The sequence below is a fragment of the Telmatherina bonti genome, assembly GCF_933228915.1.
Source record: "Telmatherina bonti genome assembly, chromosome: 12".
Classification (NCBI taxonomy): domain Eukaryota; kingdom Metazoa; phylum Chordata; class Actinopteri; order Atheriniformes; family Telmatherinidae; genus Telmatherina; species Telmatherina bonti.
The window spans coordinates 12,914,952-13,039,951 of record NC_136610.1 but is presented as its reverse complement, the minus strand read 5'-3'; the positions used below and the strand labels follow the sequence as shown (position 1 = coordinate 13,039,951).

The 125,000-nt window shown below is 40.4% G+C and overlaps 5 protein-coding genes across 6 annotated transcripts; 1 reads left to right on the top strand and 4 right to left on the bottom strand.

Moving 5' to 3' along the window:
* Positions 1 to 11,786: 11,786 nt before the first annotated feature.
* Positions 11,787 to 17,825, bottom strand: hopx (HOP homeobox). Its single transcript, XM_079249662.1, has 2 exons — positions 17,524 to 17,825; positions 11,787 to 12,037 (listed from the first exon to the last, which is right to left on the bottom strand). Exons 1-2 carry the CDS (start codon positions 17,671 to 17,673, stop codon positions 11,960 to 11,962), a joined length of 228 nt encoding a protein of 75 aa, XP_079105788.1. The 5' UTR covers positions 17,674 to 17,825; the 3' UTR covers positions 11,787 to 11,959.
* Positions 17,826 to 32,517: 14,692 nt separating this feature from the next.
* On the bottom strand, positions 32,518 to 70,209 carry sec24b (SEC24 homolog B, COPII coat complex component). 2 transcript variants are annotated; one of them, XM_079250336.1, is made up of 24 exons: positions 69,972 to 70,209; positions 68,615 to 69,304; positions 66,478 to 66,612; positions 64,866 to 64,994; positions 56,719 to 56,802; positions 55,487 to 55,650; positions 55,008 to 55,195; positions 53,616 to 53,718; positions 48,145 to 48,271; positions 47,922 to 48,031; positions 47,661 to 47,773; positions 46,916 to 47,034; positions 46,235 to 46,290; positions 45,842 to 46,048; positions 45,152 to 45,275; positions 44,235 to 44,393; positions 43,969 to 44,142; positions 43,559 to 43,669; positions 39,685 to 39,860; positions 38,768 to 38,905; positions 38,559 to 38,663; positions 36,149 to 36,241; positions 35,578 to 35,681; positions 32,518 to 33,488 (listed from the first exon to the last, which is right to left on the bottom strand). In XM_079250336.1, exons 1-24 carry the CDS (start codon positions 70,063 to 70,065, stop codon positions 33,374 to 33,376), a joined length of 3,618 nt encoding a protein of 1,205 aa, XP_079106462.1. In that variant the 5' UTR covers positions 70,066 to 70,209; the 3' UTR covers positions 32,518 to 33,373. The 2 variants fall into 2 exon arrangements, with proteins under 2 accessions (XP_079106462.1, XP_079106463.1); XM_079250337.1 differs by lacking the exon at positions 64,866 to 64,994.
* A 1,118-nt stretch (positions 70,210 to 71,327) lies between these two features.
* tstd2 (thiosulfate sulfurtransferase like domain containing 2) lies at positions 71,328 to 78,307 on the bottom strand. Its single transcript, XM_079250259.1, has 9 exons — positions 77,970 to 78,307; positions 74,625 to 74,914; positions 74,371 to 74,479; positions 74,154 to 74,273; positions 73,852 to 73,957; positions 72,850 to 72,965; positions 72,306 to 72,464; positions 71,962 to 72,100; positions 71,328 to 71,884 (listed from the first exon to the last, which is right to left on the bottom strand). The coding sequence occupies exons 1-9, from the start codon at positions 78,099 to 78,101 to the stop codon at positions 71,658 to 71,660; spliced, it is 1,398 nt and encodes a 465-aa protein (XP_079106385.1). The 5' UTR covers positions 78,102 to 78,307; the 3' UTR covers positions 71,328 to 71,657.
* A 104-nt stretch (positions 78,308 to 78,411) lies between these two features.
* On the top strand, positions 78,412 to 91,847 carry ncbp1 (nuclear cap binding protein subunit 1). Its single transcript, XM_079250615.1, has 23 exons — positions 78,412 to 78,561; positions 80,206 to 80,294; positions 80,516 to 80,616; positions 80,718 to 80,874; positions 81,708 to 81,815; positions 82,293 to 82,414; positions 82,543 to 82,612; positions 84,312 to 84,527; positions 84,697 to 84,794; positions 84,908 to 84,971; positions 85,055 to 85,165; positions 86,803 to 86,867; positions 86,945 to 87,007; positions 87,737 to 87,811; positions 88,101 to 88,204; positions 88,358 to 88,480; positions 88,625 to 88,727; positions 89,823 to 89,916; positions 90,019 to 90,122; positions 90,202 to 90,319; positions 90,419 to 90,559; positions 91,191 to 91,304; positions 91,382 to 91,847. Exons 1-23 carry the CDS (start codon positions 78,528 to 78,530, stop codon positions 91,493 to 91,495), a joined length of 2,388 nt encoding a protein of 795 aa, XP_079106741.1. The 5' UTR covers positions 78,412 to 78,527; the 3' UTR covers positions 91,496 to 91,847.
* A 2,065-nt stretch (positions 91,848 to 93,912) lies between these two features.
* On the bottom strand, positions 93,913 to 115,572 carry slc49a3 (solute carrier family 49 member 3). The gene is made up of 10 exons (XM_079249858.1): positions 115,352 to 115,572; positions 103,599 to 103,757; positions 102,687 to 102,903; positions 102,356 to 102,432; positions 101,448 to 101,585; positions 99,978 to 100,094; positions 99,416 to 99,568; positions 98,195 to 98,352; positions 96,717 to 96,820; positions 93,913 to 95,247 (listed from the first exon to the last, which is right to left on the bottom strand). Exons 1-10 carry the CDS (start codon positions 115,505 to 115,507, stop codon positions 95,081 to 95,083), a joined length of 1,446 nt encoding a protein of 481 aa, XP_079105984.1. The 5' UTR covers positions 115,508 to 115,572; the 3' UTR covers positions 93,913 to 95,080.
* Between the last annotated feature and the right edge of the window lie 9,428 nt (positions 115,573 to 125,000).

The following is a 125,000-nucleotide window of genomic DNA, read 5'->3' as shown; positions in this document are numbered from 1 at the left end:
AGCGTCGCTTCCACCGTCTCCTTTGCATCGAGAAGAGCTCAACTCTCCCAGAGACTTGCCCACCTGTCTTTGCCCAGGCTGAAGGAGAGCAACCTCTGCCACCAAGTGGGACACCCCGAGGAACCCATCTGGACTGTAAGGGCACCTGTTTCCACATCATCATATCACTAAACACTGTTTACTGAGGGATTCTACATAAATAAAACTAGCATCACTGGTCATTCCTGAACTTAATGCTCAGCATCAATCAAATAAATATTTTCACCTATAAAGACATGTTTTCATATTTTTAACCTTAATTAATCGTGGAACTTTGTGTAACAGGCAATTAACTGTTTAATGAATCTTCAACTTATACTTAATATCCAGATATTTATTGGCTACTGTTGTTTTACAATCTGTTCTTTATTGTCTATTGATTAAAAACCTTTTGAACAACAGAAAAATGCAGCACAATGTGCAGCACTGTTAACAGTTTGCAACACCAGTGTCATTCCAACAACTTTTGAGAGATGTTCATACTAAAACTATACCCCAAATCTTTCATATCTACCAGGTTTCAAGGGCAGCAAGGAAAGCCACAGCAACAGTGCAAATTGAGATGCTGGCAGCACCAAAGCAACTTTCAGAAGGCTATATTCCTCCACGAGAACCAGAGTGGAGCCGGAAAAATGCACAACTCACATGAGCATCTGTCCTTAGGATGACTAAGTTATCTATTTTTAAGTTTCTACTCACCATCATATTTTTTTTTTTTTTTTTTTGTCTTGTCCAGCATTTAGGCAAGCAGAATGATGGTCTGGATGCTGTGTTCTTCTGTGCAAATTTTCTCTGCCAAGGGAAGCTTTATAGATACAATGATCCCCTTGAATTTCTGAATTTTTATTTTATTTCGATATTTATTTTGTATTATTGTTTGATTTGTAGAGTTTGTACTGCTGGACCAGAGAGGACAGACGAAAGACAGAAAGAGAAAGGAGAAAAACACCTCATCAGAAAAGTGAAAGAGATAAAGCGAGAGAAAAAAAAACTAAAAAATAACCCAAAAACAAAAAGAAAAAAACAACCTACAGATGTATACATATATACACATACATACACACACATACTTATGCACACACATACACACGCATACATACACGTATACACACATATGTATACACACACATATACACACACACACACACACACATATATATATATATATATATATATATATATATATATATATATATACATATGTACACACATACATATACACATACATACATATACACACACCTATATGCACACACACACACACACACATACATACGTATGTATATACAAACATATACGCACTCGCCAGTATTAACACATATACATACACATACAAGCCAACTTTAGATCATAGTAACTAAACTATGAATCTAAAAAGTTAAATATAAATGAGAAACAAACAGAAATGAGAAAACTAGCTGCTGTTAGTGAATAAAACTGCGTGACGACTCGGTGACTGTGTCACATGCAGAACATGCAGAGTGGAACGTGTTCCGGAAAAGGTGATCATGCCAGTGTGACCCCTCCCACACAAAGGCAAGAGGCACGCCAGGAGTACCCCCGAGACCAGGGCCATCGGCAGCCATCCCCAGGCGCAGACCCCAACCGCCCCACACCGGAGCCAGCCATGCACCGACCCAGGAGGTGGCAGAGGGGGGTCCCAGCCAGAGTCCCCCGCAGTCAGGGGGAACAGGCCCCAGCAGGCACCGGCCACCCAGGGCAGACAGAGCGCGGGCCCCACGGCCCCAAGAGCCCGGAAGCAACCCCCCACCCCCGCAGGCAGAGGGCCCAGCCCACACCGACGGAGGGCCGGGATCCCCAGACCGCCACCGAGCGGCAGCCAGGCCGCACCCCAGCGCACCAGCAGCGCCCCCCGAGCACCAAGACCCTCCCCCATGCACACACACACACACGCGCGCGCGCGCGCACACACACACACACACACACACATGTGCACACCCACACACACACCCACACGCATCCACACTTCCTCCTTAAGCACACCCTATCCACCCATTCTCTTACACACGCTCAAACTCACACTCTCCTACCCCCGTTCTTTATACTTACACACCCCCTCACACACACATCCCTGTTCTCTCTATAATCACCCATTCTTCCATACACGCATACCCCACTCTACACACACACATACCTCCCTACACCCCTCTATCCACATTCACACTCCTCATTGTACACCCACCCCATCACTCCCCCGTATCACCAACATAACCCCACATACACACCCCCACCCATCTGCATACACCCCCCCTTCCTCCTATCCCAGCGGCCACCCACTTTCCTAAATTCTTTCACCCTGATCGCCCCCCCCCCCTCTACCCTAACATTCATTCACCACTTCATCCATTGGCTCATGCACGCCCTCACCTTTCTTTCCAACGTGTCCCCTGTGAGATACCACCAGGGGAGCAGGGGATAGGAGGGCCCCGATCAGGGCCCCACAACTACCCCCCCACCCCTGTCAACGCCCCCCCACCACTCCACACATGCAGCCGATCCAGCACCACCAGGGCCAGCAGCAGTCCCACCCCCGCCAGGCCAGCCCAGACCCAGGTCTCCTGAACAGCACCATTCCCCCGCCCAAACTCCTCCGGCACAGCCCCAGAAATAGGGGCGTGGCAGGACCCCATTGTCACCCCCTCCCTCCCAGCTTATGAATGATTGTGAAGTGTGTGTTGTTTGCAATTAAAATTGGGAAGAAGTAACCACATCATGTTGGGAGCGGGACCACCAAAGCAGCCCCGCCATCATATTAAACAATAATGATATTCATGTTCAGTTTAGTTTATACACACACACACACACACACACACACACACTTATGCGTGTGTGTATGAATAAGATCTGTTTCTATGTATGAAAGTTTACTGTTTTTAGCTTGTGACTAATGAAATGTTTTAAATGATCTCCAGCCTTTGCTTGAGGCTCCGCAATTTGCAGTAATGCGTACGATTTTTCCTCCAGCTGAGCTGGATTCTGAATCATTATCACAACCATGTGTGTTTCAATTGTTGCACAATGACACTTTAGGATCACATATTTTTACTCAACATACACTGTAAACTTGAAACAGTCATTTTTCTATTCTGTCAGAGCTTCCTAGAAACAGTACTTACAGAGGTAGGCAAGTTCGGTCCTGGAGAACACACCTGACCAGAATGGGTGATTCACTGAGCAGAGCTTAGTAAATTGTTAGATTCATTACATTTTAATTAGGTGTGTTAGAACAGGGAAACTATTAAAGCCTGCTGGATAGCAGCTGTCAAGGTCCAACTTGATAACTCCTAAGCTAATCAATTACTTGATTAACCCAAAGAGCTTCAAAACTAGCCTCAGTCTAGTTAACAAAAGATGTTGCAGCATCAGTTTAAAATCCACTGTAAACCAATGAACAAGGGTTACGTAAACAGAGATCACAGTTGTGAGTACAGGAGTGGCAACCTGCATGGTCTTTAGATCAGGTTTGTGGTCCATCTCCAGACCACAGGCCAGCCAGACATCAGGGATTGAAGCTGCGTAAAACTGGGAGGCTAATCTGGGATGAACATGTCATGATTTGGAGATTTTAAGAGGGGGGTTAGGAATGGTGTGGATGTGTGGACAAACAAAATCAAAGACAAGGAAAATACCATCAATAAAAGCACAAATAAAACAACAAAAAAATAACAGACAAAGAATGTTTGTTAGCCTCTTCCTAAGATAATGTAACCTAACTTTGGATTTGCTTCCATTTTGACAGTAAACCAAGCTAAGTCACTCAGTCTCCTCTTTTTTTGACTGCTTCTTGTTGTTAAAGGGATTTAAACATCCTTATGATAGAAATTCTCATTTTTTAACCCTTTCATTTGTGTCCTGTTGTGTTTTTTAACTTGTAGCTGTTCACATGACAAAACTGCTTAAGACTTAATATATATATTTATAAATGCAACATTTCATCTTCACATCATTAATTTTTTTTCAGCAAGCTGCAATAGTGTTGCTTTTATTATGTAGATATTTTGTTTTCAGCTTAGATATCAGCTAATAAGCAGCTAATAACAGCTGTATGCATCTTCTCTTCATCACAGTAATGGTCACCATGGTGACATGAAACATACCGTTTGGGTTACTGTCTCTAGCTCCTATGTTTAGTTGCATAGCTTTGCAGGTACATTTGAGTTAGTTTAAATGTAGTTTGTGTGTGTTCTCAGAAATTAACACATTTTTACATGATGTAACAAGCAAATAACCTGGAGGCGCAGCGAAGGATGTATTTGACCAGACGTAGGGACAGAGACTCAACAGCAGTAGAAACACTATACATGTTTTAAAGGTATAATATACTGAAACATCTGTGATGCCTTGGCTATCAGTTTTTTTTTTGTCCTCATCTCAAAACTGATCAAATACTAACATTTAATGTCACCATGTGTTGTATTGTTTACACCCAACATGTCAGTCCCACAGACTCTCATTAGAAATTAACGACATTTCAGAAACACAGGCAGTTTTCCATCCGGTAAGCAATATCTCATTGGAATTGCTATTACCTAAAATATTACCTGGTAGAAAGTCTGGATCAGGGACGCCCATGTCAAGTCCCTGAAATTTACTGCAGCTTTTTGTCAGATGCAACCCTCCTCCACCAGATCTGAATCAATGAACGACTCGTTCTCAGGCTTCTGCAGAGCTGGAGACATGCAGATGAAGGTACTCAGCCATTTATTCAGGTGTGTTGAAGAATGGTTGCATCTAAAATTGAAGAACAGTGGATCTTTAGTCTATACTACAATATTGAATTTCCCTTTGGGGATTAATAGAGTATTTTTCATTTCATTTCATTCATTTAATTTCATTTCACCTCAAGGACTTCTCTGTGAAACAAAAATAATCTATTCACTTTCATTAGTGTCCCTGTTGAAGATGACAAATATCTATTTGTAACAAACTTTTAAATTTTGCTATCAAAATGTTTCATTCAGAGATGTAAGTTTGCCCATTAAATGCCCCATTAAACTTGTTTTTTTTGTTTGTTTTTTTTTAAAGATGTGGAACAATATATGAAGTCAATCTCAGAGTGACGAACAGGCTGTGAAAAACTATTTGTATGTGGGAATCTTTGCTGGTTTTTTCCAAGTAATTAAGTTTCCTGTGTTATTTACTTCATCTGTATGTGTGTTGTATACTTGTTGTTCAATAAAGGGCTGTAAAAAACACAAAAGTTTGCACCCTACAAATTGGCAACTGGATCTAGTCTGAGTTCTCTAATGTGCCCCCTGGTGGAATCCACTGGTAGCAAGCAGAGTACAAGGTGAGTAATTCACCTCTCAATGAATGCATATGTGAACGCAGGGTCAATATGAAGGTGTATGCTGAGCTGTAGATGAATCAGTGCTGATTAATTCTCAGTTTTACTTAAAGAAATAAGGTGTGTATCAAGTATAATTCATAACAAGCTTTCGACTTGTTTAAATTGCCAAGTTCTAACATAAACTCAACAGTCTTGCACTTGTTTTAGCCTGATATTAATACCTTGTTATGATTGGGAACACAATAAAATAAAGAGTGATGTCTTGTTTGTTTGATTGTTTTACAGTCAATAAAATGTGAAAGCTCAATGTGCTTAGCATTTGTTGCTATGGTGATTAAGCCAGTTTTAAAAACAAACACCTCAAAGATGATGAAAACGTTTGAGGATTCACACATGTTTCTCTGTGATTGTTGCATCAGACCACAAATCTGATGATCTGCTTCTCTTCAGGTTTTGTTTCTCTGTAAATTCAAAGAAAACAATTTTAAGATGTCTGTCACATGCTCAGAGTCTGACATATCTCACTGATTTCTAACAACTTCTAAAGAAATGTTAAAGTAAAGTAATGGACCGATTGGCTTAGTGTTGTACTTTTTGTGTGATTTTATTGATTTTACTGCTGTGTGCAGAAGTTGTGGGTCTTTGCCTCAGACAGGATGTTGTTTGGAGCAGTCAGCCCACACCTTCTGTTAAACACAGGAAGTAGTTAAACCAAGACTTTGTCAAGGCATTGTTGTGCCCTCCCAGATGAAGTGGCTGCGTTTGTCTGCATTTATCATATTCAGCATAAGATCATGGAATATGTTCAACGTTTCAGATACTTCCTGCTTTAATCCTGAGTGAAAACTAAACTTTAACAATGCAGGTGTTATGAACACTCAGGGGAAAGAACTCCAGTTTGTTTTTTTTTGTCTATTTTTGTTTGCTTTGCAGAGCATTACTGCCAGCAGCTTCGTCATGGTAGAGTATCAGGAACTTTCTCCAAACAAAAGGTCTTTGGTGATATTCCTGGAGAAGTGGCGAACTGGCAGCAGCAGATCCGCATGACGCTGTGGTTTAGGACCAATAAATCTGTTGGACGTCACTCTGCAAACAGCGTTTTTCCAATTAACCACAATTGGCAGCATATAAGTAGAGCATCCATGTGGTTTTACATTGATTTATTCATTTGAGTAAATGGTCCAAAACAGGGGAAACAGAGGAGTGAACAATGATCCCTTCAAAGGAAAGGTTGTCAGAGTTTATCCAGAAGTGTCGGAAAGAGCTGGATTTGACTTGAGTGCAGTTCAGGGAAATGTGAGTTTGCTGAAACAGGTCGTTTGAGCCCAGAAATGATCAAATCTCTCAGACTGTGCGCAGATTATTGCTTGTTTGCTGCTTTTATGAAGGTCTGATCAAATTCTGCTCCAATAATGTTGGACTGTGTTGACTTTCAATCCAAAAGGAGATATTTCTGAGTTCAATATGGGGCTAATGCTGCTAAAATAAAGTTGTGGCTTGTACACGACTGCTTATATTTAATCCAAACTTCCAGTCGTCTGTCAAACAAAGCAGACGTAGTTTGAAGTCCGGATGAACAATTTTGCTATGTTTCATCAATAAATACGATTTGTTTTGATGTATTCCCCAAAATGAATAGAAAAGTTGGAAAACCAGCACATACAGATATAAAAACATAGATGTTGCAGTTAGTTTTAATAAGAAATTTTAATGGTTGAATTGAAAGGAATGTTTTAACTGGGTGAATGGCTTACAGAAGAAAAGTTCAGGATTTACAACTAAATAATCAAGCTTCTGCAGGAAATGATTCAGGAAACTCAGAAATTTTATTTATATATATATATATTTTATGTATATATCAGATCACTAGAAGAAAAGTCAGATAGTCGAGAGTGATGCAGGCTGAGTCCAGGAGATTCCTCACAGCGCTGCAGAGTCCTCTTAGCAACACACAAAACAAGACTCTATTCAAATTCTGCACACACTCAACTTGTCTGATTGTCGTTTCCCTGAAGTGGCTTGAACATTTTCCCTGCCATGTAAGATCAGAGCGGGAACATTTTTTTTTTCACCACCACAACACCATGACCTTTGACTGTTCACCTCAGCAGCACTTCTCAAGTTCATGTCCACATGTGCTTCCCAAAGGCTTCATTACATAACAAACATGATCCAATTCAATATAAAAAGAAAGTGTAACTCCACTTTAAAAGTACTTGTTACTTTTAAGGACAATTCAGGCTTAAATTTTCTCGTTCTTGTCTGAAGCAGTCAAATGTTTCACTCTCCTCCCATCATTTTTAAAATGCAAAGTAAAGCTGAATTTCCCATTGTGGATGAATAAAGTATTCTTGATTGATTAATTAAAGTGAAATGCAGCAAAACACTGTATGCATATCAGGACAATAAGTGTAAGCTCTGCAGCATTCCACAAGCTATGCAGTCTGACTGAAAGCAGCAGCCAGTTAGCAAAATGCATTGGTGATCGGATTCAAGGAGACTTGAAATATTAGAAATATTTACCACATTATTTTATAATGTGCATATTCTTTTCTTGGTTTGGATTGTTTGCTGAAATTAAAGCTGCATGTAAAATGAAAAAAGATGGCTGCAGCAAGCTGTGCTCACTGGGATTCTTTAATAGTTATTTATATTTAAATGTGCTTCATGTTTTTTTGTTCTCTTGGTTTAAAAGTTTATTGTTACAACGGCGCTGTTATTAAATGACACTTTCAAACACGTTGACTTGTATTTCTCATTTTCATGAGGAAAATGCCAGTGATTAGCTTTTATTATGTTGTCCTGGCAACACACACGAGAGCCTACAACATGCATGTTAGCATGATATTAATATGGTGTATTTCGCCCGGGCTTTGAGGATGGAGCCGTTGGTGGATTTGGTCGAGGATTTATGCAGAGCATGTGGTCCTTTTTGCTTCATCAGATCATGATTTTCAATCCTCACTGGACCGACTGTGAAGTGGCTGAGGATCATCACATTTAAATCTGAGACCATGGTTCACAGCCAGAAACGGTGGAGTGTCCTCTCCGGGGTGGGAAATGATTTCAAGTATTTTGTCTTATTCACAAGTGTGGTAAGAATGGGGAGGCGAATCAGCAGGTGAAAATGTGGCATCCGAAGTGATCTGTCTGCTGTGGTGAAGAAGAAGCTGAAGCTGAAATGAGTTTTCTTCACAAAGATTGGACGTGTTCCTCCATTAAGAATGTCTCATGATCCCCTCAGAGAAGCTGTAAGAAGCGTCGGGGAAATGAAAACCCGGGCCTCCTTTTGCTGCCCTCATTACCTGACCTTAGATAAGTTGTAGAAGATGGATGGATGAGAGTTAAGCATGCTAGCATGATTTTAACACACTGACAAGAGCCTCTTGGCATGATTTAAAGATGTCCACTAAGCATGTAAAAGTTAGCATGCCAGCTTTGTATGCTACATGTAAAATAGATGTGAATGTGTGTATCAATATACTGACCTTAGTTGCCATAAAATGGCTTAGCAACAGCATAGCCTGAGATTTGTTAAGGGGAAGAAATTGAAAATATGACTTCTAGCATTGAGACCTTACCAATTAAGCAACTAAATCTAAAACTACGAACAGAAATTCCTTCCAGTTTTTTTATTTTAAGTGGTATAATCTCCTGTGCAACCAGTTTGAGATAATAAATGTGATTTATGAGCTTGCAGAGGCGAGGCAGGGTCCACAATAATGTAACGTTTGCCTTCCACAGAGAATATAAAAATGTGTTTGTTTTTCTTTAGTGGGTGTGACTTTTTTCACACTCTGTTGAACAGAGGAAAAACACCTCCAGGGTCAGGGAACACACACCACTACTGTGTGTGTTCTGCCCAGTCGTCGTCCTCCAAAGTGAGCGGATTCTGTCGAGTTTTGATCATTAATATCAGAGTTAACATGAATAAACAAAGAAAAATGTGAGTGAGCATCAGTATGATAGCTAATGCGTTCAGAAATGAATGTGAGAGCGCAGACGTACGTTTAAAGCAGCAGTGTCTTTTATGAGCAGCTCAACTACCTGTTGGTAGTTTCTGTTAACTTCATCAGTTTCCCACGATGGGAACGTTTTTCGCTCCCGGCTTGTTGGCAGGAAACATCATCCTCTTCTCTCTCTCCCACCTACTTCAACCTCTTCAGAGAGAGGTCAGGATTTCTTTTCTCTTCTGTAAATTGAGAATCTAGATGTCCTGTCCCTCTTCTCACACTACTGTTTCCCCAACCGGCTTGAATTCAGAACTGAATCCATGTAAATAAGTATATTTTCAGAAGAGAACATATCCACTTTTCATAAAATTTACTTGTTTTATTTACTTGTTTGTGCACCTATATACAAACACTGCCTGTTGTGTTTCTACTTCCTGAACTAGCTGCTCTTTCTAAAAGACAAATTTTGTGAGTATCAGTGCATTTTATAGTGCCTCACTAAAAAACATTGAAAATATGAAAAATTTAATAGAAAGATATCTCCCTTCTGGAACGACATCTGAACACTTGGTCAATCGGTTACTGAATCTTCAAAAGAAGCCTAATATGGATGGAAACTGTGCTCTGTAGACTGTTCACCTTTTCTGCAGCTTTCATTCTTGACTGTTTTATGTCACCAGGCTTCCCAGCGTGTTTATTTAGTCAGTTTGTCTTCCTTTGCTTGAAATTTGATCTGCCAATGTTTTAATTACATGAGCTCATTTTGCCCTGAGGCTCTGCCTGGAGAGCTGGCACGCTGAAAACTTATGACACATTTCATCTGAAACCATGCTAATGAGTCATTCATTTGTTTTGTTACAATATGGTTTCATGGCCAAAAAATCTTTTTAAAAAATCCCTTTAGTCAAAACAACAACCGACTCAAATATACTATTTAAAATGTACATTTTAAATAGAGATGCAGTGATTTGCAAATTTACAAACAAATATTCCTTCAATCTGGGGTGCTGTTGTTGGACAATTTATCATGACTTAATATTTTTAGTGGTACATGTCTCACTTTCAGTATTTCATATGTTTTCTATGTTCTGTTAGCAATAAATCATTTGTTTAAAGGTTTCCAAATCACTGTGTTCTGTTTTTACTTTTATTTTTGCAGCATCCCAACATCTTTGGAACTGGTATCCTGCTTCTTTTTAACGTTGTGCTGGTTAGTATGAACAAAACAGATTTTGTTTCCAGTGGTGCAAAGACAAAGCTGTTTTGTCACTATTTCATCCCTTGCATCAGACCAGGCTTGATGGGAGACTACACATTTTGTCACCCACCACAGCTCACCCTCTTGTGTATTGAAAAGTCCAAAATAGAAAGAAAATAGTGTGTCATCTGTGGATTGCACATTGAGGATAGTGTGGGTGGTCTATCCATCAGCCTGTCATTTCATTTAATGCATGACAGCACGCACATCGACACTGTCTTACAAGATGTCATATTATACTGAAGTTAAAAAGTTTTGATTGAAAAAAAAAAAAAAAAAAAAAGTTTTGATTGATAAGTCTGATATCTGACATCAAGAACAATCAATTGCCATGATTCTGTCCATGTTTCTAGTCGGGACATGTTTGTTTGGTCTGAATCAAGTAAAACAGGAATAAAATGTAAACCTGTGACGATCTTTGTGCCACTTTCTATTTTTCCTCTAAACAAATCTTATTAAAAGGCTTTCAGCCCCATTATCACTTTTTTTTTTTTAGACATGATTATTTACAATAGGCTCAAAATATAGTAGGACACAGTCCATTGCAGGTACTTTTAGGGTGGATCAATACACATTCAGTGACCTAGTTGGTGTCTAATCTGTGGTGCAACGTTGCGGCTCATCTTTTGTGTATTTTACACAAAAAAGAGCTTTATGTCACAAAGGAAGGAGGTTTTGCAGTTTACTGAGACTAACAATACAGAATGTTGTCAGTGTTGCTCTTTATAGTGACTTATTTTTAAGGCTTGAAGCTTTACCTTTCTGGTGAGATCCCACCCTTTTACAGTGTTCAGTCATGGGGAAAGCAGGGACAATGAAATGACATCACCTGCCGGTAGTTTAGCCCACAATGCCATTCAGTTTGCCTGTATTCCCCCCTCCCCTCTCTGTACCACTGGATTTGTTCCAAATTCAGCCCCAGAAGTTCCTGGATAGTGGCAGCTGATTCCAGCTGCATCTATTGTTGTGCTGGTGCTTCCTTACATCATTTATAGACATGTGAACAGCCTGGAGTCCAGCTCTGTTCCCTGCTGACAGGCCTACATGTAAACAAAGCAATGAAAACAAAAGCAGTACCTCCTTCCTCTCTTAAACACAACCCGTCTATTGTGTAAGGCTGCTTCCTGTGCAAATCTGAACCTCAAATGTACAGTAGCTGCAGAGCAAATGCAAGTTGGTTTAACTTACAATAACAATATATTTTTATTTTTGTAAACATGGAGGTTACATTGGCAACAATACACAAACATCTTCACATTCTGCAACACAAAATAGCTTCATAGATACAAAACAGAGGGATGGACAAGACTAGAGGGAATGGACGAGGACAGATTAGTCCATCAAGGAGGAATAATGTCAGCAAAGGGCTTTGTACATCCAGACGGAGGTCAGAAGATCTCAGTCCAACACTGATCCCAGTTCGGCTGGAAGACCCTCCGACTGCCTCCACTTTGCATTTCGCAGTTTGAACCATTTCTGTGGAAGATTTAAAAAAAAAAAAGAAAACAAAACACACAGAGATTAGTTCAAAACAGCTGGCAGATTTTATTTGGAAGAGTGCTGCTGAGCCTGAAACATGAGAGCGGTGACATGATTGCCACCTGTCACCAAAATATATGGTCATGACATGAATATTCCTGAGAAGACACAGGTGAACTTCTTGTGTTGCCCAGTTTGTAGACTGCAGTTTCATCCATAGGCCTCTGGTTATGTTTACAATCAGACAATAACTGGTGTTCAAAACCAGATCCTTAAATAGGAAACCTAATAGGTGTGCCTATGTGTTTTTAGTGTTTTCGTGAGAGCTTAAGGACATGAGCTAAACAAAGCAAGAGAATATAGGGAACTTGAAGCTGGTTTTTGAAATCCTACCATAGCACATTCAAGAATAAAAAAAAAATATATTCAAATATAGTCATTTGCCACTGTGAGATCAGAAACTGGGTAATACTGAGACATAAGACAAATAGACTGGACATGAAAAAATATGAACATAAAAATGTGAAAAAGGAGTAGAATTAATGTTTTATTATTCAATTAGCTGGTTTTAGAATGACAACAAGTTACAGTCTGATATATTCAACATGTGAAAGGCTAAACTTTACAACAGAACATTTTTATTGTGAGAAACTAAAGCTAGCTAGATGTTAACAGCCACAACTCTGACATACGTTTACATTTAGCATGCTAGCATTAGCAAGTAAATGTTTAGATTTGCGATTCAATCTGGTGTGTGTTGACAAGGGCACTAAGAGTTTGTTTTTATTTTGCAGACATAAACATGAATTTGTTATTTAACAAATGCTGTCATTTAGCAATTCTAAATTTGTCATGCTATTGATAGCATTTAGACATTTATGGCATAGCTTAACAGGCTAAAAATGATAAAGTTCATACTAATATCAGTTCAGTTTAGAGTTTGCTCATATGTGCATGAGATGTGTTTTTGCACACTAATATTCAGCGCATTATGTCTGAGCTACCAAATAAGTCTATAATGTAAGTTTATTTTATAACATCTATAAAGAAAAGCTAACTTAAACATTTGGTTAATACAGTTCAGTATGAGTCAAGCTGCAAGCTTAATAAAATCTTCTTGAATTAATCCTTCAATAAACATGCAACAGGTAAAATACCTAATGTTTAGTCTGTAATTAGCTTAGCATATTTATTGGGTACTCACAAAGAAATCTGTGATATGTGTCTGCTGGATATCATATATCATATATTGTGCAAAGAGATTTAGTTTGGCTTGAAGAAATGAATACATTTTACTACGTAAATAAGATGATATGGTGTTTTGCTTTCTTTTTATTTTTTTTTACCACCATATCAATACAAACTCCTAATGTATAAAAATTAATGAAGTGTAGGAAACTAGCAACTATGCCCCTGCTTAATTCTAATATCTTCCCCATCACATCACAGTCACATATTCTGCTGCTTGTAAATGTGGCTACTGACTCACAGCAGTGACCCTGATGCTTGGTTTTATACGGAAAACCACAGAAAACTGCTTCCATCTGATTTTAAAGGAATGCAAGCAATGACTGGCTTGTTTCTTTAAAACCAGTTCCCTGCACCATTACTCCACACTTTGACCACTCACCCAGTATTGTCCACAAAACGCTAACCTGAAGATGATTGCACCAAGAATCTCGACACACACTCATGACCTGTTGCATAGCTGTTTTGCGGTCATGTTGTCAAGGGATTCACAACAGCACTGACGAAATCTCGATAAAGCCGAGGGGAAAGGGAGGGATTCAGCCCTCTGACACAAGACTGAGGTTGGTTATTTGACTAGTGTGCCTGCCATGAGGGACATTTTCCACAAAACTGTACTGAAAACACATGAGATTCTCATCTGGAGTCATCTGGGATTGCGCCTGAAAATGCAAAGCCTAAATCAGTTCAAGAACTAGTCTCTGGCTGCTGCTGCTGCTGCTGCTGCTTCTGCAGCGCTTTTCATATTCTGTTCAGTAAAAGATCACATGCAAGTTTTGTTGTTTCCACACTGTCCTTTCATAAGTACAAAAGATCTTTGTTTTCATTCATTCATTCATAAAAGCAAAACATTCAAGCCACTTCTGAACAATAATGAGTAGATTCATAATCCTGCTGACCCATACAATAGTGCTTATGTCATTCTTTTTCCTAGTGAATTGCTGTGGATTACATAAGGAGGTCTTTCAAACTGGACTCTGACGCAGCACCACTGAAAACAAATCAAACGCTCTGTGGCTGGGGCTCAAACACGCCACAGAGAGGCCAGCGCATGTTTTAAATATTATTCATGTGAAACAGGGAGTGGTGGTCAAGTTGGTTGCTTTCAACTAAACCTTCTGCAATGAATGCTTTAATAAATACAACAAAAGTATTGACTAGAGGGGCAGCAAGAAGAAAAAGAAAGTGACAAGTCAGGTCTGTTGGTAAGAGGCCAGACCTTTACCTCACCGTGCCTGAACTGGGCATTCCCTGACAGCTCGGCCTGACTTCTCCCCTCCTTTGTATACAGTGAATGGAAACATGGAAAAGGTTGGGTTACAACCTTTGTCAATAACTAGAGGTTTCTGATGTCATGGGACTGATTATCTAAAGATTAGATCTATCTATCTATCTATCTATCTATCTATCTATCTATCTATCTATCTATCTATCTATCTATCTATCTATCTATCTATCTATCTATCTATCTATCTATCTATCTATCTATCTATCTATCTATCTATCTATCTATCTATTTATACGGCACATTGGGATAGACGTATTTAAACCAGCTGTGATAAATCTCTCATATCTGTATAATTATATTGGTTTGGTTTATCTACCAAATTCTCACCAACTTTTGAAAAGAATTGTTGTTTTTATCACTGTAGAGTGAGTATAGTCTATCAAAAGATATTGAATCTGACTGATGAATTCAACACTGTTCTGCTATGTTACTACAGTAGCCCAAACGGGACATTGCTGCAGTCAACTTTCAGCAAAAGATTCTTGTTGTTGCATGTCGCTTCCAACTTTATTATTCATCTTTATGGCACAGTAACTTTTATTTTGTATATTCCAGGATTGCCCATCAGTGACCTAAGGCTGGGAAACTGCACTTTCACCCCTCCTGGCACATCACTTTATCACTTGACAGCATTTTGCTTTACGGCACCATATCACACTCTGGCAAATAGATATTGTCACATTATAGAACACACTCTATAATGTGACAATTATAGAGTGTCAATCAATTTTCTTTGATTGAGCAAAGAAAAGGGACAGAGTTAGAAATAAAACAAGTCAACATCAGACTGACTTTTACTCGGTGGAGAGATCTCAGAGAAGAGACAGAAATCAAGACCGACACCTAACATTATGGCATTATGGCATTATGGCATTATGGGGTGCCTTAGTGAGAAAATATCACAAAGTTAAGTGGAGTTTTCATATCTACATGATGACCTCACAAATATCATGAAGAAAAAAGGAACATATCTAAGGATGTTGGGAGCCTACTGGTTTTTAAATCCTTCCAAACATGAGACGATTTTTCAGTCCCAGTTCCAAGACTGACAACAGTCAGGTCTGTCAAACTGCATCTGGACTGGTGAAAAACAAGTTGTGACAGGTTTAGCAAGAAAATCCTTTCTGTGACTTTGCTTCAAGAAATAGTTTGGAAACCATGTTCTGAAATTTGTTTGTAGATGTTTTTTTTTTTGCTGATGTGACATCAGCTCTGAGAAATCTGGTCGAACTGGTTTTCTGAAGCACACCGAGAAGCTTGTTTGTGTCATCCAGGAGTGATTGTTGCTTCAAACAGGTGGAGGGTTGCCATGTGAGAGATGTTTCTCTCCTTTGTCACTGGCCGGCTGTCAACAATACAACCACAAACAGAAATATTTGCCTATGAAATTAACCTGATGCTGCGTCAAGTCAAGTACATTTTTTTCCTCTTTCTTTTAATGGTGTTTGCCTGACAAATACTAGACAGGGAATTTGACGTTATTAGTCTCAAATCAGAGCTCCAGTTTTCACTCCTGTGAAGGTAAAACTCCTCATGGGTGACGGCTTAACTTCACAGATTGCACTCATAGTGATTACTGCATCAGAGGAATGCTACCGGAGGTGCCTGCTTAACTTCAGTCCACTTTGTGTTGTTATCAGAGCTCTAAAGCTTCACATCTGGCGGCTGGCGTGACAAATGCCAAGACTTTACAGTAGGCCGAAGGAATTCTCCTGATAGAGAGGTGATGGGAGTGTTTACATGTGGCAGAAATTGGTGATAGAAGCCAAATACCTTAGTTATTAAGTGAAGTTTTCTGTAAGCAAATGTCAATTTCCATACTTCAGTTTGTCTAACAAAAAAGTACCTGTCTGACATGAAAAAAGTAACAAGACTAGTGCTTTTTTTTTAATCAAATCCAGGCATGAAACCAGGTTTCCATATGTTTTACATATTATATGCAAATAAGAAAAGGAAGAGTCATTTTTCATAAACTAACACATGTTAATGAAGCAGTGGAAAGCGCAGACCTCAAACCCATGGCAGAAACCAAACACAAATCACCCAAAACATCCAGCACAGTCACACCCACACCGATCGACCGAGAAAAACAGATCAACAACTGCAATGCCTCTGCGGTTAGCTGAGTTTCACCACACTCTAATGCAAGTTGTGAAGGATCACCACCCTGAGCACCGTGAGACTGTCCTCAGACCTGCTCTACTCACTGTGAAGCCTTTTGCAGAAAAACACACGCACATAAATGTTCAGACTTTGAACTGTGTTCATTTTCTGTGAAATCAGCTAGCATGTTCATATTAGTTTGATGGGGTTTTTTTATTTTGTTTTTATTACTGGTACTTTAAGTAAAACAAAAAACTGGTTGTTGCAATTACTCAAGTATGGCAGGTACATCATTAAATTTCAGAGTGAAACAGTATTTTTATGATAAGATACAGGGCTGAGAAGGAAGTAAGTGCTCAGCACCATAACTTTGAGGTTAGTTTTTATCAAATATTCTGCAAGGACACGGATGAATGTGTTGACAAATGTTTTCTGCTTTAAAGAAGCTTTTACCATATGAATATCTAAAATTAGAATATTACCACCACATTTAAGTAAATACTAAGTTTATTATGTGTAAGATATAAGTGCCCATGTATGTCTTTAACAAGCCATATTACTGTGGTGTTCATGTTTCCTTTTATAAAGCATCCGGTATGAAGACAAACAGGAGGCTTGTTGCCCTTATGGAAAATTATAGTATACAATGACAAGCAGGGAAACTGTGCGTCCCTAAAGGTGGATTGTTTGTGGAGTGAGCCACAATCTTTATTCTACATCAGTAGATTTTACAGCGGATCTACATGAAGCAGTCATTATTTCTTGAAAATACGTGGTTTAAGACTATAAATAAACATATTTCAACCTCCTCACAGGCAACTCAAACAGAAGGGGCAGTTCTCACCTCCGTCTCCTCCTCTGACAGTCCGCACTCCGCGGCGATCAGCATCAGCGTCGTCCCGTCCGGATGCTTACTGACTTTGTTGAAATTTTCTTCCAACACTTTAATCTGATCCTCCGAGAGTTTCAGGCACTCCGTCGCGTTAGAAGCCATACTCGTATTAATCTATACGTTTTCCTTTATTCTTTTTCCCCTCACTGATCTCCAGTTAGTGTCAAGTTTGAAACACCGGTTCAGCCTCAGTCCTGGTTGCGGATCAGATGTGCGCACAGCTGGACGTGAAGATGGATGGCGCTGCGTGCGGTTGGCTGGAGCGCAGTGTGAGACTGGATGATTATGTGTGGAGACTTTACTACTGTCAACAGAGGCGTGTCGTGGGGGCCAGTCCTACAGAGCCCTCCCCCAAACACACCCGGAGGGAGGAAGGAGGCTACATGCAAACTACATGTGCCAGTTCCCGCACTGAGCGACGTTACAGCAGGAGTGTTTGATTGAAATGCAGATGAACGGTTTATTCTTTACTATAAATAAAAACCTGAATAATATTATAAAAAGTAAAACCATATAATTAAAAAAATTTATAGAAGCATTTAAAGAAGAAGTCAAGATCAAGTCACACAGAACAAATTCAACTTTTTAAATAATAAGATATGTTTGATGTTCAGATCATTAACAATGAAGAAGTGTTTGAAACCTTCCGATTAGTCACATCTTACCTGCTGTAAAGTCATCTTCAGTAAATTTGGCAATTGATAGTGCTCTCTGAATGTATGGGGAGAATTTTTATTACATATAGACTCAAATTTCCAAATGCCATCTTAAAATCTGCATGTGATCTACACTCACCAGCAACTGGTCCACATTGATGAGTTTGGAGCCTCTTTTGCCTTCAGAATTGTGATAAGCCTTTGGGTTTTGGAAACATTCCTCAAAGCTTAAGTTCCATTTTTAAAATGACAGCACCTCACAGTTGCTGCAGGTTTGTCGGCTGCACATCCACAGTAACAATCCCCCGTTCTACCACATCCCAAAGATGCTCCAGATGGAGATCTGGGGAGGCACTGGAGTTAAGTGAACTCCTTTTCATGTTCACAAAATCAGTTGGAGATGATTTGAGCTTTGTGACATGGTGCTTTATCGTGCTGCATCAGAAGATAGTACGCTGTGGTCATAAATGGATGGACCCCACCATCTGAATACCATCTGAAAGTGAAACTCATCAGACCAGCCAATATTTTTTCCAATCTTCTATTGTCCATTTGTAGTGCAGCTGCTGAAATTGTATACTTATTTCTAAATGGCAACATAAGGTGAAAAAAAAAATAATTGTGCTGCTTCTACTTCTGTTACCAAATGATTACACTAAAGCTAAATGTAAAGAACATTGGTGATCTGGTGGTCACAGCCTAACAAAAAAAAAAAAAAAAAAGACTTAGTAGATTCCCCATCTTTAATGTGAACTTAATCTAAATCTAAAGTATTTTCTGATCTTAATATGACAGTATCTGTCCAAGACTATAAAAATAGGACATTCCTAACATGCACACATTCAAGACGAAGGCTTTCCTTCTGCATCAGTGATATGCTTTTTGTTTACACTGTTGTAGTTTAATGACGTAGCACTGACAAGGCTCATTTGTATCAGCTCCACAGACCATTGTGTTTTTCCTTGAGGGAAACATTCACAGCTAGAATTTCCCTTCAGAGAAACAGCAAATAGAGGCTCGATCATTCTCGCTGATCCACAACACATGCATATGTTGAGTTTCTTGTGATGCTATTTATGGGTTTTGATTAGACCTATAATTATGTGGTACACTAACCAAAGAAAACTCCTTTTAAGCAACTAAAAAGCTCACTGTTATCTCCTCCTGCACAAAATTACAGCAGTCTTTTCACTTGTGATTTGTACAGGAAAATCATGAAAAAGTTCCATTTTGAGACATGTATGTTCTTTAACTCTGACATTATTTAATGTTTAGGATGAAGGTGATGCTGAAACATTGGTTTTATAGCGCTTGCAGGAAAATATACTTGGATATGTGTGTATTTTTAACTGCAGAGAGAAAATTTAAGGGTGCAAGGAAAGAAATGTTGACAAATGTCCAAACAAACTTTAAAGTAATAAAAATAGAAAAGAAAAATGTAATAAAAGACTTTATATTTTAGTTTTTTTTTTTGTTTGTTTGTTTTTTATTATTAAAAAGCAGCATTAAAATAGTACTTCTCAATTTATGTTGGACACTTTAAAAATATAGGCCATTGTGATTTTTGGCCTGGGACACTCCTCTTTTATTAGTTTGTCAATTTATTTACTTATCCTGCAGATGGATGAAGAAGTATTTCAAGATGGTGATCAGAAATATTGCAGCCATGGCTTTCCTCTGGCTGGAAATATTACACGATAACAATAGTTCCTGTCGTAGTCTCAGTCAGTTTTGCTTGCTTCATGGCTTCCAATTATTCCTGGTACTTAAACACCTTGTTGAAACTGACTGGTTCTTTGCAAAATGGCTCAAATTAAAATATACCAGGGTTCACTGAGTTCCTCACCAAATGAGAATCTGTTAGCTTGCAGAAAAACATTGGCCTTCCCACAGCAGTTCAAAGGCAAACATACATCTGGATTTCTGTTTTCTGAGATCAGATTCAGTTAAATTTGAAGGAACAAATCAACAAAACATTCATACTTTAAAATGTTTTAATGACTTAAAAGCTGTTGCTATAGTGCTTCATGCTAGCTCAAAACTAACACAAAGGCTAACGTTAGCATGTTTAAGCTAATGCGGATAGGGAAACCTCTGCACATTTTGTCAAAATGAAAATGTGTTGGTAAAGGGAATGTCGGGGAGTTTATGTTGAACTTGATTCATTTGTAGGGAAAAATCTGGTAAAAAAGAGGGTGACATTTTAATTATATTTGTTTGGACCACCAGTTTCTGTTACTGGATCATTGTTCACTGTTTGCATTATCCTTTTATTAAAATGATAACATTCACAGGTTTATTTGAATACATTTCCTCCCTTTAGTGATGCTAGTAATATTTGTTGCATTGAATGCACAACACAGATACTACAAAATACTGTTTCTTATGAAACCCAAAGAGAAAGGCAAGAGCAGGGGTATACAAGTCTGGTCCTTGAAATCTACTTCACCAACACATCTGAATCAAAGGGCTGAACTTCCTCAAACACGTGCCAGAGGACTGGTAACGAGACATTCATGTGATCAGGAGTGCATGCAGGGTTGCACTATAAGTTGCAGGGTAGTAAATATTTAGTGGACCTCGGGGATGCCTAAAGTAAAGGTAAAAACATTACACTGCAATTATAAAATATATTTAAGTTGCTCTTGCATGAGACAGCCGGTAAATGTGTCCTTTAGATTAAATATAATAAAAACCAGGCAGCACAGTATATAACAAGCATATACAAGCGATAACAAGCTGTCGATTTACAACAGACAAACAGTACAGAGTTCTGCAGAAATGTGGCTGCACTTAATACTACCAGAACTGATTGGCTGCAGGTTTAAATTCAGCTTTGTCAAGTGATAAGAAAGAAAAATCCTGTCAGTAAGAGATCCAAAGTTCAGTGTCGGTGCCTGTAAATGGAAATATATGCTCTGTTGTGTTTGCAAATCATTTTAAGGAAGACTATAGCTTGTTGTTTGCCCAAGTCATTAAAAGTCACAACTAACCTCTAAAAATAGAAGGTTGTTCAAGCTAAAGTGAGAAGAAAAGAAGGTAGCTGTGTCTACTTTAAAAACGTACATTTTGGCAAAATGTTGATATTTGTGGGGAGAATTATCACAAATTACTTGATATGTTTGGGACAACTGGAAAATAATTTGATGAACAAATAAAAAAAGTTATATGATACAGTTTAGAGGATATATTGTCGGTTTTATTGTCAGAGTCAAAAAGTTTTCATAATGTGGAAAGCTAATCCATACTCATCATTTACCATATTGATATTAATTTGGTTTGAAGGAAGTGTTTTAATGGTGATAAAAGAAATTTTAAAAACCTTTATTGATGATTGATCAACTTTCTGTTGAAGATTTCACAACTTACAGTCATCTCAGTTTTAGTTTGTCATTTTATTATAATTGCTTGTCCAGAGTTGCAAAAATCAAAACCTAGTTAATAACTCTAATATAGAAAATAGAAGAATTGAAATAGAAGAAGTGATAAGTTTGAGACCCAATGTAATGATCATGACTGCATTTAATAATAATGTTAGCTACTTTTAAAATTTAAAATTCCTGTGTTAATACAAAGAATAAAAGCTTCATGCAGACTGCTTTATATCCTTTTCTCTTGAGGGATTTTTTTAAATTTTTTTTTTAAGGAATGAGTTTAATTTAGACTCTATGACAGACTGGCGACCTGTCCAGGGTGTACCCTGTCTCTCTCAGTGATTGCTGGGATAGGCTCCAGCTTCCCCACGACCCTTGACTGGACCAAGCCATAAAGAGAATAATGAATGAATGAATGAATGAATGAGTTCTATTTGGTGATTAACATCAAGGCAAATAATGTGTTGGACAACAAAAATCTAAAAATAAAACAACACTATGATAAGGACAAGTGGCCCGGAGTCTGAGCAGAGTAAAAATACCACAAATCGTGACCTTTTATTTCCAGCTTCTGCAGGACTTATCCGTGAAAACAGGTCTTGAAATGTAAACTATGATGTATGAAGGTTTAGTTGGAGAACAGTTTCACTGCAGGGAGAACTGAGGAACTACAGCAATAAAACCTGAAGGTGTGAAGGTCAGAGTCCAGCGCTGCTACTTACGTCTTTTACTCAGGAAGCCAATGATCAAACACTCCTCCGCTTTGTGGTGAAAACACGTGTTCAGAGCACTCTCAAAGATAATCTGTTTCTAATTTTTACATGCAGTCATTTTGTCTAGCAGATAAAAACAATAACGCTCTGTCCTGTTTTCAGTTCAGTGTCACTGATTAATGCAAGCTGCTGGTATTATCTGGATCTCTTCTTTTATCTGCTTTGTTTAAAAGACCTGCGATGGACTGCTGTCCTGTCGAGGGTGTCCCCTGCCTCTCATCTGCTGAAAAGGAAATGAATGAATGGATGTTTAAAAGAAATGGCCACGCTTAACTCCCCACACATGTAGGACAACAGTGAGTTTATTCAACTACACAGATTTAATGCACATGAATCCTGTATGTCCACATGGATGAATCCAAACAAGTAGCCACAGGCTTTTAAGTACTGCTTCACAACCCATTTAGCTTATCATACATCCTTCCAAAATAAAAGTGTTTTGCTTTTATGATTACACTTAAACTGTTGTTATTCGTCGATTTTCTTTTTTTTAAATCCGTATTCTCACAATGACATCTTTCATCATGGTTTGCAGGCTCAGTTGCAAAGTCTAGTTGAGGTACAATGCCTATAAAACAACAGTGGTGGCAAATGATTAGATAAAAAGATTAAACATTTATTTTAGCTTTGCTCTTTTCATCTTTAATCATGCTTTGCACAACTACAAATCTCACTGTTACTCTGTAAGATGACGTGACAATGGATCATTTTTATGTTCACAGCCTACACTATACACATTTCACTTGGAAAAAAAATAGATAAACTACTGAGGAAATATCCCCTCAAAAGTATTTAATTTACCTTAATATACATTTCAGAATATCCTTGCCATTGCATTAAGTGCAGTAACTGTTTCTAATGTGTAATACCATATAATTCATATTCGGCTAAACCATCTTTGTGTTCCAGGCTTTGATCCTCAAACATGTAAATAGTTTTGTTCACTCCCGTTGGAACAAAACAGAGATATTGCTGAAATCAGGTCTGATAGATCGCACATGGAAATTCATTTATTATCACTTAGGGATGCATCTCTGCCAACAAACAGTCCATGATGTACATATTAAGTTGCAAACAAAGACATCCAAGAGTCTTAAATAGCTCCTAGCACTAATTCCTCAATAGGTTGTGAATTAAGTTTAAAAATCTTTGTTCTCAGATGTAAAGCTTTGTATGGTCAAGCACACGTGTCTAGAAGATTTGCTCAAGCCTTACAGCAGAACTCTGACATCAGGGAGCGGGTGTCTGACATCGAGGGTTATTAAATCTCTCACAGTCTCAGCTCAGAACTAAGAGAGTTTATACGTTTGAGATTATTGCTCCGAAACGTCATCTCTGATTGGACCTAAGATCTGTGCATGCTGTGCACCTCCTCATAAATGAACACAAGACAAAAAGCTTTTTTGAAAGACTGTCAATATCCGTTGTCTTTTGGGAAAATATCCATTGTTTTGTGTTGTGGTATTTAATCTAGAAAAGCTCAATACAAATAAATCTACTTACTCACCCATGAGAGAAAGCTGATAAAGGTTATAGATGAATCATAGCACCTGGGCTTTTGTACAACAGGAGCTTTGGCATAATTCCTGTTAGAGGACATACTGTGATGGTAGGTTCAAAAACTTCACACACACGGTCAAGTCTGTAAATTAGCATACTTGTGACATAATCCTAAAGCGACTCATCCAAAAGATGATAACTGAATGATGATTGCCCCCAAAAATGCAGTAAATCAGGAAGCAGTCTCCTGCTTCCGCCAAGCGAATCACACGACCCTGATGTAATTGTACTCCTGGCAAAAGCTGATCCTGCGACATTCCTGCAGGGAGACATAGAATGTCTTCCTCTCAGTTTATAGGCAAGATTATTTCCCTTACAGACATGGTGAAGAGTTGTTTTTAACACCAAATGACAGACACCCTCATGCTCATCAAAGGAGCTTCTGTTATTTGTCAGTCAGGACGAACTCTGTACAGACCCTCATCCAGATACACAGCTGTTTACTGCTGAGTCAGAGGCTGATGTCACCATGTGAGGGGACTGATTAAAGAATGATACACACATTTGCAACTCCCACGAGAATGAAGGACTTCTCATGGTGAGAAATCGACAGCACGATTTGCCGTTTTTACCTTAAGTTTTCTAAGATAGCTCTTAAATGGTTTCTTATTTATCAATGAAAATTAGGTACTTGATAAGGACTTACATAATCTACATTATTAAAGGGACAGTGCATAAAGGTTTCTCATGTTTACTGGCCAAAATCAATGTCTGCATTTATATATGTGTTATGATTGGTGTATTATGACCAACTCTAATAATTTGACACATTTCTATAAGCAAAGAATTTTAGATTTGTAGGGACACACTGTGATAGTCTGCTGTCTTGAAACTACAGCGGCTGGTAAGAGACAATAAGCACAAATCCAGAATAAGAACATCTTTTTATTTGGCAAGCAAACACACAGTGAATCAGACATAGAGAAGATCAGCGAGAGAGGAAAAGTTAGAAAATCTGCATATGTAGCAGCAGCATGGGATCCATTTTCACCATCGCCATGAAAGCAGCAAACGACACTATGAAGGCAACGGGACTGTAGTGTCCACAAAGAGGATCAACATCCGGCTGGGCTAGGCTAACCGGATGGAAGGAGCTCAACAAGGAGAAAGATTTTAAAGTGGATGCTGAAGTTGCCAGATTTCTGCTTGATCAACAAATCAACTTTTCTCCCTAAATTAGCATCAAGCTAACATTTTTCACTCATATTTTATTAACTTCGTCATTTCCGGCAAAAACTTCTCGGTATTCCGAGTTCCAAAGACAACTTGAATGCACGATGAGTCCATTATTTTACCATGTTTTCTGGCTTTGGCATTAGTTTTAACTGAGCTGAAGCTTTTCATCTTATTTCGAAGCTTATCAAAGTTATCGTTGCAAAAGGTTTGAGGTGAGCCGCTAATATGCATTATTAATTTGAATTTAAATGTGGTACACAATTTCAGGGTTAGATGGAAGTAATTCCAACACATTGTCCCTTTCAAAAAATGGAGCTGTGAAGCATTGAAATGACTGAGATGAACAGCAGTGTGACTTCTGACTTATGGCTGAAGATTGAATCAACCTGCAAAAAAATGTCTAGCTGCTTTAGCAACAGTGGAATTAAGAGAATGAGGTGAATGGGCTGTTTTCCCATGAATTACTCCATCTAAAGCTCCAACGTGAAAACAGAGAATGGATGAGAAGTACATTAACCGTGTGACAGAAGGCAGAACAACAACAACCACCTCTTAAAATAATGGCAGGTCTTGCATCAAGTACAGGATGGTGTAATTCCCCAAAAAAGCCAAGAAGCTGGAAAATTACTTCAGAAAGGTATTCTGACTAATTCTGTATTTTAACTAATTCTGTATTACATATAAGTGTCACTAGACTTGAAAGTTTCCATCAAAGCTTCTTCTACTTATTTTCTATCTAGAGTTTATCTCAAGTTTTCACAGCTGAACTTTGGAGAAGGTCTGTGAATCATCTCCGGACAACAACTGTCTGTTCATGTGTGATGAGTCAGTGGGGCATGATCCATGCTCTGTTTGCATCACTAATAATACTCTGGAGAGGAGGTGGGACATGATGAAATCAGCTTCTGAACGGCATCACAGTAGGTTTGGGAGAAACATCCTAAAGGTTTAAAATGAAAGAGACATATTGTATGTACCAGTCATGAAAACAACAGTTGGAGTCTCTGAGTATTAAGGAGGGATCTCGTTTTTATCATTTATTATCTCTTTCAGTATTTAGTACTGTATGCATGTCTTTATCATGGGAAGTTTGCTAAAGTTGTCTCTTAAAAAACTATGATATATGCAGTTTGTTGTCCGCTTTTTAAAATGTTTTTAAAAATGAGTTGTCTATCAATAAATATAAATGTTTAGGAGGAGATGGTATTGCTCCGATCTGAAGTTCAACTCTGTTTCCTTTTTCAAGAATCAGTCTTAAATCAAAAATCAAATCAAAGTTTATTTGTATAGCACCTTTCATACAGGAAGCAGCTCAAAGTGCTTTACATATAATAAAACAACAAGTAAAACAAATAGACACATCCTCATTCACACACACATACTGATACACCCCCAATCCCATATTGCCTGATAAAGCTTCTATACTAATCTTCTGTCTCTTTAACCGACAATAAAAATGAAAGTAAAAGAACAGACATAAAAGAGATAACATCTGGCTTGGCAGACTGTGAGGAAACGATATCCTGGGGGTCCCCTCACACCAGGGGCCAACCATAGGGTGCGTTGCCACTGGAACAGCCACGACTCAGGGTTGGCCCCAATCCATACTACAGCCAAATGGCAGCAATGCAAGGGCCAACCTGTAGGAGGTCATCCCCATGGCAACGACCCGTCAAATTGAGGAGGCAAGGCCGCCAGTGTGGTGGATCCCCATGAGGAAAACACTGGAGTAACAGAACTTAACATCAAACAAGACTAAGACCTACAAGGAACCAGCTAAGAACACCAAATAAATAAATTAATTAATAAATACATAATAAAAGTGAGCATAAGAATGAAATATTTAAGAAATAAAGCGATAAAAACAGATAGAAATAAACAGGTAAAATAGAACAACAATAATAAATGAATAATCCTTACATAGACTAAAAATCGGATAAGATCATCTAAAAAGGTGGGTCTTTTAAAAATCAGATCTATAAACACTGACTTATAGATCATGATAAAAAAACTGAATAATGGTATCATTTACACTCTCAGCATTAAGCGGCTCCTCACAAAGAAGATGTTTAAGCATTGATCTACTGGAACTGCTGTGGAGGAAAGGACAAGTGGGGTAAACCCACGACAAACACTAAGTTTAATGTTTCAAAGAACGGCCTCATCCTCCTCACGAGACTGTAAGTCCATGAAGAATCGGTTGTAGGTACCTATTAATAAATCTCCGGGCCCTGTGGGGAGCGGTGGAAACAGATCTGTGGTCGTCTCAGCAGCCGTGTCCTCAGTCTTTGCCGTCCAACTAGTTCACACAGCCTTGTTTTCATTACAGCGAGGCTGCAGGTCATTACTGACGCCCCGAGGAGAGTGTTCCTTTTCTAGCCTGGGTTCATGTTCAGCACATGGCCTTCACATAAGAAAGCTCCCGCCCTTTCAACCACTCCGTCAAACAAAAACATCTGGGAATGAAGAATCCTATTCCTAATGAGCCAGGAAGGGAGGAAATGTGACCGCTCACTTACTGAGTTCAAACAATGAATCTTTTAACCGAAATTAATCATTTATGGTGCTTTTTTTCAGTCAACATCAGGTTTTAAGATGTAAATATTGATCTGATGTGTAGAATAATCTTGTTACACACATGACAGGGATAATAAATATCTTTAAAGACCACTTAAACCAACTAATCAGGAGGAAAAAAGACATTATTCTGTTTAAGACGGTTTAACTCATATTTACACATATGAAAGTCGACCAATCTGGAAGAAGGAGGATGTATGGATTAAAAACATGGCCCTGGCTATCATTTATTTCATATTTGTTCATCTTAAGTCCTATTCTGAAAGTTTATCTTGAGCCTATGCAAAGGATAAAGTCTGGATCTGCTCAGCAATTGTTCACACCCCACAAATTCTGCCACAGAGATGCATTTATTTGTAAAATATTCTAAAATAAGCACCACTTTGAACCCCTACAGGAACATGGACGGCGACAGAAGGGTGGCTGCCAGGATGTTTTCAGTTTGAACCTCTGACAGTCATACAGGCCCTTTGTGGAGGAAGTGCAAACAACATTTACCATAGAAAGGGAAGAAACGTCTTGACAGCAGGAAACAACTTCCTGAGTCAGTCTTGAGATCCAACCAACACAGACGGAGACGTTAAAGCTGGATTTCTTATGCAACAGGGTGGTTTTGTACATTTCATGTTAAACACTGGTAACCCTCAGTCGGAAACAACACTGGAGACTGTGCAGAGTCTCATGATGCTGGCCAAGCGCAACCGTCCGAAGGGACGAACTGAAGAAATGCCACCTTTTTATAAGCATCTGACCTCAAAGCAGTTCATCCACGCAGATCTAAGAAGGAGCAAATCATCAGTAAGAGTCTTGTGATTTGGACAGTGATGGAGATGTATTTCTGTTTTAGCCTTGATTTGAGCTGGCTGCTGGAAGATGACGGCTGCACCGCTTCTCCAAGTTAAAGGAAAACCAGTTAGTCGCACAGAAAACAGGTCTGGTCTGGAGCACTCTGAGGTTATCTACCCGGAATATGTTGCTCTGCAGACTCTCAGACTGCTACTTGGGAGTGTAATCTTGGCTTCAGTAAAAAGCGTTTTCTGTATTGGTCTTGTAAGCAAACAATGGAGTATTGTTGCGCCGGATATACCTCAGATAGTCATGGCCAGAAGTCAAAATAAGGAGAAAAGTTCTTTTTGTAGTCACTTGGGGAAAATATTTCAGTCTGAGGCCAGATAAGAACCTCATGTGCCATGTTTTTGTCCCTGCTGTTCTCCATCTGAGGGCTGAGACTTGGAGATATTTGTTACTCTAATGAGAGTCCATGTTTTGTCTTCGGAAAGCAGACTCATTCGTTTTCCCCAAGATTTAATTAGAAACTTCATTACTCATGGTTGAATCCTAGAGGTTGGCATTACTGTGAGCGCAAACAAAAGCCTGGCTTCATCACACCTGTCTGCGAAAGCATCATGAATGCGTTCGGCTGTCAACGCGCCTTCGTCTCTTTGTGACGAACAAACAGTGTTGTTTGTTCAGCTTGATGTAGCAACATGTCAGCCCACTGCAGGCCAGCCGTTGGGCCTTTCAACCATCAGGAAGAAGAAAAAAAAAAAAGCAGTCCAGCTGAGTTTGTTTGGAGAAGAATTCCTCCTCAGAAGGATCTTCAACTTAAACCATATGCAAAACAAGCGCACAGAGGTTGGATTCAGAGTGAACTCAATGGAAATCTCTAACAGGATATATCTGAAGGCCTGGAAGTTTCATTCTTTATATTGATTAAATGCCAACGATTCATGTCTGTTCATTCCATTTTTTTTTTTTTTTTACCCATGAAAATAGGCTGCAGCGCTTTATTTAAACATGCAGGATCTCCTTTCTTTTCCTTCCTTTAGGCTGTTATGTCCTCCCACCGGAGACTTTATTAAGTACACCTGTTCAACAGCTTCACAAAGGTTAATCGAACAATCATACAGCAACTCAATGCATGAATGTGGCATGGTTGTTGAGTATTTCAGGAACTGCTGATCTGCTGGGACTTACACACACACACACAATCATCTAGGGTTTATGGAGAATGGCCTGAATAGAGAAAATACCCACTGAGCAGCAGTTGTCTGGACTGAAACACCATAATGATGTCAGATGATGATGAATGGGCAGACTGGTGGGAGATGATACTCTATTCTATTCTACAGTCATTGTGCAGAAACTTCTTTCCAAAGCAACTTACATGACCAATGAACCATAGTAATGAACCTAACATGCATGTTTTGCGGTAGAAAGGTGTCAAAAACTCAAATAAGCATTGGCTTCATCCAAGGTATGCAAAGTACCATCAACACGCCCTACCTTAAAGCAGATGGGCGACAGCAGCAGCAGCAGACCACACTGGCTGCCACTGCTGTCGGCTGAGAACAGGAAACCGAGGCGACAATTCACACAGAATCATCAAAACTGGACAATAGAAGATGGAAAAACGTTGCTGGTCTGATGGACCTAAAATAAAAGCATTTATCAATTGTATTTACTTGTAACATTTTAGGCTCCTTGGTGCCAACCTGGCACGACTTAACCACTACAGCCTCCCTGAGTATGGTTACTGACCGTGTCCATCTCTTTATGACCACAGAGCGCCATCTTGTAACGGCCACTTCCAGCAGGATAAAGCGCCGTGTCACAGAGCTCAGCTCACTTCCAGCTGGTTTCCTAAACACAACAATGAGTTCTCTGTACTCCAGTGGGCTCCACTGTCACCAGAGCAGCGTTGGGATGTGGTGGAACTGGAGATTCTCATCATGGATGTGCAGCAACTGTGTGATGCTTCGTGTCAATATGGAGCAAAATCTCTGAGGAATGTTTCAGAGACCTCGCTGAATCTATACCACATTGAAAATTAACGCAGTTTTGAAAGTAAAAGGGGGTCCAACCTGGTACGACTAAAGGTGAGCTAATGATGTGGCCTTTCAGTATACTGTATATAAGAAAACTTCTTGGAGTTGAAGAGAAAAGCATAACTTGTTAAATCAAAATGCAGATGAGCATCAGATTTAACAGCTTTGGCAGCGATGCAGCAACTCTTTTAGTACTGTAATTCCTGAAGACATCATTAAATGACACTTCACAGCACCAATCCTGATTTAACAAAACCCAAAAGGAGTTGAATATTCCAGCAGGATCGTTTTAATCCCCTCTGCTGCAGCTCTTTGTCGTCTTTATGCTGGTCATTTTGATGGTGGTGGGTGTTGATGTACAGCTGTGAGGGGAAACAGTGACTTCATGGTCCTGAATAAATCAGAGGGTGCGTAAGAGGAAGCTGTCGGGGGTGGGGTTTCCACAGTTGGAGGGGTGTATGAGAGGCTGGTCCAGTCAAAACCAGTTTAAATTTAGCTTCTTACTTGTTTGTTGGTTGGGGGGAAAAAAGACCCTAAAACCTGTTGCTGATGTATCTGAAAGCTCATTTTGATTTTCAGAGCTGGACAAGTGAAATTTCAGAATCACATCATGTCCCAGTCAGAGGATCCATCAACCCAACATGACAACCCCCCCCCTCCCTGTTTTTATATGGGATCTTTCATAATTGGTTTTAAAAAGTGAGGAAAACAAACAACAAAAACACTTGAAATATTTTGCCTTTTCCCAGCTGGCAGCGAAAGCATGACCGGAGAATGGAATTGAGATTTCCATGGTGCAGTTTTCCATGAGAACAGCAGCAGCCGGAACATATGGAGGCCAGATCCGCTGGAGTTCACTGGATGTTTGTGCGTTTACTGCGGGCCATTTCACAACTCCTTCTGAAACACATCAACTCAGTTCAACAAAACAAGGCCAATTCTCACACAGAGGATGTGTGAAGTCTGAAAGTTCAGGATGAAATGATGCTTTCCTGATGTTTGCAGAAACAGGCAACTTCTTAAAAAACACACTGAAACCGAACTCAGCTTGCTCACAAGTTTGGTTACATTAATTACAAAGCTGTAAAATAGTCAGGAGGATTTATCGTTGGGTTTCCAGCATTCTTCCCAAATTCTAAATCTGGAAATGAAGCATTTACAGGATGATCTTCCACCTCTAGTTGCAGTCCAGTCCTGATCATTTACAGATGTTTCTTTTTAACTTTGACCTTTGAATGCGTTACCATCAGCCTGTCAGAAAGACACATTAATCGTTCCAGTTTAGTTTCATCCAAGAAGAAATGCAGAGAATATCAGTTTGATGGACAGAAAATCTGATTTTGTCTCAAGATAATTCCTACAGAGCTATAAGCTAAACTCATGGCGTCTCTCAGTACGACAGGTACGGTACAGAAAAGCAGCAGCGTCAGGCCGACTCAGCGATGAGCAGAATGTGAAGGTGAAAAACGAAAAGACAGAAACCCACTGAAGACCTGACACAGGACCCAAGAGATGCATTTGGACCACAGGCTGTGTGATCTGAACCCACAGTTTACATTTACCTCAAAAGAGGGTGAACAGGAAGGGGAAGGTGGTGCTAAACGACACAAGAAGTGGAGGGAAAGTCATCATCAGCTCAGCAGGGATGGTGGAGGAACCCTCCTCAGAACCTGGACCTCAACATTACTGAAGCACAATGGGATCATACTGGTGAAGTGTGTATTTTCTTTGTTTTCCCAGCAATAAGGAGTGGTCCATGACCTTTGCTGATTACTGATTAAGCTTAAGAACTATGTAAAGGGAGTGATGAATGATGGTGTAAACATGTTAAAACAGGAGTTTCTGAAAAGACATAAAACCGCTAACAGTTTGTGGGCGGATGTGGGAACACTGGGATCATCGGGAATTGAGGTTAAGAAAAGAACTCAGAGGATCCATCAACCCAACATGACAAGAAACAAAGCAGTTTTCTGTTTTTGTTTTTATTTAATAAGCTGCTTCATAAATTATCGCACATAAAAGATTCTTTTCAGTAGTTACAAAGTGGATCATGACTTCACTCAGTGCCTGCAAAAATAAAACAAGAGAAGAAGAGAAGATTGCCGATTGGGTGGATGTCTGTGGAGTTGGAGCTCCACAAGTCAGAAGTTTGTTCAGTGGAGCGGAGGACAAGAAGCCGACGGATGTTTTAAACGTCCGACCGCGTCGTGTTTCCCTCACGGCCGTCGTCTGTCACCCGACACAACCGCAACGTGCGTTTCGTATTTTAAAGCGCATGCCGAGTCCCTGCTCCGGTTCTCCAGTGTCTTCACATGAGGTTGAAAATAAAAACAAAAGAAATGGGATCGATTAATGAAAGAAAAGGGAGCTAAAACCCTCACACAGCACAAGCTACATGTTAGGCTCACAAGGACGAACTGAACGAAACGTGCTGAAGTGGCATCTTCTTGGCTTGACTTTCCCTCTTCTTCTCTTCTCAGGAGAGATGGATCGTACGAGACTGAACATGTTCAACAGTGGTTTAGAGGCAGCCTCTGCAGGAGCATTTCCCATGATTCAGCTTGTCACCCCCCTGATCCTTCATCCAACCATTTATTTTACTCTTAAACTCTCTTGTCTTCTAAAACTACCCCTTCCTCCCCCTCTGACAGCCAAGCTGATCAACAAGCTTCGATGGTGGTGTTTTACGAGTCAGCCTGAAAGAAGGGGAGGAAACCATCCTCACTAAAACGCCTCTCAGAGGGAGGCGAGTGTTCATCACCGGCTAACACTAGTAGTCACTCTACGAGGCCAAAGTCTGTCCTCCCTCTGCATCCAGGAATGTGTTTGGCCAGACCTTCTCTCAGCATGATGGGAGCCTACTTGGACATCTGCTGCTGAAGGTGCTGCAAGAATTCATGGTAGGATGAAGCAGATTCAGACCGGTCCTCCAGCAGGTGCTGGAACAAGGTGGCCTTTGCCGAAGCGTCGTCTCTGCAGGAGGAAAAAAGATTTAAAAAAAAAGGTTTGCACAACAAAAAGCTCATTTTAAAAGAGTCTGCAGCACAGAAAGATGTTCTTTGTGTTTAAATATAAAACACAAAGTTTAAGACACCCACTAAACTGACTGGTGTTGCAGCGCAATAATCTGCCCCATGTCAAGTAACTGCAGCAGCAGTAGGCGTTTGTCAGCTCAGGCTGCACCAGTGTAGCACAAAACTGGATACTGAAAGTTTGACAGAAGGATTTTAAGAGTCAATATGAGCTCATTTTTTCTTTTCTTAAACAAAGAAACAATAAAACACTTCAACAAAGAGATAACACACTTGTTTTGCAGCAGCACTGATACTGTACTTCAGTCAGATACAGAAACACGTTTTTCTTCTCATTAAATTCTTTTAAAAGAGCCCTGCTGTGGTCTCACTGGGTTTGGTATCAGTGTTACAACATCCTGAAGTCAACGTGAGCTTTCAGCAGTCTGAGCTGCAGGACTAAAGGGGATATCTTCATCCGTTTTGGCATTACATGTACTGATTTTAACCATTTGCCTGCTCTGACCTATTTTTGCGCATTAAAACATGAAAAAGTCATGTTGTTGCGAACATTCGCTGTCATTTTACTTAAACACACAAACATCCATCCAGTTACCGCTGGGTTCATCCTTCCTGGCATTAGTCGACATCGCTGGTATAAACATGTGGATGAGCAACAATGTTGTGCCACAAACAGGAGGAAACTGAACAATGCCTTCACCACCGCTGTCAATCACTGAGTGCTGCTTACTGTGTTTACACTGGAAATAGACTTCTGTCGACCTCAGACCTTCAGCATGAAACTGTCCACACCCTGTTTCTGTGCAGACCTGACGAAAGCAGCTGTTTTCAGACACGTGATCGCAACACAAACTAGCAAACAGGACTGATAGACTCATTAAGACTTAAACATGTTTTTTAGTTCAGTTCACAATAAAACAGGGTTGTTTTTTTTTTTTTTTAAATGGAAAGATTTTGATATTTAAGGACCTGTAACAGAAGCTGTTCTTCGTTTTGTCAAAAATAAAATATCTAAAATTTGTTGTCTGGTTCACACAAACTGCGGTTAGATGTTTCTCAGCTGGCACACAGCCAGACGACAGACGACACATTTGCTGTGGTTTCCTCTCGTGTGATCATCAGGTCAAAAGTTCAACTCTGTTTCACAAAATACCCAAAAGTACTTAGGATGTTTTAATCAAACACATGTTCTAAAGCAGGGATCCTTATAATCCCAGTGTCCTGCAGGTTTTCCAGGTGTCCCTGCTGGAACACACCTTACTCAGACAAGTTCTGCTAAATACACACAGATTTCAATCAGGTGTGTTGCAACGGGGACATTTGGAAATCCTGCAGGACACCAGCCTGAGAAGACCAAGATAGAAGATCCCTGCATTAAACCTCCAGTTCAGGTGATTTTAGCCCGAACAAGAGAGGTCATGTCTGTTATCACAAGGTTTCTACAGGTTAAGGCGGCTAAATGGAGGCTTTATAAGACTTACTGCAAACTCATGTTTAGGACCAGTGAAGATGGACATAAAATAAAATAAAATAAAAAAATAAAAAACAAAAACAAAAACAAAACAAAAACTAACTTGGTTGGACAGGGCTTATTAAGAATGAGGCGACAAGCAGCTTTCTTTAACTGCGATTCTCTACAAAAATTCAGAAAACACTGAAGAGGGGTTCAGATGACATCCATGTGCTGCTGGTACAGATATTGACTGGCACAAAGACGTGCAAATAAAAGAAGAAGATGGCTCTAAAGCTGAACAAGCACTGATCTGGCAGTTGCATCACTTCAGTGTTGCTTCAGACACAGAAAGGATGCAGTTGCTCAAACCTCCCTTCCTGCAGTTACAGCCGTTGGCGAGAGATGAAGTGAAACAGATTTTGATGTCACGTTAATCTGAGGGCACTTCTGGAAAAACTCCATCCAACACCTTCTGTACACATCTGGCTTTGTTACAGTAGACATGCAGATGTGAGAAGATGTTCCCCCACAGGTCCCAGTGTTGGTGAGAGTCTGACGTGAATCCAGATGTGCTTACTTGACAATGTGAATGGTGGAGCTGAATGCTCGGTTGTCCTGCAGCCAGTCGAGAAACGCCCTCACCCTCTCCGACAGAGTAGTCTCCAGCTCAGGGATGTGGTTCTGGGAGGGAAACCAAAACATCAGAAACACTGTTCTCACGTCTGTGTGTCACACCGTTATCCGGGCTGCACGGCGCGGTCTACAGAACGTCCCTCTGGCAGCGTGGAAGTTCTACGAATCACTGACTCCTTGTTAAAGAAATAAAGTACGCAGCATAAACAAGTGCTGATGTTTGCAGCTTGTCTGGATGTTACCATTACATCCAGTGTGTTGACGACAATGTTTATAGGTGGCTGCAAAAAAATAAAGCATAGAAAGCTACAGCAGCATGTCTGTTTTGCTGCATTAGCTGTTTTTTAAAAAAGGCAAACAGAAAAGCATTTCTCCTTCATAAATCAGCAAATCTGAGTCATTTTCAGGGAAACGTGCAACAACGGATTGCAGCATTCATGTAAAAAGCAAATGGTTGCATTTCCTGAGTCATTTTCTGCATCTGAATGGCGTGCTAATGGGTTCATCTCACTGACCATGTTGGGAGGTATTGACGTGTAAGTGGGGCATCCCAGAACATCTCGGATGAACATTTCATTGCAGCACTTGCCAATCCACAGATAAAACACCTGAAAAGAGACAAAACACATTGACTTGATGACTAAACAACAATGAACAACTCAGGAAAAAAAAATTGGTTTGAAATATGTTACAAGGTGTTCATGATCAGGAATGAATGGACGACACAGAAAGAGGAGTCCACTCATTTCTGATAAGGGACACCGCGAAGGACATGTCCAGCTTACGCCATGGTCACTGATGAAAGAAAGTCATCAATTATTAATAAGTTAATGTTTTTTTTTTTTCTTTACCAGATAACCGTAAGTTTTACACAAGAAGCAGTTGATTGGACTACAGAATATATCTCTAATGACACGTTGCCAAGGTAACCGGCTCTGGTCAGAGAACCTGCAGCCCGGTCAGATGCAGCTGTTATATCAGGCCTAATCAGTGGAGGGAAGTGAGACGACTGCTCAACGTTATGCTACATGATACAAAGCATCATTTTATTTCAAGTGCACCTCTTACCACTGAGGCGTGTCCAGAGGACGATGTGAAATTCTGTTTCAGAAAATCAAAGTCTACAAGTTGTTTCCTTAATCGTTTTTAGAAATATGATCCACCTTTCGGTCTGTATCAAGCCAGTAAGAAAGTAAGTGCAGTCAGGAAGACTGATAGATATTTAAAATTAAAAGCAACGTTCCCGTTGATCGTGAGATTTGATAGAGATACCAGCATGTCCATATAAAGAACGGAGATTTAACGTCCGTCGGTCCTGACTGCTGCTTGTTGGGACGCTGCGAGATGACAACATTCTCTTTTCTCCTCTACAGGTGGAGACAGATAAGCCGCTGCTTTCACAGCGATGCACCGTCACACACATGATCTGGTGTGTCTCCAGCCTGGCGTCTGAGAGTCAACGTGGTTGCCATGGTCACCAAGTAGCATTTGAGCCCATGCAATAATTTTAAAAAATCAAACTATTTGACTGGATTTTTTTTATTTTTTATTTTTATAGGCGTCCTTAACACTTTTAATCGGACACCCTGCAGTCAATCAGAATCTAGTATTGACCCAGACCAATCCAATCCAATCCAGTTTATTTATAAAGCACCGTTAAAAACAACAAAGTTGACCAAAGTGCTGTACAGAAGAAACAATAAAACATACATATTTACATCATAATGGGGCATCAGCACATTGTTAATAGTAAAACAACCCTTTAAATTAGTCAAACGCCAAAGAGAAAAAATGAGTCTTCAGACAAGACTTAAAAACAAGAAGCGATTCAGCCTGTCTAATGTACAGGGGCAGCTTATTCCACAACTTGGGACCAATAACAGAAAAAGCTCGGTCACCTCTCAGTTTACGCTTCGTCTTAGGAACCACAAGCAGAAGTTGATCTGTGGACCTCAGAGAGCGTGTAGGGGAATACCTCACCAGCAGGTCTGACAGGTAGCGAGGGGCCAGACCGTTCAGGCATTTAAAAACAAATAAACCAGTGTATAATTATGGATATTTAGCAGCCGCCCACTTGGAGAAGAAATAAAATTGAAATGAATTAAACTTATTTTACTTGACACACTATAAGCTTGTTGTTGGTTTAAGTTTAATCTCGGACAAAAGCTTATTTTGGGTTCATTAAAGTTATTTCATTATTGATGTACATGTTTATTTTATATCCAAAGTGTTTAGGTAATTAAACTAATTTTGTAAGTATTTATTTGTAGGTTCACTTAAAGAGGAAAGTGAACATCAGAAGGTAAATGTACCATAATTAGCCAAATTGCAACTTTGCATTGGTTGTCCATCGACTGAAGTTTAAATACCAGAATGGTTTTTTTTTTGTTTATTTTAATTTTTTTTTATGTTTCAAACCTGCTAATAATCTTTAATGGTATTAAATAATTGCAAAACATATCCATCGCTTTTGAATTAACTACAGACCAAGTAAATTTATTATATTTTAGAAGAAGAGATGATTCTAAGGCTCCTTTTTGTGTTCTGGTGCTTTTCGGAACCAGAAATATGTCCATTGTTTTTTTTGGGGTTTTTTTTTTTTTAACCAAAGTCTTGTATTTTCTTCGGCAGCATCACAACACAGCAGATTTATGTTCATTTACATCCAACATCCAATTATGACGATAATATTCAGTTTTTCTGTGTTTCTCTATTCATGGATCTATAAAAGCCATTCACACTTATTTTAGCAGACTAGACAACTGTAATGTTGTCCTCAATGATCTGCCTATAAAGTCCATCTGCAGGTAGTCCAGAACTCTCACGAAGACCAAGAAAGTGGATCATTAAAACCAGCCCTCAGATCCTCACACTGGCAAAAAACTGACTGCTTTTAGTTTAAAAAGCACTGAAAGGTTTACTTACGTTGCCACAGTCCATGAGGTAAGCTCCATCTCTGCTCAGCCTCTCAGCAGATAGGTGGAGCAGTTGAGGCTGAGGAACTACGGTGTCGTTCAGGTGGAGCGCCCCCTGCAGGTAAGACAAAATGACACACAGGATTAAATCTGACACTTCCGGATCTGACACATTAAACCTCCAAGTTTTCACGCAGCGTGATTCGGAAAGCATCCCACCTGGTCTGACATGTTGTCCAGCCTGTACAGGTCAGGATGAACCATTCGCATCAGCTGCTGCAGCGGCTGTGTCTTAAACTCGCACATGGCGAAGACACGCTCATCCAGCCGCGTGCTGGTGCCCGTCCGCAACGCTTTCTGCAAGCAATTATCAACAATGATTCCCTCATGCATTTTAACAAGTCACTTTCAGTATTTGATATAAGATGACGCCATGAAGGAGTCATCCAAAAGGTTTGAGTAACATTTCAAGCCTTCATCAGCCAGAAAGAAAACGCCATTAGAAGCTACGAACTTGAGGTTTGCTCACTACGGCCAAGACCAACTGAGATATTTAGTCTCAGAATAGGGTGTGTGTGAGTGAATGTAGACACACCCTTGATGAATGAATGTACACATCCTGGGTGGATGAATGTAGTCTTTAAACAAGTCTGTAGCTGTTCCCATTGAATACATTTTTTTGTTTTAAATAGAAACAAGGATTTACAAATGACATCACGCTGACTCATGGAAACCTGTTTGGTCTTAAGGTCAGAACTTCATGTTGGAGCTAGAATTAGATCACATTTAGGCATTCAGTTGCGGTACATGCTCTTTTATGGGGAATTAATTATGTCAAACTGTGTGTAGAGGATAAGAGGCGCTTTCAGGAGACTTAACGTGTAAATGAACTTAATGTTTTAAGATGCTGCACAGAAAGAGTCAATTCAAGATTTTCCGCTTTAACTGGGATTAAATATCTACAAAAAAGGCCTGTTTATAAATAACAGCTATTTTACTGGGTATTTGTACAACATGACACATTTACAGACATTTTATTTTTCCATTCCTTTTGGGGTTCTGACTATATGTTCTGACCCATAATTACCCAAAATGATGTGTATTTGTAGCTCTTTATGTTAGTTGAGCAACCGCACCTGTTTGAGCAGAGCGAGGATGTAGAGGGGGAAGAGCCGCATGGCTGCAGGGACGACTAGTCCAGACTGCTGCAGGTTCGACACGTTGCTCTTGTAGGCGCTAACAAAGTCCACCACAGCATTCACCAGGGCGTCCCGGGCATCCGACAGACAGGATGATATTGATCGGTCAATGGCTGGAATACAAAAATACAGGAGAAGGAAGAGGATGTGATCTACATTTATCTCTGTCAAGAATTCTGAGTTTGGTGTGATTTAGACTTAGTATTAGGGGTGGGAAAATTGAATCGAAAAATCAGGATTTTTTTTGCTTCACAATTTTAAAATCCATATTTAAAAAAAAAAAAATATATATATATATATATATTTTTTTTAAATAAACAAAAATAATCCATTATGAAATTTTAGTCATTTTTATTGTTTTTATTGATATTTTTACTTGTCTTCTTGGGCATTACAGCAGCAGAATGATGGTCTGGCTATTGTGTTGTTTTTTCCTCATTGAAATCAAGAAAAAAGATGAGGAAAAAAAGCTTTACACATTTTTTTTTGTTTTTAATCTACAATAATCAGGAAAATCAAAGAATTGTGAGAATCGCAATTTAAACTGAATCGGGACCCAAAAAATCGGGATTGAATCAAATCGGGACAAAAGCATATCGTCACAGCCCTACTTACTATATTTAACAGGATAATACTGTTGAGCCTCTTTATTCATAACATAAAACAGGAAGTTGCAGCAATTTAAAAAAAACTCAAAGGTTGTGTTTAAATGAAGGGGAATTAAAGTTTAATTCCAAGGAGTGCCGTGCAATATGGCTCAGCCCTGCAGCAACTGCAGTCACATAACTAACCCTGCACGCCCAATGCTGACATGTCCTTTCACCTGTCGTCCATCAAGACAATCAAAAGCAATGAAACACTGTGCTGTACAAGTTCACAGCAGGCCACACTGTACGCCAGGCATCTGATCAGCTGATCACCAGGCTGTGTGTGCAAAGCACAAAGGTTTTATAATCAGCACAGACTGAAAAAGGACTTATCTATGGTATAAGTGAGTTTACCGGTTTGCTACAAGTTGCGTCTGTCTTGGCTTGGTCATGCTATAAACAGGATCTCACATCGCTCACAGGATTTCTGCTGCAACAACCAAACCTGGTTATACTGAGTTTTACAAATTACCTTGAGCCTGTTTAGCTTCTCTCTACACCGTTCAGGTTGGTTTGGTTTCCACACAACAAGCCCAGTGTTGCATTGATCATAAGTTGTAGCAGCAGTCATGCGGGCTGCAGGATGATCGTAATACATTTTTGACAGTCAGTAATTCCGTTCTGCTTAACTCTGGTCACAAGACTGTGGCTGCAGAAGAAGTTGAATCTCTCTTTAACAGACATTTTTATCCATGATCGCAGATATCCCCATGATGCATCAAGTTGGTCATCTTTTATATGAGACGGCTATTTCCTTTGGCTCACTGTGTGCCAGGCAGAAGACAACTCCAGCCCCGGTTTAAGGGTCTTGCAGTCTTTAGGTTTCCCAAATATAATAAAATATAAATACGCTGTAGATAAAATGGATCAAATCAGAGCACTAACAGCAGGAGTCAGCAACTGGCATGGCATGAGGCATGAGCATTGACTGTATATAAAAAGATGGACATAGCCTCCGTGACGTCACCCATAGGTTTCTGAAGAGCTGAATTGAAGCTTGGTGGGCGGTTCCTACCATCGCCATCTTGGCAGCGGCATGCGCATCGTCTCGCCCGGAAAATACAAATATGGGCAAAGAGGTATAGCTGAGAAGGGCGCTGTGAGCGTCATGGTGGATGATTGACAAGAGAGCAAACTCCAAGCTTTCTGTAGCTAAGAGCAAACCCGGAGATAACAGAAGCTAACCAGCTGACGGACGTAAGTCGGCTAACGCTAAGTCACGTTGTTAACTGGCTAAAAACCATAGTTGTTCTACGTTATTCTTACTTGAAGCAGAAGATCAGGTACCCGTCAATCAAAAAGACACGCCCCTAAATATGCCGAACTTCGAGATTAAATTAATTTTAAACGGGCGAGTTAAAAAAAAAACCCCAAAAAAACCACTCCCCCCACAGTTGTCATGAAATTAAACCAGACCTATGAACTGAAAATGGATTTTTGAACCAGGCTGTAAACATGTTTATTTCTGCTGTGAAGTTGGCCTTTTTAACATGGGAGTCTATGGGGATTTCCCCTGTTTTGCAGCCCCTAGTGGATGAAGGGGGAACTGTAGTTTTATGCACTTCCGCATAGGCTTCACTTTTAACCGCCGGAGGCTGTCCATCTTTCACAGACGGTCTATGGGCACGAGTCCAAAGTCTTCTGAACAACCGATTGGTGGGCTAACATAAACTCTTCACAGCTAAAGCCTGTTTTTTTTTCTTTGCATTAATACATTTGCATATATATGTATATTATATAATTTATCATTATATCCACATGGAAACATGTTATTTTTCTACTCTGTGTGTTTTTATCTTTTAAATTGTGTGTTCTGTTGTCCTTTATTAAACAGCAGTAGATGAGGAAGTGGGTAGGGCTGGGTGATTAATCAGGTTTTAATCTTAATTACGATCTGGGTTTTCAACGATCATAAAAATAAAAGGGTGTGATTATTTTTCTCTTGGTAGTTTACTCTGGTGCCGTCTTCAGTTGCCAATCGAGCGCCACTGGCATTGCAGCGCTGTGCTGTAAACTCCTCCCACAGCCGCTTTGGTTTCACTCAGCCATTGTTGCAAACTTTGTTTCTCGCTAAATCTGGCGACTTTTTTTGTTAAAAGTGACTAGCATCAATTCTAGCAACTTTTACTGGAGTTGTTGGAGACTGACTAGAAGGCACATATTGTTCTGCAGTTACTGTCACAAAAGAGCAGCGAGAGCCCCTCCCCGTCCTAAAGCACTCAGAGGCGGCCAGTCTCTCAGTCGGCTCCGGCTGCAGGTCAATGTAGAATAATTGCAGTAGGTTGTAAAATTTCACAACAACATAGTACATATTTATCTATTCCGTTTACTTAAGTATTTGCACTTTGTTTGTCAAGACAAAGCTTTGTGTTATTAGTTTGTTTTCTAAAATTTGTGGCATCCTAAAGACATTGTTTAAAAGCCACAGTTTAATGTTAAATAAATTCATGTAGTTAAAGATAATGGATAACTGTGTGAAATAATTATGATCTCAGTTTCAGTAAAATAATCGTGATTATTATTTTTACCATAATTGAGCAGCCCTTGAAGTGGGTCAGGGAGATGTCAGAGTTGAACCTTACACCTGGCTGTGTGCAAGAAACCAGGTGGACAAAACACCTACATGATGATTCAGCCCCAACAAAACAAGTTATTTTCCTCGTCTTTCCATCTGTGGTATATTTGGTCCTGAAGTGCAAAATTTCTTTGATGGTTTGTATCCGTACTGCTCTGCTCTGTTGCCTGCTCTATCTGAAAACTCTGACAGAAACAGTAGTAAAACTTTCTGCCTCCAGACTGAGTTTGGTAGGCTGAGCTAGCTTTGGGGTAAACTCCCTTCACTTTACCCAGCAGAAATGAAGCAGACACGGGACTCTGCTGGAACAAGAAGAGCTGTGTGATATTTAATTATAAAGCTTTAAGCAAACATTCATCACTAAACAGGAAGTTTCTCACATCTTACTTCCTCGATTTCTCTAGGTCGACCATTCTTTAACGCTGTTCTTTTAATGCAGTGCTGTGATCAGCAACGTGTCTGCACAATGACAAATAACTCTTGTAATCATTTTATATCAGTAGAATCTGGTGGGCCAGATATTGTTGGCGGGTCACTTTTGGCCCGTGGACCAGCAGTTGCAGACCACTGATCTATAATAAGGACTCACCCATGTTGGCTAGCAGACATGTGATGGCTTGGACATCCGCTCCAGCATACACATCACTCAGTTGATTGACAACTGGCAGACATAAGGTGTGGACTCTGATACGCCTCTTTCCTACAGGGATGGATAAATAAAATATGTAACATCCATAATTCTGCTCTAAGATCTGGGAGAAAATCACAGAAAACAAATGCATTTACTGATAATTCATTCCTGTGCTGTAAAGCAGGTTTTAATAAACAGTGATGTCAGTATTTCTGTCCACTGGTTCATTTGTAAAATGATAAACTCAAAGAAAAAAAAACAACCCAAGTTCTCTTCAGCTGGCTGTAGTAGCTGTGTGAGTTTAGATTATTTTGCTTTCAAGTAGTTTTTAAATACAGCAGAAGAGTTTATCTTGTTTGTGTGTTTACCTTTACTGGATGTGTACAACAGAGCAGCCTGGAAACAGGCCAGAGACGAGTCCGCTAGGGAGTCTTCGATTGACATCTGGACAGCAAAGGCAGAGTCTGGGTTCACGTTAGCAAGGGACAGCAGGTCGGTGGAGCGCACAAAGAAGTTACCGTGGAATGTATGGATGGATAAACCTGGAAGCAGAGGAAGAGGCTCTGTAACACAGCAGCCTGGGAATGCTGGAAATACCTGCAATGACAGAGTCAGCCATGTTCAATGCGGCCACCTTTAGTGCATCGTATTCTCATGACCGCCTCAAAGCCAATCTTTCTGGTGAGGTAGCGCTCCAGATCCCTCTGGAACTTCTCCAGCTGGGCCGGGTTGTGGATGTGATGAAGGGAGGGGTAGTAAAAGACGCTGCCTGCTGAGTACTTGGAGATGCAAGCTAAGACAAAAGAGAAAGAGCTTTGTTAACTAACAATTCAAACAATTATTAAAGGATGGCAACAGCTCATGCCTTCAGTATCTTAAAAAAAAAAAAAAGGAAGGCGATAATCTACTTCATCCCTCCTTTCAATTTCAGAGGATCAAACAGAATAATAAAGATAAAAAAAGATTAAAACAGCATGCGAATGACTGAATGAAATTTATTAAACAGACTGAAGAATTGGTGTTGAGTTTCAAATCTCTGAGAAGAATTTAAGAAAAATGAAAACAACAAACAAAACGAAAGACGTCACTGGAGGAAAGAATGATACTGCTGGCGAGAATTTCTCCAGAATTTATGACATAGATTGGCTTCATTTGTGCAGGAGAAGAGCTGATATCTGAGCCATCTGATGCTGGACAGAGCTTTACAGCAAAATGAAAATAAAGGGGAAAAAAGTGATTGGATAGGTTTGTATATTTGCATTAGAAATATGGTTTCAGCAGAGGAAATGTTGGACACCTTAGCTGGAAATAAAATTCACCCCAATTCAGTCTTCCAGAACAAACATCATGAGCTGAAGAATCAGAGTACCGCTGTAGAGACTGGGCCAAAAGCATTTCCTGGAATGACCTTTCAATGCTTTTTGGTTTGGGACCTAAAATCTACAGCCTTCACTGTGTGAATGAAGAAGCCAGAAGGCATCTCTAAGATTCAGTGTGACTGTGTGAAAAACCACTGAACAGTCATGGTGAGAGAAGATGATCTGTTCTCACCCAGCGAGGAGAGGTCGACATACTGGGAGCTGAGCAGGAAAAGATCCACTCCAATCTGCTGTCCTGAGCAGTCCAGTGCAAGTTTCTTATAGAAGTCTGTAGCAGGACCGAGATGCTGCACCCCCTGAAAGACACCACACTACAGATTACTCTAAACTCTGTAAATCACAATGTTGAGGATGTGTGTGTTTATTACAGCAGGGAGGTTGAATTTTATGTTTAAAGCCTCTGAAATCTTAAAAAGAAAAAAACAAGCAGCCTGACAAAGAACCACATCTGTTTTAAGTTTCTTTTACTGGTGATTTTTGAAAAGACTTGCTTTGACCTCTTGGCAATATGGTTTGATAAAAGAAATGAGATGATGGACATCAGTAAATCACAGCTCTGGGTTATAGAAACCAAAAGCACAAACCTGCACACATGTCCCATGTTGTGAAAGGTAATAACAGAACCGGATTAGTGACGTAAATATTACACAGTGGTTGAAAATGCCGGTGGATATAAATCTGCATCGTACAGGCTCTCTGGTTGTATTTCGTCTGCCGTATGGTTTGGTTTAAACTCCATAAACCACATTGAAAGTTGACAGAATTTGACTGAACCATCATTTGATGCTAAATTTGTTACAATGCCAAAAAGAAATAAGAGCAGACACTAAAACTTTACGATGAGAAGGCTCAAAATATGAACCTTGGTGCTCGAGCGCTGGTTGGGGTCTTCCCTGGACTGCAGCTTCCCAGCACCCAACGTCGGCAGCTGGGTCTGAAACACAGTGACGCGCCCCCCGGTGGGCGACATGAGCTTAAAGGCAGCCTGTAAAGCAGGACCGAGGGCGCTGTGGGTCTCTCTGCTCTGGCTGAACATGCCTGGGAGCGACGTCAGCAGGTCTTTCACCAGCTGAAGGATGGAAAATGAAAGATTAAAATCAGAAAGCTTTACATTTATCCTGCTGCATTAGCTTTTATTTAGTTCACTGAGAGACTGAGTTTGCAATTATTTTTGGGTGTTGTGAGGACAAAAACAATAAGAGAAACAGAGGAGGCAAAAGGTGTGGATTTCAGAGAGAAATTCAGAAAGAACTACCTCTTTGCTCTCCTTTAAGTTCACCATCAAGCTGTCATGAGATGGGATAAAAACGTCTGCAAAAAAACATAAAAGGGACATTAAAGGCAACCATTTTCTCATCAATGATATATTAAACATCACACCTTCTTTTCTGGTAATTAAATGTCCAAATAAATGTCCAAAATTAGTCGACTAAAAGCTTTCAATACTTTATTTCTTACAGTTTAATGATTTTCCTGTTTTTCCACATAAACTTGTATCATTTTCATGTTTGAAAAGAAAAAGTCTGAATGTGTTGATTGTTGCAGATGTAAGGACTTATGGGGCAGAAGTGACTTTTTGGAAGGGAAGTCTATTTAGCTATTTAGTCCATCACAGGACCAACACAGCGACTAACGAGACGACTAAACATCTACACTCGCATTCACATAAAGGGCCAATTTAGAAAAACCAGTTAATCCAACATGTTTTTGGACTGTAGATATCAGAGTACCTGGAGAAAACCCACACATCCACAGGAGTAGTATGCAAAGTCCACAGAGAAAGGCCCCAGTTCAGAGGAACCTCCTTGTGACACTGCTAACCACCAGCAACCATCTTGCTATTAATAAATTTATCAATCTTTTCTAGCAGTTAGAAACCTTCCAAAGCAGAGAAAGAAAGTATCTGACAGGATGCAGTGGGGTCCTCGCCACATACCATCAATGTCCGACACCACCAGCATCTGTGGCTGGGACAGTCCGTCCTGGAGATTGTAGAAGTGGATGGTGCTATCAAAGGTGAGGAAACCCACTCTGGTGCGTGTATCTCCGGGCATCCTGAAACACACAACGCCCTCCGTCAACACTGATTTGGTTGGAAAACCCCAAGAAACAACATAACTGGAAAAAAAAAAAAAAAAAAATTCTAAAGCTGCTCGGGAAGCACCAATCCACTACCGATATCTGAAATCTAAATATCTGCCGATACCAAATCTGTTTATGTGAACATTATTGTGACTATGGTAATTATTGCTGTTATAACTGTGTAAGATTTCATTAGGTTGTAATAAATTACCCATCCTTTTTTAAGTTACCTCAGTAATACAAATATAATAACATTACAGATCTAAGAATTTCAACAAGTTTTATTTTGATTTGGCACATTTACCTAAATACAACTATAAATGTGTGGTTTTGAAACAAGGATCTAGCTTTTAGTTTAACAAAAAATGTCACATTTTAACATTCAAGGCTTTTATTTCTTTTAAAACATGTCCGAAGCATGTCATCAAACCCATCTGCGCTAGCTTGACCAGTGTGGTATCAGGTATCGGTTGTCTTATTGGTACACTTTTATTAATACCAAGTACGAGTACACAAGCTTGGTACTGATATTGGTATTGGTGCATCCCTAAAAGCAGCTAATTTGTTTTATTCTGTTGGGCTTGATGACCAGAACTCACTTATCCAGGTTCTCTAGAAGTAATTCACAGAAGTACTTCAGGTATCCTGCTTCCACGGCATTGTGAGACACATCGAGCACAAAGAGATAGACCGCTGGCTGTGGAGGTCGCAGCTGGACACATGAGACAGACGGAGGAAAGTAAAAGTGAGCTCCATCTGCTTCCACACCGAGACCAGTTCAGGTTGGAACAATAAGACAAGACTTCCACCTAGTGGACAAAGCAGCACGGTGCGTGTTATATGGAAATGAGACATTTTACCATGTAGTCTGAGGATGCGATGAACTCTACGGTGGAGTTTTGGACCTCTGGCCTCTTGTGTGGTTCACCGTAAGATCTTGTCACTGGGTTGTACATGAACTCATCTGGTACTAAACAAAATGGCCAAAAAAAACCCGAAAAAAACCCCCCACAAGAATAAACAACACAAGGAACACTTAGAAGTGCCCAAAGCCTGAAAAAAACCCAAAACATGATCTCATACCATCGTTGACCCGGTAGCAGAGGTTGCATTTCCACCTGCGTTGGTCCAGGAAGGTAACAAACGGGTTGATGTAGGTTCGACAGGAGCGACAGCGCACTATTGTGTTGGACGTGATCACTGGTAGCTGCTGCAGAGAGATGGGGACATATGAACTTAAACACACTACATCATAGAAGCTCAACATTTCATATTTCTGGCTCCTTTCCAGGTTTTGGCCTCAAACCTGCTTTTGCTCATTCCCAACCTTTACAAGCGTTCCTTTATTTGTGCTTCAGCAGAGGACTGAGGGGGGCTTTGTTTTCCAGTCAGGGGGAATGTGGTTGAATGACTATCTGCTGCCCTTTGGCATGTTTTTAGGCCCGAGCACCTTGGTGGTGCGAAGGCCTATTGTATTTGCAGTGTTTATTATTTTTATTCGGACACTTCGCGTGCTTTTTTGGAGGCCTGAACATGCTCGAAAATTCACCAAATTTTGCGTACCCCCCCAAGGAAATACGAAAAATTTGATATTTTGAGGTGCTCCAGAATGTTTGGGCGAAACTGAATGAGAGCGCCACCTATTTTAGGTGCCCCGCCACTGCATGTCGTTAGGCTTTATGAAAATTCATACACATGATCTACATGCAAGGGCGAACAAAAAATCCTCTTAATGTCATGGTGAAATGTCGACAGGAAGGCGGCCATTTTAGGTCAAAGTCAATATTTTGGCGTTTTAGCACCTCGCATTTTAACGAACTCGTCCTAGAGCTTTTATCCCACTGAGCCACAAATTGCTCAGGATGTTCAGGAGGCATGTGTGATTAAATGTTGTGTTATTTCTTCTAATAGGAGACTTAGTTTACAAGGGGCGGGGCCTCAAAGTTTGATGTCTCGCCATGAAAAATTAAACGGATATAACTCCCACATAAAGCAACATTTCTGCACCAAATTTGCTAGATATGATGGCAGTCCCCTCCTACAGAGTTCTATATGTCAATATTTTGATTATGAAATAGCCACGCCCCCTGGAGGTCAAAAGTGTTTTTTGCTCACACACCCATAACTCTGGCTTGGTGGACACCACATGGCCCAAATTCACTCAGGCATCACAAAACATGTTGGTGAAGAGATCTGGTAAAGGACGTTGCTCTACGCTGCACGGCGTGCCCGTGACGCCATGGCGAAGTTCCATGCGGCGGCGTGACATCATAAATCACTATAAAATTGTCAATTTTGATCTGATCACCCTAAAACTTATAGGGATTAATAAGGGATCAGTCCTGAACAGATTAATGTGACCATTGCTGGTGTAGACCTAAGCCCCGCCCACTTACAACAGGAAGTGTTTTTTTCCACGTTTGAGGGTCATGCTTCTAAGCAAATGATCCCAAACACTTGAGACTCCTCCAAAACATGTCAAACCCTTTCATGATGCCACAATAAAAACCTCAAGTCGCTACGCTAAACGGGACATGGCGAATGGCGGTCCAACGCCATGAAACAGGAAGTACCTGTGACCAAGCCATGGAACCTTGGACCGCCACCAAACTTGCCATGACTGATGACAGTAAGGCCCTGAACTAAGCCCCATTGAAACATTATGGAATAAATGGAGCATGTCTCCATAGCGCCCCCTACAAAATTTCAATCAATCAGCCCCGCCCACTACATGGACCGACATGGATAAAATTCAGCACAGTTGGAGAACCTGCCAGTACCTTCAAAAAAGTCTCTTGGACATATGGGCTAAATTCAACAGGAAGTCGGCCATTTTGAAAAAGGTGCCATTTTTGGGGTCATTTCTTTGCCATGCATTTTAAACAACTCCTCCTAGGGATATTGTCCAACTGACACCCAACTTGCACAGGATGCTCAGGAGGCATGTGTGATTTAAAGTTGTGTTATTTCTTCTAATAGAAGATTTAGTTTAGGATGGGCGGGCCCTCAAAGTTTGATGTCTCATTAACAAAGACTTATTGCTAAAACTCCCACATAAAACAACATATCAGCACAGGAATAGACACATTTGATGCCAGTCCCATGATGAACAAAATCTACAATGCAATAATATGACTCTGAACTAGCCCCACCCCTTGGCAACAACAAGTGTCTGATATCATGAACCAGGAAGTACCTGTAACAAAGCCATGAAATTGTTGATCTTCACCATACTTGTCATGAGTCATGACAGTTATGTCCTTAATAGAGTAAAATTACAATATAGTGGAGAAAATCGTAAACGGCTCCATAGCGCCCCCTACAATATTTCAATCAATCAGCCCCGCCCACTGCATTGACTGACATTGATATGATTCGGCACAGTTGTAGAACCTTCCAGTACCTTGAAAAAAGTCTCTTGGACATATGGGCTAAATCAAACAGGAAGTCGGCCATTTTGAAAAAAGGTGTCATTTTTGGGGCAATTTCTGTCATTTTCTTTGCCATGCATTTTGAGAAGTTCCTTCTAAGAATTTTGTCCAACTTTAACCCAAATGAGTCAGGATGCTCAAGAGGCATGTGTGATTAAAAGTTGTGCTATTTCTTTTAATAGGGGATATCGTTTAGGAGAGGCGGGGCAGCAAAGCAGCTGTGATGCAATTAAAAGGAAAACTGACATAACTCCCACAAAAAACAACCAACCTGCACCAAATTTGCTACAGATGATGCCAGTCATATCCTTTACATTTCTGCATGTCAATAATTAGATGATAAGTTAGCCCCGCCCCTTGGTGACAGGAAGTGACCCTTCATAAGGCCTAAATGGCCTGAAGTGCAGTCTGGCTGCACTTTAGGTTGAGAGAGGCATGGGAAGGATGTTGCCAGGGGAGGCGGTGGCATTATGCCGAGCGGCGCCATGGTGCGAGGGCCTATATCACCGCTTGCGGTTTTAATTTTTGTTTATTTTTTTAACTCTTTCTAGGACTTTGTTCTGCTGAGCTGTAGCTGGCTGAACAGGCTCCATGGGGAGTTTCCTTTCAGTAACAACAGTGGAGAATACATTTCTTATTTTCCATTTTGAAGACTTACAGTAAAAGACACATCTGAACAAATATAAAAGATTTCTAATTTGTTCAGCACAAAGTAAACACAGCAACAATCTGCTTGTCGTTTTACTTGATCAAACATTGATCAAAGTTATTGATGAGCTTATTTAAAAAAATATATTTGTATATTAGCATCCAAAGTCAGACTGGTAAAACTGGAAATTGCGGACTTGGATGCGTGGTATTTACAGCTATTCAGTAAACTGGAATCAGATCCTGGTGGTTAAATTTGCACCACTGTGTTGATGCTGAAGAACAGGTTTGCTGTCCACAGCCAACCAGCCATGACACATCTACATGACAGAACACGTTTCACACATTCACTGCTTCTGTTTGTTTTTAATTTAAAATTTGACATAATACCAGACTAAATGCAGATGTTCTGCTACCTGGCAGAGGAAGGTATGAGTGAGATCTAAGATGATTACTGCACAGATTTCTGAAATCTGACACATCTATGATTAAATGGCACTTTTAATATAGTGACAGGAAGTAGAGATTAATCATATGAACAAAAAAAACATATCCCTCATGGTTCATTCTCATCAGTACTTAATAATTGTACTCTAAGGTATACTATGTGGGCGTTGGGAATTACTAAACACTTACAAACTGACATACTGTGTTGACTGGGAGGTGAATGACTCATAAGTGGTTACAAGCACATGCTGCAGACTTTAAACAAATCATGGCAAACATCAAAACAAATCTAAAACTGGCTGAAAGAAATGTTGAAATAACTTCCAAATCTATTTTTTTGACAATCAGTTGTTCACAAGAAAGGATGAGGTGAGTTTCACCAACACGAGGATGTGAGCAAATAGTCTAACAGCGTTTCTCACTGCATGAGTGCGTAAAATAAGCTCAGTCAAACGGCGTTTTACTATATGAAATATAAAATATTTTACCATCAAGCTTTTTTCACCAGATAACTGAAACTTTGTTTCTCACATGTATCATTGTGTTGAGGAACAGAATTATCATGTGGTTTTACACTTATTAAATTCATCAGATGTTTTTTTTTCCTGTGGCAACGTGTCATCCTCTCAGGATAAATACTCTCAAAACAAGAAAAGATTAATCAAACAGGATCTTTCCATCATGTGACGGAGCTTTATAACCATTTGGTTGTTGACAACTGCCTACATTACTTTTCATGTCTTATCCTCCGTCTGTCCCTGCTCTCTATCAGTCCATGCCCTCTGACACCCCCTTACCAAGCAGCTCTATAAATATGCTCATCTATCTTTCCTGCACCTCATCATTCTCCTGCTGCTGCCACTGCAGCCGTGATCTGTCCACATGACTTGCTCTGTCGTGTCACAAGTGTTGACAGATGACCAAGCCTTAAAATGTCACTGCGTCCTCCGTGGCCCAGGGGCTGATTATGGTTTATTTTAATTAGGAAGAATAGAGTAGTCCTTTTTTTTTACCTCTTAAGCCTCAAAAGAGTCTTTTTGAGTCTTTATGAACAAAAATGGCATCTCCAACAATAATAGATTAAAGTATGTGCAAACTAGAACTCCAAATAAAAGTAACACTTGTGGAATTTCATCCGAGGTGGAGGCATCTCCACCTCCTTTTTCCAACGAAACAGGAAGAAATGAAGAATTTTATCTTTTGCATCTGCTGCAGTCGACAAAAAAAAACTCAAGGATTATGAGTCAAGGTGGAGATTATCTGAACAAATATTCATGATTCTGAAGTGAAACTGAGCAAAGTTATGCAGGTTTTAGAGACAGATAAGCTACTGACAGTTCAGGACAGTTTAGTACGTTTTGGCACCGTGTTAGGTCCTTGTCATCTGATGAGGAGCGTCGGGGGACACAGCTTTGTCTCACTGTCTTTAAGGTCGTCTCCATCACTTCCTCTGCAGTCAAGAGTTTATTTTGGGGCATCACTTTATCTAAAAGTCACTAATAAGTAAAGAAAAACCCAGCAAACAGGTGGATCTGTGCATAAACATCATATGTGCACAAATATGGAAATGTATATATACTTTCTGTAAGTCTGGTACATCTTGAAATTCTGGATTTGTCAATTTTCATGATGAATCGCTTCATTTCATCATGAAATCAAGTAGAATATGCAAATCTCACCAATCAACAGTAAAGAGTGAAACAACACAGAATGACTGATTCCTGTCTTCGTCCTATCAAATTCATGAAACTGCACAGATAACAGGGATCCAGACAGGAAGTTGCTTATATAAGACACTGAGTTTTTCAGTAAATGTGATTTTTAAACCAGTAATTGAAGCTTTGGAGGCAAGACAGCAAAGGTAAGACTGAATGTATGACAATTAACTCCAAACACCTTGATCAATAATTTCTAAATATCATGAGCTAATTTATAACAGTGACATCAAAACCTGTGGCAAAAATAAAGGAACTTAAAATGTTGAGGATTATGCTCGGACACGCACATCTCTCTGTGATCAGATACTACCTGCAGGTCTCTGAAGGGGTGGAGGAGGAGACCCAGGGGGAGTCGGGCCTTGTTGAGTAAAGCCTGTGTCTGAGGAATGCTGGTCAGGGTACACCTGAACGTCCTGATTAAAAGAAGAAAATGAGGACAAAAATGATAAAATCAGAAAACACATTCACACAATCCACATCCAAATACATATATTTAGATCTTTTATAGGATGGATTTATAGTCTTCATCTTTGTTATTTTCCTCTCTATTTTATTCTAGGGAGCCTCTGTAAGATCTGGCCACGGACAACAGATGAAAATGAGCCTTTTGGCTAAATCTGGCTATTTAGAGATGTCTCTTGATTTAATATGCTCTGTCCCTGTCAAATAAAAGGAAATGATAAAAGATGAGAGAAGTATATGAGATGAATAAAAATGAAGTCATTCATTTTCTTAACCATATTCCAGTTAAGAGTCACAGGAAGCTGAAGCCTATCCCGGCAATCACTGGGCGAGAGGCAGGGTACACACTGGACAGGCCGCCAGTCCATCGCAGGACCAACAGAGAGAAACAACCATTCATGCCCACACTCACTTCTGGGGATAATTTAGAGTAACCAGTTAACCTAACATGCATGTCTTTGGATGGTGGGAGGAAGCCGGAGTACCCGGAGAGTGCGGGAAGTACCGTGTGATTGGTCGGACATTGGAGGTGGGCGTCGTTAACACAGAGAAAGCATGAAGCGGAGGTGCTGCTTCCGTGTGTTTGCTGTTGCCGGCAAAACGGATTGTTTTGATAAAACAGCTTATTGAGGTGGTGAGAAAGTACGAACATTTTTACATGTGGCAATAAAACACTCGGACCCAGCCGCGTACACAACCTGCCCTGCCGCGGACGAAGCTGCTCGTTAAATATGAAACCACAAACTCTGAGAGCGGAAACCTCCACCAAGCACAATGTTTAAGAATCCTTTTAAAACATTCCTGGATCCAAACGGTGATCCTGATCACCACCAGAGTTTAATCAGTTCTTCATTTTTACATTTGCAACAACTCTTGAAATATTTATAAAATCCCTCCGTAACCTTTTAAGTTATCTTAAGCAAAAAGACGCCGGGGAAAACAACCTCCTCGGCGGAGGTAACAACCGGTTCATTGCACATAAAGCAGACATCTGCCCCCAGCAGTGATCCCTCCCTGCTGCAGACATGCTTCTCGTGGAGTATGTATGGACCTGCCGAACAAGACGTTTTTTCTTGTTCTTGCAGCCTCGAGAACAAGAACTCAGTTCTTGCTTCTCGTGGAGTATGCAACAGGCTTTAGAAAGTAAGTCGTAGAGGAAAAGTAATACTATAGCCAGCGGCTGTTTGTTGTCTTACTCAACACTGGTCTCGACAGTCCAAATTTCCCACGCTTGACTTACTGTGGACTGCAGTTGACCTTCTTTAGATCAGGACTGAGGTTGGGTTCAGGGGCCTCCAAGGGCCTTGGGGGAAGCAGATTCGTCTCCTGTAGCAGGTTGACTGGCCTCAGAGCCTCCACCTCCAGCTCTGGCACTCCGCTAAGTCCCCCTAAGGCTGCAGAGAGCTGGGAAAGACTGGGGAAAGGCGGCTGAGAAAAAAAAAAAAAAAAAAGAAAGAAAAAAAAAAAAAAAGAGAGGTAGGAACAGCATTTTACTCCACAAATACTGAACAAGTACAACAGAGGATGTGAAATTTTCTTAAGCAAGAGATCGATCTTGATGAAACAAGAAAGTTTTCTTTTTTTTAAGTTCATAAAACATTTATATGATCAATCTTCTCCAAACTACATCATCTATACTTTCTGTATGCAGTTTCCTACATTGTGATCAGTGCTGAAACCAGGAAAAGAAAACACGCACTGCTCCAACTACAGCCTCACCTGAGAGTACTGCTGGTAGGCAGACTGGTTGTACAGATTGTGGGAGGGGGAGGTGTCCGTGAGGGAGGCTGGTCCCTGCTGATAGGTTGCCTGCATGCTTTGGTAACCATAGCTACCATACGACTGAGCCTGGTTGGTCATATCGTCAGAAGGTGGCATGGAATCTGAGCAAGAAAAAGTATTTATTATTTGGGATATTCGTGTAGAAAATAGACTTTTGCTTATCCAACAAGCTCATACCATCACTCCTACAGTGTCCCATAAGTTTTATGAATGATTTAAGTGCAAGTAAAGCAAACAGAGATTTTCTTTGACATGTTGCATAGTTAACACATTTTGAAAGACTTGGAACAGATACTTTATTAGTTTAACATTCATTTGTTCATTAATCACAATCCATGACGCACCAGAGCATCAACACTGTAAGGTAAGGTAAGAAAACATCAAAACCACCCCAAACATTAACTGGGCTGACAAGCACACTTAATCTGAGTTATAGTCACGGGTCAGCCAGGCTTCCCTCTCAGACCTCCAGCTGATCCGCTGTTGGTTATTCCAAAGATGAGGTTGAAGGTTGGGGGTCAAACTTTTCTAGTTGCACCACTACAGTTATGGAACTGACTGCTTCTAAATATTGGGATGTCTTCTTTTAAATCCTATTTAATGACCCAACTTTGTCTGCTGTTAAACCCAACATGAACATTTTTCTATGTGAGTTGTTATCATTTCTATCGGTGTCTTGTGGATGTTTTGCCTATTTATTATGTTTTTACAGTCTATTCATTGTCTTCATGTTGTTTTAAAACATGTTTTATAAATACATTTAAACTGTGCTGGATCTTTTTTCATGTGGACTTTGACTAAAACTGAATTTGTGCTCAGAGTGCGACAAGGGGTCCTCATGTATTCACGGTCCACTTAACCATCAAGGTTGTTAATTTTTACACAAACAGCAACAATCAATGGAGAAATACACCGTGAACCCATCTGTTGCTTAAAGCAAGCAGACAGTAAGCCTCCATGTTAACCAGACACTGGCTCCCAGTTGTAAGAGTCCAGAATGACTTGCTGAATTTCTCACCTGATGTAAAAAGCATTGATAAGCTGGCCATTATCTAGTTCCATACGATGGAACCCAACTGAGGTGACAGATGCAAGTATTATGTGCAACAGACACTTTATGCTGCCATCCCACGTTGCATGTGGTGTCACCATGTGAAGAGGATCTGTACCTGGATAGCTGCCGCCTTCCAGGGAATCATAGTTGTTGGGAACTGGAGAGGCGCTGCCAGTCGTGGAAGAGGAGGTATCACCGCCTGACAAAAGCAAAGAAGAAGAGTGAAACACATTGAGGATTACAAAATTAAATCAAGAGCAAGGAGCTGCCTAAGAGGCAAGTCAGAATGAAGCATGAGATCAATACGGTGAAACAGAAACCAGAAGGAATAATACAATAAAAAGGCAACATAAAGACATCAAAGTATAGAGAAAAAAGACAAAACACTGGAAAGCAATGAAGACATGGTACAATATAATGAAGGGCAGAAGCTGTGAATCTAATTCAAAAGGAAGGAGGGCAGAGATAAAAATGAGAGTACAGAGGGGAAATGGGAAAAAAGACAAAACATTAAAAGAGAACAAAGTGTAAGTTTTTGTTTGGCCATGAAATGTGTTGAGCTTTAACTCCCTCGGGCTTCTCAGAAAGGAGAGGAGAGAGGAGGCCGAGCGGCTGACTGAAAGAAAACATGAAAGCATGCACTTCAATCCAGAACCTGTGAGTGTGCTATGCTGCCTTGGTCTACAGCAAAGATGGATGACAAGGAAGAAAAATATGGAGAAACTAAACAAAACAAAAGGAAAAATATTACAAAGACGATACAATGTAAACATATCAGGACATATAAGAACTCAAACCAATTTTCCTCATTTTCCGGTTCTCTTTTACTCTGTTTTTTTTTAAAAAAAACTATCTTTAAGATGAAACATGTATTTAGAGGAAGAATTTTCACAGTAAAGCCTCTTATGACATTATTTTGTCACTAAAGCTGGTAAATCAGAGTGTAAGCAGAGCTCCGATGCTGCAGCGAGTTCGAAACGTTTCAGGCTAAGCTGGTTTAGCCCAAAATGTAATGCAGAGTCACTGATTCCTCTCTTGTCAACAACCGCCTGGGGAGGAGAGCCAATTTATTTACATGATGAACAAACCCGTCGTTGGATGAGATCTGTTCTTTTCATACTGGGAAATTTGATGGTTAATCAGAAACATTAACACATAAAGAGGTCACACAGTGTTTTTCAACACATTGAGGATTTTTTTTTTAAACCACCGCAGCTGACTGTTGCTAGAGTCTCATACTAAATCAAGTGAATCAGGATGGAAATAAGTGCAATAATGTTGGCTGTGTGTGCATCAGATGGTCTACTTTGGACATTTTCTCAAGTACTGTAGGTAGAAACCTTTGCAGTAAATATTCTTCTCTTACAATCTAAATTTAAAGCCTTGTTATACTTAGTTTTTTTGGGGGAAAAAAAACATTTTCAGTCACTTTAGGTGTTCTTGTTTTTAAAAACATGAGTTAAAAACTCAAATTTGAAGTAAATTTTACACTTTCTGACTTCCTGCATCCTCATCTCTACTTACACCAGTGGTTTCCAAACTTCTTCTGCAGGGCCGCCTTTTCATGTTGAGCCCCCCTCCCATCTCATGAAACCAAAGAAACATACTAAGAAATGCGTCTTTAGTTTTAGTGGCTGTATTGTAGGTAACTACAATTAAAACCATGTCATGACTATGATCCATTCTGCTGCTTTAGTCTGAAACATTTTAAACCAGGAATCTCTGCAAACTACTTTAAAGTGAGTGGAATTTTCTATGAGACGATGCTGCTTTAGTAAAACAACTTTACTATGTATAATAGTTGGATAGTTTATTTCTAAAGTAACCTGCCGGCTTTTCTGTGTGTTCAGGATAAAAGGCCCCAAGTGGTGGTGTAACTTGATTGGCTTTATACTTTATTATATTAGATGATAAGATTTTGGTCCATACAGAAGACTGCAGTCTCATTATTAGACCCCATTGATTATTACTATTACTGGTCAAGCAGGGACAGATATGCTCCATCATAGTTTGGTCTTTTTTTTTTTTTTTTATCTTTATTTTATTTTTTTTTTATTACTTGAAGTCTGTCTTGTTGATTTATCATCATATTTTGAGTACTTTTTATGAGTAGATACTTTTTATGAGAAGATATGCTTTAGTCCCGATTTGATTCAATTCTGAATTTTTTGGGTGCCGATTCAATTTAAATTGCAATTCTCACAATTTCTCTATGTTGCTGATTTTTGTAAACTAAAAACCAAAAAAAAAAACATGTTTCACCAGAGCATGTCACAAATATGTTATGAAGACCGCAGGAAATGATCAGATTTTAAAAAAACATCTTCACAAAAAACAGTAGAGATGTTTGATATTGGCTTCTTTTTTTTTTTTTTTTTTTTTTTAACAAATATCCGATATACCAGTTTTGTCCAACTCTTAAATTTTTAATGCTGTATCAATTGACACCAATACTTTTGGAGCCAATTGTGCCTAATAAACTAAAATATCTGGAAAACTATATATGATATCTTTTATATTTTGTCATTTTGAGTTTGAGAAGAGAGAGAAGGAGATGAAGAGTTTGATATATAGTATGTGCATGTTGTGTAAAAGTTGCATCTTTAAAAAAGGAAAAACCAACATCGATAATTTCCGATATTGCATTTTATTATTGATATCGGCCGATAATATCAGTATGTCGATAATATCGGACCTCTCTAAATAAAAATTTGGTGAAAAGTCTAGCCCTTTTTTAGACAATTATTTTACTGTACTAAACTGTAAAAGGACAATAATACAGGAGTACACTGCTGGGCCCTTGATACAATAAGATGGCATGGGTTTTACTGGGAACTGTAACAGCGGTTGTATTATTGTGTGAATGTAGGATTTATTTATCAATGCTAAATTAGCTTTAAATGAGTTTGTAAACCCCTCAGCATGTTACAGGACACACTTTGAAAACTACTACCTCCCATTAAAACCAAGGCAACCATTTTTTAATAACTGCAAAAGAAATCCTACCACTGCTGCATGACATCCCACAGCCTCGCTGTGCCCTCGCACCTGTCATTTCATCTTCAACATCCAATAGAAAATCACTGAACAAATAAGTCAAAGAAAAAAATACCCTTAAAAACAGTAACACAATACATATTTCCTTTAATCACAAGTAAAATTCTGACCAGGTTTTCCAACAGGATTATGTGGACAGAATACTTGAAAGAAGCCATTAATCCATGTGGGTCAAAGGGAGGGATGAACAGCATCAAATCAACACACAGCAGGCTGCAGGCAAAGCCCTCATTGGACAGGACAGGATCCAATTATCTTCCACTAAATCTGACCAGCAGACTACAGGATTATGTCCTGTGGGAGAAGAGGAGGACATCAGGTCAGCTAAGCCTTCCTCGTCTTACTTCTCCAGGTCTCATCTGACACCTTTTCCTCCTCTGACACTTCTGTTAGTTATGATAATATACAGATTATGAGCTAAAGAAAACTGTGATGAGCACTTACAAAACTTCTGATTTGGTCTGAGTATTTCTAACTGTAACTCACTTTACTTTCCCTCATAGATGATAACCAAGACTGCACTCACACTGTCTGCGGGATTTCTCACATGCTGCACTGATCTGATTACCTTCGCTCAGTGTGAAGAGGAGAGACGGCTGCACAGAGTCAACATGATGCAACATGTGCTCGAATAATCAGCTCAGACTGAGAAACACCCTGTCAACCAATACATCTTATGTCATTCATTCAAGATTACTTTTACAACTGTGGCAGAGGCAGTCAGTATCTTTGAGGTAAAGACAACGCTGTGACAATTTTATGTGACTCAGGTTAGAAAATCCCATTTAAAAAAATAAAATACATTTGTTAACTATGAAAATTCTGACATATTATTGATTAAACAAGTAAATAATTCAACGTTTGGACACACCTGATTCAAATAACATGGCTCTCCAACCACTTGCTGTCAAGCTCTGCATGAGCCCTTGAATGACCCGTTAATTTCAGGTTGGTTGCAGAAGAGAAACATCTAAAGACAGGGGATCCCTAAAATACAGTCTTAAAGCGATGTACTGATCACCATGGCAACATCTATTGCAACTTGAAACACGCATCTGACTGACATTTTGTAATAGCAGGATCTCCTATCTGTTCATATACTAATAATAGACTTACTGTTGACTTTTCAGCAATTAAATTGAGGGACAGGTAGTTTCGGTCATCCCACCCTCAGTTATCTAGAAATGCTAAAGTCTGGCTGAGGAAAGAATTAAACTATTGATGAATGATCAACCCTGAGTTTCCCCAGATAACACAGATCAGGATACTGGACTGTCCTCTTTAGTTAATGACATTTTGAACTCATTTACTTTCACGTGTGTAGTTTCAGTATTTGAATTAGACTTAAAAACCGTTCTGCTATCTGTATCTCATGGCTTTGCCCCCACGGAAACACACCTGAAAGAAAATAGCAGCATGTTCTGAGTTTTTGAATTTCAATGAAGGTTATGACAGATTCTGATCGATCGCTTCACAGAAATCACACGTCTTCTGAACATTTGTGATGCTGAAGTGGTATTTCCAGACCAATGACTTCGGAGAAGATATACTTTGAGGCCTATCTTTGCCCAGCAGCAAATGCTGACAAGATCTGGCGACAAAAATGAGCTCTTAGCAAAGGCTAATTATAACTCAGATACCAGGATGCTGATATCATTATCTTGTTGAGGATCTTGATGATGTCGACATGGACTAACTTCTGTACTGAAAATATAAAATGACAAGTTCAATAAAACTGAAAAACTCTGATAAAGACTTTTTCAACATGTTTTCTGCTTTCTCTTCTACAACTACAAATCATTCATTCATTCATTCATTCATTCTACATACTGCCAAGTACAATCAAGGGTTGTGTATTTAGTTTTTATTAATATTTATGATTAACACAACTGCTAGGGAGGCTGCTGTAGTGGTTAGCACTGTTGCCTCAATGCAGGAAGGGTGCCGGTTCGATCCTCAGCTCAGGGGGGGGTTCTAATGGTGTGTTCACACCAGACGCGTTTTGAGTGTCATAAAAGCTCAAAACGCTGAAAACTCGCTGCTGGTCACTAAACTGTCACTTTTGTGTCCAACGCCCAAGACGCTCCTGTCGCATTTTCGTACTTGTGTTGTTCTCACTCATATGTAAGTCACTTTGGATAAAAGTGTCTGCTAAATGACAATAGAATAGAATAGAATAGAATAGAATAGAATAGTTACTCTTAATTGTCCCTAGGAGTGAGAATGACTGACTGACAACTGCTTTGAGACTCGATCATATTAATAAGTTTACATTGAAATCTGACCAAAATATTTAAAGATTAAAGAAGTTTGATTGAAAGATATTAACATATGGCAATGGTTGTCAACACTAGTCCTCGAGGGCTACCGTTTCCCTGCTGCAATAAACTTGTTTTCAAATCAGTGGCTTAATAACAGGGCTGGTGTAGATGTTGACAAGTAGTTGGAGAAATCTGAACTAGATGTGTTGTAGCAGGGAAACATGTAACATCTGCAGGATGTTCATAGCTTGCAGACCGGAGCTAGAGACCCCGACATATGGTATTTTGCTTCAGTGGAAAAGGTGTTACTCAGTGCAACGGTGGGGGAATTGGGGAGATCATGAGGGATTAAGGTTAAGTTAAAACAAGCCTTTCATTGTATTAGAAGACGTGTTAATGACTGGTAGAAATGGTAGGTGTGCTCTCTTATGATGAACAGGACAGTCAGCAAACACATGCACAGAGAGCCTGGACCTGCACACAGGGGAGTGGCTATATTTAAACACCTGTTCACCTCTGACTGATGACACAGCTCCAGAGGGATCATCCTAACCAGAACATTAACATGGTGCAAGAGTGGAGACGAGGGTTTAAGTGCAGTATGGTGTCCTAGTGACAAAATTATTATGAATTATTTTCCTTTAACAAAAACTGTAGTTGATCAATTAATTCATAATTAAATCACTTATTTTCATTCTTGCCACATCAATGCTCTTATAGGTTCAGAGGCAAAATGAAATCCAAATTATCCCCACAAATATAAATCAACTATAACTATAGTTTTCCTTTGTTTCTCATAAATCTGTCCTCCACAACACATCTTATGTAAATCCTGAGAAAATGGCCAAGTCATGTCTAATAATACTTCTAATTTGCATTTCAAACACATATGTGGAAGTGTAACACAAACAGTCTGCTTAATATTTTTTCCAAGGTAATGACAGTAGTCAAAGTAGATTCGGCCAATCACAAATAAGCAAGGCTCTGTTTTTGCTGCCAGTTACAAATAAGCCTGTGGAGATACAATACCCTGTCTCCTTGTGCGTGCTCAGGATGGGGAATTGGATCGAAGTCAAGATTCGATGTAACCTGTTGGTTTTCCTTACCAAGGCTGTTTATCATGAAATGGCTCGAATTGAAGCGTTTGTAAAGTGCCCTGAGATGACATTTTTGTGAGGTGGCACGATACAAATAAAGCGGAATTAAATTTTAATATTTACAATTAAATATATACATGCTACAAGAAAACTATGTGTAAAAATGCTGAGCCCTCACTTGCGTTTCTTTCATTTTGCTTCCATGCGGTCAGACTTTCCTGGAATGTGTTGAAGTGGTTGTGAGCAAAAGCTCTCCAGGTCTTTTAGGTTTTTATGGACCAAAACTGGACTGAAAATTAGTGGCAACAGGTCTTATGATGTGATGAATCCTCCACAGAGCCCAGATGACTACATTAATGAAGCAGTGTAGCATTGTCTTAACAGCCAACATCCAGAGAAGGGCTTTGGAGAGTCCTTCAAAAGACCTGGAAAACTACACCTGAACACTGAAGAGGCCATACCAAATATTTACTTTTTCATGCTCGCTGGATTAGTCCAAACAATGTTTTAACTATTCATACTGTGTTTACACATGTTTCAATAAAGTGCTGCCTCAATTTCCTGTATTCCATATGAGGAAATGTGGAGTAAATCAAGAAATTTTGCACAATGCTGTAAATGTCCAGAGTATTCACACCCACTGCTGAACAATACTGGAGGAAAAAAAAAAAGGTCTTGTTTGGTGTTTCCTATTTAAGCCTTTGCTAAATTTATATCCGTAACAGCCTTAAAACAAAGGACGTTTCATTTTAACTACAATAAAACAAAAAAGGAAAAACGACAACTTTTTCAAAATTTTAAAAGCCGCAATGACCTTTGCCCTGCCCGATAAAAAGTCATAAACTGTCCGCATTAAACATAATAATCAGTCATCACTTTCTTTTTTTATTTATGACAGCTAATTATGATCTATGGATCACACAACAAGGTCTCACTCCAACTCATATCAGAGTTCTTTCAGCCCACAACTTCCACCACTTCCAGAGCTGGAAGCCCAGTGGAAATAATGAAAACACAATTTATTGATTTTTCCCCCCCCCCATTAGCATGGATGGCTGCATGTGAGTGGAGAAACACCACAGATGGCATATCATAGCCTACACATTACTGGGTGAAGCAGAACAAGGCGCCATTTTCCTCTGCGTTATCACTGCCACAAGTAAAACTTGGCACAAGTCAGAGCTGAACAAAGCCAAGGGTTTTGTTCAGCTCTACGACCACAATCCTGCAGGTTTTAGATATCTCCCTTATCCAAACACATCTCATTCAAATTAAACAGCTCTCCTCAACAACCTGTTGCCGACCCACTACCCTGACTCAGGTGTGCTGCAGCAGAAAAAAAATCCAGAAACCTGCAGTACAGCGGCCCTGAAGGACCAACTTTGTACAAGTGTTAATCTACTTACCCGTCACCTTTTCAAGAAAGAAACTTTCATGCCAGAGAAATAAGAAAATAAGGTGCAAACAGTACAAAGACGTAATCAATGTAGAGAACAAGGACTGGTGACTGTTTTGGGGGTTAAATGGGGGTCACAACAGATAAGTTTTAAGCTGTCAAGGAGGAAGGTAGACGGAGAGGAAGGAATCTGATTAGCCCATTTAGAAAGGAGGTTTGCACAGATGATGAAAAAAGATGTGATGATTGGCTTGCAGAGCAGAAGTGGTTATTAGACACGAGAGATGAGCAGCAGTGACCAAATGAGACGAGAACATAAAGACTTCTATTCAGAAATACGAAGGTTTCGGGGCATGGCAAGGTTTAGGAAAAATGGTTGAGTTGATTTGGGGGGGGGGGGGGGGGGGGGAGTGGCAACAACAGGGTTCAGTAAGTAAAAGCTGAAGCAGACCTGCTTCCTCATCCTCATCCTCCTCCTCATCGTCATCAGAGCTGGATGACGAGTGGGCTGCTGGTGGGCCTGAGGTGGTGGCAGAAGCTGAGCTAGCTCCACTATTAGCAACATATCCATACTGCATGCCTGTTGGAAGGGTGAGTGGAAAAGGTTCATAAGATAAGTGTCAAGACTAGGTAGACGGGACCACAGTGGTTGGACTATGTGTGTGTGTTTGTGTAGTGGTGTGTGTGTTTGTTTGGAAGCAAAGAGGGAACAAAAAAAAACATTGCTTATTTAGCAAGTTGCATAAAAATAAATACATTTCTGTCGAGTATTTACAGGTTCAACACATCGAATATAAGAAGACTGCTTATTTTCTATGTTGTGTGAAGAAACATGAACAAAGACAAACATGTCCAGTGAATAATTGCAGTAGCTGGTGGGCCACCAGTGTGTGAAACAGATTAAGGTTAGAACCTGACAGAAGAGCACATCTATGAGTTTGCTATGTATAACATTTTAAAAGACCCTGGAGCAAAATGTTAATAGGTCAGGATATTTTTAATTTTCTGGTGGCAGTGAACATGGTAAAAGCTGTGACTTGACTGGAATGTTGCTTATACTGGTTTTATGTCTATTGTCCTAAAATCAGTAACACAACAAATGGCCAACATAATGAAGAAGAAGAAAAATAGAATATCACTAATGGTTAAAAGAAAAGCTACACAATTTCTGCACAGAGATCTTTAACCATCTCTCAGCATGGCTTAAGGTTGTGTGACTCTTTTTGTCAAGCAAACACGACTGCCGTCAAGTACAGGCTTCCCAACAACAATTCTAGTTCAGAAACATGACCAAAATTCATCAGATGCCAATGTACTTGTAATAATAAAAACATTTTTCAAGTAAGCATAATGGACATTTTACTGACAGAGTGAAAAATCTGCTCAAATGTTTCTGAGTTTACACTGCTGAGAAAAACCTCTCTTCACATGCACTGTTGCTGTGCATAATCATTCTTGGAACTTAAAACAATTATTAAATCCTAGTACAGCAGGTGCAGGAGTTGTAGGACTTGCTGCTGAAGGTAACATAAAAATCCATAGATCACAGCGAAAAATAAGCAAGCTTCTGACCCTGAAACCCCTACATTTGCATGAAGGCTCCCACCTGCACATTTGAAAGTGTGTGTATTACAGAATATGTTTGCTAAGGCCTCAAAGTGCAGCTGTGAACATGGAAGTCCATTCACATGTACAACTGTGAGTGTCCAAATTTAGGATAACCAGATATGGCTTGAATCATAAGAGAGAATAAGCAGACGTCATTAATGGGAAAACTGCAATCTGTCATCCTTTCCTTGACTTCATTTCCAAACATCACTATACATGAGTGTGTCCTGGTTTCTACAGCAGTGTTTCTAATGTAAGCCAAAAAAAAAAAAAGCCAGAAAAAACAAACAAAAAGATCATACTTTGTCTGCCAGGTTAACTGGACAATAGCAATATTTTCACCTCCACCAGTGCACACATAGCAGAACATGCACACTCATATTTGCCTTTTTCCACATTTAAAACACAGAACTTTGTAGTTATGTAACACTCTTCTAACTAAGTGTCACAGTTACCTTGGTGGTGGCTGGGAGAAGAATGAACTGAAGTGGAGGGAGTTCCTGAGGGCGGTCCGTCTCCTGCACCACCACTGCCTGGTGTGACCCCACTGTAGCTGCGAGATGCCTGCTGGGTTTGGCCATAGTGTTGGGCTGAGGAACAAAAAGAACCACATAGAAACATGAAATCTAACTGGGAGAGGGATAAAGTCAAGCTATTGCTAAGAGGAATATTGACTATTGACATATTTAACTTTTGAGAAAATCCTGATAGAGAAAACAGAGCTGTACTGAACTAAGCCACTGGCAAACTGGTTAATGACTAAAACTTCATTTTATTTTCTGCAACAACAACAAAAAAAAACAACCCATCAGCAACACAGATAGTAAACTGTCAAAGACATCCTTTAACATCACTGTTTCTGTAGAATAAAACAACACAAAGCCCTTATTTCTAGTTGTCCATCCATCCATCCATCTTCTGCCGCTTATCCGGGGTCGGGTCGCGGGGGGCAGCAGCCTAAGCAGAGAAGCCCAGACGTCCCTCTCCCCAGCCACATTTGCCAACTCTGCAGGGGGTCCCCGAGGCGTTCCCAGGCCAGCCGAGAGATATAATCCCTCCAGCGTGTCCTGGGTCTTCCCCGGGGTCTCCTCCCAGAGGGACGTGCCTGGAACACCTCACCAGGGAGGCGTCCAGGAGGCATCCTGACCAGATGCCCGAGCCACCTCAACTGGTTCCTCTCGATGCGGAGGAGCAGCGGCTCTACTCTGAGCCCCTCCCGGATGACCGAGCTCCTCACCCTATCTCTAAGGGTGAGCCCGGCCACCCTGCGAAGGAGAGGGCAATCCACCCTATTCCGGCTGAGGACCATGGTCTCAGATTTGGAGGTGCTGATTCTCATCCCAGCCGCTTCACACTCGGCCGCGAATCGCTCAAGCGAGAGCTGGAGATCACGACCAGATGAAGCCAACAGGACCACGTCATCCGCAAAAAGCAGGGACCCAATCTTGAGGCCACCAAGTCGGATCCCCTCAACACCTCGGCTGTGCCTAGAAATTCTGTCCATATAAGTTATGAACAGAATCGGTGATAAAGGGCAGCCTTGGCGGAGTCCAACCCTCACCAGAAACGAATCCGACTTAATGCGGACCAAGCTCTGACACCTGTCGTACAGGGACCGGACAGCCTGTACATGTGGGTCCGGTACCCTATACTCCCGGAGTACCCCCCACAGGAGCCCCCGGGGGACACGGTCGAATGCCTTCTCCAGGTCCACAAAACACATGTAGACTGGTTGGGCAAACTCCCATGCCCCCTCCAGGACCCCAGAGAGGGTATAGAGCTGGTCCACTGTTCCGCGACCAGGACGTAAACCACACTGCTCCTCCTCAATCCGGGATTCGACAATCCGGCGGACCCTCCTCTCCAGGACCCCTGAAAAGACCTTACCAGGGAGGCTGAGGAGTGTGATTCCCCTGTAATTGGAACACACCCTCCGGTCCCCCTTCTTAAAAAGGGGGACCACCACCCCAGTCTGCCAATCCAGCGGTACTGCCCCTGATGTCCACGCAATGCTGCAGAGGCGTGTCAGCCAGGACAGCCCCATAGCATCCAGAGCCTTAAGGAACTCCGGGCGGATCTCATCCACCCACGGGGCCTTGCCGCCAAGGAGATTTTTGACCACCTCAGCGACTTCAGCCCCAGAGATAGGAGAGTCCACACCTGAGTTCACCAGCTCTGCTTCCTCATCGGAAGACGTGTTGGTAGGATTGAGGAGGTCTTCGAAGTATTCCTTCCACCGACCCACTACGTCCCGAGTTGAGGTCAGCAGCTCCCCACCTCCACTGTACACAGTATTGATGGAGCACTGCTTCCCCCTCCTGAGCCGCCGGATGGTGGACCAGAATCTCCTCGAAGCCGTCCGGAAGTCTTCGAGGAGATTCTGGTTCACCATCCATTTCTAGTTGTTTGGTCTACAAATTAAAAATGCTGATATTGACCAGTCTCTGTATGACAGTAGACCAATGTAGCTCTAACTGAATCACCAGAGAGGACATTTTGCAGCTTCCAGGAACATCTATCGTGTAATTCTAAGTATTTCTTTATTTGCAGCAAGCCATGGATTAACCTCAACACTAAATCAGTGACACACACCTGCGCTTCCTTGACCGTTGACCGTTGGTGCCATCTGCCCGTGAGAACCCCCTCCATAGCTTGGCTGCACAGCTGTTGTGGAGGGTGGCGGTGCAGAGTTGAACTGATGCAAAGGTGCACCCATTTGGGTGGGCATGGCCCCAGGTGTAGAGGTGTTCTGGGAGGAACTGAGGGTACCATACTGGCTACTTCCTGGAGGAGACTGATATGAAACAATTGGGTAGAGGGGAGTGCCAACTCCGCCAGGTGGTGCTGGAACCAAACTGGGATGCTGCTGCTGATGGTGCTGTGCTTGGGATGCTAGGTATGACTGCTGTCCATAGTAGGACCCTGTGGTGGCATAGGGGGGCTGCCGTTGCGGCTGGAATGGCTGTTGACTGTACTGGGCATTACACGGTGGCGGTGCTGCAGATGGGAGGGTGCCATAAGACTGCGATGGAGGGGCAGAAACTGGAGGAGTGCAGTATGGAGATGATGCTACATGATGCTGAGGAAGGTGTTGTTGCTGCTGCTGCTGCTGCTGCTGCTGATTGTTCTGGTAATAGTTAGCACTGTGGGCACTGTCTGCGATTGGTGTTTTGCTGGGTGCAGAGGTGGGATGAGCAGGGATGGTGGGGTAGCTCTGTTTTTGAGGTGGGGCTCCATAGTAACCCGCAGGTGGATACGTGGATGGGTAGGTCTGCAGCGGACCTGAGAAAAGAGAACATTTATTTTGTTTTTAAATCTACAAAAAAAAAAAAAAAAAAAAAAAAAATCAGTAATATCAAAGGATTATGAGAATCGCAATTTAAATCGAATCGGCACCCAAAGGATCGGAATCGAATCGGGACAAAAGCATATCGTCACAGTCCTACTAATATATATCATTAAACCCAGAACATACTGTATAGTTTGTCATAAACTCCAAACGAAAAGCTTCATCGGCAACACTAAAATGTTTTTAACAAAGTACACAATTCCAGTGTAAATGAGGATAAAACGACTGGTTATTTATTTTCCCATTAGACTTTACTTTCCCTGGAAGTATGAAGCAAGGATGCGCAATCTGCAACACCACTTGCTAACGCTTAGCTAACTTAAAAGCTAGTGCTTGCCTTTTTTTCCCCATTGGTTTGCGTTAGCTTGATAGTTAGCCAGCGTTAGCATCGGATGTCTTTCAGCATTAAGTGAGTTTTCTCCAATTTACTTGTCATCCTCTTCATCGAGTATTCTAAATGTGGTGACTGATAACTATCAGTCAAGGAAATATGTTGGTAAATCTATAACAAAAAGTCAGAGCAAATGACACAACCACCATCACAGATTTAGCATGCTAATGCCAGCGGATTGGCTCATCGCATCATCCGGCCTGCGTTACCATTTTGATAGCGGGGCGCTGCTCCTCCGTTCGGCGTTGAGTTCTGGCTGTAGCTGACGGAGCTGTTGAGGTTTGTGAAACCCGGGGCAGACATCGCTCGGTCCTCCCGTTACGCCCGCAGATACACAGGTTGGTACATACACATGAGCGACGACTTCCAAACCCTAGTTCCCCACGCCAGAAAGGCGTTGAAGAGGCTGCTGGTGGTCGGTGAAGACCCGGGCAGCCTGTGGCCGGGTCCGCTCGGCTGTGAGCTGAAACCTCCAGTCAGGATGTTGAGGAGCTTAGCTGACACCTGGTCGTGCTCACGTCACTCCCTCTCGTGGAGTTGCTAAGCAACTGTGCCATTTGTTGTTGTTAATGGTTATTATTTGTTTAGGTAATATTACAAATATCATAGGGAAATATTCAGAGAAATGAATAGTGCTTAGAAAGCAGTAAAAAGTGTTTTGAAAAACTTTCTCTGGAATTTGATGGTTTTAATGTTTTTTCTTTTCTTTTAATCTGTTTCATGCAACATGTGAAATTTTCTTTTAAGTTCACTTGCATAAAACCCAAAGCTTTTGCATGGATAGAATATATCAAACCACATAACCACTATTTCTGGGTAATCATACTTGTTTTGTGAATAGCTGTATCTGAAGCTTTTATTTCAGTCTATTTATAGTCAAGCCCTTACTAGTTGTTCTAATAAACATGTTAATAACCTACACTTTAGTCTGATCAAGATTCCAGCGGGAGGCTAATGCATCCAATTCAGGGCTGGATTAAAAGTGCACAGGCCCCTGGGCCCAAAGTGTTCCAGGGGCCCCCCTTCCCCACCACAACATTGTGAAAATTGTGAATGATACACTGTGGAACAAAATTTCTAAGGTCTCTCAGCCAGTGGTACCAAACGCAATACACTAGACACGGTGGTGTAACTATCTGGCTTTTATAAACATTTTGTTTCATGTCCAAACTGCCGGTGTATGCCTTATGTGGGCCATACATTGGCCCCCAATGGCCTTGATCCAGTTTAACTTAATGATTTTCTTCATCCTTTACACATTCGCGTCCATGCAAGCTTAGATTTCACTATACACCTCTTAACACTTTCCATATGCTCTCATACAGGCACAGGATGAGAGAAACATATTCTATGTTTGAAACAAAAATCATAGGAAGGCACACAGATGCTTGTGGTTTATTGAAGCAACACCTGCAGTTCCACTAACCCACATTGTAAGCATTTGCAAGGCTTGGAAAGTCTCATAAATGCAAGTCAAAATGTTCTACACGTATAGTTTTGCTTAAAACACAGACATTACTGTTAAATGTTCAACTGTTAAGTTCAGAGAGATAAATAATGCTGGAATAAACTTTAATTACTAATCAAATGTTTATGATATTCACATCATTTCCCCCTGGATCAGTATTTTCCATTTGATTTCATAACAAAATGAATTGATCCAGAAAGTATATCAAATGTTTAAATAAAAATGTATTAAAAGCTTTCATTAGTTAATAAGATGAGGGCTTTCGTCAGGTGGATCTGGCTTTGCTCTCAAAAAATCTACTGACAATCAGAACTTCAAATTTTCCTTATATTTTTCACAGATTTTTGGTTTCAAATTTCATATTTCCATAAAAAGTTTATATTCATGGATGAATAACTTTAAATTTCTGTAGTCCGTTGCTGTGCAGCTAAACATCTTGAGGAATTCTAGGACGGCTGCCGGTGCAATCACATTCCTCTTTGTGACGAAGGTCAGTGGTGGTCTCGGATTCAGCTTGACCTTTGGTCTGACAGGTGGGACAACAAGCCGTGTGTCCGTCCTGTCTGCAGCTGGGACAAGACAGAACAAGCTGGCAACAGAACTGGGTGGTACAGAGCTCATACTGGTCCCATGGGCATCCGCAGTATCTGCAATCTGAGCACAGACCCTAAATCATCTACTTAAACTGGAGCTTTAAGATGCATGACAAGGCGCTTTATTCAAACACTCACCTGAAATCACATCATTGTTTGAAGAGATGGCATAGCGTTCATCAAACACAAAAAGTTTCCCTCGATAGAAACCCTCTGGGAATTGCTCGAGGTACTTATGAATTCCCCCTTTCAGCTGGTAAATCTCTTTGCACACATCCTGCAGGTGAAGCAGTAAATTCACCGGGTAAATGTCAAGAATTTACAATGAAGGTTGCAAATGTAGCTAACTTATAAGCTCTTTAGTAAATCATGCATGACAGCTCCTCTTTTGGTAAATCATAAGCTATCAACATCTGATTTATATGGGCAATACTTGGCTGAGACAGTCCCTCATACAGCATATTTCCTGTGAATCAGCTTACTTTAGAGCGGAGGTAGGCAGAAGCACGCTCACAGCGGATCCCCCCTGTGCAGTACATGAGGACTTTCTTGTTTCTGAACAGTTTCAGGTTCTGGTTGACGTAGTCGGGGAAATAACTGAACTTCCGGATGTTTGGGGCCAAACACTGAGTGAACTGGCCCTTTAAAAGAATAATCATGTTTCAGCCACTGGTGCAGTTTGATACTGGTATGTTGACTCACAAACCATTCATTTAATTCTGTGTTTACAGTATTCAAACTAACAAACAGCTCATAAAATGCTTGCTAAACACAACAAAAAGCCCACAATGTTGACCCAACTTCTTAACTCTCCATATCCCCATCTGATCAATCATCCCCAGAATAAACCTGAAGGATGCCACCCACAGAAACCCACAGGGTTGCCACTATGGTTCCAAGTATTTCACTGCATTATAGCGGGAGGGAACTGAAGAGTATTTCTTTTTTCCATAAATAAATGCTTTTTGCTATAAATGGGCGATATATAAGTAAACTGAACTGAAAAGAAATGCAATTACCACTTACAATTTTACTCTCATAAAAGTTACGGCAGTCCAGGAGGATGGTGTCTGTACACAAATCCCCTTTAGCCAAAAGAGCCTCCACTTCTCTGTGGAACGCTTCAGGCTCCAGGTGGACACCTGAGAGACAAAACACTGACATGATAATGCAAGTCCACATAAAGTGAATGGTTCACACCACTATCAGTAGATTGTGTTTAAAGAGGAATAACTGGAGAAGCCATTATGTATGTCAATAATTTTCACAAAAAAACAGAAGAAAAAAACCCCACAATTATTTGTGCTGAAAGCAGCAGAATTGGAATCATGTTGGTTACACACACACACACACAGTTATGAGGCAAGATCAGTCTCAATACTTGGAAACGTATACTTTCTGTTTCACAAATGAACATGCTCTAATTCACAAATATAATTTTGATGCACACTTTTATTATAAATTTAGAAACGTTCACAATCTGTTTCACAAATGCACACACTCTGTTTCACAAATATAATTTTGAGGTATACTTGTAATATATATTCACAACTGATACGAATTGCTGAACGTGCATTTACAACCTGCTTTTCATTTGTGAACATCTCTGCATTTGTGAGAGAAATTTGTATGGTGGATTTTGAGACGTTTCAGGTTAATGAATGTCACCACTGGTTGAAAAATCTGTCAATCAAATTTACAACTCTGATTGACAGATTTATCTGTTAACCAGGTGTATTTGCTTTCAGCCAATCGTACGGCTCCTTACATTTTCTCCACACTTTTAAAACCAGTTGCAGAGCTACTGTTACTGAGATACGCCAAGATCCAAAAACTGCAAACAGCAATTGCCGATCCTGTAACGTCAAATGCTGCTGTTTCTCCAGTGGCAAATATGCCATTTTGTCAATTGCTGCTGTAAAACAGTGAACGCCACTGCCCAACAGCAAACTCCATCTCTAACTGGCTTGTGAAACGGAAAGTGTGCGTTTCTGAGTACTGAGACTGATCTGGCCTCACACACAGTACCTGCCAGCTGGTAAGAAATAACATCAGGATCCACTCCCATTGGGACAATCTCCTGAAAGACCCCGACCTTCAAGTCTGTAAAACACTCGGCGCTACCATCACTGGTCTGAAAACAAACGCACAGAAATGCAAGGTTAATAAAAAACAACAGGGATTATTTCAAGATGTGTTTTAGAAAACAGAGACGGAGTGATTAAGCTGTACCAGACTGAATGCTAACCAAGGTCAGCCTCGTTGGAGGGTTATGTAGAAACATCAAGTGGGACATTGTGCAACATGTGTTTCCATCATCTGATTCTAACCTTAAAATCCTCTTTATTCATCTTGAAGAGAGGATGTGAAAGCATTGCATCAATGTAAATGTCTGTTGCCACATTGGTGCCACCGACTGTCCCATTGATGCCTTCTGTTGCCACCCTCACCTAAAGAAAAATATGCAATTATAGTTAATCAAATTTATCAACCCTCTTCTGTTAAAGACATTAACTCTCTTCAGTCCTTATAAAAGAGTTCATTCACCTTGCCAGTTAAATGAAGCCTCTCACACAAAGCTTTCTGCCAATCACAGATGACATGTGGATCTTCTACTTTGCAGTAGCAGTAGTAGAGAAGAACCTTTCCTGGCCCACTACATGAAGAAAAAAATACAAAAAGGACAGATTTATTATTAGAAATCAGAAAAAAATTACAAATCAAACTGCATCTAAAATAAAAAAAGAGATAGGTGGCACCACGACCACAGCACACAGGAGAAAGTAACGATTCGTGTTTACTTTTTAAGTTGTTCCTCTGAGACATGGCTGATGTTGGGTATCCAAGTAGAAATGTTCACTGCTTCTGCTTTGTGCTTTTTTGGCTGCTTTGTTTCAGTTCCTTTCTCCAGCTGGGTTAACAAGTGTTGGTATGTGGCCAGTGTGAGCTGCTGTATTTCAATATCATGAGTTCTGGCCACGTGTTTGTGAACTGAAGAGTGTTCAGTGAAGGACTGGCCGCAGCAGCTCCAAGATGTGCTTCCTTCTTCATGATGGTTGTCTCGCTTGGATGTCACAAAGGCAGCAAATGACTGTGGAGGTGAGTTATGAAACGTGTTTCAGTAAATTAGTTCTCAGTGCAAAAATAATAAATAGTCAAAGGAGTAGTTGACAAATATATGGAATTGTAATTTTTACTCTTTGTGTTAACATTTGACTCTAAAGAAAAATTTTTTTTTTTTTTTGTTTCTTTTTTCTCTGTCTTGGATGGTAGGATTGGATTGTTTTACTTCTTTCCTGAGCAATGAAACAGCCACTTGCTTCATGAAACATGTCATGGTCTCAAATCTACGCAGCTTCTATTTAAAATGGTTCATAAAACTATCAACCAGCTCAACAAATATTTGGATATTCTTAGCTGAAACAAACATTACTGATTTGTATAAATAAGACTTTCTTAAACGTTTTTTTAAGGCTTACATGAAAATATTTCTAAGAAATAAATCTGGAATTTTTTTTAAGGATGTTTTTTCTTACTGTATGAAACATCTGAGGCCTCATTTATAAAACTGTGTAGCAACGATGACTACAGGTGGCAATACGTACGGAAAACAGGAAATGCGACGCAAAATAAAATTCCCGATTTATAAAGCAGTGCACACGCACGTTCCACGCCTGTTTCGCTTTCAGGATCAAGACTAAAGTTTGCTCATGTGAGGGAACATCTTGTCACGCCCACATGTTGGCGATAAAAGATCAGGTAAACATCACTGATAAATATTAATCGATCTAATTTCCATGATGGTTCAGCAGGCCTCTCCATGAGTCGTCACCTTATGGTGGTGGAGGGGTTTGTGTGTCCCGAAGATCCTAGCAGCTATGTTGTCGGGGGCTTTATGCCCCCTGGTAGAGTCACCCATGGCAAACAGGTATCTAGGGGAGGGACCAGACTAAGTACGGCTCAAAGACCCCTATGATGAATACAACCATGGGCATAAATGTTCCCTTGCCCTGATGCAGGTCAACGGGGCCCCCCTCTGGAGCCAGGCCTGGGGGTGGGGCAAGAGAGCGAGCGTCTGGTGGCCGGGCCTTTGCCCGTGGGGCCCGGTCGGGCTCAGCCCGAAAGAGTTACATGGGCCCCACCTCCCGTGGGCTCACCATCTGCAGGAGGAGCCGTAGGGGTCGGTGCAATGTGAGCTCCTATCTCTGGGGCTGAAGTCGCTGAGGTGGTCAAAAAGCTCCTTGGCGGCAAGGCCCCGGGGGTGGATGAGATCCGCCCGGAGTTCCTTAAGGCTCTGGAAGCTGTGGGGCTGTCCTGGCTGACACACATCTGCAGCATCACGTGGACATCAGGGACAGTGCCTCTGGACTGGCAGACTGGGGTGGTGGTCCGCCTATTTAAGAAGGGGGACCGGAGGGTGTGTTCTAATTACAGGGGAATCACACTCCTCAGCCTCCCTGGTAAGGTCTATTCCGGGGTCCTGGAGAGGAGGGTCCGCCGGACAGTCAAGTCTCGGATTGAGGAAGAGCAGTGTGGTTTTTCGTCCTGGTCGCGGAACAGTGGACCAGCTCTATACCCTCTTTGGGGTCCTGGAGAGGTCATGGGAGTTTGCCCAACCAGTCTACATGCACTTTGTGGACCTGGAGAAGGCGTTCAACTGTGTCCCCCGGGGGCTCCTGTGGGGGGTACTCCGGGAGTATGGGGTACCGGACCCACTTGTACGACCTGTCTGGTCCCTGTACGACAGGTGTCAGAGCTTGGTCCGCAATGCCGGTAGTAAGTCAGATTCATTTCCGGTGAGGGTTGGACTCTGCCAAGGCTGCCCTTTATCACCGATTCTGTTCATAACTTATATGGTCAGAATTTCTAGGTGTGGAGGGGATCCAGCTTGGTGCCCTCAGGATTGGGTCTCTGCTTTTTGCAGAGACCCAATTGGTCCTGTTGGCTTCATCTGGTTGTGATTCTACCTTGTGCCCGAGCTGCGGTGTACTCGCAGAGGAAACAATAACTGCCATCAAGGAGGAGGTGCAGGAGATGGGAGAAATAAAGATACCCTGACAGAAATTACACAAAAACATAAACTTGTGAATAAATAAGAATTCTCCATCTCTGGTGTGTTGCATCACTTCTTGATGCTGCGTAAAGCAGCAGGTTGGTTCCAACATGAGAAGATGAGTTTGACGACTATCTTGCACACATTTGAAGCTGTACAACAGGTTTCCTCCTCCGCGTGCACTTCATCTGCCCGATGGCCGCTACACCACGTTGTGTCTGGCTGTGGCGCACACAGTTCTGTTACTCTGCCCTCTGGGTTGGGAAAAGGAGTGATCAGTCACATCCCGACCTGTCAGTCCCTTCCCTTTGGAAGGTGCCGGGCTCGACTGCAGAGTCTCCATGCGCCATGTTCACCAGCAGGGACAGATAATCCACTGTGCGCCTTTACGCATTGGGGTGCATTTTATATCCAACTATCACTTCATGTTCAGTACATTCGCAGATACGACCAAGTCATTTTAAATGCAATTATTCATTTAAACCTTTATTAGTATGGCAGCTTCTGTATGGCATATTAATTGTGTGATCTGGCTTTTATAACATGTATAACTACTTCGTTTCAGAACATATTTTAGTGGTTGGCATTTTGCATGGTGGAGTAACAATATCAAATAAGAATTTTCTCAATTTTTGCACAAGCTGTTAATGTACAACTTTCTGTGTGAAGGTTTATATTTGATTTTCAATAAATGTCTCAAATTTCACACCATTTCTTTGTTTTTGTTTTCTTCATTTCGTGTCCCGTTTCTCCAGATTTTCTGCGTATAGAGTTGGCTTAGAGGTAGGGACATTTTACCGCCAAGCCGTGTTTTTTGTTTATGAATCCCAAAAGTTGACTATAATTTGCGTACGCCGAGTTTTGTGCGTGCGACAACTTTATAAATGAGGCCCCTGACGAGGTTTTGTCTTCCTGTCCAGCTCTATAAGACACTACTTCTACTTTCTTGATCAATGTTAAATTAAAGTACTATTAATTATTGTATGAAATGTATCAAAACTCCATCGACATGCATGGGTTTAATTGTGCTAACTAACCAACTTGTCAGTCTGGTTAAAACAAATCCAAACAGCCTCAACCATTGTTTTCTCACCTTCCTCCTGCAGAAACTGTAGTATCTTCTTTGTGAAGCAGATAGTTGCCTCTCTTGTTTTAATCCATTACTGCTTGAAGCATCAACCTCCCAGTTTGTAAAGTCTGCGTAGGGTGTTTCTTCTGCAGCCATTCTGCTATAAAACCTTTCACAATGCAGTTTTGACAGCAAGTAAACTGCTCTTATCTAAAATAGGAAGCTTCATAAAATGCAACACTTTGCTGTTTGGACATTTATTATTATTATCATCATTGTTGTATTCTAAAAATACTAAACGAAGCTTGACTTCCGTTAAATTAAACTATCAAACGATAGACATAACATTACATTTCGACCACTAAACGTGTAGCCGCGAACACCGGAAGGACAAGACGGCGCACCTTCCGGCGACCCCCGGATGTGCATCGCTTGAATCGGACTGCTGTTATTTTTCCGCCGGAGAAGTGGTAGCGGTCTTGCTGAATGAATTAATAAGACGCTCGTGTAACACACTTATTATTTGGTCTCACATCAGCTTTCTTGTCTGGCTAACGTGCGTGCTAAAGAAATTGGAGTAAAATGTCCAGGAGACGACACAGCGATGAAAATGACGGTAAGTTGATGAACCTTCACTGCATGTGTTATTCAGACATTAGGCTAGTCGGTAGCTAACGCTAGCTTGTTTTTCTGATAAAATATTAAATAGTATTTTTTAGTATTAAAGGAAGCCATGTTTGGTGATTTATTGGCGCTGCTAAAACAAATATAACCAATTCCTGACTGGTTGATAAGTTCTAATCCTTTAGTTTCTCGGGAACTTGAAAATTGACTGCAGAGAGATAACGGGAGCGTATGGCGTTAGCTGCGTGATGGCTAACTTTTATCAAATGTTGCAGAAATCTAATCTGTGGGGAAGTAACCAAGTATGTGAAACATGCATACAGTTAGTTGTACACTTGGGACCAGAATCTGATTAAAAGTCTAACATATGTATAAAAATTCGCATTCACATTGGTTGTGAACAGTAATGTTAGGCATGCCAGATGTCTGCAATGTTAACATGAAGTCATTGCTTATTATATCTTTTTATGGCTTCTTGGTTCCTTGCTGTTCCTTACTGTCGTTAAAGTGTCAGTATTAGACATTAGTATCAGACATTATAGTGAAGAGGATAATAATCTAGTTTGGCAAGAGTTAAAATCGTATAAGAAATATCAGATTTGTAATTATGGCGGTACTAAAAACGGTTTTTGGCCTAAATGAATTCTTTTCGCAAATTAACCCCAACTTATATTTATCTTCTGTAAGGTTTATCATAAATGTGGGTACCAATACAACTTTTATACACATTTAGAAAATAGTCACTTTACTTCATCTAGGCTGATTTAATGACACCTTAATTCTCTTATGGTTTATTTATGTGTTTTGAATGGTGTTGATGGTCCTTGTAGTACCTTTAGGAATCATGAAAAATTAAATAGTTTGTGATTCAAAATGTGTCATCATTCAGACTTTTGTGTGGGTGTCATTTGTGATAAATGGACCGTAGTTGGGGAATGCTTTGGAAATCTGAAGTCAAAGGGAAATTCTGGAGATTTTTTATGTAATCGCAGCATTTTAATAACAAGCCTAAAACCTGACCTGAATACTACAGATTTAGTTGGTGAATACTGACTCATGGTCAAGTGAAAACTCATCTTAGCATGAGAGAATTAAACCCTGTGATCTGAAGATCAAACCTTTTACAAGTCAGCTCTAGAGTCACTTACAACCTTTACCAATAATGAATAATCATTGTAATTTGCTGGGCTGCGTTGATTACCTGACTAAGAACTTTCTTCTCTCTCTCCTATTGATTAATTTTCATTGAATAGTTAAAATACAAATCTGAACCCGTATATTAACATGTTCTCCTTAGACTCTACCAAGTTGCTTCACAACTGTTGAACATAAATCAGCAGCTTGTACTTGATACAGGAACTGATCAGATATTGAAACAAAGCATAAACAGCATTTAATCCTGACCTTTAGGATCTTTGACAACAGCTACGATTGATAATATTGATCCTTAACTGCTGGATGTCCAAACATGCATCCTCAGGGCTGTTTTTATAAAACCCCTGTTGTTGGAGGGTTAAAAATATTGATATCAACTGTACGTCAGGAAATTGATGGGTTCTGTGTTAGTTTTTGTTCCTTTTAGTGGTGGATTTATTAGTGATTGAATTTGCACTTATTGTCTTCTTTACTTTCCCAGGAGGTCAAGCTCATAAAAGGAGGAGAACTTCTGAGCCAATTGAGATTGAAGATCGTCTCGAGTCGCTGATATGTCGTGTGGGGGAAAAAGTAAGAAGGCTGCGTACAAAGACGTTTTTTGTTTGTTTTTTTGCACGAGTAGCTTCAGCGTTTGTCCCACTTTACTTCTCGAGATAAACTCCAGAACTTTTGCTTAGTTAACAGCAGTAGCACTTCATTTTTCTCCAAACGTTATTACATTCAGTTGAATTCGTTTTGAAACATTAAAAATGCAAAATTCTTTGTTTTTTTTCTTCATATTTCTTCTCCAGAGTACCTCGTCCCTCGAGAGCAACTTGGAAGGCCTTGCAGGTGTTTTAGAGGCAGATCTTCCAAACTACAAAAACAAAATCTTGCGTATTTTATGCTCTGTGTAAGTTTTTACCGGTCGTTACCCTCTGGAAAATGAAAAAAAGAGCTAACAGTCTTCTTAGTGGCAGCTCTTATTGAAGTGTTTTTTGCTCTTTTTGGCAGCGCCCGCCTCCTGCCTGAGAAGCTGACTGTCTACACGACTTTAGTCGGACTTCTCAATGCAAGGAATTACAACTTTGGGGGTGAATTTGTGGAGGCCATGATCAGGCAACTGAAGGAGACTCTTAAAAACAACTTGTACAATGAAGCCGTTTACCTGGTATGTTGACTTTTTTCTTTTTCTTTTTTATATTTATAATTATATTTCACCACAGTTTATGCATTAATTGACGCCACTAGGCCTGCCGCAATAAGTCATCGCACGATACTTGCACAATAAGAAAAAAATGCGCGCAACAATTTTGCTGGACGCAATAATTTTCACGTCTTTCTTTTCTCTCTTGGTCACTCCGAGTGAGTGCCACATTTATTTTAAGACAATATTGACCAAACACGGCAATACAACAAGCTTCCATCTGCACTTATAACACATAACCATCAAATGCAGTTTTCCCAGCTGGGAAAAAAGAGACATAAGAATCTGCCTGGATGAATATACGCGTTACAAACAGCATTTCCACAACTTTACAATGACATGAAAAATGACATACTGAAGGCGATCAAAGACATTCAATTTTACCATTCCACCTTTGGTCATGTCCAAACATTTCCCCCTATATAAGCTTGACCATAGACTATGTAACTGCGTTACATGGTGTTTGGAGACCATATGTTCCAGGTAAGCACACCAAAACCCCAGGAAAAATCTGGATTTGTTTTTATCAGACTGGGGACTGGATGAGCATAAACTAGTCTGCACACTGAGCTAAATGTTCTTTAGAAATTAAAGTATGTTCTTGAAAGGGTGTACTTGCCTTGTGGCATTATTGTTATCTTAGTTGGAAATGGTCTTAAAATGACAACAATAATCGCTTAGCGCAATATTATCGTCCCTTGTAATAATTTCTGAGACAATTAAGCGCATGGCAAAATTAGTTACCGTGACAAGCCTAATCGCCAATTCTCTTCTTATTTTATTCTTTTTCTCTTCAGGTGCGTTTTCTGTCTGACTTGGTCAACTGTCATGTGATCGCTGCTCCTTCCATGGTGGCCATGTTTGAAAACTTTGTCAGTGTTACTCAGGAAGAAGATGTGCCACAGGTAGATGAGCATTACATATCAGTTGTGGGTTTTTTTTTTGTTTTTTTGTTTGTTTTATTTAGAAATGCTGAAGGCAGAAACTTAAGTGTAACGCAATGGATATATTTTTATTTTTGTGTGTGTGTATTCCTTTTCTTTTGACACCCAGATAAAATGTGATTATGTTGTCAGATCACAATTCTCTCTGTTTACTTATGTGGAGCTTCTGTCCCATTTTTTTTATTTTATTATATTTTTAACTTTATGAACTCTTCTTTTTTAATTCATCTGAATTTTATTAATTTATTTTGTAGAAAGCGTAGTTTTTGAATGCATTCTATAATTTCTCTCCAGTGTATGTTTGAGTCAAATCTTAAATTTTAACACCAGTGCAATTGAGATTTTATTGTTGAAATTTGATTGTTATTGGGGTCATGATTTTCAGGCACATGATGCGTATTATAAGGTGTTGCAACTGGTCTGGTTTTCATCTGTCAGGTTCGGTCGGACTGGTTTGTGTATGTTGTTCTGTCCTGTCTGCCCTGGGTTGGAAAGGAGCTTTATGAGAAGAAAGATGTAGAGATGGATCGACTCCTCAGCCAAATCGAAGGCTACCTCAAGTGAGATGACTGATTGATCTTTGAAGTGTTTTACTCTTTTTCTTTACTTTTTCCAATAAATTTCTTTCTACTGTGCCATTCTGATTGTGTGGTTTTTTTTTTTTTTTTTTTTTTTTTTGTTTTTTTAGGAGGCGGGTAAAGACGCATGTCCCCATGCTGCAAGTGTGGACTGCAGAAAAGCCCCATCCACAGGAAGAGGTGAGTCCTGCTAAGGCTGGGCGATATATAGAATATACTCGAGATATCGTGGCTAGTCCCCTGTGTGATATAGAAAATGCTTATATTCGTCATATTCGAGTATCCTGTTGTCACGCAGTTGTTTTTAGCTGTGGGCGGGGTTTTCTCACTCCTCCTCGACTCTGCACCGCTTTGCACAGAGAGTTAAAGCAAGCGCACCTAGTTACGTACATAACGTGAGCTACGTGCTACGTCATGAGAGGCAGCGTGTAAGCACTGTTGCCAACTTGGTGACTTTCTTGCTAAATCTGGTGACTTTTTTTGTGAAAAGCGACAAATCTAGCGACTTTTACTGGAGTTATTAGAAACTTTCCTGGTTTTTTGGCGACTGACTTTAAAGCGCATATTGTAAAGTTATTGTCAGAACGAGAGTCTCTCCCTGTCCTAAAGCACTCAGTCGTTCCGGCTGCAGCTGCAGCCAGTCAGAGGAGCAGAGAGGACACCTGCACGACTCCACCTACAGTCACAATGAACAGCCAAATCCGCCACTGATCCCGCTCTGGATTACAGAGTGGGATGTAAATTACAAAGTTTTTCACGTCACGCAAAAATAATTAATTCTATTTGATTACATTCACAGCCTCTGTCACTTACTCACCTCATCCACTGTGTGTGTGACACAAGCATATTTATCTAGCTCGTCATGTCTCTAGAAAGTACAGAAAGGAGTGGGAATCAAATCCTGAATTAAAAACTGGCTGAAGCCGTTTATTGGAGACGATACGAGGACATTCTGCCTGTATTATAAGACTGATTTCTACGCTAAACTCTGCTATTAAAAAAAAATACACGACAACTCAAAAACGTATCCATAAAGCAAAGCCTTATAATAGTTCATCATTTGAAAAGTCCTCCCCTAGAGCACCTATTTTCATACGTTGCATTTATTACATCATGCAAAGTCACTTTATTTTGTTTTAAAATGACATGTTTCTGCCACTGCTTTAACTGTTCAATAAATACGGTTTTGATAAGTTTGCTTCGTTACAATTTCATCCTTTTGGCATGAATGTTTAAAATCAGCATATCTTAATGCAGTAGGAGCAATTATGTTTTAATGGAGACACAAAATCATCTTACTGATGTGATTGTAAGCACCAAAGCATTCATTCAAGGCTGAGGTAAATATCGAGATATATATCGTATATCATGACTTGCTATAAAAATATCCGGATATTACTAAAAGGTCATATCGCCCAGCCCTAAGTCCTGCAGTCCGTTTCAGATCTATTGTGTTTCCCACCACCTGGTTCTCCCCAACCACGTGCACACACTCAGCTATCTAATGCATAAGAAAGACTCCTGGTCTTTGTTATTGTTTCTGCAACAGACAGAGAGCTTCAAAGACCACTTTTCTGATGCTCATACAACCAAATGCAAGGAAAGATGTCTAGCAATGACAGGAAATCTTCCTGTAGCACACATCCTACATCTTTTCACTAACAAATGACAGGATAACGTGTTGTTTTAAGAGATGCTTTAGGAGGTATTTCAGCAGTCGTAGCCGATGTTCTGTTGCTGCACATGTCTGTGATGGTTAAACCGACAAGGACATTGCTGCTGTCTTTTGTCTTAAAAACTCTGATGTCTTTGTGTTTCCTTAAGCCTACAAACAAGATATTTGTTTTCCTTTTATAATCAGTTTCTCTTTTTATGTTAGTACCTAGACTGCCTTTGGGCTCAGATTCAGAAGCTGAAGAAAGACCGCTGGCAGGAACGGCACATCCTTCGCCCATACATCGCCTTCGATAGCGTGCTGTGTGAGGCCCTGCAGCACAACCTGCCCCCTTTTACCCCCCCGGGCCACATGCCTGACGCTCAGTATCCCATGCCCCGTGTCATCTTCCGAATGTTTGACTACACCGACGCCCCAGAGGTTGGTCTGTGTGTGTCCTTATGTTGTCCGTTGCAACATTTTTAGTATTAAACTGACTTTCTGAAGCCAGAGCCGACATTTACGGCTCTGCTGCAAGCCACTTGGCATGTTTCAGTGAAACATTTTCATTAATGCTGACAAGTTTTTTATAATTTGTTGTTGTTTCTAGGGTCCTGTTATGCCTGGCAGCCATTCTGTAGAGAGATTTGTCATCGAAGAAAACCTGCATTGTATCATCAAGACTCACTGGAAAGAAAGGAAGACATGGTGGGTGCTGAGTCCCACCATAGATTTGTTTTTGTGTTTTTTAAAGAATGAGACACTAAACTGCTGTTCAGAAGATTGAACCCTTGGCATTTCTTTTCTCTTCTGCCTTTTAGTGCAGCACAGCTACTCAGCTATCCAGGAAAAAACAAAATCCCGCTCAACTATCACATTGTGGAGGTATGTCTCCTCTTTATTTTTCTCTAACTGGAGCAAAACGTTAGATTGGTCTTAATGAAATGTGCTGGTTTTATTTCCTGCAGGTGATTTTTGGAGAACTTTTCCATCTGCCCTCACCGCCACACATCGACGTCATGTACACTGCACTGCTTATCGAACTCTGCAAACTGCAGCCGGGGTCGCTGCCCCAAGTCGTATCCTTGATTGATCGTGTCGCGCAGAGAGAGGACTAATCTGTTTATGTAGACTGGCTTGTTGTGTGAAAAGATGGATAATCTGTTGGACTGAGTCAACCTCAGGCCTGTATGACGAACCTGGATTTTCTCCTATCCTGGTTACGTCCGGGTTAACGCTGCATTTTCACTACTTTCCAGGGCAAATCGCCACGGTAACAGACCCTGAACGGCTAACTTGCTCTGGACAAGAGATCAGCCAGTATAAAAGCACAACTTTCTGACCAGTCAGTTCTCTTGGAAAGTAGCCTGCACATGCTGTGTACATAGGTGTGCGGATTGTAAAAGGAGCACTTCGGGGGTGGGGGGGCAGAGAGATTTTAGGGATAAAAGCCGTCCATTTGACGGATAAAATAAAGCTTTGTCACTCAGCTTTTAAGTACGTTTTTGTACTTGTTCCCAAGTCTGTTTAGCCTCACTGGGGTTGCATCTGAAATCATGAGGCTAATAACACACACACACACATGTGACAGAACTGCAGAGCTTTTAATTCATGGAATGAACGACTACTTGTGTCATCATGGTGAGGAAGTAATACTCCAACACAAAACGCACTGACATGCAGGGGAGGGGGACATAAAAGGAAGGAAATTGAGGGAGCTCTGCCCAAAACGGCTGCAACAAAGCGACCAGAGTGCTGTCTGTCCATATTGTCCCATGAATTAACATTCTATAATCCGGCGATTTAATGCAGTCGGATATGTTCGTCCCACATTCCTTTCCGGCTGTTGCTGGGCAACAGTGTTACTTTAGGCCCTTACGATGCGTTTAAATGTTTCTGAAGGATAATTATCTGCTCCTTCGTGGTGAAGTTGCCGCTCTGCAGGGTTTCTCCATGTCTGCGGTTGATCAGACGCTGCAAACAGCACCACTTTTATGTGAGCGCGCACTGATCAAGATGAGAAAAGCGAACTAGCGAGTTGATAACCAGCTCGTCGCGCTTATCCAGATCCTGAACATCCAGGTATGTCAGACCAGGTAACAGAGCTACCCGCGTTATGTTAATCACACTTCATAGTGCAGGCCTCTGGAGCATTAACATTTTGGGCTGGGCTTGTTTGCGTCAAAGTGTTTTTAAGGTAATTCAAATTATTATAATCTAGAAAAAACTTGATTGATTTAAAAAAAAAAAAAAAAATACATGAGACATGTTTTTAGTTGTTTTCCACCTTTTTCCTCTTTGTTTTATTGTCAGAAAACACGTTTATAAAACACAGAATGTCTTGCAGTGTTTTAAAACATTGCAGAGAAACGTGGTGATGATTTAGTGTTTCGGTTTTAGTGACTAAATGATGTAAATTCTGTTTCGGCTTTCCTCCGGCCGCTTATTTCTCTAAACTGGCTCTCTTTCAATTACAGCTTTTATTACAGCTTCTTTATTTTGCAGCTCCAGCTTTATTATATTGAATAATCAATCTGTAACAATCTGATAACACTGATAAACGGAAAGGTTTTTTTTTTTTTTTATATTTAGTATTTCTATTTTATTTTTAAATGAAAGCTTCTGGTACAAATGAGATGGAAACCTGAGCATAGTGTAGTTGTTTGTATTTGCTGCAACAGAAGGATATTTTTTTACCTTAACACCTGCCTGATAGTTGGCCCAGGCCACAGAGATGCTTTACATGCGACTGGACACCATGAACACCATCTGCATAGACAGGTAACGTCACAACATTCACACATTGAAGCTTCTCGGTTTGTCACGTAAAGCCGTAACCTAGTCGCTTTTTTCCACAGATTTGTCAACTGGTTTTCCCATCATTTAAGTAACTTCCAGTTTCGATGGAGCTGGGATGACTGGTGGGTGATTGTTCAACAGGAACACACTTTCCTTTCCTTTCCTGTCCTGTCCTGTCCTGTCCTTTCCTTTCCTTTCCTTTCCTTTCCTTTCCTTTCCTTTCCTTTCCTTTCCTGTCCTGTCCTGTCCTGTCCTGTCCTGTCCTGTCCTGTCCTGTCCTTTCTTTTCCTGTCCTTTCTTTTCCTGTCCTTTCTTTTCCTGTCCTTTCCTGTCCTGTCCTTTGCTTTCCTTTCCTGTCCTTTCCTTTCCTTTCCTGTCCTGTCCTTTCCTGTCCTTTCCTGTCCTGTCCTTTCCTTTCCTGTCCTTTCCTGTCCTGTCCTTTCCTGTCCTGTCCTTTCCTGTCCTTTCCTTTCCTTTCCTTTCCTTTCCTTTCCTTTCCTGTCCTGTCCTGTCCTTTCCTGTCCTGTCCTTTCCTTTCCTGTCCTGTCCTGTCCTGTCCTGTCCTTTCCTTTCCTGTCCTTTCCTTTCCTTTCCTTTCCTGTCCTTTCCTGTCCTTTCCTTTCCTTTCCTGTCCTTTCCTGTCCTGTCCTTTCCTGTCCTTTCCTTTCCTTTCCTGTCCTGTCCTTTCCTTTCCTGTCCTGTCCTGTCCTGTCCTGTCCTGTCCTTTCCTTTCCTGTCCTTTCCTTTCCTGTCCTGTCCTGTCCTGTCCTGTCCTGTCCTTGTCCTTGTCCTTGTCCTTGTCCTGTGAAGCATGAAACGTGATATAAAAAAAACCCATGTCCTCTGTGAAGGGCTGACTGTTTGACCATGGATCTGGAGAAGCCGAAGCCCAAGTTTGTAAAAGACGTTCTAGAGAAGAGTATGAGGTAAGAACATTGTTATGTTTTTGGTTTATTTTAAAGCTGTTAACTTGTAATATCTTGTGTATTAATTAAATGGGGATTTTCAGGAGGAGCTTTCATTCAGTCAGAAATGTTTTCTTTCTGGAAGACAATTACTGTATGGATGAAAATACTTTATTCATCCCAGAGTGAACGTACAGTTGTGTAGCTGCCAAGGTCTATGCAACTAAAGTCTTTTGCAGTCCATTTCTAAATGAAAACTATTCAGCTGTTTTCAATGCCTCTTGGTCTCCGTGCATCTGTGTTGCTGCAGACTTTCGTATCATCAGAGGATAGTGGACATCGTCCCCGCAACTTTCTCAGCCCTCATCCCAGCCGAACCCCTCTTTTCTTTCAAATACATGGATGAGAGCGCTTGTAAGAATTTCTACCTTCTTATCTCTTTATAAAAAATAAAATAAAAAAGCTTCTTTAAGCTTTAATTGTGAAAAGTTTGTTTAGCAGCATTTTGTTTATATGGATGATTTTATAAACGAAGCAAAATAAAAAGGTGTCTCTGCTCCCACACAGCTTCCCTGCCTGGATACGCAATGTCCATTACCGTTGGAAATGCCATCAAGAACCGAGCTTCTAATGAAGAAATCCTCACCATCCTCAAAGAAGTTCCCAACCCCAACCAGGAGGATGATGATGGTTTGTTCTTTATTTTAGTTTTGAGAAAATATGAGTAGAATTCATCTTATGCATATTTAAATGATCCAAATATTTAATCCTCCTTTGGTCTTTTTTTTCTTTTTCTTTTCACTTTTTAATTTAATATCTTTTCCTTTGCTGCAGACGAGGGAGAAAGCTTCAACCCTCTGAAGATTGAGGTCTTCCTGCAGACTTTGCTCCATCTGGCAGCTAAATCCTTTAGCCACTCCTTCAGCGCCCTCGGCAAGTAAGTCTGACTGCAGTGGAAACGTCGTCATCACGCTTACAAACAAGTTAAAACTCTGCTTGGGGGCCAGAAATATGATGGTATGAAGTGGATCCAGTTGGTATTTAACTCGTGTCTTCCATTTAAAGAGAGGTAGGAAAAGCCCTGATGGATATAACATAAAAATGATAAAAGTTTAAAAGAGGAAAGAAGATCTACAATTTTAAAATGTTAAATTTTGATGCACTTCAGTAATGTTTTTTTTCTCCAAACACCTCTAAACATGAATGAATGGAGTGCCTCAGAAAAATAACTAGTCTGTTCAAGAATATAGATAAAAATGAGGAAATAAACGCAGAAAAAGAGCATACATTTCAAAATATGGATAGAAAAAAGAAATGACGATAAAATAAAAAAGCAAATGACAATACAAAAAACAAGAATAAAGCCACATAATTACAACAAAATAAATGCTACTTTAATTTCTGTTGTCATTTGTACGGATATTTTAGAATACAGGAAGAAATACTTTTTCTCGACAACTATAATTCTTCTTTTTCCAGCTCTTTGGTTTAATATTTGCCGTTTAGCCCTTTGATTTCCCGTCTTTTCTTTTTTCTTTTTTTTTTACATATTGTCTTTTTTTCATCTCTAGCTTTTGCTTCTATCCAATCAGGTTTGAGATTTTTCTTTAGATGCAAATGTCGCCTGAATATACTATTCAGCTTATCCCTTCTTTCACCTTAACCATCCATCAAAATTTGCCTCATGTGGACAAATTCTAAAGGAGAAATGAAGAAATATCGTTGCAGAATCTTCACTTCTATCTGAGAAGCCTAAATAAAAAGGTGATTTGGCATTTACTTTTGTTTTTATTTTTCTGTAGATTTGTTGATTTATCTTTAATCCCCTTCAGACCTGCTCAGATCACAAAAAAAAACTAGATTTCTCTAATTCTTAACTAGCATACTGACAGCCAATCGTAGTTTTTGTTGTAGTAACTTGAGGGGCGGCGAATAATTCTGTCAAGCAGATTCGCGGCCTTACAGCCACGGCGTCTGACAGCGAATGAATGAACCTGAACCTACCAAACACACCTTCATCTGATGCTTCCAGGTTTCATGAGATCCTGAAAGTGTTGACGGAGAGTGATGAGGGGAAGCTGCACATCCTTAAAGTGGTGTACGAAGTGTGGAGGAACCACCCACAGGTACAAACACAGTCGCCGTGTGGATGTTTGCATGCAAAAAGTACATTTTAATCCCAGTTTTTCTGTTAAATGTTCGGATTATTTAACATTGCTGCCTTCCAGATGATTGCAGTGTTGGTGGATAAAATGATCCGGACACAGATTGTGGACTGTGCTGCCGTCGCCAACTGGCTCTTCTCTCAGGACATGGCTCACGAGTTCACCAGGTGACTTGTGCAACCTCAGCTGAACAGGTCAGTGACCCGCTGCTTCGGTGTAAACTAAACTCCTCTCTTAACATCCTAGACTCTATGTTTGGGAGATTCTGCACTCAACTATCCGAAAGATGAACAAGCACGTGCAGAAGATCCAGAAGGAGCTGGAGGAGGCCAAGGACAAGCTGGAGAAACAGCAGCACAAAAGGGTGACGTTCCGTTCATGTTAAACATCTGTGGGAAAGGATCTAAGGAGCTTTGTCGACGTTCGGTTAAATTGTTTGCTGCGTGTGTTTGCACACCCGCAGAGGGACAGTGGTGATGACGAGGACATGGAGAAGAACAGCGAGGACGAGGAGGGCCAGCTAGAGGAGCAGATCGAGAGGCTGCAGGAGAAGGTGGAGTCGGCTCAGAGCGAACAGAAAAACCTCTTCCTCGTCATCTTCCAGGTACAGACATACAGATGGCAGAGGCATCCTGTCAAGCATAACCCTCTGACTGAAAGATAAAACCTGCACGTGGCAACCATCAGTTCTTCATATACTGTAGGGATCCTCAATCCTGGTCTCATGCAGGCTTTCCAAGTGTCCCCGCTGCAACACATCTGATTCAGATGTGTATTTAGCAGACTTGCAGAGCTTTTCTGAGTCAGGTTTGCAGCAGCAGGGACACTTTGAAAAGCTGCAGGACAGCAGGCTTCGAGGACCAGGATTGAGGATCCCAGCTGTAGTGGACTAGTGGCCTCTTCCAGAAGGCTGTCTGAGCAGATGACACTTTTAGATGAAATATCCTTTAACTTTCCCGTCTGAAGCTCTGACCTTCACACAGAGAAAAGTCTTCATCAAAATGCAAGAAGATTGATTTAACTTGTTTGACAGCAGCATTTTATAATTGCTTTTTTTTCCCCTTTTACTTACAACCATGAATATCTTCATCAAATCTGTAGCTAGAATGATCAGAAGTGAACTGTGTAATGTGTAAAACAGCCCCGTAAAGTTGTCTAACGCTTAAAACGTCATCACTGTTCAGTAGAAAAATGATATCCACTGAGTAAAACTTTCTCGCTTTATCCTCCCTCAGCGTTTCATCATGTTGTTGACGGAGCACCTGGTTCGCTGTGAGACGGGCAGCGTGGACATCAGCACGCCGTGGTACAAAAACTGCATCGAGCGGTTGCAGCAGATCTTCCTCATGGTAAACAGGGTGTGCACCCACACACACAAACTGTTGTTAGGCAGTGTATTCTCATCATGCGTCTCCTCATCCTGCAGCATCACGTGACCATCCAACAGTACATGGGAACCCTGGAGAACCTGTTGTTCACAGCCGAGCTGGACCACCACATCCTGGCCGTATACCAGCAGTTCTGCGCCCTGCAGCTCTGAGGAAACACCCGTCCGGTGAAATGTGTACCTAATATGATAAAAGTGACACTCTAGAAACTACCAGCTCTTGTATCAAGAATCTCTTTAAAGATCTTTTTTTTTTTTTTCCCCCCCCCCCCATCTGTTTTGTGTTCAGTGCCAACAACATCAGTTATGTGCGGCCACAACCAGGGACGTGTTTCTAATTAGGAATTTAAGCAAAAATCCTTCATTAGTTTACTATAGTGGTCCTTTTTTAATATTTTTTTCTTTAATGGTTTGTTTTGAGTTTAAATTTTTACCTCCTGCTTATATCTTTAAAATTGGATCTTTTTAAGACTGTACGAGCTGTCCTAGTCCGCACGAAGATGGGGGGGTGTTTATAGGAGGAAACTTCAGGTTGGCTCTGCTTGATGCTGAATCCAGCGAGTACTCCGTTTTTGTTTTTATATTTGTTTTATGTGGAATTGGGAAGTAATTAAAACTCTCCAGTCTTTATCCACCTGATTGTTTGTATTGTTGTTCTTGGCATCCATTTAATTTCGGATACATCTGGTCTGCTGTAGCTGCAAACCATTAGAAAAGCTAATTGTAAGAGATGTGACCACAGCATCGTTGATCAGATGGGTAAAACACCTTGAAGCTGATGCTTGATGGACCAAAAATTGGTCAAGTGAATCAATGACTCCATGTCACCTTAACAACTCTTAAAGTAGAAATATTTTAACTTTCTGACCATAAAATTCTGCAATTAAAATGAGTTGGAAACAAATTTATTGCACACACTCATGGAGTAGTTGTTGCCTGGCAACATCCTGAGGCTTTTAAAATGGCATTTCACAGCCTTTCCTTCTGGGACGCTGCATCGCATTACAGCTAAGTCAATAGACTTGAGTCAACATCAGACTGACTTTTATTTACTGCAGAGAGCTCAGAGAAGAAAAAGGATTCAAGATGGATGCTGAATTAGTTGTTTATCTGTAGCTGTCAGATTTGTAAATCTGACGATGTTCAGTTGTGCTTCCTTAAATGAACCCCTCACCAAGTGTTTAGATTATAAGAAGCCTTTTAGCTGAGAGATAAAAATTTCTTCAAGAACCAAAAAATAGAAGTCCAAGTGCCTTGATTCTAGCCTTTTGGATAACCCTGACCAATGGTTATTTTTGACATGGGAAACTTCCCAGGGTGACAATCACCAAGGGGTGGCAGGATTGAAAAAGAAAATATTTAATTTCCATGTCAAATTATGGGGATATACGCTGCCTTTTCTGTGGTGGGAGACATCTCACCTGCCACTACAGAGAAAGTTGCTTCGCATCAGCAGTAGTTGGAAGAAGCGCGAAGTGGAGGAGGTAAGGGGTTCTCAGACAGCAGGTCACAAAATGATTCCTCATAGTTTTCAATAAAGTTTTGGTTTTATACATTATACTAGCTTGTCTTATTTTTAAAACTGAAACTAGTTGTGATGTTAAAGCTTTTCTCGTTGCAACATGTAAAACACGTAGTCCATTAATGATGATGTATATATACCTATTTGTATTTTGTATGTATATATAAAGGCACATACGTGTAACTTTTAATTTCGCGATGCAATGTAAATTGTGTATACTTTCTTATTGTGTAAAAGCCCAACTAGGGATGGGCATTGAAAATTAGCCTTGGCTAAAATGCTGCAGTATGTGCCATCATTAATGGAGCATACTCGTCCCTATCAAATGAAAATAAAATAAAATAATGCAAAAGACACATTAAAGATTAAATTAGCGCCACAAGGTTGTTGGTTGAGTCAAGTATTGCATGAAGATGGAAAATAAAAAGTAAAATACCCACCAGGCGCCCTGGTCAGGAATAGAAGTAAAGATTTAGGTTTTAATTATGCTGAGTACAATACATGCAATGAAACTGTTACAGCTTGATGTATAATCAAGTGTTCATTAGCTGCTTGCTAATAGTAGCTAAAAGTATATTAGCTATGTTGTCACTGCTTATTCATTCACTGATTAAGGCAGTGTGTGACTAAAACTACTGTCTTTATTTTATTAGTTTCACCATGAACTAGTTGTTTAGATGAAAACATTTAATAATAATTATAAAAATCAGTGCCTTGATCTATTTACTAATGTCTAATGTACAATAACAATAGCAGGGCACAAATGGGATGGGGGTGGGGGGGTGAGAAGGCTGTTTGCCCAGGGCGTTAAACAAGCTAGGACCGCCACTGACCCTGACCTGGATGACAGAAAATCTCCACCGATATTACAAAAGCTATAATCAATATGCTGCTAATTTATCTATCAATATCAATAAATCTATTGCAGATGCCACCGATATGAAGAAACATGAACAAGTAATTTATATTTTATTTGTAAATTACATTTATTACAGTATGAAAAATCTGCTCTGCAGTCATTTGACACAATTCAAGGACCATAATTATACTGGCCAAAACCTTAATGTAAAATTATTTAGTTTTAATCACCAGAATCACAATACAACAAAAAGGATTTTTAGAACTGACCTTTTTTCATTCCAGCTGTGGTGGAACTGAAATATTCTCTCACATTCTGAGGTAAGCATACTTTTTAGACAATGAGGACTTTTGTTTACATAACAGCTGACTCAAAAAGCAACAACTACATTTTTATACTAATAATACAAGAAGCCATCAGATATAACATGTTTGCAGTGTAAAACAGGTTATTTGGCATCAGTCATTCTAGTAGTTTATTCCCTTTATTGCACAAAACCCACACTGTCTCAGTCTGCAAGTCTTACCAGCAATCATTGAGAAGACATTTGTCATTTGTATGAACCAATAAGGAGCTTTTTAAAAACAAACAAAAAAACTAAACAAAACAATGGAACAATGGTATATATTTATTTTTCCATACCTTGTTAAGGATCATTGCGTTGCATTTTACGTCAACAATCTGCAAGGTGTGACCAAGCACGTGCTCTCCAGCAAGCACCAGTGCTGATCTCCTAAATCTTCCCAGTTTAACACATTTATGAATTATGTTCCTGGATGCTGTTTTTTTTTGTGAAACCAGATATAAATGTTTAGGTCTGATGTGCCTCATAGCCTAATGAGAGCTCAGTGAAGCCAGCTAATCTTAAATTCAGTGCATATATTTTGCTTCCTGTGCATCCAGAGTTCCTGCTGATGGTGATGGTTTCAGGAGGGAGTCCTTCAGTAACAGGCTGCTGCTGGTTTAATGGTTGCGGAGGTCACTTATATGTCAGATAGCTGAGTTGCATTTTGCTTTTTAGTTTAAACCCACTGTTTATTTTAAATAACTTTCCACAAACTAGAACTTGCAATGATTTGAATTATTGCACATATTTAAAATGGGCGTAAATAAACTGATAACATTTACAGTGGTCCTATGATGGACTGGCAATGTGCAGATGATTGCTGGGATATGATCCAACTACCTGTGACCCTGAATTGGACTAAATGGTTAAGAAAATCAAATTAATTACATTTTACAGGATAACATTTCCTGGTAAAACAACCATGAGCATTGTGCGGTTTTGGTCCAAATATTGTAGGAAAGATTCAAAGCGCCCAGGAATGTCGTGGTTTAAACGAATAAAACAGCAGCTTCAGGTTTCAAGACTTGGAGCGTGATCGCTGGCGGTTCTATCGCGGTGTTGTTTGGCAATAAAATCCGCTTCCTTTTCAGCCTCCAGGCGTCTGTAGCTGGTGTGGAAGAAAATGACGAAGCAACAGGTGAAGAAAGCGCACAGCCCTGCCATCACCATCATGGGCACTAAGAACAAGAACAGCGCGGAGTTACACACGTGATAAGATGATCAGCAGGAAAATGTGTTGTTGTTTTTGGTTGGATTTTTCCTGCTTCCACTTGTTCCACCAGAGGTCCCCACTCTCTCTTGTCACCCTCAGCTACCGTGGATTCCTGGTTACTTTTAGTCAGTCATTTAACCCTGTTTCTTCTTCACTTCTTTGCTGTGTTCAGCATTTTTTACTTCGTCTGAGCTGTTTAATATGCATAAACTGGATTTTAAAAAAAGTTCAGCAGGTGTGTGTGCAGACAGCCTACACCAGGCCCCTTCAAATGGCGGCCCGCAGGCCACATGCCGCCATGAACCAACTACTATGTGGCCCAGCTTATATAAAAGAATAAAGATATTAATCAAGAACCTTCAGTCATTCCTACGCTGATTAAGTAGCCTACAATCCTACAGTCGTGCAGACATTGAATGCAACACTTGATTGCCTAGCAACATGAACCCCAGCGCGTGTTGTTATGTTTTGAAGTTGTAAGAGTAGCGCTAGCTAGCATGTTGCTCTATCCCAAAACGAAAAATTAGCAAAGAAAACAGCAGATTTAACCTCTGAACTGATAAGTATTTGTATTGTATTTTGCCGTCACATTCGAGCGCCAAACCGATGTGTTTAACATGCAATGAGTGTGTGGTGGTGTTTAAAGATTATAATGTGAAGAGGCACCACATCGAGAAGTTTACTTTGATATGATCTTTTAATGTTAAAAGTTAGGAGGTTCTGACTGGAATTTTCATTATTTTATTTTGTGCATTTGCCCTTGTCATGTGGGACTGAATTTAAAATAGAAAAATGAATAAATTACTTACTTTTTAAAATTTAAATGTATCTTTTTATTTATTTATTCATTTTGACTGATTTATTTTATCTTACTTTATGTACTGGCTCTGATCACTTTTTTTATTTGAAAATCTGTCCCACCTGAATATCTAATTGAGTAGCCCCAGCCTACACGTTTTGATGTGAAGGCGAATGAAGAAGATGACTGAAGCTTTGCATCAAATGTCAGGGGGTGATGGGTAAATGTGAAGTATCTACATGTTCACAGGTTCTGGTTCTGGTCTCTGTCCAGAAGTTTATGATTCAGCTGCTGGTGAAACTAAGATTAGTGCTTTTTAATCTTTTATCTTTAATCTCAATATAAAGATTTTATTTCAGCATCGACTCAAACCCTAGCAGGGGGAATTCTCTGTTTCTTTGGGCCAATGCAACAACAAGTGGTGATTTTGTCAGAACCTTTACCCTCAGATCTACTTATTTACAGACTAGGGAAGTTATCAACCAGTCAGTTTATTGTATTATGCATTGATTTTATGTAGATGGATTTATTACTAATATTACCTATCATATAAATGATTAAATGACACTCAGATGAATTAAACAAATAAAGTGAGAATCTAATCTCAGATGGTGGTCTGACATCATGTGACCCACCTCTCCAGCCCAGGACAGTGTCCCCGCAGGTGGACCGAGATGAGTACGCCAGCGGTTTGGTTAAAGCCTGAAGGAGGATGATGTAGAGGACCGACTGAATCTGCCTGGAAGACAGAAACATTCGTGATCAAACAACAAACTGCACCTGAACACATCACAAAAAGAAACTAGTCTGTATTTATTTCAAATATCAAACAGAGGAGAAAAAGTGAAACGTACCATAAACACCACAAACGGGAAGAAATGTGACCTGAAGAGCAACAAGTTCTGCTACTTTTTTGCTCCTTTTCCCATCATCTAATGTGTAACTGATGGTAGTGAACACTGTCCCACAAAGTTCATATAAAAAACAGTGAAGTGAGATGAATTTCCTACTTGACTATTAATATAATGTTTCCTCTACTACTACTTCTACATTCATTTTCTGAACCGCTTAATCCAATTCAGGGTTGAGGGGAAGCTGGAGCCTATCCCACCCTGGACAGCTCGCCAGTCCATCGCAGGGCCACACAGAGACGAACAACCACTCACACTCACTCCTATGGGCAAGTAACCAATTAACCTAACATTCATGTCTTTGGATGGTGGGAGGAAGCCGGAGTACCCAGACAGAACCCACGCAGACATGGGGAGAACATGCAAACTCCACACAGAAAGGCCACTGACCAAACACCTCCCCAGCCAAGGATCGAAACAGTGACCTTCTTGCTGTGAGGCCACAGTGCTAACCACTGTACCACCATGCTGCCTACTTGCTTATAGTTAGAACAATTTAGTTCATGGATCCTCAGTCCAGGTCCTCAAGAGAGGTGTCCCGTAGGTTTTCCAGATGCTTTTGCTGGAACACACCTGACTCAGACTCAGACAAGCTCTGGTGTGTTCTATCAGGGACACTTGGAAAGCCTGCAGGACACCGGCCCTCAAGGACCAGGATTGAGAATTCCTGATACGGTGCCTCTAAAACTCAGCAATTTCTACCCAACTGCCCAACCTCACCAAACCAAAGCACAAGGCATGAAACCCATAATAAATAGCATTCTGTATGCAGTCCGACGGCCTCAATAAATCTTCCAAGGTTTTTAATTTGTGGCATTTTAAAGATGGATTTGAAAGACCGTAAGATCTGTAAGAACAGATTTGATTAAATTTTTGAGCTCAACAAAGTTAGTTTTTGTGATGCAGAGAAAAGGTGTGAAGCTGGAACAATAACTAATGCAGTCTGCATGACGTTCTGGGTCTGTATGTGGACCTGCATCCTGACATCTTCTCTGTGATCAGACGATGGAAGTTACTGATATCTCTGGGTCGATCCTACAGCACACACACTGAAACTTCAAAAACACACAGTACCCTGGTAAAAAGCACCTCGGTGACCTGCTAGTGTGGAACTTGAACTCAGTTTCTGCAATAAAATCTGCTGCATGAGACGTGACATTTTTAAAATGACTTGATCCGGTCACTCAGTGTGTCAATCATACCCTGATATGAAGATGAGCCCGGCAGACGTGGCCTCTCCGACAGGATATGAACACTCCACGCAGAGCTCCATGACCACCGGGAAGATGGAGAAACCGAATAGACCGAAGAGGGAGCTGACGGTGGCAATAGCGACTTTCTGCTGTGGCATCTGGGACACCTGAGAAGCAATGAACAGGTAAAAGAAAATATAAAAGCAGGTGAACTGAACTCTTAAATGTAAAATAGATTTGTCAGGAAAAGCTTTCTATTTTGTTTTTTTGTTTTTTTTTATCTTGATTTCCAAAAAAAAATAAAAGACATCAAACACAAAAAAAAACCAGACTCCTCACTGACCGACTTTTTTCCACAACACAATAAATTCATCTTCTCTGCTTCACTGATGCTCCCGCTGTCAGGTCTTTCTGAACACACTTTCATGCATTTGGTGTTTTTTTTTAAATTTTTTTTTTTTTTTTTTATTAACGTGGCCTGTTTCTGACTGAAAGTTGCTCTTTCACCTCTCCGCTTCCCTTTTTTCTCTACTTTCTCTGAAGGAAAACCACCAGCCTTGTGATAATAACTTTCTTTAAACTTTGACACCTGAAGGACTGCTGGCGCAGGAGCTGATGCGAGTGTTTCTGAAACTGCTGATCTCTTGAATTTTCTCAGGAGTTTTATTCAGAAATAGGGAAAACAATGTAAAAAAGAAAGAAAAAAAACACTGTGAAGGGAAACAGCTGTATAGATCTTGCTATTGGGAGAGCTGGGAGGGTGTATCTGGTCTGGTTGGAGCTGCTTCATATCAGCCTGACTTTCCAGACGAGTTTACATCCTTGATTCTTTGCGCCTATCATTAGCTCCATTATCTATCTGCTGTGTTGTTGTTGCAGCCAACACTTGTTTTTATGACTTCTGTCATCGGCGCATGATCAAATTCAGTAATTCAGTTGAAAGCGTGATGTGATTCAAGATAAAGCAGCTGCTCCTCTCTCTCCTTTAGGAGCATTTAGGACTGGATTTGATGGGGGTATGAGCCGTTTACATTATAAACAGTTGAAAAATCTGCAAAAAAGATGTGATTTAATCTTATTTCTTCCAGATCAACGGCTGTTTTAAGAAAAAAAAAAAGCTTCTGCAGTATTAGTGGGCTTATCCCGACAAAGTGTTGGGTGAGTGGACTTTTTGATCAGACGCTGTTCCAGCTCGGCCGTCCTTCCCACAGCTGTTTCTAAAGCTCTCACCACTGAGAAGGCGATGCAGGCCAGAGCGGTGATGCTCATGTTGATCTTCACCGCTTCTGTGAAGTTCTTTGTCTTGTCGACGTAGACGCCCAGAGCGCCGGCGCCGACGACGCCGAACACGATGAAGAGAGCGCCACACAAGCCGGCGAAGTCCTGCGGAGGTCAGATTTGCTTGGTGTGAAAATTTCTTCCTACATCAGGCAGAATAATTAATCACAATGCAACTGCTTTAACTCCCAAATGTCTGAATTTATTAAGCTGCATAAAAAGAAAAAAAGACAAGAGAAAAAAAAAAAAAACACAGGAAAGAAAAAGGTAAGAAAAAATAACCAGAATAAAATAAAAGATAAACTATTAAAAGACAATGTATAAATAAGGATAAATTAATTTTACAATAATAAAGACATAATTAAGAGTGAAAGGGAGAAAATAAGTGAACAAGATAAATCAATTATATATAAAGAAATGAAATAAACAAAAGGCCAGAAGTGGCTTGAGGCGAGTTGACAATAAAGGGGTAGAACTCATCGTGTTGTCTCCCTCTACCCTGCTGTGTACTCACGTTGGCATACCCCTGCACACACAGGATCTGCTCCAGCAGCGTGGTGAAGCAGGTGAAGACAGCGACGCCCGAGCCGAAGCACAGCAGCAGCACGAGGTAGGCTTTGTTCCTCAGTAGCTACAGAGGAGGCAGAGCACAGAGAAGTAAAGTCAGAGAGGTTGCTTTGTTTCGTTTAAGGCTGAGTAGTCCGGTCCACGGTCTCTGCTCCACCTGCAACATTAAACTCTGTCAAGGCGAATTTAGGAGGAAATGTCACAATTTCAATCAGATTTTATTCATTTTAAAAGGTTCGCGCTACAGTCAGACAGCTGACCGGTGCAGGTGCACAAACCACAGACATGAAGAGTGAAACTGTTTTGTTTTTTTTTTTGTTTTTTTTTACAGGCTCAAGCTTTTAATGTTTTAAGTCATACTTTTAACCTTTTAATACTTAATAATTGGGGGTGGGGAATCGAATCGAAAAAAATAAAAAATCTGGATTTTTTGTTTCACAATTTTAAAATCAATATTTATGATAAAAAAAAAAATCCATTTAAAAAAACTCATTAAAATAACCCATTTTACATTTTTTAAAATAATTTTTATTGTTTTTATTGATCTTTTTACTTGTCTTCTTGAGCATTACAGCAGCAGATTGATGGTCTGACTACTGTGTTGCTTTTTTCTAATTGAAATTAATAAAAATGACGACCAAAAAAAGTTTTGTACATGTCGCAGTTTAAATCAAATTGGCCCAAATAATTTGTCAGTTCTTTCTAGCTTATAGAAGAATGAAGTTACTTGGGAAATTTGCACCTTTGGTTACTTAAGTGTAATTATTATGAATATCAGTTTTAATTGAAAATCCAATTTGAATCGAATTGTCACATAATAATAATAATAATAATAATAATAATAATAATAATAACAATAATAACAACAATTTTTTTTTTGTTATATGCACCTTTCCAGACACTCAAGGCCACTGTACAAATAAAAACGTGATGTAAAATACAATAAAGAAGATAAATAACATATTTAAATAACAATAAGGCAAATAAAAAAATTAATGGACCCACTGCATCCCTTTATGGTAAAACTCCACCTGATACTCTGTTGTACACTGTCTGATACTAAATATCTATCTATCTATCTATCTATCTATCTATCTATCTATCTATCTATCTATCTATCTATCTATCTATCTATCTATCTATCTATCTATTCCTTCTCATGGTGTGAACTCCGACATTGTGCGCCTTTTATTTCTTTAGGTTTTGCCTCCAAGCTGCCAAACCTTTGTGTAATTGTTTAAAGTGGTCATTCTTTTTGTGTAAACTGTGTTTCCAATCACTTTAAATCAATAGTTAATCAGATAAAATGTGGGGATATGATGTCCCAGCCTCTGTTTTTTCCAGTGCCATCACATGATGTAAAATCATCTTCTATTTGTTTCTAGCTTGTATTATTTACTGCTTTGTGATGTTTTACCAGCTTGATCCCATGTATAAACGGTTCTGATCCAGAGGACTGGGCGCTGGCTGACGGCGCTGTGGGGGGCTCACTGCTCCGTATCCCCACTGTTGCTAGGAAACAGATGATGCACGTTGGGACTGCATAGGCAAGCATCTGGAGGAGGAGAAATTAGAAAAACAGATTGATAAATGGACATTAGCCCATCATACAGTTGCAAACAGGAAGGTATTTTTAGTTTCTTTGCAGTCACAGCACGATGACTTTGGAAAATAGGATGACAGACACCCAGCTATCCGTTATCAAGGCATATACTTTAATAACCAACCCTCTGTTTCCACAGTTGACTCATATTTGCTAAAATTTCTGCAAGTCAAAATTCTCCAAAACATAGTTTGTATAGAATTAAAAGTTTAATAAAGTTATATATAAAACAAAGAGGTGGTGCAGAAGTCAATGCACCAGTCATGTGACTGAATTGTGGTTTCTGTGCTGTGGAAGAAAGTAACATTTAACACGCAGGAAATAAATTCATCGCCAAAGAGAAACTTGTCAACAACTTACACATTTTCCATGTGCTAAAATGATAAAATTATGACAAATAAGAAGGTTTTAATTGATATAAAAACATGCTGGATGTTATTATTTGTTCAAGTTAATAAAAGAAAAACTTGACAAAGTCTCAAAAAAGTATTCCTAATTCCTAATCCTTATTCTTCCTAATTTTTCTGTAGTTTTGGTCATTTAAATGATTGACACCAGGTTGAACTGATGAGAAAATGTTTTGAAACACCCAAACAAATGAAATGAAAACTCATGAGAGACCTGAACATGTCTGCTCTTTGTCCGTGAGGTTAAAAGGTCTTACTACGAGAGTTTTAATCACCAGCTCTATGGTCACGTGTATTATTTTAAACACAACTCACCAATGTAGGGATTTGGTTAGATGTTTTTCCGATCATGGGAGAGATGATGTTGGCGAGGAGGACACCCAGGGGATTCGCTGAAGAAGGGAAGCAGAAGTGGGATTCAGCATTATTCTGCTTTTTGTTCCAAGTTTAGAATCGGCACGCTTAGTGTGCAAGTTTCTGTTCCCCGTTTTACCATCTGAACAACATCAAGGTCAGTAAACATTAAAACCATACAAAGTAAATATGTTTTGCAGATAAAACATGTTTTTTTAAATTTGAACACTCGACTCGTTGAATAAATATTGCAGAAAACTTTTGCCTTCTTAAGTTTTTGTTAGTCTCTTACACATGGATGCGATCATGTTTGCCTTTGCACGCTGATGGTCGGGGAACCACAGAGCCGCCAGCTTGGTGGGGGTGAAAATGATGAGTGGCTGAGCGAGAGCGCCGAAGGTCTGACCCAGCATCACTACTGGGTATTGGATTCTATAAGCATTAGCCACCATTGTGCCACAGAGCCGCAGCAGCGCTCCAATCATGTTCAGCCAGGAACCCAGGATCAGCTGTGAAGTCAGGACGGCAGAGAGGTGAAAGGTCAGAAGGAGGCTTTTCTGAAGCTGTTCTCAGAGAGCGTCTATAGATCAGGAGGCATCGTTGCTGATGTGCAGTCGGATGGAAATTCAACAGATGAAACTAAAAGCAAGAAAAAAAAACCTCCAGGGGTTGTTTTGGACTGGAGGTATCGGCATCATCATTGTCATATTAAACCAAATGTGAATGAGATTTGGGTAAATTATTCCTGCTACTGGTTTCGCTTCCACCTCGTTTACCAGATGCAGCCTAACATCTTCTCCTGAACGGCTTCTTCCTTCCACAGATAAGACACGAAACGCTTGTCCCGTAGCGCAGCGGTTCTCAACCTCTTAGCAACACAGTACCCTTGTAAAAGATTTTCCAGCCAAGTACCTCCATCACTACAAAGTACTTTTAGTTAAGAAACAAACATGAAAAACAGTGCTTCCTCATTTCTGTTTGTTTTATTAAACTTTAACCGTGAAAAACAATGGCAAACGTTTTGCACATCTCTACTACACTTCAACCAGGACGCCATCATTTGTTCACTCATACTTCAGAAGTCAGACACGATGCTCACGATAACATAAAAATAAAAGCAAAAGAAAGCGGAAGGATGGACGGCCGCGCTGCACAGCAACAAAAATCTGCCCTCCCGCCTCAGTTTTCAGAGTACTGCTTGTACCGTGAACCGTAAACCGAGGGTGTCCAGCATCCACGTGGTCCCCAAACTCAATGGTATGGCCACCACCATGTAGACCAGAGACAACCAGTTGATCTCCTGTAGATTGACCTTCAGGTACTGGGCAGACTGGTCCGCTACTGGTGCAAAAGTAAGCCAAGTCTGGAAAAAAAGACACACATGAAGACTTATTTTCTTATTTTGTGATAATAATTTCTTAATAATTAAACATACTTCAGATCTGAGAAACATGAAGATAATCGGGCTGTGACGATATGCTTTTGTCCCGATTTGATTCCAATTCTTCGGGTCGCAATTCGATTTAAATTGCAATTCTCACAATTCTTTGATATTGCTGATTTTTGTAGATTAAAAACAAAATAAATGTACAAAATATATACCGCCTAAGAAGACAAGTAAAAAGATTAAAAAAAACAAAAAAACAATAAAAATGACAAAAATTTTCTCAAGGATTATTTTTATTTATTTGAAAAAAGTATATATTTTTTCACAAAAAAATTATATAAAATCGATTTTTTTTTTAAACAAAAAAATCGATTTTAAAATTGTGAAGCAAAGAAATCCTGATTTTCAATTTGATTTTTACCATCCCTAGAGAATAATATTTATAACTTGAGAATTGGATCTGCCTCTTAAGTATCGATATCAAATAGAACTTGATAGCGATTATTAAGATATTAAACATATGTTTCACAAACCAGACTTAAAATATTCGTCTACTGTTTCCAAATTCAGGGTTTTAAAGGTGCTTTTTCTTGTCGATGCTCAATGCATCACAAACTGAACGATAACAGTGATTTCCCTCTTAGCATTTGAAATATGAATATTCTTTCCATCTTGCCGCAACACAAATTAATTCAGCAAAATTACAAAATTTTGAAGAAAAACACACTAAAATATCACACATGCTTCTAATAGAAAATGTCAATGTTGTTCATATCTGACTGTTCATTATTTAATCATTTCATTTCATTTCAGGGCACTATTAAAATCCTCGATTTGGCACCCAACCACACGGATCAGGTCTTTAGGGCTCTTTGTGAAGCTGCAGGAGGCAGAAGTTTCTCCTCCAGTCAGAAATTTCCGTCTTCTCAAAAGAAACTAAGAAGGAAGTAAAACTAAAGTTTTTTTGAGCCGACCAACTCAGCAACTTCAGACTGTTTTCTGCACACTACATAGTCCACGAGGTGAACAAACTTTTTTCTTGTTCTTGATGCCTCTAGAACAGGGGTGTCCAAAGTCGGTCCTCGAGGGCCGCTGTCCTGCAGGTTTCCCATGTATTCCTGTTCCAACACATCTAGCTTCCACTAAATGGAACAAACAGCCAATGACGTGCACAACTGATTAAGCTCTACTACTAATTAATTTGAATCAGGTGTGTCTGAGCAGGGATACATAGAAAACCTGCAGGATTCTGGCCCTCGAGGACCGGAGCTGGACACCTCTGCTCTAGAAGAAAATTACGTCTTTGTTCTCGTGGTTGAAGACAGTTTTCGACACTGGCAGAACTTTCTTCTTGTTGGGCTTCGGTAAGTATTGTGTGATTGGTTGGACGTTTGGGGTGGGCGTGGTTAACATGAAAAAGCATGAAGCGGACAGTTGCTGCCGCTTCTGCATTTTTGCAGAAGCAGGTTAAAGGGATTTTTAAAATGAAATAGCTGATTATGTTGGTGAAAAAAGGAAAAGTGTTACAACATGTGGCATTTAAACATACCAACCCAGCTGTGTGAATAACCTGCACTCCCGCGGACAAAGTTTCTTGTTAAACATGAAATAACCGGCTTCATTGCACATAAAAAGCACAGACATCACCGCCTGCAGTGATCCCCGCCCCGTTGCAGACCAAGCTTCTCATGGAGCACAAACTGACCGGACGAAAACTACATTTTTTCTTGTTCTTTCAGTTCAATTCAACTTTGTTTATATAGCGTCAAATCATGGCAATGCCATCTCAAGACGCTTTACAGACAGGAAAAAAAACATAATGAAAGACTATTCATAATAGCCGATATATGGAAACCAACAGATTGAGCTGGAGGCTCCAACTCAATCTCCCATCCTGAGTAAGCACACTGGCGACAGTGGGAAGGAAAAAAACTCCTTTTTAACAGGTTCTTGTGGCCTCAAGAGCAGGAACAAAGTCCTCGCTTCTGGTGGAAGATGTAACAAGCTGTTGTCAGCTTAGTTGTACACAAATAACCAAAAAAGCACTTTCAATAATCAAACCACTAGAATAAGGTGAGTTTTAAAAAACATTTACCAATTTTTGATACACTTGTAGTTGAAAAATCTCAACATTTCTTCAGATTTTTGTTTGGTAATGATAAAATACTTTCCTATCAACCTCTAGCCTGGCACGCCAGACTGGAGTGCTCTATATATCAATACAGAGCGACTCAGTCTGGTGTCCCTCCCCTTCACGGAGATTTGCATCGATCTCAAACAAACCGGCCACTCTGATTGGTGGTTCTGAAGAGACTCTGGCCTTTTGCCTTGGAGTTTGATTCTTTTTGCCATAAATGCTGTTTAAAATGACACCATGTAGGCTCAGGTTTTTACAGCAGAAACAACACAGGTCGTTTATGTCTTCTGTACTGCACGCCGTGTTTATTTTCTTCTGTTGAGTTAAATCTACTGAACTGACGTTATAGGCTGCCACTTTACTGACGTCACGTTTGCCATTTTTCTGATTGGTTTACCCCGTGCTTGTTTGTTCCGCCCTAGAAATCCGTTGATGCGAGTGAGTCTCCAGACTCCACACTGGTACAGCGAGAGAGTCTGGCTTGCCAGGCTAATCAAGCTCAGTGTGTAATGCCAGCTTTCTCAACAAACATGGCAACCAAGTGAACATAGCACCTATTAAATATGTTTGCATCGTTGCCAGCAGCGTGTAGGCTTTGATGAAATTAATCTAACAAATATATCTGTGTGGAAATGGAGAAGAAAGAACAGCAGCAGAGGCAGAAAGATAACCCTCAAGCATCGACCCAGAGTTTAGGGAGAAACCTAGTCTCTGAGCCTACAAAAGGTAGGCAAATACATCAGATACCTGCAAGAAGAAACTTCTGATTAAAGAGGCACACTTGTTTCTGCTTCCAAGCGTCTGGAGTGCAGTTAGAAGCACAAAGAGTCTGATCTGAACTGTAAAAAAAAGCTGCTACTACTCCGTTCTCTGGAAAAAGGAAGTTAATTTATGCAGCTGAGCTCATGCAAGCTCATGAGCTGATTTAGACAAAACAATGCCAGTGTTGTCTCCTGCAGAGAGGAATGCTGCTGAGGCGTTTCGCTTTTCCACTTTTGTCACATGAGGGAAGCAGGAATCACCTTGCAGATTCCATTATCACACTGCTGTCTCATTACAATCCCAGCTTGTCTCTGGTGTCAGAACTGACTGAAACTGCAGTGTTTGTTGCAGATGTGAGGCAGCTGGAATCATTCATGTGGTCAAATTAGAGCAATCTGAATTTTCTGGACTTGACATCTGTAACATGTTTACTAAGACTTGTCTCTTTTCAAGAAAACACGAACAACATGAACGGTCCTAAGTAAATGTTTCAGATTTATAAATTACGTGTTGTTTTTTTTTTTTAATGCCGCCACCATAATATAAAGCCAATACATTCATTCATTTATTTTCTTAACCACTAAGTCTAGTTAAGGGTGGTGGGGAAGCTGGTGCCTATCCCAAGGAGAGGCGGTGTCATGATGTGTGTTTAGGTTTGGAATTTTTTTGTCTTAGTTTCGGTCTTATTTTGTTGTTTTTCCTGTTTAGTTCCCTCGTGTTTTGTTACCTGTTCAGCCTTGTTCTTCACTAGTTTCACCTGTTCTTGTTAGTTCATTCACGTCATCTGAGTCTCGTTTTCTCGTCTCGTCTTCGTGCCGCTTATCCGGGGTCGGGTCGCGGGGGCAGCAGCCTAAGCAGGGAAGCCCAGACTTCCCTCTCCCCAGCCACATTTGCCAACTCTGCGGGGGGGATCCCGAGGCGTTCCCAGGCCAGCCGAGAGATATAATCCCTCCAGTGTGTCCTGGGTCTTCCCCGGGGTCTCCTCCCAGAGGGACGTGCCTGGAACACCTCACCAGGGAGGCGTCCAGGAGGCATCCTGACCAGATGCCCGAGCCACCTCAACTGGTTCCTCTCGATGCGGAGGAGCAGCGGCTCTACTCTGAGCCCCTCCCGGATGACTGAGCTCCTCACCCTATCTCTAAGGGTGAGCCCGGCCACCCTGCGGAGGAAACTCATTTCAGCCGCCTGTATACGAGATCTCGTTCTTTCGGTCACGACCCACAGCTCATGACCATAGGTGAGGGTAGGAACGTAGATTGACTGGTAAACCGAGAGCTTTGCCTTCTGGCTCAGCTCCTTCTTCACCATGACAGACCGGCGCAGAGCCCGCATTACTGCAGACGCCGCACCGATCCATCTGTCGATCTCATGCTCCATCCTTCCCTCACTCGTGAACAAGACCCCGAGATATTTAAACTCCTCCACTTGAGGCAGGACCTGACTCCCGACCCGGAGAGGGCAATCCACCCTATTCCGGCTGAGGACCATGGTCTCAGATTTGGAGGTGCTGATTCCCATCCCAGCCTCTTCACACTCGGCAGCGAATCGCTCAAGTGAGAGCTGGAGATCACGACCAGATGAAGCCAAAAGGACCACATCATCCGCAAAAAGCAGGGACCCAATCCTGAGGCCACCGAGCCGGATCCCCTCAACACCTCGGCTGCGCCTAGAAATTCTGTCCATATAAGTGAGTCTCGTTTTGTTCAGTGTATTCATACCCTTAGTTTTCTGTTCTCCTGTGTGGGTTCATTGTGTTTAGTTACTCCCCCTGTGTCCCAAGTCTCCTGTGGCTAAGAATAAAAACCTGCTTGACTCTGCACCCCTGGCCTCTATTCTGCATTTGGGTCCACACCGCCCGCACTCCCCTCTACAGCCGGGGTACAACCTGGACAGGTCACCACTCCATCACAGGGCCAGCACACAGAGACAAACAGCCATTCACGCAGACACTCCTAGTGACAATTTAGAAAAGCCAATCAACCTAACTACCTTTGGATAGCGGGAGGAAGCTGGAGTAGAAAAGCTAGACAGAAACCCTGGTGAACTGTTCGAACCTCCCCCCAGCCGAGGCTCGAACCAGCGGTCTTCTTGCTGTGAGGGTAATAAAGCCAATAATTGTTCAATAATACACATGTACCTTATAAAGATATAGATGAGCAGTCTGGTCCTTTTAAATAGCTGGTACCAGACAAATCCCATGCACAGAATGTGACAAATAAATATGTCATTTAATGTCCTTGTTAATGTTAAATATGGTAAATGGACTTGTACTTCTATAGTGCTTTTCTAGTCATACAGACCACTCAAAGCGCTTTGCACTACTTGTCACATTCACCCATTCACACACACACTCATCCAACACACATGGATAGGCACATCAGGGGCAGTTTGGGGTTCAGTGTCTTGCCCTAGGACACTTCGGCACCGCGCGGGCATCGAGAATTGTTTAGCTAAACGCCCCTAAACCGTTTCCCATTCATTCTCTATGGTAGTCCTAAACCACTACGGATGCAATACATTTTTGGCCACTACGAAGGTGTGGCGCTATTTCTCTTTTTCTCTTTTTCTTTCTCTTAGTCTGTAGAGAGGATCGTGGAGGGCATCTTGGTGAGGCAGCAGCAGCAGCAGCAGCTGGAACAAAAGAAAAGGCAAACAAAGACCTGTCTTGCCTGTGGACAGCCCAAGTCTCGCTATGAGACAGATGGATCCTCCGTCCACTTTTTTTACCAGCAAGGACCGGTCCGTTATTTCTACTGTTCCCAGAAGGTCCATCAGCTGTTTTCTGCTGAGGGTCTTTCAGACCCCAAGATGCCCTTTGAGAAGTTTGTCCAGACAGACTTTTTCCAGAGGGAGCTGGATGCTACTAAGCAACGGGCAGAGGAGAGATCAGAGAAGAGGAAGAGGCCTGAGACAAGCCAGCGGCCTGGCCGACTTTGCAGGTTCTGCCACAGTGAGCTGAAGCAAGGACCAAACAGCCCACACATCCACACAGGCTTTCCTGGTGTTGCAGGGAAATATATATACTGCCCCGCCAAAGTGCACGCCTTGTATCGTGGCCAGGGCATGGAGACTGAAATGACTTGGAAAGACTTCCAGAAGTCTCCATTTTATGACCTTGAGAAAAAGAGATGGTCAGAGGAAAGGAAATAATCTAATTGTATATATTTTATTCTCATTGAAATGTTTTCTGCTCATGTAAAACGTTTTATGTGGTATGATACACTTATTTTATCATAAACAAATTCTCATATTTTACAAACATGTTTAGATATATAGAGTTGTCTGTACATACGCTTTCTTGTAAAACCATTTGCTTCGTTCATTATTCAATAATAGTCATTGTAAATATCTGTAAATGTTTTTTTTACTGTAAAGTCATGTTTATACACATTTATTTTATTATTTCAAATATATGTTGATATTTATATATTCATTTTTGTAACCTCTTTACAACTTTTCTCACTCATTCATTATCACTTGCTCTTACACACACACATGCACACACACACACAAACTCTGCCCCTTACACACACTGTTATTCACTGCAAAGTACTTATAATTAATATTTTGGAGCCATATGTTTTCCCTAATTATTTGTGTGATGTTTACATTACTTTGTTCATACTCAGTTAGCACAAAGTCCTCCATGTTAGGTTGACGTCAAGTGCGGGGGATTCATATGCGGACTCGGCTTGGAGTTTCAAACAATGCTTTATTTGCTTCCTTCTGATTTCGGTTTCTTTCCCAGGTGGATGCGGAAGATAGGTTAGTCGGCAGGCAGACAAGCGGGGAGGTAAACCTGGCGGACAGAGAGGCGGGCAGGCAGGCAAGCGGTAGGGCAGCAATCGGGCATGCAGGCAGGATCTCTGACGGGGAAAAAACACACAACTTTTCTCACTCATTCATTATCACTTGCTCTTACACACACACATGCACACACACACACAAACTGCCCCTTACACACACTGTTATTCACTGTAAAGTACTTATAATTAATATTTTGGAGCCATATGTTTTCCCTAATTATTTGTGTGATGTTTACATTACTTTGTTCATACTCAGTTCGCACAAAGTCCTCCACACAGGAAACTGCTGATGTGCACAGAATTTCACTGATAAATAAAAACAACTTTGTGAAAGTACTTTGTGGTAGGAAAGTTTTTTTCAATCCAGTTATATGTCCACCGACATTAAGTGGTAATACAATATAGAGTTTCATACAATAATAACTAAAATTATATCAGATCATTTATTTCAAACATGTCATAAATATTCAAACCAATAATTCCACCACAGACGTACATGAAAAAAACCCCCAAAGTTAACAATTACATTTTAAATTTTTATATACAAAAGGAAGTGGTAGAAAGTACAAATTTATTTTGTCCTAACTCTTCTTAGAAATATTAATCATGTAACTTCTTCTCAATACAGTAATAATAGTAATGATGATAGCACAAATAATATTAAAAATAATAGTGCCTACTTCTACAAGCAAGGAAACTGTATATACATATACATACATATAATTTTTCATGTGTGTACATATATGAACAGTACCACTCATACCACCATTATCAATCTGATGTTCATACTGAACCCTTAAAATGACCTCCACTCTTAAATGTCCGATTTGACATGCTTCAAAAGGGATTTGAACTCGTGACCTTGAGGTTACTGGTGTTGCTGGCGTTGCTAGTGCTTTGAGGATATTAATTATTCATGAGCAAGACAACCTCGCCTGCCTATTGGCTCGTTCATTCGTGCCAACTATACGCGGCTGGCCCCCGCGGGGAAGCCTGGAATTGATCCCCCAACTTAACAGTTGAAGGACAACTGCTCTTCTTCCTGAGCTACAGCCGCCCGGCAACACATTGCAACACTAAATATGTCATTTATTTAGTGTTGCAATGTGCTGGCCTGCAGGATCTATATGTAAATGTTCCAGTGCCTGGAGACGAACGACTGCCATCCGTCTGCTCTGCACATACCATCGTGTTCTTTGTCTGTGGATACAGAACTTTTGGTTTGGTTTTTTTTACTTGAATATTGCATTTTGCTCGTGTCACAGGAAGCTTTAAGTTGCGCCTTTTGTTTAAACAGAACAGAGATGCATTAATGAATTGTTCTTTAGGCAGTTTGTAAGTAAAGTTATGTACTTAAATGTCTCTGAAAAGTTGCATCGCCACCCCTTTTCCCCCCAGACCCCACAGGGGTCTTTACACTCAGTCTACCTTCCAAGTATTTACCCCTGATAAACCACTGTAAAGTTAAGATGCTTGACGTGTGAATGACCTACACCACTGCTGGTTACACCGATACCGATACCAGTATCAGCTTAATACCAAGTGTGTGTACTCTTATAAAAATGTACTGATACCACAACTGATACCCGATTCCACACTAGTCAAGCCAACGCAGATGTGTTTGATGACGTGCTTCAGACATGTTTTAAAAGAAATAAATGGCTTGAATGTTAAAATGTGACATTTTTTGTTACACTAAAAGCAAGATCTTTGTTTCAAAACCACACATTTATAGTTATATTTAGGTAACATGTGCCAAATCAATATATAACGTGTTAGATCTGTAATGTTATAATATTTGTATTGGTGAGGTAACTTCAGAAAGAATGGGCAGTTTATTACAGCCTCATGAAATCTTACACTGTTATAGCAGCAATAATAAACATAGCCACAATAATGTTCACATAAACACATTTGGTATCGGCAAATATTGGTATCTGAAGATATTCACATTTTTTATATCCGTATCAGATCGGAAATCCTAAAACGTGGGTCGGTGCATCCCTAGTTAAAATCTCGGGGTCATAATGCAGACTAATGAGACACAGTGTGGCAACAATGTGGATTTCATATGCAGGGGTGACCAAGTCCGGTCCTCGAGATCTACCATCCTGCAACTTTTACACGCATCTCTTCTCCAACACACCTGAATCAAAAAGCAGAATTCCTCTTCTGCATGTCATCCAGCTCTGCAGAGGCTTGTCATCGAGCCTTTCGTTTGATTCAGGTGTGTCGGATTAAAGTCGCCGCTAAAAGTTGCAGGATGGCAGATCTCGAGGACTGATTTTGGGCACTCCTGTGCTGATTTCACAAAGTTTCCAACAATATGATTTTAATTTGATTCGAGTTAAGAGCCGGCTATCGACATGAGACAATTTCACCTGCTGATTTGTTAAGTCGTCTGTAGGCAGACGGCTGTAGAGACCACCTGACCAGGTGTCTGCCGACGTCCCCACAACAGGAAAAAAGGGCACACTCATAAAAAAGCATCTTATCTGTTACAAATAGGAATTTTAAACCAAAAGTTTTTGCTCTTTTGTTCATATATTAGAAATACGTTTAGTTTTCACTAATCAAGCTTTGAATAATCGTTGAATTTTGCAATTAACTCGTTAACAAAACCAAACCAAACCATGCTTATGGAACCAAATAAACATAGTAAAACCCTTTTATTTATGTGTTAGTTTTTCTACGATTTTATAAGATAAAAAGTTTTTACTAAATTTAGTGAAGCAGCTAAATATTTTCAGAGGAATGTATATTTTTCTTGCCTTGATATGTAACAATTCTTTTTATTTTTTCACCCTAATTTTTTTCTAAGATAAAGAATGAAAATGACTGATGACAACAAACATGATTTATCCCAAATACTTCCTATTTTAATTGTTACAAGTCTCTAAACATGACCTTATTTTAACTTTAGGTTTTTTGACAATTTTAACCATTTTGTCATTTCCTGATATGAAAATAAACTAATTATTTAAATAGAACAAACAAATTTGTAATTAATCTGTCTGTAGTCTTGCTCTAAAGTCCTAAATGAAGGGTAAATCTTGTTCATAAAAATTTAAATTTTCACTTGAAGCTGCTTTATAACAGTTTATAACAGGAGGGTTCAGCCACATCCCTCCCCTACGGGCTTATTAATGTCACACTGACGGATGTCTAACTGGCTCATCAGCTGCTATTTGCCACCTCATGAATGGCTCCACCAGCTGAGCTCCTTTTGTTAGGGAGAACACCAGTTCCCGGTGAACAATAGTTCCCAAAGAGAGGACGAGTCCCGCGGGAGTTGGAGGTACACGTGGGAGGAGGTCAGCTTGCATGACTGAGGGCTGCACACTTGCCTCCAGGCACACTCAGCTTTACAAAACACCATCCCCAAGGAGTGATCCCAAGTCACGCTAACATTCGGTGAACCATATGTCATCTACCTGCAAAGTTCGCTGCAGAAAACTGTTGATGCAAAGAAAAACGAGCTGTCAGTAACAGGAAACGTCTTCATTTGTAGCTAGGATGTCCCTTTGAAAACAACATGATGATAAGATGCACGAATCATCAAACAGAAAGATGGGTCAGGAGTTAATGATGAACATCTGAAGCGGCATGATCTACCCAAAACAGACACACAAGTTCCTGCCCATATTTACAAGAATATGATTAGAAAAAGTGAAGAGTTAACCTTTCTATGGAAGTCCTTTCTTATCAGGTGAAACATAAATCCAAATCCTCGCCTTAAACAACAGACTGTGTGCTGAATGAACATGTGGGACAAGATGTTAGTTGTGTTTCCTTTTTATAGTCAGGATAACTGCATGTTATCAGCTGTCATAAACAAAGTGGTGGTACCCGACTTCCAGGAAGGAGACAACAAGGACAGATGTCTTGGCCAGATATGAAAATCCAGTGGAAAGATGTTCGTTGAGTCGGTGTTATTCTCTCTAGAAGTTAAAGCTCCTCATGGTTCATTAAAGCTGTGTTTTTCAAGCTTTTTTTGAGCCAAGGTACGGTACTTTTTTTTGGAGCCAAGGTATAATGATGGTGCACCACAAACCAAACATGTAAGAAAATAAACCTCAGTAACCCATATGAACAACAGGAAGCCATTTTTGGCAAAATGTCCAGAATAAAAAGTCAAATTAACACAAAAGTTTCATATTTCTACTCAAGTCAGTGCAAAACCTGTTTGGATGAATACAGAACTGTTTTTTTTAGACAGATCAGGTGAAACTGGATCATTTTTCATGGCACATCTGACAATATCTTACAACACGCTCATGTGCCGCACCACAGTGATTAAAAAACACTGGATTATGCCACAAATCTGAATTTATTTAACAAAGGATGATGTGATAAAAGTTGCAATCAGAGTTCCCAATAAATTATTAGGTGATAAACTGTTTATAGGTTTCCAGATCTTCAACTATTTAAACTAAATGTGTGACAAGCTGTTGGTGTTTTTTTTTTTTTTTTGTCTTATATCATGCTAATCAACATATTTATTTAGTTACGTTTTACAAACTAATACATATAACTCAGCTTTTATGCTGTAATAATAATGGCATTTCATTTAGGAATTTTCCTTTTCAATGGTTGTACAACTTTTTGCGTGGTTAAGTAATAAATGTACCATTTTGATGACAATCTAAATGGTACATTTAGATTGTACTATGTAATATCTACATTAAGATTTAATTTGCCTTTTTCTTTTAATACTTCCATGCCACATCTGTAAGTAATAATAAACCGTCACAGTATCTTTTGATTTCATGACTATTGATTAAAAGAAAAAGCACTTACAGATGGTTGAAAATGTGCAGATAAGAGACGAAACAAAACCAGATTTGCTGAACTTCCAGACTTACCGTCGCGTTGGAGCAGTTTAACAAACACAGCACCAGCAGCACAAACCATCTTCTCTTGTAAACTTTATACAACAGTGTCTTCAGCTGTGGGTTTCCTGCAGAAACAGCAGCATAAACAGTCTGAATCTCGGGGGGTGATTCCTGACTTGTCTCCATGATAAGTCCGCAGGTTGCTGAGAAAGTCACGTCAGCTACTGTACGGAAAACCGGAACATTGTACTAAGTTGCTGTTCGCGACCAGGGAAAGTCTTCGAAGAATGCACTGTGTCCGTCATAACAGACATTAAATCCATTCGGTTATCCTCTGATGAGCTTTAGTTTCATTTTTATGTCATAAACTGACACCGGGAAGCCAACTAGTACCAAATCTGAAAACAACGCCTCAACAATCAGGGTACTGTCGTTGTACTGTACAAAGATCCTCTACTGGTAAGATGCGCCACACCAGAGCCTAACTTACTTGTTCGCCTTTTTAAAAAAAAAAAAAAAAAAAAAAAAAAGCAGTTTCCCTTGTCAGACTCAAACTTTAGAGTTTGAGTCTGACAATGTACACTTTGTATCTTTTTTTAACAAATAAATAAATAAATAAACTTAAACTGTAACCTGCTGGCTTTGCACTGTAGGTTACAATCGATGCTTCGAGCCTTGGCTGGAGAGAGATTCAAAGTTTGCATGTTTTTCCATTGTTATGCATGAGTTCTCTCTGACTACTTCAGCTTCCTTCCACTGTCCCAAGACGTGCATGTTAGGTGAACTGGTCATTAAATTCTCCCGAGGAGTGAGTGTGAGCATCGATGGTTGTTTGTCTCTCTGTGTTGGCCCTGTGATGGACAACCTGTGATGGCAACCTGTCCTAGGTGTCTCTGCCTTTTGCCTGCTAAATGCTGGAATCGGCTCCAGCTTCTTTTTGACCCTGAATTGTGCTAAACAACCTAAAACAGTGTATATGTGCATGCGTGAATAAGTATGTATGTGTTTGTGTGTGTGTGTGTGTGTGTGTGTGTCTATGTATGTGTATGGGTATAGGTATGCATATGTGTATGTGTGCGTATGCATATATTTGTATCAGGGGCAGACTTACCATTAGGGAAAACCAGGCGGTTGCCTAGGGCCCCCAGTTCTTTTGGGCCCCATAAAACTTGTCATACACTAGTGGTTATTTATTACTTAGTTACTTATTACTAACATAAATTATGTTTTGTTTTGTTTTGTTTTTTAAATTAAAATTGATTTGCTAAACTGCCAGCAGAATGCTTATTATATCATGTGTGTGCCCCCCCCCCTTCAGTCTTCACTATATGGATGTATATATGTGTATATATATGCTCTGTGGAAAACAATGGGTTCGGGAAACAGGATGAGTGTTAGGTGTAATTATTAATCATCGCGTAGGGGTAGGAGCAAATAAGTTATACTTCCGACTCCTTTTTAGACTTGTCAACTGAGTACATGGGTATTGTTAGAGGCTATATGTATGAATGTAAGCAAGTACGTATGTATATATATATGTATTTGTATGTGTATGTGTATGTGTAGGTATGTGTATATAGGTAGGCACATGAAGAATATAAGTAATGTTGAACTGTCTGAAATAAATAAATAATAAAAACAGGTTTTTCAGCTCATTTTTTTTGTTGTAGCCTCTAACAATACCCAAGGGAGTTTTTTCCTTCCCACTGTCGCCAGTGTGCTTGCTCAGGATGGGAGATTGAGTTGGACCTCCCAACTCAATCTATTGGTTTCCTAATATAGGCTGTTATGAATTGGCTTTCGTTATGTTTTTTTCTTTTTTCTGTCTGTAAAGCGTCTTGAGATGGCATTGCTGTGATTTGACGCTGAATTGAATTGAATTGAATTGAATTGAATTGAATTGAATTGAATTGAATTGAATTGAATTGAATTGAATTGAATTGAATTGTAGGGCAGCAAATTAGGAGGTGCATCAACATGTGGTGAATATTTTTTTCAAACAGCTATATACGGATCATGTTACTGTGTAGAAATGATTTAATGCAGTGGATGTTTCTGGTAGGTTTGTTTAAACTGGCCACATATGTATTTATTGAATTGCTGCTATTTATTCTATTTGCAAGATATGGGATTTTAACACATTCTTTCCATGCACAGGGTTTATTTGACCATGCTCATCGTTGCTTTTCGACCCTCTGCTCACAGCAACCAGACACTAATCAGAGCAACCAGCTTTACTTGTTCCTCTCTCCTTATAAGCAAGAAGGTTTCTCTGGTTCTTTGCCAGATTATCTGCAAACCTGCCCTCCAGTTCGTGACTTTACAGCCATCTGTATGCAGCACCTGTCTGTTGAGCCCATCTGGCCCATTTTGGAAGTGACCCTGATCTCTGGATACCACGAGTTTGTGTATCTGACCCCTGAATGTTTCTGGGTTTGTGGATTTGGACTGTCAACCTGGTTCTAACCCTGAACTTGCTCATTATGTCCCAGTAAGTGCGCTACTGTTTGGAATTGGATAACCTGCTTGTCTGTTCAGGCTTCTAGACTGGCTTACTCTCTGGATTAAGGATTTGGATCTTGCCTCTGCTATCTGCTGCTTTTCTCACGACTTGGATCCCGTTCAACTCCTTTGCTGTCCACCCATTTACCCTCACAGCAGTTACTACCAAGCTTTACATCCATAGTTGGCATCCTTCACTTCTCCCAGTCATCCACTGGAATTTAACCACCTCAGAACTGGATCCGGGCTCTGACACTTACCTGATCGGACTACCACTATCACAGCCATTGCAGCTGCATCACATGGGACAAACCCAGTCCTTCTCTACACATATCCATATGCTAGCCTCCACCTTATTTCATGGAAATTCCTAATCTGTAGAAGATGTTCACTATGCACAGCAGGTTTCTGCTCTCACACAGTTTCCAGAGACTTTATACCAGTCAGTTCTCGAGAGCTGCTGTCCTGCAGGTTTACAATGTATTCCTGCTTCAACACATCTGACTCACATTACATGGGTCTAACAGCCAGTGGAGCTCTCCACAATGACTCATTAATTTGAGTCAGGTGTTCTGGGGTAGAGATCCATGGAAAACCTGCAGGACCGGAGCTAGTCTTTACGCTGAGCACAAAGGATGCAGAGGACTGGTGGGCATCGGGGTCAGTCAGATGACCTCAACAGATGAAACACTTAAAGAATGTCTCAGAGAACAAAAACTGGAGAGAAAGGAGTTGAAACCATCATATAAGGAAAAAATCCTGGATGCATTACAGTTGTGAGCAAGATCAGAGTGAGAGCTCTTTCCTTTTTAGCTTCTCTGGCTGCACGTGACGCCACACTCCTCCTACTTGGTGTCTAATTCCCCAAAGTGTGAAAGAAAAGTGAAACTTATCTCAAAAAGTTACAAATGGCTTATAGGAGATTTCTTTTTATGAACTTCTTTCAGTTTCTGAATTTCACAAATGTCCCCCAATGTGTCAGTAAGCATCATGCTTTCTTCTGGTGTTCTCTTTTTGGATTTAAATGCATCAAAAGGCTGTGATGTTAATATTTTTTTTGCTATTTGCAATTTTAAATATGTGGCTTACTGGAACTTTTCAACTCTTTCATTATTAAGCAGCTGCAGAGCCCTCCGAAAAGCTTGACTTTCCAGCAGAAAACACATACTGGAATTTTCATTGCTTTTGTGTTTTGCTGCTGATGTAGTTTTAAGGTTGTGAAAAGCCCTTGGAGGTCTTGAAATGCGCTGTTAAATTAAATGTAATATTTTTCTTCAGATTGTTGTTTCATGTCTGATATTTATATAAATTAATATGTTACTATGCATGTTTTCATGCTTTATTTAAATTTTTTTTACATAAACAAATAATTATATTTCTATTATTAAGCATGAAAAGTTTGTACAATTTGTTTTTTCTTGTCATTTATTTGACGGTTGTTTATTTAAAAATGACTTCAACTGTTCATTCAGTTAATGAAATATTAGTTATAAAACATATTGTAACTTCAGTATACAATATTTAATTGTTTAGTCATTTAAATTTTATGTTTAATGAAGAATTAGAAAAAGTTGTTAAAATATAATGATGTACATTGATACACTAATTATACTCTGAAATACACTAAAATTTTTCTTGAGAAATTTCAAACTGTTTATGTCATTGCCTGGATAATATCTAAACCTCAAATCAACAACTTACAGGCCAGTCATCAAATAAAGCCTGATGGTTATCTAAAAATGTATAGAGAAGATCAGTAAATATGAATAAATTAATGTTCTGTACAGTTCATTATTATAGTGTCATCACTCTCAGAAAAGAGGAACCATAGCTCTAATTCAGTTTCGTAAATTTGTGTTGTCAGGCAAGGCCGAATTATCCAATGGGCATTATGGGCACGGGCCCAGGGGCCCACACCCATTGAGGGCCCATGTGGGGCCCACGTAGTTTCGAAATGAAACAAAATGTATATAAAAGGCAGATAGTTACACCACAGTGTCGAATGTATTGCTACTGAAATATATTAGAAATGTAGTTTCACATTGTATCATTCACAATTTTTACAATGTCGTGGTGTGGAACGGGGCCCCTGGAACACTCTAGGTCCAGGGGCCTGTGCACTTTTAATCCGGCCATGTTGTCAGGTATGTAGTCCTTAAACGTGTCTGGTACCACTTGCAAGTCAGAAATCCAACGTTGCACCAGGAATTTTTTTTATTTTTTTAATTATTAAAATACATAAACCATTATAAACGTTTCTTAATAAGAAAACAGCTCCCAATTAATAATTTAAAACATACTCTGCAGATCAATTTTAAAAATGAGTTGCCCTCGTTGACCCCGCCCTCCCCATACGTCCCGGCTTTGCTACACTGCGCATGCGCCCGTCTTCTCCGGGAGCCGAGTTTCGGCCTGTTCCGCCACCACTCGGTCATTTTCGCCTCTTTGTTTTACTGGTAGTGGCTTTAACTCGGATTCAACCCAACATCCAGCGGACTGTGCGGCTCTCAAACAGGTAAGTTCGTGTACTTACACGTGTTGTGAGCATGTGTCCGTCCACGGCGGCTCAGTCACTGCTTTACGGTCCCGGTTTTCTCTCCCCCCTCCTAATTTTTCGCACGTCTCTTTCCGCTTGGTGCTACGGGGCATGCTGTACGTGTTTTGTGTGTATGGCGGCGCCGGGCCCTGCAGTTGCACACCGGGGATGGGGGGCTTTAAGGGGAAAAGTGTGCCGTGAAGGCGGCTTTAAAGCCAGCTGGGATGCAGACAGGTTAGCTATATCGGAGAGGAGCCTCTTGGCTGTCTCGCCATGTTATAAATGCTGTTGTTCCATGTCAACCCAACACCAGTTCTTGTTCCCCATTGAGATGGAATGTTCTTGAAAGCTCGTGCTCCACCATTAAGCCAACCTCTTCCTCCTGCTGTCCAAAGTTCAGCATGTGTATGTGTGTGTATAAGTAGGAGCAACACGAGATTAAATCAAAAACACAAAGTTGGTGCATATTTGTTTTGTTCTGGGTGGATGTCTGCCCCCTGCCAGCTTGCTACTGCTGCTGCTGTTGCGGAGAGATCAGCGTGACATTGTGGGGAGAAAGGCGTGCAGAGAGCAGCCAACAAGTCTGCAGTTTTCTGGGAGGAAATGCAGATAAGATACCAGCTTCACAGATATGCCTCTGTGTTTGATGGGCTCAACGAGACTAAATTCAGGGTCTGAATTCAACACTGTCTGGAACTTGCAGAGATCTTGCAGCCTGTGGAGCATGCAGTGTGTATGAACCTCAGGTCAAAATAAGTGAGTGACAAGGTTCCAACTTGAACACATTTGGCCTGAAGTACACTTTTAGCCCATATATTTTATTTGCAATAAAGCTATTTTGTGGGATATTTGATGATGCATGTGCAGAACACTGTTTTCATCCCTTTTCATCACTTTCTAAAGGTTTGAGTTTGACATTGTGTCAGATAGAAACTTTTCAGTGAAGTGGGGGGATGTTACTTATGAAGGTGGGACTTGAGGAATGTATTGCCATGTTTAGGAGTTGCTTTTATGTGTTTTGCATAAAAGCATAAAGAGTATTTTTGTAAAAATGCACAATGGATAATTTGTCAGTCCAGTTTGAAACCTCTTAAATATCGATTTATGTCATTTTGGTTTATTAGTCTGTTTATTGTTAGAGGACCAACTTTTATAGGTTCAGAAATGAAAGCAGAAATCAAATCTTTAAAGCTTTTGGTGTATCACAGTTGAAGGGTTTTGTCCTGGGTGTGTAGACGCTGCTTGGTTTGGAGCTTATGGGATATTTTAAGAAACCTAGAAACCACTAGACAACAAAGTTTATCTGTTGGATGATATTAAGAGTTTTAACGTGCATTCCTTAAGATTGTGTGTTTATTCTTTTAGATTAGCTTCCCAATAAAAACAAAGGAAAGAGGAGTTTTATTTGCTGTTGACATGCCAACGTGAGCCAGGATGCCAGAAAGAACCATGTGGAAATGGTGACACCATGATGACATTGAGAGATGCATCAAGCTCGGCTAATAGGAAATATACTGTTCAGTTTTTATCACCCCTGGAGGGAACCTTTGACATGCTTAAAGAGTTGAAACTGCGTCAAGAGTTCAGGGGTCTCAGCCCACCTTTGTGCTGCTCACCCAGGCTTTGATGTCAGTAGTCACACTTTTTTCCAAATGACTCGCGCTAACACAGCAACAACACTGAAGTTTGTTTTAGTCAAACTAAACCTGTCAAGCGTGAACACATTTTAAATTAAGACGCGGCTGTGACATTTAGCCCAAAGTCAAATTTAGCTCAGCTGCAGCATAAACGTCTGGAAATGTTTTGATCTGCAGATTATCAATCGGTGCTGCCGTTCACTGCAAACCACCGACCGTTGCACCGAGCAGACATTTGTTGCAGGAAAACCAAAGCGTTTATCCTCACTGTGCAGAATTCAGCTTAGTTTAGATGTGCTGACATTAAAGCTGTGTGTTGATGAAATGCGAACCTCTGTTGCTGTTGTTGAAAGCACTTGACTCGCATGTTGCCTGCTGATGAATTAATGTGCGATTATGAAAGTATACAGACTGCGCGAGTGTTTTATCTGCTTGTCAGAGCCTCATTGGCCTTGAATCGGTAACAGGCTGCTAAGCTGCACCCGGCTTGCGTTCTAACAGCCGAGCCGGTCTCTGATGCTTTACATCATCAGAGAGGAAAGAGATGTGACGCTGGCAGATTTTCAATGATCAGGCTTTTTTCTCGCTCCACTTTTGCTTCCTTCAGAAAGTTACATGAGACTCTCACACCAGGATCTGAATGTGGTGAGCCTCACTCACAAGATGCCTGCAGCCTTATTGTTTAATTTGAATTGTTAAATGGTTGGCAATTTGACTAAAATCGACTCAGCCGGGTTTTTTTTTCTAAACCATCCGAGGAACTCAGTTGGCCAGATTGATCACTTTTTGACAGCTGAATGCTACTGTGCTTGCACTTTGTGATCCAACTTGATAAGACAGTAGGACTGGGCGATTAATCGGCTTTTAATCTCAATTACGATCTGGGATTTAAACGATCATAAAAATAAAAGGGTGTGATTATTTTTCTCTTTGCAGTTTCCTCCTTCTGCTGTCTTCAGTTGCTAATCGAGCGACTAGTGACAAATCTAGCAACTTTTACTGGAGTTATTATAGACTTTTCTGGTGTTCTGGCGACTGACTTGAAGGCACATATTGTTCTGCAGTTACTGTAAGGAACGAGCAGCGGGTGCCTCTCCCGTCCTAAAGCACTCCCAGACGGCCAGTCTCAGTCAGCTCCGGCTGCAGGTCAATGTAGAATAATTGCAGTAGGTTGTGGAAGTTCACTACAGCATAGGTTATACCATTGTCCGTGAGAACTGGCTGCAATATTTTCGTATACGTAGTTCGGCGAGTTAAACACTGAAATATCCCTCTGTTACGGGGCGTTACCATAGCAACGTGTTAATCAGCTGGTTCAAATCAGCTGTCTTTTAACGGGTGAATGAGAGAAACGCACTGTAGCCTGACAGCGGTTGTTTGGCATAAAACGTACATCGAGACCAACATAAAATAATTCCTATATAAGCGGTAAAAGCGGATTAAACAACTCGGAACCGTGCATTAGACGGTTATAATGTGTGACACGGAGTCGAGAACACCACGACGCGCAGCGTTGTTTAAAAATACTGGATAATTGTGTTAAATAATCGAGATCTCAATTTCAGTCAAAATAATTGTGATTATAATTTTTGTCATAATCAAGCAGCCCTATAAGACAGTTGCCTAAGACAACACCCACTTTCTGAACATCAACTTCAACCTTTTGTTTCTGCTTTGCAGTAAAGCTCTTGGTTACCTGCAGGCTTCCTCTACAACCATCCTCTGTCCTAAAATTTGAATCTTTTTAGATCTAATAGCAAGATTTCTACATATTTATCATTGGACAGTTAAATCCAATGACCATTGGAACATATGTCTTGGAGCTTTTTATTGTAAAACATGCATTAGTGCCTGTTGAAACAACGTGAGCGGTCCCACAGAGCTGGATGATAAAACTCTCGACCCTGCAACGACAGGCGGACAGGATACGGTCTCTTAGGGCTCAGCATGGCTCGATAATGAGAAAACTCAATTGAAACCGAAGCACCAGAAGAAACATTTATCTTTTTCTTGGACAGGAAATGAAATCAGGCGGCTCGCTTAAATGACCTGCTAAGCATCTATGGAGAATCAACCGACTGAACAAAAGCTGTATTAGAGATGTTCCTAACATGCTGGCACTTGTGTTTCCCAGTTTCCGTAATGAGGAAACATAATAGAAACTGTAAAAATCCTGATTAAGATAAACCCGTCAATTTGTTATAAAGTTAATCATCAGCCTGAGGTATAGATAGAACAAAGAGGTTTTTTCATAGGATTCAATATAACTGTGAACTTGGAGGTACCAGTAAGATTTCCAGTGTATTTTTGTGTCAAAATCTCATGCTGCCTTTTTGTTGCAGGGAAAGTTGGAGCAAGATGAGATACTTCACTAAACAGCCCTTTTTTTGTGTTGTATTTTCTACCTGCAGCTTTTCGTCTCGTAGCTGCCATTGTGGCGATGCTGTGCTTGAATTTAAATGAATGAGAGGTGGGGGTCACTCTCTTTCACACGGCGCTATTGTCAGTCTAAACATGACTCGAAGGGCTGGCCATGCCACCATTTACACCAGCAACATCGTTCTGTTTCAAACGCAGTGAAAGAGGGGGAATCGGTCTGCGTTTTCTTTTGTTGCTTCGGCCAACCGTCACATGCCTGCTTGTCCTACTGACAGGTTGGATTGTGCTAACTTTTTTAGAGGTGTGAAAGTCTGCCAGTTGGTTAACTTTTTTATTTAAAAGATGAACAACAATGATTTGGAGGGAAAAAAAAAAAAACAGAGGGGATACATGTCAGAAAATAAAAAGTAGTGTGAGAGCTAGCTGCCTATTAATAGCATGTTCCTAACTGGGAGGTATGGTGATTCTTCCTCCTTTTCAGAACTAGCTCAGATGTGATGAACACATTCTGGTTGATGGGATTTATATATTTTAAATTGCTATGTTGTACGACTGATCCAAAGGATAGAAGTTAAATTAATGTTTATTAAACACAAACTGAAGGTTTTAAAGTGCAGTGTTTAGT

Coding starts and splice junctions, on each gene's coding strand:
- hopx (XM_079249662.1), bottom strand. CDS start 17,673: ATGGCTTCTAACGCGACGGAGTGCCTGAAACTCTCGGAGGATCAGATT. Junction 12,038..17,523: donor TGTCAGAGGAGGAGACGGAG/GTGAGAACTGCC, acceptor AATCTTCCACAG/AAATGGTTCAAACTGCGAAA.
- sec24b (XM_079250336.1), bottom strand. CDS start 70,065: ATGTCTGCCCCGGGTTTCACAAACCTCAACAGCTCCGTCAGCTACAGC. Junction 44,143..44,234: donor GAGAATACGATGCACTAAAG/GTGGCCGCATTG, acceptor CTCTGCTTCCAG/GTTTATCCATCCATACATTC. Junction 39,861..43,558: donor ATGTCTGCTAGCCAACATGG/GTGAGTCCTTAT, acceptor TTTGTATTCCAG/CCATTGACCGATCAATATCA.
- slc49a3 (XM_079249858.1), bottom strand. CDS start 115,507: ATGGAGACAAGTCAGGAATCACCCCCCGAGATTCAGACTGTTTATGCT. Junction 102,904..103,598: donor CCCTCGGTTTACGGTTCACG/GTACAAGCAGTA, acceptor CTGACTTCACAG/CTGATCCTGGGTTCCTGGCT. Junction 101,586..102,355: donor CTAACCAAATCCCTACATTG/GTGAGTTGTGTT, acceptor CTCCTCCTCCAG/ATGCTTGCCTATGCAGTCCC.
- tstd2 (XM_079250259.1), bottom strand. CDS start 78,101: ATGGCTGCAGAAGAAACACCCTACGCAGACTTTACAAACTGGGAGGTT. Junction 74,274..74,370: donor GGCTTCATTTAACTGGCAAG/GTGAATGAACTC, acceptor ATTTTTCTTTAG/GTGAGGGTGGCAACAGAAGG. Junction 72,966..73,851: donor TATTTCTTACCAGCTGGCAG/GTACTGTGTGTG, acceptor TTTGTCTCTCAG/GTGTCCACCTGGAGCCTGAA.
- ncbp1 (XM_079250615.1), top strand. CDS start 78,528: ATGTCCAGGAGACGACACAGCGATGAAAATGACG. Junction 81,816..82,292: donor AGGAAGAAGATGTGCCACAG/GTAGATGAGCAT, acceptor TTCATCTGTCAG/GTTCGGTCGGACTGGTTTGT. Junction 85,166..86,802: donor CGGGGTCGCTGCCCCAAGTC/GTATCCTTGATT, acceptor CCTGCCTGATAG/TTGGCCCAGGCCACAGAGAT.